Genomic DNA, 121,896 nt, shown 5'->3' with positions numbered 1-121,896 from the left:
TGTCAACAGAGTGAGATGTGGTCCGTCGTGCATGATGAGGGGGTAATGGCCCATGGCCCATGGCCCATGGGTACAGAATGCCACAAAGGCGCGCATGTGGCATATCAGGTGTTTGTTGTATCTCACATTGGCCTCCGGCTCGGGACTCGGGAGGGACGTCATGGTTGCCAACTTGGAAAGTCGTTGGACTTTTTGACTCGCCCAAATCGCAGGTGAAGGTGCCCAGACGCTCGAGAGTAGTACTACACGCACGACCACATAAAAAGCTCAACAGGTGGCCAATGGCATGGCCCTTACGAGATGTAAGGGCTTGGGTCTGGGAGGAGCCCCAACGCGTCTCTCCGGATTCCTAACCTCAGGCACGTATGCGGTGGGTTTTCCTGACACGGCGGTCACTGGACTGGCCGCAGTAGCTGCTGCATGTTTGCTAGGTTCGAGCTGTGCTGAGGTCGGAGGTGTGGAGGTCGACGACGACGATGACAATGGCAACGAAAAAGGCAGCGGGAGCAGCAGCAGCCACCACCACAATAACAACAACAATTACTACTACGACTACGACTACGACTACGACTACGACTACGACTACGACTACGACTACGACTACGACTACGACTACGACTACGACTACGACTACGACTACGACTACGACTACGACTACGACTACGACTACGACTACGACTACGACTACGACTACGACTACGACTACGACTACGACTACGACTACGACTACGACTACGACTACGACTACGACTACGACTACGACTACGACTACGACTACGACTACGACTACGACTACGACTACGACTACGACTACGACTACGACTACGACTACGACTACGACTACGACTACGACTACGACTACGACTACGACTACGACTACGACTACGACTACGACTACGACTACGACTACGACTACGACTACGACTACGACTACGACTACGACTACGACTACGACTACGACTACGACTACGACTACGACTACGACTACGACTACGACTACGACTACGACTACGACTACGACTACGACTACGACTACGACTACGACTACGACTACGACTACGACTACGACTACGACTACGACTACGACTACGACTACGACTACGACTACGACTACGACTACGACTACGACTACGACTACGACTACGACTACGACTACGACTACGACTACGACTACGACTACGACTACGACTACGACTACGACTACGACTACGACTACGACTACGACTACGACTACGACTACGACTACGACTACGACTACGACTACGACTACGACTACTACTACAACTACCCTACTACTACAATTTTTGATCGAGTATGGGACCCTCTGGGTCTAGGCAGGAGATGTAGATGAAAAGTGCCTTGACCAGCATACGACAGACGAAGGCGAAGCACGGAGAAGTCTCCGAGGACATGACTTGCGGCCGAGCAGGGGATTTTGAGACTAGCCTTGGTGTCAAGATGCAGGAACATAAACCTTACAGATGGACGGTCAAGAACGTCGACCCCCTCCAGCCGCGGAGCCTGATGTGCCGAGGCTAAAAGCATGTGTTGCTCCAGGGTAGGGTAGACCTGGGGCAAAGGATAACGTCGCGACGGTTATGACGAGGCCCTGCGGACGGGTAGAGGGAATTCTCCCTTCCTCCCTTCTGACTCTGCTTGGCTTCGTCTTTGTATTCCGGGATGGCGATGGCGATTAGCCAGATGCTGGCTGTGAGGCCGGTTGGTGGTGATGATGGTGTGAATTTCACGGCTTTTTGAAGGTAGCCACCACCAAACAAACCAAGGCGAAGGCGCCAACCCGCTGGGGTACCGTCGTACTGTGCCCGCCTCGAACAACACAGTCTGGTAGCCAAGCATGAGACCTGAATGGCTTCGCTACAACAGTCGCATGACCGCGGCTACTAGTCGACGAGTAACGGCTGTCCATGCTGTCGGATACATGGAGGGTATCAATGCACATGGAAGAAGTTGGCCTCATCTCATGGCTCAGCCATTTTCAGTGCGACACATGCATTTGACACTGTGCTCCTGCCCACAACCAGAGCAACCTCTGCTTTTATTTTTCTATTTTTAATATATAACTATATATTTCCCATTCGCAGCAACATCCTACTCCGTACAGTCGACTCTTCCTTCAAGACGAGACCTCTTGACCCTTGACCCTTTATGACGCAACAAGTCTCAACCACGTTGTTGCACATGCGCTAGAGCCTGGCCAGACCAGAGCGGACAACTCCGTACGTCGACGACGCGACAACCCTAGATAGACGTGACACAACAGCCGCACTTCCGTACACACAAGAAGCGCGCGCGCGCCTTGGGCGTTTCCGTCTGGCGCCCCGGCCTCGACCTCAGTCACAGACAGTCTAGCGACAACCTCGACATCCTCTCGCGCAGAGTACTGACCACCGGCCGTCGAGCAAGACGCACGACGCACGACGCACCTCGAGGTACCTGGTACTTGCTTGCCTCTCGCTCGAAGCACCATCATCGAGAGGGGCAAGAGCCGGCCCATCGCGCTGTCCGTTTCAGACCTGGGCGACCAATCGACCTCGGCTTCGCCCTCGACCTCGACCCGAACCCAGCCAGACGCAATCTGCAACTGCAACGACTCGACTCCTCATCACAATTGGCGCCCGCTCGCATTTCAACCAAGAGTAATTCGTCTCGGAGCGCCGCCATACATTGTCAACATCCATCGCCGCGTGGCTGCACCGGCGGTTGCCTGACGTGGTCGACCGGCCGGTTCCTAGCCAGCGAGCCGGGGAACCTGCACAGGCCCGTGACCAGCCGCCGGACAAGATATGTCATGACATGGGAATCAACAACTCCCCGGTCACCGCCTGCTCCCACTTTCAACTCCCTCGTACCATACGAAGTAGTCCGTGACGATTATAGAACACATCCTGGTCTCTGGTCGGATCCCTTGCCCTCCGACCAGCTCAACGAGCCTCCGAGACCCCGAGCGAGACCTCGAGCGAGACCTCGGCCGTCCAAATCTCGCACGTCGTCCCCCTTTGCCCTCGCCGCCTCTTCATGCTGGCTTCGCCAGATACTGTTTTGTCCACTATCTCACCCGTTCGGCTGGTTGACTGAACCAAGGCCAGATTTGTGGCCTGCGTCTTCGGGCACGTCCCATCCTTGCGAAAGCTTTGGATGCTGCGAAGTAAATAACCGCCAGTTTTCAACGTGGCCGTCGGTCAGTCGTCGTCACGTCCCATGAATGGGATCAAAGCAACCTGCCCTGCCGATGGTTCTATCAGGATACCTGGAAAGCTCGCACACCTGACGTCAGGGCCGTCCTCCTAGGGAAAGAAAGGGAAACCCGCCCAGTGCTCTCGTCCATCTGCTCCCAAGGCCTCTTTACACGCACAGTCCGCCTTCCGGTTCCTCTTCCTGGCAGCATGCATCCACCAAACCCCGCCGTTGGCCTCATCCGCGACATGTGGTTTGACCCAGCCTCGTTGCAGCATTTTCCAGCCTCGCTATTATCCGAGGGTGTCTGGCTAGGAGATGTACCGGGCACTCCACCTTGTGCTCGTAGTAATGGGGTGGCAAGCCAGTCAATGCTAGAAGCTGCTGATGCCCAACCTGATCAGTCTGCTCCTGTTGATTCGTGCTCTGTCGCCAATGAAATTGACGGCGGTGTCGACAACGACGACCAGAACGATGGTAGCAAGGCCAATATACCTGACGGAACCAGCATAGCAACCATGACGTCGCGAACCTCGGCTGGCCTGGAACGTCTTCCCAATGAAGTGCTGCTTCATGTTCTGGGTTTTTTGGATGTTAGTGATTTACTTGCAACATCTAGGGTAAGTCGGTTGCTGCTACAATGAAGTGGTGTGCTTCGTCATCTATTTGCGCACTTGGTGCTCTCGTATTTTTTCCCTCTTGGTTTGGCAGTGCCCGGACGAATTAATTCAGTACTCAATCTCCTGGTGCTGTACTGACGTGTAGCTGCAGAGTAATCATCTCCTTCGAAGCCTGTCACTGGCTCCTATTCTTCATCACTACCGGCTTCAACGTACTCGTCAAATCCTACCTCCACTACTCTCATCTCCGACTCGACCTACAATTGCGGACCTCATTTCTCGTTCCATCTTTCTGACGCATACTTCGATTGTATCTCGCCGGCTAGCCTGGTCACTCGTCTCTATTCGCCTGTCCCGGAGACTTGCGGCTCGTCCGTCTGCAGAAGCGCTCGTTCAGCGTTGTGTGCTCCCGAAGGAATGCGTACCTGGCATGTCGTCAGTTCACATTGCACCAGCATTGGTGGCAAAAAGGAAGGCCATTGAAAAGGAGAAGGTCAAGGACGGGCTCAGACGCTGGATTGCAGCAAAGTGGAGGGGCGAGGTAAGGGAACGGCAGGAAGAGCTGAGGCGATGGCATGAAAGTAGAGGGGTAGGCCGTGTTTGGAAGCTGACTAAATATTGGGAACGCGTCAGTCGTGGAGATCAAATACCCCTTCGTTGAGGACTTTTATCGCGGGGGCGAATAGGGATGTCTTACTTTTCGGACCACGGAGGAAATGGTGCAATTTCTGGGCGTTTTTGGGTCGACCATATGAGTGCTTCATGTATGATGACTGTACGAAACCTGAGATATTTTGCCTTGTCCTCACAGCAAGCGGGATCTTGTACTTTGTTCGCTGTATGCTAGATAGTATTCTGACCGTGGTAGCGGAAGCTTGAGCTGATAGATCTACAACAAATACTCGGAGAACCCCCTAGTTATCGTTGGAACAAAACTCTTACTACAGTTCGAATGCAGTGCTCGTATAGGTTCGACAAGACTTGCAAGGTTTACGGTATTCGGGGCGTATTTCTGGTAGCCGCTGTGCCCGAACATCACGACAGACAATCAAATCATTGGCAAATCCCAAGGCGTATACAAAGTAGCCGGCGAAATTCGGGCGGGAAAAAAAAAAAAAAAAAAAAAAAAAAAAAAAAAAAAATCATTGGCCTCGATGGCCGAGGTTTGCGGTGCAACGCGTCGTCACTTGTTTGTTGAACGGATGGCGAATGCAAACCAAGCTCCTGTTTAATTGTACAAATGCGTAATCTGCGGGCTTCTCTCAAGCACGACCAAACAGTGCTCGTGATGTGCCCTCCCGGAATACAAACAAGCCTGCATACGCCTCATGTGCGGAAACGGAAGCCATCCCAGTCGTCCTCCTCCTCTTCGTCGGCGTCGTCTTCCTCGTCGGCAGCTAACGACGCCCGAGTTTGGGGCGCGGTTTCGACACCTTGGCCCTCTCTCCTCCTTTTCAGGATCTCGTCCCTCTTCTCCTTGAGGCTCCTGACTCGGGCTTCGAGCTCCTTCATCTCCGCGAACTCGTCCTGCAGCGCGCGAGTGGCCTCTTCCCTCTCGTCCTCAATGTCCAAGTCTGCCTGGGCCTTGCCATCTGCGCGTGCGGCCTCCTTGGCAGCGACTTCCCCTGCGGTCATGGCTGGTGCGGAGATGACTGCGCCTTGGTCGTAGGGCGCCGCTGCGGCGGCGACGTCTGCCTCAAAGGCGGCCCATTCGGACTCGTCGACTTGGGGAGTCCCTGAGCCGGTCTTGTCTGCCGTGGAGGCTGCCGCTGAGGCCGCGGCGTGCTCTGGACCTGAGGTGCCGGCGGGTGAGGGGTCGGGGTGCAACGGCGTCGTGGGGGTACCCGTCTGAGGCTGAGGGGGAAAATATCCTGCCGACGCCGAGGCCGAGGAGGCGGACCGGCCTTCTCGATGAGCGGGCGTCGCTGGCCGCGACGGGATCTGGAGTTCGACGCCCTGCGAGGGGGTGGTGGACAGCCTGCGCAACAGGCTTGGAGGTGTCCTTGTGCTTTCTTTGCTGTGGTTGCTGCCGGCGCTGTTGACTCTGTCCGGCGTGCTGTCGCTTCCATTCTTGGCGGCGAGATCCCGGGCGGCGGCGGCGGCGGCAGGAGTGCCGTTGAAGGCTATGCCCGTGAGAGGCGCAATGTCGGGCTTGCTACGCTTCGTACGGACGGCGTCTTGTGACTTTTCCGCTTCGCCGTCGTGCTCGTCGACGGGTTCCAGTTTCCGTTTGTGAGCGGCGGCGGCATCGTGTGGTGGCGCTGGCGCTGGCGCTGGCTCTGGTGTCGGCGTCGAGTCCGTCTGAGTGACCTTTTTCTGTCGTGCCATGTGCTGGTGGCGCTGGCCGAGCAAATGGGTGTCCCATAATGATTCGGCCTTGACCTGTTCTCTACACAGGGTGCAAAGCAGCTTTCCGGCGGTCGAGTAGGCAGCGTAGGGGTGGTCTATTCTCCGCGAGGCCTTTTGTCGGCGCAGGAGAGACCTCACGTCTGCCATGGCGGCAGCGAGATGCTTCGAACGATGTGCCTTTGACGATGGAGGTCAGGAACATGCGGGGAGGGAGACGATGCGGTGATGCGGTGGTGCGGTAACGCAGTCGGTGACGCACGTCTCTTTGCAGCTGGGCGCTGCGTTCAATTGGGCATTGCGAGCCATGTACAAGCGGGGAATTCAATATTGCCGTCCAAGGCCGCAGGGCACGGAGGAGACGAAAAGGTGATGGTGGTGAATGGCGGGGAGAGGATGGAGGTTGAGGCGAGTCTCAAACATCGTCGTTCGGTCGGTCGGTCGGTCGGTCGGTCCCGTCTGGGCGAGGCAGACGCCATCATGCCGCGCCACAGTGGACGTCGGGGTGCTCGCAGGCAGTCCGGTCAACTGAAAGCGCCCTGGAGCCACGGCAACAGGGGCCGCCGAGCCCGCCCAGGGCCCAAGGTGTCCGGTGCCCGGTGCCGGGGCTGGTCTGCCCCGCAATTTAACCGGCGCAACATGCAACACGCAACTGCAGCCGCAGCCGCAGCCGCGACTGCCCGTCGGCATCCCAGCATCCAAACCAACCCCAAACCGACGATGCCGAGACGGTCCAGGCAACCAACCGCCTGCGTTGGCCGATTGCAGCTCGTCCAAGGCCGTCTAACCGGCATCTGAGGACTAAGCGGCCTTGCAGAACAAGAGTCTCCGTCGAAACAAAACACAGCAGCACTGAAAAAATGGCCGAACAGGAACCACACTCGCTCGCCTCCACGTTTCCCAACCCCCCTCCCTTCTGGAAGGACTTCACCCCAGACAGAGTCGCACGCATCGACGAGCTGCGCAGCGCCTTTGCCGGAGGCGCCAGCGAGCAAGCCTCCTCGCCCGCTGTGCGCATCCCTGGTCTGCCGGGAGAGTTGGCCAACCTACAACCGCCCCCGGAGCCATCAGACGGACGATGGCGAGTCTTTGGCGCACAATACACGGTATGCATCTGCCCCTCTCTCTGTGCCAAAATCAAAATCCCTTGCCGCAGCACTGACTCGGTCCTCCCTGCGATACAGCTCAACGACAAACTTCCCACCCTCGAAGAACAGGGCATCGCCAACCTGCCCACCACGGCGCTATCCGACTCCAAGGACGCAAAGCACTACGACCGCGCATTCCAACTCAAGAAGCTCTCCAAATCCCTGCTCCTCAACTTCCTCGAACTCGCCGGCACCCTGTCGCGGGACCCCGCCCACGCGCAAGGCAAGATCCAGGACTTGCGGACCCTGTTTGTCAATATCCATCACATCCTGAATGAGTACAGGCCCCACCAGGCGCGAGAGTCGGCCATTGCCATGATGCAGGACCACTTGGACAGGACGCGCAGCGAGACCGAAGCGATAACGTCGCAGGTTGACAAGGCAAGGAGCATACTGCAGGGCCTCGCCAACCTCGGCCACGCCGACCCGCGCCTCGCTGTCGCCGGGGAGGACGCTGCCGCCGAGGCGGGCAGCGAGGGGGACAAGACGCCGACCAAGAGGGAGACGGACTTGTGGGCTGCTACCGATGCCCTGCTCGGGCTGTGAGACGGGCCTTTAACTTGTAGAATTTCGTGGGGGGGGGGGGGGGATTGGGTTGATGGTGCGATGCCGCGGGCATCCTCTTTACTTTACTACTTGGCGTGTTCATGTTCAATCTAGGAATCGTGTCATCGGGAACAACGCGGCTTCCCCTCCTTTGCAAGACGAACGAAAAACACAACTCGATACAATAACCGGCACAGCACTAGAATCCACTGTAATCTTGTTCATCTTCCAACATAGCACGCCGCACAATATCTGGCCGGCCGCTGATGTGTTCCGGTGGCTTTTGTCCCCCCCTCCGCCGTACTCCTAAACACCTCCAGTGATATACCCAGACACTCCGTCCATCCGTCCATCCGTCCATCCCATCCACCCCGCTCGTAGCTTTTACGGAACAAATGCTGCAGTGCAGAAAAGATGCCTCACGGCATGTGCATGGTATGGCCGGGCGAGATACCCGATCTGCCCGAATCAGCCCAACCTGCAATTGTAGACGTCTAGTCTAGCCCCCTCCCCGAGGCTGGAACTCGGGAAGCTGAATTCCCGTGCAGTGACTTGGCTGCGGACCTATTGCGGCGCGCCCACGGCACTCGACGGTGCTTGCTTCTCGCAGCCTTGCTTCTCCAGGAGAGCGCCCAGGTACGTGAGATCCTCCTGCGCCCGCGGGTCCTTCTCGTAGATGGACCTTATCACTTCCCACTCGCGCCGCGACATCTGGAACGCCTGAGGCAGTAGGAATTGCGCCGTGGGCACGGAGAGCAAGTCGCCCAGCACCTGTGCTGCGATGGCTTGTCCCGCCCGCTGAGCCTGGAACTTCTGCGACTCTGGCACGGCGTGGCTCGGCGGAGGGACCGCCGTCTGCAGAGCCGGTCGTTGCATGTGCGGCGGCTGCGGGATGGGAACCGGCGTGGTGGACTGGGGCTGGGGCGGCCCTCCGTGCTGTTGCTGACCAAACGCGCCCTGAGGCGTTGAAGGCGAAAAGGCCGGCCCCGACGTCGAGTTGCTCCTCTGCCCCCCGGGCACGGGTGTCGGCGAGGCAGTGACGCTGGGAGGCTGCGGCGTGGCGGCCGGGGTGAGCTCCTCCTTGGTTTGCTTGAGCTGGTCTGGCTCGTTGCGGTACACAAACACGGCCAGGAGCATGGGTTGCGTTCTTGTCTTGGGGATGTAGTTGTCGACGAGGTTGAGCATGAACTCTGGGTGGCCGTCGTCGCCGGCCGGCACGGGCACGAGGTACGTGTCCCTGACATTTCCTGCCACCTTGTTTCCGACGACTCCGTATCGACTCTTGCTGAGGAAGTAGTCGACCAGCGCCTTGAAGTCTGCCTGGGAATCCGCGGACGTCGGCGTGATGCTGACCACGACAATGTCTGTGAGGTTGCTGTACCGGAGACTGCACAGGTACTCGATGGCGCTCTGTTGTGGGATGCGTCCGGCAACCGTCATCCGCTTGGGAATGAGCTTTGACCAGGGACCAAAGGAGGCGAAGTTGGCGCCGCCGACGTGCTTGGCCGTCGCTTGAAAGTCTGCGATGGAGCTCATGGCCAGGGAACCCTTCCATATGACATCCGGGTCTTGCGATTCTTCCGTCGGCGAATAGGGCGGAGACTCTGTCTCGTCTTGGAGCATTCGATCAACGTCTGGATCGAACCCGGGGCCGTTGGTATTGACAACCGGCGCCGACGGTCGGCGGTTCTGGGACAGCGTCGGCGACTTGACTGTCGAAAACACCTTGTTGATGTCGAACTTGGATTGCGAGGGTGAGTGCTGAGCTTCGGACTGAGACGGCGATCTCGCTCTCGACTCGCCGTGATCCCCTCCGGTCAATTCTCGCTTGACAAGTAGTGGATGCTGGCTGTCGCCTTTCCGGGGACCGCCAGCCATCGGCATAGGGGCTTCGTTGAGGGCAGTTTCGTCCTCAACTACCTCCTCTCCCTTGTGAGTCCTTCGAACGCGGGGGCCGGTGTCTTGTGTGTATAGGATGGATTGCTTCTCCGCCTTGGCCCTCATCTCAGCAGTCTGCTTTTGCAGTTCGGCCGAGGCGAGCTGCTCCGAAGTCATGACGGCAAGCGTTGTGGGCGAGTGCACCCCATGCAACAGGCCCTGCATGACTTCAGGGTTGTTCTTGAGGTTGAAGGTCAGAGACTTTATCTGCTGAATGTACTCTTTTTGGCCCTTCGATGCCGGATGCGTGTCGTAGACAGCGCGCTCAATTTGCAAGGCATATTCTTCCGACATGCCGTCTTCTGTCTTGCCTTCGGGAACCTTGAGATCTCCATCTTTTGCAATCGTGGCCAGAACATGACCGATCGATTTCTTCAGAGCTTTTGCGGGACCAGAACGTGAGGCGGCCAATTCTGATATCGACGACGCAAGATCGTCAGGTTTGGTGTATTTGATGACCCCAGGCGCCGCGTCGCGCTCTGAAAATCGACGCTGTTTGGCTGTCTGTTATACGTTAGCTTGCATCCGTGTGTGCCGCGTTCGAGTCGATGCAAAGTGTAGCTTGCTTACCTTGGCGTCTGTGTCGAGAGAATCCTCTCTAGCCTTTCGCTTGCCCTGCTTTGAGCCGGGCTCCCTTTTATCCTTTGATGCAGGTTCAGGCGCAGGCGACGCCTTTGCCCTGGCCTTGCCATCCTTTTCAAGCTCGTCCTTGGGATCGCTGCTGCGTTTGCCCTTGGCCCTGCGTCCTCCCCTTTTCTTCTTTCTGTCAGCCTCCTCTTCTTCGTGTGCCCTCCGTCGAGCCTCCCATGGTTTTTCTCCTTTGGCCATGCCTGCCAAAAGCTCTTTGTGATCTTCAGGCCGACACTGTTCGCACCAGTAGTTGTCAGGGATCTCGTCCTCGAAAGAGCTCACGCCCACGCACACATTGTGTTGCCAAGCGTAACACGTCTCGCAGGAGATCCAGGCCTCCCCCGAATCTTCGTCTTGTTCGGTTGCTCCACAAACACACCGAATCACCTCGTCGGGCTCCTGAGAGTGGTCCTTCTCTTGTGCCTTCTTCGTTTTCTTGGTTTGTCGTCGTTTCGGTGGCACCGCAGGTTCGAGTTCGTCAAATGATTTCGTGTGTTGACCTTTGGTCGCTCTGACCGAGCGCCTTGGCTCTGCCTCTCCTATAGACGACATGTTAGTTCTGTTTGCCTGATCCCACATCGCATCGCGTCCTTGAGTCGCAGCTATGCGCAAACAAAAACCCTTCAGGCATGCGCCTTGGATCTAGTTGTAGTTGAGTGAAGTTGGTTGAGCTTACCAGACATGGCGTCTTATTTGGCAGGGACGTAATTTCCCGTCGTCGCAGCTGGGAACGACGCGCGTGATGGGGGGCCCTTGGTGTTCAGCTTGCTGTTTTTGACTTGATTCGCGATCTACTTTTGCAGACGAGTTCAAACAAACATTTGGCATTTACGACGCTGACAGGGCTAGAGAGTCACGACTATAACAAGGCCAAGTTTGCCGAGAACAAATCCAACCACAAAAAGCAACCTTCTATTTCCGAATGAATTTCTCCCAAGTGGCACACGATAGTATGCGCCAGGCTTATTATGCTCAGATTTTTATGCGGTCCTCAATGTGCCGGCGACCGAAATTATCTTGTGCGTTCCCAAGAATTGACGCGATCCAAGGGTTGGGAAGATGGGGCAAAGTTGGGAGGAGGGAAAAGAAAAAAAAAAGAAAAGAGGAGACGACCTCGGAAGTGGGTGAGGCAAATGCCGTTGGGCGTGGCGATTAGTCAGACTCGCGCCGCGTCAGGACAAAACGCAGGGCCGCACTTGCGCAGAACCGTTTCGAAGGGGTGGAATGCCCCGGAATATGAGCAGTCAGAGGGGTGAAGTCGTTCAAACGCGTGCACAGATTGATAGAAAGGCTTTGGCCCATTCAGGCTGACGCCGATGTTGATGTGGATGCAGGAGTCAAGATCCTCGAGCAGTTTTGATGTGGCGGAAGGCGCTGATGAGGCGCCTTCTTCCTTCTTCCACCTTAGTTAATCCGGCTCACATAACCAAAGCCCACGTGCTCCAAGGAGCGTGCTGCGTCACCGTCTGTTCCCTGCTCCCTGCTGCCTGCTTGGTAGAACATCGGCAGATTGGAGTGTGACGCTGATGAGTCAGCAGCTGAAGCCTCAGATATCAGTCACCCACCACAGGATGGAGCTCACCTACTACGCGGCTAGCTTGTGCCTGGAGCTCCTGCGCCAGCAAATGACGCCGTGGTGAAGCATTTCAAACCCACCTGCAGACCGCCGCCTGTCCCAATCATCGCATCGCCTTTCTCTCGTGTGCCGACTATTGACACACAATAGCCTCAGTCTTTTGGAGGACTACTCGTATCCTCTGTTGCTCACCGCTTGACCTACCGGTCGTCTCCGCAGACATGTCTCGCCGTTACGATTCCCGAGTATGTCGAAGCGTCCCTTGGGATGCCAATGGTTGTTCAGGCTTGAAAACTAACATGCGGCCCCCGTAGACAACCATTTTCTCACCAGAAGGCCGTCTCTACCAGGTAGAGTATGCTCTGGAGGCCATCTCACATGCCGGCACTGCAATTGGCATTCTCGCCAAGGATGGCATCGTCCTCGCGGCTGAACGCAAGGTCACGTCCAAGCTGCTGGAACAGGACACATCAGCGGAGAAGCTGTATGTTCTTAACGAGTAAGTCATAGCCTCTCTCGCATCGCGTTGTCCTTCTCGCCACGGTACTCATTGGCCGTTAGCAATATGATTTGCGCAGTTGCTGGCATGACCGCCGACGCCAACATTCTCATCAACTACGCGCGCCAAGCCGCCCAGCGATATCTCCTCACCTACGACGAGGATATTCCTTGCGAGCAACTCGTCCGTCGTCTCTGCGATTTGAAACAGGGATATACCCAGCACGGCGGTCTCCGGCCCTTTGGCGTTTCGTTCATCTATGCTGGCTGGGACCCTCGAAGGCAATTCCAGCTGTATCTGAGCAACCCATCCGGAAACTACGGCGGCTGGAAGGCAACCAGCGCCGGCGCCAACAATGCTAGTGCCCAGAGTTTGTTGAAGCAGGATTACAAGGAGGATTGCACACTCAAGGAGGCATGTGCCATGGCCGTCAAAGTGCTGAGCAAGACGATGGATTCTACCAAGCTAAGCAGCGAGAAGAGTGAGTGTTGACGTCAGCCCCTTTTTTACAGGCTTTTCTTTACTAACCGGCTTTGTAGTTGAGTTTGCCACAGTTGGACAGACGGATGACGGCAAGATTTATCACAGGCTGTGGACGGCGGACGAGATTACGGCGCTTTTGAAGGAGCACGATCTGGCCAAGAGCGAAGATGCTGAGGAGAAATAAGCAGTCAAGGACGAGAGTAGACGGGACTGGTTTAGAAGCGGACCACGTAAGGGCGGTCCTTGTAATTATACCATGAATGAACTGGACGACATCAAGCCCAAACGCACCAAACGAAAGGGGTAGTTCGTTTACCCGGCAGCATATCTGTAGGACTTGACATGCTGATATATCGGTAAACCTCATGTTTAATGCTGTCTTCTCGTCCAAACCTAAGTGTACATTTTAACCTACACAGCCTTGAATATTGCACATGCAAGCCCACGTTGCTCCGTCGAACATGCCAGCATCAGGCTCAAGAAGGTCGTTGCGGCTGAAGCTCGTATTCTTCATCACTCACAGCAGCCCCGCCTTCCTCCTCATCGCGAACCTTCTGCCACGAAGCAGCTTGCGGATCCGCGCCCGGTCGAGGATACGGCTCATGGCACCTCGCACTGGACAACCTTGGCCAGTGACGTCTATAACTCCAGTATGCTACGCTCATGCCGAGAAGCGATCCAACACAGACGTCATATACGTCATGTCTGTAGTCTTCACAGCGCGAAATAGCAATCAGTGTCGCCAAAACAAGGGGTGACAAGCAAATCAGTGCCCTGCCTAGATCCCTCCCTCCAACGCGATGGTGGAAAGTATGCAACTGTCCGGCGAGGAAGAGGCTCAGAAAGCCTAATCCTGCAAAGGAGAACGATGAGTGACCAGATGGAAACGATCGCCATCCATCCTGCAACTTGTGCGAGGGTTCGGTGGTGCACACTTCGATGGTGACCAGGACATTCTCCCGGGTGCCAGGTGACGGGTGGCACCGATCCAGGAGGTCAGGACGAGGCCTACCCACGGCGTTCTTGACCACATCAGTGAGAAATAATGTGAGGACTATGGATATGAGAAAGGAGAGGTAGGTGACTTCGTGCTTGGCGATAGGCGATCTGGCGACGAGGTTGTAGAGGATGAGGATGCCCAGTGGCATGAAGAAAGCGTATATGAATAACCAGGCTGGGCTCGGTTAGCTTGTTATGCTCATTGCGTATTCAGTTCCCACGGCCACGTTCGACATACAGACGGAGACCCTCTCATGTACAGCATGCGGGTACGCGATATGCAGGTCATTGATGAAGAACATTCGGTGAAAGGGCGTGACGAACATTGTGAGCTATGGCAGGTTAGCAACCGGAGCAACGAAAAGGGGATTCGGGTAGGGAGTCTGACAGCGAGCCATCCCGCGACCAAGATGATGAGTCCAACATATTCCGGAGCGAGCGTAGTCTAGGGCATGATTTAGAATTGCTGTTGCATGGCTGCAGTTGAGGCTGTTGGGCCCCGGTCGGGTCGAAGGGAGAGAGCTTACTTGCCATGCTCGACTGAAGAACGCGACCGGTCCGCTGAATGCCACGTCTCTGCGAGGAGCCATGGCGATAGACAGCCAGCCAGATAGGGGATGTGTGTTCCCCGGCCTAGGCTAAAGATACGTCGGTGGCAGCCATGGGAAGTGCTTGCTATAAACGCAGCAGACTGACACGTTGCTCGAGCACCTCGATAGATGGGGACATTGAAGCATTCAAAACAGACAGGGTGGAGCCAGACCAGACTCTATCGGACGTCGTTGCCGAACCGGATTGAACATGAATTCTCGTGACAAAAAGAGCTGTTCAGAGAAATAGCAAGAAGTATTGTTGTTTTGGGGTCCCTTTGATTTCATTCCTGATTTAACATTCGCAAGGCCAATTTCAAAACACGTCAGGCACCAATTGTTGGATGACATGGCAACCAATGTTGAACGCACCTTCCAAAAGTTTAGGTTGTGCATGGCAGCCCCACATGGCTCAGAAAGTGGCTAGCGGGTAACGTGAACATCGTTTGCCGTTTGACGTCGGCGTCCAAAGCTCCAGTCCCAGTCCGACAAGAATCACATTTACCGGACTCCTTCTCACAACTCTGCAACGATGGCGAGCACTGGCGGGCTCAAGTCAACCTACAGGCCATCAGCTGCTGCCGCGGCAGCATCGGCCCCATTACCGCCAGGATGGTCAGAACATACCGCGCCAACAGGACATAAATACTACTACAACGCATCAACGAAGGAGTCAACTTACCAGCGACCGGGCCTGCCGCCACCCGCTCCAGTACCAGCGCAAGAAGAATACTCACCGTACGCAAATCTCCCATCGCTCGCCGACCCCCGGGTGGCAAACGCATATCTTGCACAACTTAACCCTCAGAACCAGTCCCGAACTCGTGGTGCTCACCGCGGTCGAGGTGTTGGCAGGGGAGAGGTCGGAGGCAGGCAGAGACCGCAACCGGTTGACAAGCCGAGAAAGGCGGAGAAGATTCCAGGATGCGAACCGTGGCTCCTCGTGTACACAAAGTACTCCAGACGATTCGCTTATAATCCCGTGAAAAATACGAGCTACTGGCGCATTCCAGTAAAGCTTATGGAGGGCATCCTGGAACTGGACAAGGCACGAATACGCGGCAAAGCTACTGGCGCTTCAGATGATAACAAGGGCGAGAAAGATGCAGAGAACCAGATGGCGGATCCGGCTGAGGAACACCACGACTACGAAAGCGATGAATACGAAGAGATGGAAGTGCAAGTGACTGATGACGAGGGTGCCGATGACCTTGACGCAGAGCATCCGTCTAAACGGCGGCGGCGGACAGACGAAGACGGAGACGACGACGAAGCTGGGGAAGAAATGGAAGAGGAGGCGGAGGAGGAGGAGGAGGAGGAGGAGCAGGAGAAACATGGAGACGCACCTGTTGAGTTTACTGAAGCAGACATTGCCGCGCAACTCCAGGCCATGGGAGAGGACTATGGCCTCGAGCCAGGCGACTACGACGACGGCAACATGGAAAGCTGGCCCGAGGGCACGGAGGGTGTGGACTTCTCAGAAGAAGACGCCAAACTTCTCTTCAAGGATCTGCTCAACGACTTCAACGTCAACCCCTATAGCCCATGGGACAAACTCATCGAGGAAGGAAGAATCATGGACGACCCGCGATACACAGCCCTTGCCACGACCCGAGCACGCAAAGAATGCTGGGACGAGTGGACCCGCGACAGGATTGCCAAACTCAAAGAACAGCGGGCCAAACAGGAGAAGAAGGACCCCAAGATCGCATACATGGCTTTCTTGCAAGCAAAGGCCACGCCAAAGCTGTACTGGCCAGAGTTCAAGAGAAAATACAAGAAGGAAGAAGCAATGAAGGACTTGAAGCTGTCTGATAAAGATCGCGAAAAGGCATATCGCGAACACATCAATCGACTGAAGATGCCGCAAGCAAAGCTCAAGTCGGATCTCATCGCGTTGCTGAAAGCGCAACCTGTCCACGTTTTGAACAACACATCATCGCCGACGAGCCTGCCCACGCCCGTGCTCACCGATCTGCGCTACATTTCGTTGGAGCCCCAGATTCGCGACCCCATCGTGGAGGCATACCTTCAGACGCTGCCACAGCCGCCGGAAGACATTACTGCTGCCGAGGAAGACGAGGAGAAGAAGAAGGCAAGGGAAGCGCGCGAGAAGCGCGAGAGGGCATTGGAGGAGAGAAACCGTGCCGTGGAAGAGCAGAAGAGGCGAAGGGAGAGGGAGGTCATGGCTAGCAAAGCGCGCTTAAGAGATGAGGAGAGAGAGTTGGAGACTGCAATGAGGGTAGGCAGACGGGGCTTGCAGAGCCAGTTGCAGGATGAGGCATGAATGAGTGGCTACACCAGACTGTTGAAGAAAAAAAATTCAAAAACAAAGCATATTACCGTGCAACGGCAGTAGATTTCCAAAAGTTGGTGCTCACCTCTTGACAGGAGGGTCCTCTTTGTCCTGGGGAAAACATGGGATTCTGGATGGTCTACGGTCAACGACAACACGGCTCATTTGACACCGTCAGTTGGTTTCCCAGCTTTTTGCGAATCTCGTGCCAGAACTTGTGACTGAGCATCCTGACGAGATGCCCACGACGTACTGAGCCGCGCGTACATTGCAGCCCTGGCATCGTGCACCGCCGCAGTCATCAGTGATCACAACCCGGTAAAGACGTCCTTGGCCCTCCGTTCAATATCCTCCGCCCACCGCATGACATCCTCCGTCCCCGAAACGCCCTCGTCCGTGACGTACGCATCCACCAGCTCATTGTCAATCCACTCAAAATACACATTGCTCACCTTGACACCCCCCGGTGCGCCCTCACCTTCTCCCCTCGCTACTCCCATGCGGTCCCAAACCTCGGTCAATTCACCAGCATCGTTGTCTTCATGGCCCGGCGCTTCAAAAGGCAGCACCTTTTCCTTCTCACTCACGACCACAACCTTGACATGCTTTGAGACATGCCTCGCGGCTAGAACAGCCGGCAACGACCCCGTCTTGTTGCTCACATTGCCCTGCCTGTCGATCAGGTCCGCTCCCAGGAGGAGCAGGTCCACGTCCTGGGAGGCTATGCCCGCCGCGGCGTCCGTCATGACCGTGACCTCAACACGCGACGAGAGATTCTTCTCGGCGGCAAAGCGCGAAAGCTTGTGGGCGAGTTTGACGCCCTCGAAGAGCGGGCGGGATTCCAAGACGCGGAGGTCGAGTCTGTGATTGGGGCTGGCGAGCACGCGCATGAGGCAGCATGAGATTGTCGAGCTGGACGACAGCGTGAGAATGCGGACAGGCCTGTCATCCGGATACTGCTGCAGGAATGCGGCAAAGGCGTCGGCGGTTCTGCCCGTCGACGCCTCCCTCTGCTGCGCAAGTTCGCCCAAGGAGGCAACGACGCGGCCGACCACGTCCGGCGACAGGCCGCCCTTTATCCCGTCACGAACCGCGTCCAGGCCGGCCAGCACGACGCTCAGGATCGGCGCCCCCATGCTCTCCCTCCCGTTCTTCCACAAGTGCCAGGCCGACCTTCGTGCGTTGGCCCACCAGGCCTCTTGGTCGGACGGATCCAAACTGCTCAAAACATGGGCGAAGATATCCAGCGCCGTGCCCGCTAGCTGCCGCGCGCCGCTCTCGTGGTCGTCCTTCAACCTCGCCAGGCCGGCGCCCAAAACCGGCGCCGCGGGGCCAAAGTCGAACTCGAACCACACCCTTCGCAGGCTCTCCAGCAACTTGGGAACGCCGTCGACCTTGTCGTCGTCAGCGACGTCCGCCGGGTCGAACCACGCGTAGCTGTCGTGCTCCCAATCGATGGTGATGTTGGAGGGATCAGATATGAGAATGAATCCAAAGGGATTGACGGTCCATTCACGCTGGATGGACTCGTCAACAAACGAAAACGGTTTACCCTGGCGGAAGAGCTTGACTGAGGACGGGGTGAGGCTAGTTTCCTCGTGGATCTCTCGCCATGCTGTTGCAAGTGGGTTTTCGTCGAAGCGTTCGATGGAGCCGGACACAGGTGCGTATTTGTGTCTACCTTTTGCTTAGCATGAAACGGGGAAGATTTCTGGGTGGTAGGAGAAAGGGGCTGGCGAGATGAGACCGACGAACTGGTAGGTTCGCACCTTGTCGCTTCGTCTGAACAGAGCGACTTTTGGTCTGGTATTTTTGGCGTCGTCCTTGGGTAAATGGAAGATGAAGCTGACTGCCACACAACACTTCTTGAGCGGTGACATTGTGGATGAGAGCGCGTAGCGACCGAGTTTGGTGATTGTAGCGCGAGGGCGCGAAGCATGCTCCCGAATTTTACGAAGGGACTAATGATGAAGCCTCCTGTATGGGAGCTGCTAGACACCTTTCGCAGTCCTGTTGGCCGGCGTGAGCATATCGTATACGTGTGAGAGGGAAACGTGAAGCATGACATGACGTTGCCATTGCGTGACCTTGGATAAATCCGGGAAATTGGTGGAGACGGACCTCGCGCCGCGCCGCCATCCCAGACTCCACGACATGCTTTGATAAATCAACCGTGGACTGCGGCGTTTTATGAAAAGCGTGACACCCAAATTGTCTGCCCCTCAAGGACGTACAGATTGTCTTAACAAGACCAAGCCCGTGTCCGCGGTATCCTAGAGATTTACTTCTTTCAGTAATTGGCCAGAATCTAAATACAATGCATGCGCCATGACATGAATATGAATCATCTTCACCCATTCGCATAATTGTTACATATCGGCCAGTCGTCCCCCATCCACGTAACCAATTCGTCGTATAGTACCGTATTGTCTCCAATTGGCGGCGGAGTCGGCACAAACTCCTGGGAAACAGGTTGAGGTGCTATAGTAGGAGCAGAGGAAGAAGCTATGTCCTGACCCAAGGGTGCCGTTAGTCTTCCCACCAAGCAGCGAAGCTCTTGAAGCGTTTCTGCACATCGCTGGCCATCCGTGTTCCCTTTGCTGGCAGCCTCGAGCATCTTTTCAATGCCATAATCTACGTCATTCATGGCAGCAATCGCCTCTTCTTCTGAGGATTCCGCTCGAAAAACAAGGGGTTGAAGAATGAGGCAAACAGCAGCGTGGAAGATGAAATGCAAGCCGGCATGCAGAATCTTACGGTGCCCATTTAACGTTGACAAGTGTCGCGCAAGTGCCATGTTACGAACTGCAGCTGAAATGCAGCATTTCAGATGCTCAATCTGAGGAGCGTCGTCTGCGGTGGTCGTTTGGCCCATCAGATGATCAGCGACCGCTCGTTTGACGGCAGATAGGAAGAGAGGGCGAATAGCCACGATGAGGAGTTGGTTATGTCTCATATGTAACAAGCAGCTCGCGGGGTCGTTGCTCAATCCCTCCATCAGTTGTAAGGCTAGCGGCAGTGACGATTTCCATTGTTCAAGCATCCATATAGCATTATCCGGCTGATGTGTTCCCGCCTCTGCCTTCGCTGTGTGGTAAGTATTACCGACAACATGACCCGAGATGCGAGAAAGCTCAACGTGAGCCCTGAGTCCCGCAGCGGGAGGCATCAGTCTGCAAAGACTTGTCAGCAATCTTTCCTCTCAAAACGATGTATCGTTTACCTACGCGTCGTCTGCCGGCAGTGGCAGTTGGATGGCCTCATCTGTGATTGTGGGAGGCCGTCCAGTGAGACAGCTCAACCAACGGTCAAGGCAATACACTGACCAGAAGACCCTCTTGCCTCGCTCATCAACCCATCCCCTGTGGGCGCCGAGCATTATGCTGATGTGCATGGCGGCAGTGACATACATGTAAGCCTCATCTGGACGATTCGTCTCGACAAGGTAGAAGCTCATCAGGGCCAGAGAGGCGACATCGCCAATCGTGCGACGCTTGATCTCGAGTGGATTACCAAGAAGCATGGCTGCTCGTGCGTAATACGGCTCGCTCAGAGATGGGTTGGAATCCGAGCTTGGCGGCGGTTGGGCGGTGCTGCTTTGGCACGCCACGGCGAGAGCAGCATGGTAGAAAGCCAGATGACGATAGGCGCTCAAGTCGTTGTCTGGAGAGTGTGAAGCTGGCGCTCGAACGGGGATTTTGCTCAAGTCTCCCCACCAGTAAATGCCACCACTTGGCCACCGGCCACCCCCGTCCTGGATGAAGTGCCGTAGTTCAGACAGGGCAACGCCGATGGTGCCATCTGGCGGCAGCCATAGGGGGTTGACGGCGTGATTCAGCGGACGTTGGTCGCCGACAGTATAGTTGCCCAAGGATGACAAGAAGCGGCTCTGGTCAACCCGGGCCGGTCCAGCTTGCGGGGAGGTGGGAAGAGCGGCGCCCATCAACTCCTTGAGGTGGTCGAGAAAGGTAGCACCAGCAGTCTCGCCCATATATCTACCCATGCCATCGGCATCTTGGAGTAAACGCCCAGGACTCAGCACTGCGTCGTCATCTGTCGGTTCCGTCTTGATGGAGCTGGTTCCAGGTGGCTGACTGAGGGCAGGAACGGTGCTTGCAAAAGGGCTGGCCGATGATGAGGAATCGGGGCTGGCAGCGTGTTGCAAAAGCTCCTGGCGTCTCGTTGGGTCTGCTACTGCATCCTGCAGAGCCTTCTCATAGGCTTCGACCTTCTTCCTCAGGTCATCCAGCTCGGCTCGAGGGACAGAAACCTTCTCAACGACGGCAGGGTAAACGCAGTCGCGGGCGGCCGAGGCGCACTGGCTGCAGGGGCGTTCACCAGAGCATTTAATCCTGCGCACATTGCAACTGTTGCATCTGTTCAGAGCGCCCAAAATTGATTAGCCAACTGATTCGTGTGAGTTGAGAGTGTGTCGTGGTTGTAGATGACGCTCGAGTACAGCCTCTCTACCTCAGTCCCCGACCAGTTCAGGCCGCGCATGGATATTGTATCTGCGCGCCAGTACCACAAGAGGCACAATTACGAACGGAAAGGAGACCACTTACGCTGTCGCGACCCGTTTGCGATGCTCAGGGGCCACCTTGTGGCGCCGAGGGTTGACGGGAAGTCGTTGAGAAGGTCGTCGATCGCCATGGTCAAGCTGCATCTTTCTCTGCGACGTGAAGCCAGACGTCCCAGGGTACGAGATTCCTTCCAAGGTTCGGGCCGCAGCTATGGTCACTACGTAATGAAAAAGGCAGGAGACAGAGACAAGGTTTTAATTCTCCCTTGTCTTTACTTGGCAAGCAGAAAAGAGCACTAAAAAATAGAAGAAAAAGACCCCTTTAGACGAGACAATTGCATGTATAATGTGTATTGACGAAAAGTGGCCGGTGAAACAAATAACGGCCGAGCCAACGGTCCGCAGAGACAATTGGAAACTTGGTGCCAGTTCCACGCAAGACAGATGGCTAAGAGGAGCGTGCCTATAATAGGGTTACGGTAGTGAAGAGCCGTGTTGTAGAGTGACCAGGACAAGACGTCACCAAGTCTCTGGCATTCTGTCCTTCCCGCCAGCGGAGGACAGTCAATCAGACGAAGGGCAAAAGAACAAACAAGTGATGCGTAATCGCAATGACTCTGCCCGTAACTGTGGCCGCACCGCAGGTTGAGTGACGCAGTAGCGACACTGACGCGAAAGCCACTTTCGTGGGCAGTCGCAATCTGACGCGTGCCTGGTGATGAGAGTCTAGAGATTGGAAGGGGGGATCAGAGGTGTGACGAGTAAGCCTCGTAGGGCTGCTGTCTGTACGCAGGTCTCGCGAAGTGTCGACAACGTTTCAGTTGTGGGGTTGGAATTCACCCATTGACGTCGGCGTGGACGCTGGCTGGAATGCAGATGCAGATGCAGATGCAACGTAGACGCAGGCGCAGACGCAGAGGCTGACGTCGACGTCGACGTCGACGCCTGATGGAGGGGTTGTCGTTTGTTGGTCGGGATATGGAGATTGGGAAAGGCGAAGGAGAAGTGATCAACTGGGGTCTTTCTTTATGTCCCTCTTCTTTGACTTCCTTCTCAATCTAGACTAGGATAGCTAGTTATTTGCGCAAGCCATGCCTAATTGAGCTTTTTGAGCTCGAGAGACTCAACAAGGGAAGGAGGGGCCGACGAGCGACAAGGGGGGAAGGGGGAAGAAGTCCTCAACGGCCCAAGAAGTAAGCCTGCCGATCCACCCGAGTGAACGCATGGGGCCAAGGGTCTATCGCCAGCCACCCCAGGGAAACATTGACGTTTCGGGCCGCAAAAGGACGAGCACCGAATTCTCAAACTTACTAGAACTTACCACAACACGGCTCCAGCACAGCCTTATTTCCCTCTTGGACCACATAGAGCACGCGAGCCACCACGCCGAAAGGTGCCGTCTGAAGAATCAGTAGCCAGCCGGCGTTGGGATTCATCTGTGACGAGCTCTGGGAGATCTCTGGCGCAACGACCTGGCAATAAACTGGGCCGACAGATTTACGGTCAACCTGCGTTGTATTATTGTCAGACGGCTTGGCGCCCCTTGGAATATCGGTGGACAGCTGGTCATTAGGGAGGAGTCTGAAATGTGAGATCACCATGGGCGAGTGCCTGGATCGCCACGAGTTCGTCGGGCGGTGTATTTAGAAGCTGGCTTAGTTGCTCACAATTTGCTCCCTGCCATTTCGCTGAGCTTGCATATTGGCAGGCCACAGCAGTGGGGGGCGGCTGCTTTTCGATATCAGTTTGAATTCAACAGTCCGTGTTATTGCTCGTATAAGTACGGAGTACTACGCGTCGTCGTATGCGGCAGACATGTTGTCATGGGCCACCTCCATGTACCAACCACCGCCTGTTGATATCACGGCCACTCCGGTTCTCAATGAGAAACCGAGGCCCGCAATGACCGGGTACTGCCGCTGAATACTCTAGATCCTGACCTTTTTACAGCCCTGGTTGAACTTCGAGATCTACAAACTCGTGCTCGAGTGGCTCGCACGCTCCATCCAAATCCGGCTTAGCGGGTCCTTTGTCCACGCTTGTGCCACGCCTCGCCGGACAATTGTCCACGCACGCAATTCGCAACTCGCGCTCGCAATCGCCCTTTTATCCTCCGTCTCCAACGTCGACTGGCCCCGTCGACTGCAGCCGGCAAACGAGAAGCACAGCTGATCGCTCCCTGTGGGCGGAAACCCTCATGACTCACACCCCGTTCCGAACGAGCGTGGCGGAGCCCTCTTCTTCCTGATCCCAAGTCGTGGAGCTTCTCGGAGACGACGTGTTACTTTTGAAGCCGCGCCTTCTCCCTGCCATCGTCGCCGGGCGTGTCAGCAGCGTCCGATGCTTATCCCACAAACCGGGGGCTCCGTGACCACCAAGCCACACTCACGCCCGCACGGAGCCTGACCGTTGTTGAAATGGCCTCGTCTGGAAGAATGCGCTGCTTCGCATTCATCGAATCCCGCCACTTCGGGTCAATCGTCAACGCCGCTCGGTGTGCCACTCTTGAACGACGCTAACGCGGACGATTCCCATGGCTTTTGGACGACTTGTGAGCGACAGCCAAACTGTGGCCCTGACAGCCAAACTGTGGCCCTGATATCGTTGCTCAACTCGTCTCCGTGACCAGGCCCCCAAAGCATAGTAAGTAGTTACACCACAACTATACACGCAAACGGCCAGAAAATACTCAACAGAGCCTGCTCTTGCATCAAGGAACAAAAAGACAATAGGAAACCCTTTGTAAAACTGTTTGGTCTATTATTAGCTAACGCATTTAGTGTTATTTTCGGGTCCAAACTGCTGTCAGTTCACCACCGCCACTCGCCATCGATGCCATCTTCCTTCGTTGCGTCTTATCGACAACACCAAGAGAAACGACTTCCGCCTATCAGTCTATGTTGAGCTAAATGAACCATACTTCATCAGGAGCGCAGCGTGCCATGTATCATATCAGCTCTACGCCCTGGTTCGGTTGCGGCATGGAGGCTCCTCAGTCATCCCAGGTCTGTTGTAGCCACCTCTGCTGTGCCAACTCGGAGTGACGAATGGGGCTCGAGCATGACGACGACTACACAGATTGTATATGCAGTATTGAACATGTCACAAAGCTTTTCACACGAAATAGCTATCAATGATGCAGGCATTGACTCATCATATGTTACTTCGGAATCAGAGCTGTCTGCCCTTCCTCCCTCGCAAACGAGAATTTAAACCCCCCGCCTTCACCCCAGGAAAAATGCTCCTACCTCATTCGAGAAGTATCCCTCGTCTGTGCTATAAGAAAAAAAAAAGAGAGCAATGAATCTACAATGCATACGCGTGAGCATAAGAAAAAGATTCCTTTTCTTCCAATGTGGACGACCGTTTCATGAGGGCTTCTTTTCCTCAAAAGGAAAATCTACCACTTGATATATGTAGCTTTTGTCTGGTGTCTAGCGGTGTAATCTGTGTAACCCATCGACCCTGGCGGTCTACTGACTGCCAAAAATGTTATCGACAATCTCGCCGGATCTTGTGGCCAGAACTGACAAAAGGGTGTCGCTCAACTAGACACTGTTAGCTCTTGGCTCAAACACACAATGGTTGGATCTCCAATTTACCCCATGTGTACCCTCACAGCAACCCTGTAACCACACGCCTGCTTCGTCAGCGACAGTCCCAGCTGCAAACTTGACTCTATAGTCACGACCGACTGTAATCTTGCGCTCGCCCTGCTCGGTCTCCACGTTCCATCCTGAAATACCTTTGCTCAACTGCAAGCCACCAGGAGCTGCCTTGGGCAACAGGTTCCATGCGTCCTTGATCATGCCAACGTGGGCGTTACGCTGATATCCTGTGGCCGCGATGACGATGTCAGCCTCGATGACCTCCACATCAAGATCGTCGATGAAGCCGTCTAGGTTACTATCTGGGACATTTTGAATCATGAGCTGGAGTATATCACCACTGGGCTCAATACTCGTGATTTGCTTGCCGCCCATGATTCTGTGTGGCCAAGCCCTCTCGTTGGTACCGAGCTCTCGTCGCTGATTGTACATCCGTTCGTAGAGGGCTTCAATAAGCTCCAGGCGCACGACACCATAATTAGTGGCGCGAGCCTCAGTCAAGAAGTTGTCGCGATACTTGGCAGACTTGGGGTAAAGGGAGTCAACGAATTCGGGGTTAAAGACGGTATTAACGCTGCAGAAGGGTTAGTCTCCAACACCACAATGCCGACCTTTTTTCATCCTCCTTGTCATTTCCTGGCATGGCCACACATGAAGCACTTACAAGGGAGAGTCATCACTTGGACGTAAGAACTCGGGTCTCATAACAAGACAAGTCTTGGAGTTGGGAAATCGACTCGCAACATCGTTGAAGATTTCAGCAGCACTCTGACCAGCACCAACAACAACTACTCGGCAAGGCGTGGTATTTTTTGGTACCAATTTTCCAATGACATTCGCATACTCCGAAGAATGAATAATCCGGGGGTGCTTGCGAGGAAAGTTCCTAGGCATGGAAGGCTGGCCACCTGCGGCCACCAGCACGTGACGCCCGCGATAGGTATGAGTCTGCCCAGTAGCCGTATCTTGGGACTTGACAGTGAATGAACGGACTGGGCCCTCGGGGATGTTGTCAGGAGACACCGAAACTGCTTGCTGACCAAATCGCACCAGACTTGTGAAGAACGAAGAGCACCAGCGAAGGTAGTCTTCATACTCTGCACGTGCTGGCAGGAAAGTGCTCAAGTTGGTAAAGTCGACAAGACGACCCTGACAGTGCAGATAGTTGAGAAAGGTGAATTCGGACCTCGGGTCTCTGAGGGTGGCCAAGTCCTTGATAAAGGAAATCTGCATTTTGGCGCCGGGTAGCAGCATGCCCGAGTGCCAGGCAAACCGGTCCTGCTTTTCAATAAAGAGGACTTTGGGATAAGAGCCATCGGGCAACAGCTTTCTGCCTGCTGAGATGGCATCGTGAATAGCTACCGCGACGGACAGGCCGGCAGGACCGAAACCGACGCAAACAAGATCATACTCGGAGTCGAGGGCCGCAGGCACCAGGTACGGCGAGCTTTGAGCTGCCACGTCGACGAGCTTGTGACGACTGATGTGCTGAGCCACGCCACTGCCATTGGTGCTGGCACCGTTTGATGATGTGCTTGTGCCTCGGGCGTCTTGTCCTTTGATGGGCAAAGTCGCGATTGACGCCGAGGTGGGGAGTTGCGGGGTATCAAAAGTGCCCGCGGCCGTAACCGTGGCCGTGGCAGGAGCAGGAGCAGGAGCAGGAGCAGGAGCAGGAGCAGGAGCAGGAGAAGAAACAGGAGCGAGAGCCTCAGCAGCCCTGTTGCTGTCGTTGCTGGGCGGCGCGACGGCATTCCCATTCAGCGTCGCGTCGGCCGCACCACTGCTGGCGACGGTAACGACTTCGCTGTGCGGTGACATGGTATCTGGACAAGGAATCTCTAGGGGAATTCCCTTATCTTCCGGTAGCTTGCAACTTCGGCTCCCTTTTGGCCGCACAGTCTTGTCTTCTGTGATCCTACCGTCAGTGAGGATTGCGTCCGGGGTGATGGTGTTTTCCCACCTACCTCAAGTTCCAGTTGATGGGACGTAATTTAACTTTCGATGGGAAACGCCGGCAGCAGACCGCACCTCAAGACTGTTCAAGGGTCTGTTTAGGTTGCCCCCTTCTCGACTTGGTACATAAGTGAGTAGTAGTAGGAAGAGCCCACAGGTTGCGGTTGGGACTCGCCATTGAGTGCGCATGATCAGAGAAGTGCCACATATTAATTCTAAGGATCTTGCGAAACCTACCATTGTAGATTAAATATGTGGCAAGATCCTATATCCTAGCACTTGCAGCAGTCTATCGGGTAAAATTCCACAATTTTCCAAGGACGACTGCTAGTGGCCCAACTCGTACGGTTACGTAGCAAGGCATTGAAGCACGCTGCCAAGGCCGAGACAACTTTTTGCGCTGGTGCAGCGCTGCAACCACCACAACACCGTCTGATGCCCACCATGGGATCCCCAGCTTTGTGAGCTACGTGTGAGGATATCAGCAAGGAGGCCGACCCGGTATTGGACCATCTGTGGGCTCAAAGCCTCGCAGTCTCCGCTGCCGCGCTTCTTTGTTTCGATTTTTGCCTGCCTTTGTTCGGTCTGGTGGTATGTTTCTGGTATGACTGGCCGCCGCAACACGTTTGTAGCAGCAGGCATGCCCTGTCGTGCGCTAATACGAATGGACTGTTGGAAGCGGACCCGGCCAGCATGTGGTCCCTACTTAGACAGGTTAAGCAAAAGGAGAAGAACCCCAGGATGAGTATTCCCGTGTTAGTCTTGTGTTGCATCCGCTTAGCGTGGTATAACTAATAAATACATAATACATGCACACAATGCGGGACGGAAGTGATCGTCGGTACCTTCCCTCATTCGGGTCCCTGTCCCTCCTGTGTGGTGGTGGTAGGGGCCTCCTTCTTCTTCACAAGCAAACATTCATGAACTCAATGAAGACGGGAATGGCAACCGTCAGCTAGCTCGTTTGATTGCTCCGCGAGCTGGCAAATTTGCTGGCTCCTGTTTGATGGCAAAGGCTGTGATCTGATAGGACTGGTGAAGTCAGCCTTGGAAGACAGAAGCAACAAATGGCCACGGGCTATGCGGCGCCGTTGGCCACAGACACGCCCCTTTCCATACGTCCGCTCAGGATATGGACCTTCATTGTATCATCTTTAAAGTCTAAAAAGGGGTGGAGCCTGCCATGATATGGTTCGACGTGAACTGTGAATCTTTCCAGTTTACACAAGCGTTCTTCTTAGTCTTCGTCCTGCACAAAATCATTGGTCAAAACGCCTGGACCAAACAGCTTCTCGGGGTGGAGTTGAGGGAATTATCTGATGATCAGATAAAAAAAATTGATCTAAGATCCAGGTCCGTGCTAGCTCAACTGCCAAGCCACGCCGGCCTGGACAAATGGCTGACCGGCAGCGACTGTGGTGGTTAAAGGTCCGGCGCCGGAGTAGGCGCAGGACGACTTTTTCTTTTCCACATTTCCTTCAACCACACGTTCGTGTCGTCGGAATCTAGGCGGTATCTAGGCGGTATGTACTCCGTAGACGACGAGGCATTATCGTGCGTGGCGTTGTACAGATCCTTTGCATACAGACTCCAGAGCAGGTTGTGCCAAGTCAACAATGCCGACTATTACCGGAAGGCGAGAATCCAACCTACCTCAAGCAAGGGAGTGGAGTCAAGTAACAGCACGCAGGAAAGTTTTCCACGGATGTGTTGTATATATAGACTTTCACGTCTTCTGTCCATGTGAACTGGGGTTTGTTGCCGCGATGGAGCCGTTCGATTCTACATGCCAAACTCAGAAGGCATATGCGAAACGTGGAAAATCAAGCCCCATCGGATTTGGAACGACGGAAAGCGACTTCCTCCGAGTTCTTACCGGGTCTAACCCTAGTCGAAGAGTGAGACGCGTGCCCGACCTGTGAGGTTACTCTGAGGGTAATGCGCAATCGATCTCGCTTGGAAGTCCAAAACTTCGTCGTGCCCATGTAGTTACGTCATAAGCTGGATCCATGTTCGGTTGAGATTATTGGTTATTGTGATGGACCTAGACCCTGTCTGCTCTGAGTGAGCCAAGACGTAAATGACACAGTCCATGCGGAGTACCGCGGTAGCGGACAATATTGCAGCAAACGTTGAACAGTGTACTCCGTAGTAGTTCAATATTTGAACAACAAACGGCCGCAGCATAATAGGTTGATGAAGGAGAAATTGGCCTTTGAGGCACTTGTGTAAAGTAATGCCGATTGCCCTAGGAAGCGTTTACAAGGATATTTGTGAGCTCATTATCTATCTCGACGCAGGTGACATGTAGAATAGGACACATCACCTGGCTGACCAACAAGGGCTACAAACCAAATCGTGAGGCTAATGGAGACTAATAATGGAGGCCTTCCTCTACCACCAGGCGGCGAAAAAGAATGGTGGCGCGGTTGGGCCGAGATTGCCGCGTTGGCCGAGCTGGCCTTCAGAGTTCCCCATCTGGACCATGCAGTCACAAACACACATACACACCGCAAATTTATGGCTTGTTTCGGGGGTTGAAGTTGTGAATCTCTGCCAACCGCTCCGCTGGAAACTTGAGTGATTTCACTCCGACCCTGTTTTATTAGGCTTACAAGGGGTTGTTAACAGGGGTTAGTGTGCTAACAGAAAGCCGCTGTAGTCATACCACCGGCTGTTAGCAAAGTCTGCAGGGGAATCCGGTACCAAGACTTTAGGTAACTTTATCCCACCCTTGCTTGTCCCGTAGCCAGTGGCACGGGGAAGGAGCCGCTCGGCGTTCCTTCTTGACTCGCGACTAGTAGTTGGTCAGTCATTCAATCTGCATCACCATTTCGCCAACGACATCCGGATTCTCGACTCTGCCTGCAAAACCAACCCTTTTTCGCTTGCGCATACTTGCCGCGACAGGCGGTGGGTGGATCGTAACAAGAGAGAGAGAGAGATCGCAGGCTATTGGTTTCCCTTGCAGGCCAGTCGGAGCCTCGCTGATTAATTCCTCACCTCTGACAGGCTTGATTGTCATCTGCCGCAGATGCACGCAATTACCAGTGCAACCTTTTGAACCATCTGTGACGAGCACATTGTCCTTCTTGGTGAATAATCAAATTCCTCATTGGTTCCTTTATCAGGGACATGGCAGCGCCACCCGCTTTAGCTCGCTTCCAATGATACATCTAGGACCTAGCAGTCGGCTCATCAGGTCATCTTAACTTGCATCCGCCTTAGCAAGCGCAGCGAGATTGAGAGATCCCTCTTTTGGGCTGAAGGAGGCAAGGTTGGGTCCTGGCAATGCTGCATCGATTCGCTGTGCCGCCGTTTGACCCCTTTCCTCTGGACGTATGTTTTGCATGATACACGAGTTGCTCCTGATTGGCAAAGGCCGGCGGTATCTTAACCGAAGGCTTTGACAGACAGACATTTTGCACGTCACCCGGCTGTGGCATTGCAAGCCATCAAGACACGCCTTTTGAGTTTAATACTGCTTCTTTCATCAATGAAACGCCGTTAAAATGGAGCGAAATGAGTTATCAGTCTGCAACCCGAATCCTCAACACCTTTCTGGGCCGAAATTGTTGCATCATCTGGTCACTCCTCCCAATGCAGCAACAGCAATAGAGTTCTTGTCTGGAAATGAACAAACATCACTTTCCTACAAGGAATTGCATGATGCTTCTGACCGTCTTTGCGACCTTATGGGAGCTCTAATTGCAGAATCCGGAGATATTGACAAGGACACAGTCATCCCCGTGTTAATACCTCAATCTCACCATCTATACATTTCTCTTCTGGCGATACTCAAAGCCGGGGGGGCCTTTTGTCCCCTGAACACTGATGCGCCTCCCGAGCGAGTCAAGTTTATCCTGAAAGACGTGTCCGCCAACATTGTGCTCGTAACACAAGAGCTTGCCCACAAGATACCACCAGAGTGCGATGTCACCGTCATTCCAGTGGACACGCAAAGCTTCGGATTCGTATCCAAAAGAGAGTCACTTTTCACATTAGACTCAGATCGATTGGCCTATGTTATGTACACATCAGGGTCTACTGGTACCCCCAAAGGCGTGGGCATAACCCACAGCGCGGCAACACAAGCGCTGTTAGCTCACGATAGACATATTCCCGAGTTCAAACGATTTCTCCAATTTGCGGCACCTACTTTTGATGTGTCTGTCTTCGAGATATTCTTTGCTCTCTTCAGAGGCAGTACCCTTATTTGCATAAACAGGGAAGAGATGCTCGATGACCTCCCTAAAGCCATGCGCCAAATGGACGTTGATGCTTGTGAATTGACTCCAACAGTTGCGGCAAGTTTGTTGAAGAGGAGGGAAGCCGTGCCAAGACTCAAGCTGCTCATGACTATAGGCGAAATGCTTAAAATGCCTGTCGTACAAGAGTTTGGAGGGAGTAACACACGTGAGAGCTTGTTATGGGCCATGTATGGGCCTACCGAAGCTACTATTCACTGGTACCATATTTCTGTCCTTCTCCAATGAAGAACGTATTGGCTAATTGATGCTTTCTGCTACAGCACCTTGCAAACTTGCCTCCAATCTGAGTCGTCCCCCGGGAGCATTGGGGTGCCGCTTGACACCGTGTCTTGCTTCGTCATTGAGCCTGCAGAATCTGCAGATGATGCTCGAAGCTTCAATCTTCTCCCCAAAGGTGTAGCGGGAGAGCTTGCCGTAGGCGGTTTTCAACTAGCTCGAGGCTACATCAACAGACCGGAGCAAACCTTGTCCGTCTTCATTGACTCTCCCTACGGAAGAGTCTATCGCACCGGCGATAAAGCAGTCATGAGTCCTGATGGCGCTCTTGAGTGCCTTGGTCGATTGTCAGATGGTCAAGTGAAACTTCGTGGGCAGCGTATCGAGCTTGCAGAAATCGAGCATGCTGCGCTGAGGACTCCGGGATGCCATGGTGCTAGCGCTTCAGTGATTGACTCCCAATTGGTGCTCTTTTGCTCGGTGGAAAAAGCCGTGAATGAGGACGATATCCTGTCGAGCTGCAAATCGTGGCTATCTCAATACATGGTACCAAGCGAACTAGTGACTATGAGGGAATTTCCTCGACTGCCTAGTGGCAAAGTTGATACCAAACGGCTAAAAAACGACTTTTTGCAGCAAAAGATGATCAAGAATGTGGCCCCGAGTGTCTTGAATGAGCCCATAGCCCTGGAGAAAGCAGTATTGGACGTCGTTTGGCAGACACTGCATCGGTCGGTCAACCTCGCGTCTACATTGACATCTGTCGGTCTGGATTCTTTATCGGCAATAAGATTGGTTGCTGCGCTTCGGCAGATAGGCTACGAAATTTCTGTTGCGAGCTTGTTGAAATGCCGGACATTGGCTGATGTATGCACCAGTTTGCAGAAGCCTCTTGAGAGCTTATTTCTACGCAAAGACACGCATGCCCCTTTACTTGAATCGAGATCAGTATCTGAGCTGCATCCGTTACTACCTGGACTAAGCCACTTAGTTGAAAATTGGATGGGATGCACGCCTTTGCAGTCTGCTATGTTGGCTCAAACGGAATACAATCCGGAGCATTATTGCAATGAAGTTCTTTTCGATGTTCCATTCAACACAACTCCACAAGCGCTATTCGAGGCCTTTGAAACAGTCATACAGTCCAACGAGATTCTAAGAACAGGCTTTGTCCACTGGGAAGGACAATATACCTCCGTGTTGTTCTCGCAGCCCCTTGATGGGCAAATTACAGTGCACAAAGGGAGTCACTATGGATTGAAGTTCCAAGCTCCGGACGACCTTTTACGGCCATTTCGTGTTCACATAATAGACCACGAAGAGGATATCTCGCCGGGCATTCTCGTTTATGCACACCATTCGATCTACGACGGGTGGTCAATGGACATGATTATTGCGGATGTCTCGTGCATCGTGAAGGGGGAAGTCCCGGCACTTCGACCACAGTTCAAGGAGGTCCTTGATTTCCAAACTCAAGTCGCGAAAGAACCCGGAGACGAGTCCAGAGCATTCTGGACAAGTAACCTTCTTGGTTGGAACAAAATTCCTTTCCCCAAACTTGTTGGTCAACCGCAGCCTGACGAGATTTTGTCAAAAGAAGCCTTTTTCAGATTGTCCCCAGACATTGTTCAAAGTATGGCCTTGTCATATGAAATAAGTACTCAGGTTATATTTCAGGCGGCCCTGGGGATGACATGGCAAAGGGTGGTCGGAAACCCGGACATCTTACTTGGTTCCGTTGTCTCGACGCGGACTATTCCCGTCGATGGCATTGAGCGTATCATTGGTCCTTGCGTTGCGGCAATGCCGTTGAGAATCGACACGAGTAACATGGACGCGAACGTCGATGTTCTTAAGACTATTCAAGCCCAAAACCGTGCCATTATGGAGCACTGCAACCTTCCATTAGCTGAAATTTGCAAACTCGCAGGTCTTACACCTTCGGAGGCAATATATGATGTCTTGTTCGTATATCAGCAGTCCCTGTATGAATGGGAAGTGCAAAACAGCGTTTTCAAGCATATCAGACATATAGATAGGCTCGATACGAAGCTTTTGGTTGAAGTTGAGCCGAGGAATGACGGATACGCACTGCAATTGACGTATCACTCCTCGGTCATATCTGAGGAATTTGTCGCCCTCTTGGTCGAACAGATGCAAGAGATGTGCGAAATAATTCTTGCCGAGCCTGAGGGACCACTCATATCACCAAGACATCTTCAAGGGCTGGAAATGTCGATCTACAGCGAAACAACAACAATTGATAACGAACCAGATGACGTTGCAGCTCTATTCAAGACGTCACTGATGCGGAACCCTCATGCGGAAGCCATAAGGTTTGTCGCATACGCAGCAGATGGAGAATTAAAAGAGTCAAAACTATCCTATTCACAGTTGAGCATCATTGCAAACCAAACAGCTCATTATATCCGCGACTCTGGAGCCCAAGTAGGTGATGTTATTGCCATCATGATGAAAAAGTCTACCACTTTATACACCTCGATTTTGGGTATAATAAATGCAGGCTGTGCTTACTTGCCTATCTTGCCAACGACACCGGCGGACCGAGTGCGAGAAATACTTCGACAATCGAATGCTAAGTATTGTCTTGTCGAAGACGATGCGGCTCGGTTTCCCAGAATGAACGCTGTTCTAAATATGAATACTGTATCACTTCACAGTCTGCCCTCAGGCCCCCCATTCGTTCGGCCAGATCCTGATCGTCTTGCGTACGTCATCTTCACCTCTGGGACCACGGGGATACCGAAGGGCGTTGCGGTGTCTCAAAGAAACCTCGCTACTAACATCACCCATCTGAACACTGTCTATCCAAAATCATCGATGCACTCCCGGCTCCTGCAAGCATGCTCTCACGCTTTTGACGTGTCAGTTTTCGAGATATTTTACGCATGGTATGCCGGAATGAGTCTATGCGCTGCAGAAGATGATGTCATCTTCGGAGATCTGGAACACTGGATCAGAGAGCTGCAAATCACACACCTCAGCTTGACCCCTACTGTCGCCTCTCTAATAAATCCCCGAAATGTACCCCAAGTAGAGTTTCTCGTTACTGCTGGAGAGCCCATGACCATGTCTGTACTTGAGAAATGGGGAAGCTTACTATTTCAAGGCTACGGTCCGTCAGAAACGACAAATATATGCAGTGTCAAAAGGATGACCAAAGGCGACAATATCGAACATCTCGGCTGGGTTTTCCCCAACACATCCGTCTTCGTCATGGTACCGGACGGCCTGGATCCAGTTCCACGTGGCTGGGTCGGCGAGTTTTGCTTTGGTGGCAGTCAAGTCTCCAGGGGCTATCTGAACAATAAAGACCTTACAGCCCAGAAGTTTATTGAGCATCCAGCCTTTGGGAGAATCTACAGATCTGGAGATTTGGGTCGAATGCTCCCTGACGGATCTTTGATCATTATAGGCCGACTCGACGACCAACTTAAGCTTCGCGGTCAGCGAATCGAGGCCCAGGAAATCAATAGCATTTTGACAAGCGAAACGTCGGCGACTACCGCAGTAACAATACTGGTGCGGAGCAGGTCTGGTCGGTCAGATCAGTTGGCTACCTTCTACAAGCCGTGTGTCTCTGCCTCGTCCTCAAACCCGCTCGACGTAACGAGGAGTGGCAACCAAATGCTTTTTGCTACTCTCAAAGCGAAATTGCCGACTTACATGGTGCCTTCTTATCTTATTCCGATACCATACGTCCCAATGACATCTAGTGGGAAGGTGGACAGACGACACTTGGTTCATTGGTTCGAGAGCCTTTCAACTGCGTATCTGGAGGACGCATCTCCAGCGCCGAGTCAACTTGACGTTGCTGATAGCTGGACTGACATTGAGTCAAGGATTGCGACAGCCATATCCGAGTCAATGCATGTTTCCCTTGATGAGATTGGACGATGGACACCCTTCCTGACTTTAGGGGTCGACTCGATTTCTGCGATCGGGCTGGCCAAGTCACTGAGAAGGCATTTAGATTCTCAAGTTGCAATATCAGCAATTTTACAGAATCCTACTATTGCTCAACTTGGTAGCTTCCTAGCTGGACATGATGGTAATGATCTTACTGAATTGTCTAGCAAGATGCAAACGTTATTGAGAAATTTTGAAAGAGAAGTTGGGAATTCTATAGCCCACAAGATACAAGATGTGGAAGCTATTTTACCATGTATGCCCTTGCAAGAAGCAATGTTGCTACAAGGTCAGGAGAGTTACTACAACAGAATACTCCTCAGGCTACATGTAATGCCCGGAGACATGAAGCTTTATTGGAGACAAATGTCGGAGAGACATGGTATTCTGAGGACTTGTTTTGTCACTACGACTGACCCGAGGCATCCTATCGCTCAAGTGGTCTTGCGCAACTGGGATCTTCCGTGGAGAGCATTCGAAGTCACCGTGCCATCTCTCGAAGGGGCGAGCCGGCAGCATCTCGATTCGCTTCCTGACGTTTTGGATTCCATGATACCTCCATGCTCTCTAGGGCTCATTCGATACAAGGGGTCGAATTTCTTGTCTTTTGTATGTCACCATGCTTTGTACGATGGCATAGCAATGGGAAACCTATGGGGAGAGATTGAAGCATTGGCTCACGGATGTCAACTGCAAGACCCTGTATCCTATCTGCCTTTCCTCCAACAGGCCCTCTCGTTGCCATCAGACGTGGAGTCCTTTTGGCAAGAGCAATTCCATGGATTCCGGCCACTAGCGACCTTTGGACGATCAGCACGATCAAGTTTCAATCAAAGCACAAACACTGCATCCATTGATATGAGTTTCAAAGATGTACAGCAAAGAATTAGATCCATGGGATTGTCACTACTATCACTTTGCCAGGCCTCGTGGGCCGCAGTTCTGGCGTGTGTCTTTGACGACCCAGACGTTTCTTTCGGAAATGTTGTGAGCGGTCGTACGCTTGACGTTCACGGACTTCACAAGTTGATTGCACCTTGCTTCAATACAATCCCCATCCGCTTAGACACTTCAAGGAGTGCGAGAAATATCGACTTAGCCAAAGCTTCTCAAGAGCTTAATTCAAAGCTGTTGCCTTATCAATTCTCCCCCCTGAAGCTTATACAAAGAGTTGTCGGAGGCAAAAGTCGACATCTATTTCATACTCTATTACTCTTACAGCAGCCTCTGAAAGAGATGGACAAGAATATATGGACCCTTGAAGAGGATACTGGCGTCATGGATATTCCCATTGTTTGCGAAGTTATACCCTGCCCAAATTTGAATTCTATCGTCGTTAACTTGCACTTCGATATGAATTTGATCACAGCTGAGCTCGCGTCAGTGTTCACGGACATGTTCAAGTTTATGTTACGATCCATGGTCTTGTCACCTTTCGGGCCGGTCCCAAGTCGAACGACCATCCCGAGCCACCTTTCGCAGGGCCTATTAGGTCTTGTGCTCAAGAGAGAGAGGTGTGAACTTGACTCGATCGAGACAACCAGCAGCCAATGGTCGAGCCTTGAAATCAAGATACGAAAAGTCATCGCCAACATTTCACGAGTGCCAGAAGCTACCATCCGCAGGGAAACAACCATCTTTCAAGTTGGGCTGGACAGCATTAATGCAGTTCAAGTTGCATCAGCACTACGAGCTCAAAATCTGCTTGTATCTTCATCTGATGTCATAGAGTGTTCTAGCTGCAGCAAACTATCATTCAGGATACAGCAAAACTCAGAAGATTCGAAGCAAAAGGATATCCGTACAGACTTCTCCTCGTTCCAGAGCCAAGTAAGCAAGGACGTTTTGGAGAAACTGTGCTGTCCCGCAGAAATTGAAGCCATTCTCCCATGCACCCCCGTGCAAAATGCTATGCTAGTGGCTTTTGTGCAATCAGGCGAAGCAGACTACGTCAATTCACTTTCTTTCAAGATACGTGATACGGTGGACCTCGATTCCCTTGTTGCCGCATGGAAGCTACTTCATCGTCGCCACCCGATGTTACGCACTGGATTTGTGCCCGTTTCACATTCAGACAGCACGTTCGCAATGGTCAGAGAAAAGTCCGCTCATCTGTCACATCCTATTACATTATTATATGGACGGCCTTTTGCTTTGAGTGGTTGGATATCGGAGTGCAAGTTGTCCATGCTTGCAAACCTCCATGTCTCACCTTGGAAGGTGGCCTTGGTGAAGACCAATTCGCAGATGCTCATGCATGTTGTTATACATCACGCACTCTACGATGCGCAGTCTCTAGATGATCTGCTCAAAGGCCTTTCAAGCCTCCTCCTAGGCATACCATGCACTTTCCCGAGCATTGAGCCCGCACTAGCGGATGTGTTGTCGAAAGCAAAACTCGAAAAGTCAGAAGCCAAGATATTCTGGGAGGCGCAGGCGGCGAGAGTAGTTGTCAACAAATTTCCAATAATGACGTCGCTACGAGAGCCAGTTGGAAGACTTGCCTTTAACGAATGCGCTTCTTCGATGGCCGTCGAAGAGATGAGACAGGCCGCCCAAGCACTGGGCGTATCAATACAAGCTGTGCTACAAGCAGGCTGGGCGCGTATATTAGCATCTTATCTAGGTGAACACTCCGTTGTATTCGGTGTCGTACTGGCCGGAAGAACATCAGACGAAACCGCCCGCAACCCGTTCCCATGTCTAGTCACGGTTCCGGTCGTGACAAAGGCAGAAGACTCCAACATGGGGCTGCTGCAGAGTATGATGAAGTACAATTCTGACCTATATAGACATCAGTTTAAGCCTTTAGCAGAGGTTCAGAAATGGCTAGGCCATCCCGCCTCACCAATTTTTGATACCATCTTGGTCTATCAAAAATCAGGTGGCCCTCACCTGAACACAGGACATTGGAAATTGATAGAGGACCACCCGTCTGTTGAGTATTCAGTCTCACTAGAAGTCGAACCACGTGAAGATGGCCAACTTCGTCTTCGACTTACGACCAGATCCGACGTCGTACCACATGCGCAAGCGGAAGTGATGCTTCAGCAATTCGACGCCGTGTTGATTCATTTGTTGCAACGGCCAAACGAGACGCACAATGAGCTTTACAAATATCAGAAAAGCCTGTTCTCGATAACCGCCCCCAGTGTTGCTGTAATGGATGCGCCGGTGGAGTTTCTACATCAGTTTGTTGAGAGGAACGCTGAGTTGCAGCCTCACTTCCCAGCTCTGGAATTTGTTTCCGATTTCAACGGCACACCTACTTCAACAAGAACGTGGACTTACAAGCAACTAGATGACCTTGGAAATAGGGTTGCTCATCTGTTGTCCAGAGTTGTTCATGTGGGAGACATTGTAGCTGTTCACTTCCTCAAGTGTCCCGAAGCCTACGTCTCGATACTGGGCATTCTCAAAGCTGGCTGCTCCTTTGTGGCTCTTGACCCCGATGCCCCCAAGGCACGGAAGGAGTTCATTCTTGATGATTCAAAGGCTGTATGCCTGTTAACGGATGAGAACTCTAGCCTGCTGTTTGCCCTTGAGATACCTGTCATCGCTGTTGATGAGGAGAGCCTCGGGTCATATCCAGCCAGCCCGATGGGCCATGACAGAATGTTTACACCACAAACCACTTGCTATTGTCTATACACATCAGGAACCACTGGAACTCCCAAGGGATGCGAAATTACCCACGAAAACGCTGTTCAAGCCATGATGGCATTCCAACACCTCTTCCAGGGCCACTGGCAGAAGGACTCCAGATGGCTTCAATTTGCAGCACTACATTTCGACGTTTCTGTGCTTGAGCAATATTGGAGTTGGTCTGTTGGTATTACGGTTGTTGCCGCACCAAAAGACATGGTACTTGATGATCTCACCGGATCAATTGGCAAGATGGCAATTACACACATAGACCTGACGCCCAGCCTGGCGCGGCTAACTCACCCAGATCAGCTTCCGAGCCTATGCAAGGGTGTCTTTATCACTGGCGGAGAGCAGCTAAACCAAGAAATCTTGGACGCCTGGGGACCCAAAGCGGTGATTTACAATGCCTACGGACCAACGGAGGCCACGATAGGCGTCACAATGTATCAACGAGTCCCAGTTAATGGCAGGCCAAGCAATATTGGAAAACAGTTCCCGAATGTAGGGTCGTACGTATTTCGGCCAGGTACTGATATTCCGGTACTGAGAGGGGGCGTAGGGGAGTTGTGCGTATCAGGAAAGCTGGTTGGCAAAGGTTATCTCAATCGGCCGCAGTTGACTGACGAGAGATTTCCAAAGCTTTCAGAATTCAACGAGCGAATTTATCGAACGGGAGATCTCGTGAGGGTTCTTCACGACGGATGCTTTGACTTCCTTGGCAGAGCTGATGATCAAGTCAAACTACGGGGACAGCGCCTGGAGATTGGCGAGATAAATCACGTCATTCGGAACAATACTTCTGGTGTCAAAGATGCTACCACTCTCGTCATACGCCACGGAAGCAAGGATATCTTGGTCGCATTTCTGGTTGGGGATGACGAGAGGATGTCTGACGTCTCCCTCGTGCCCGATAGAAACGAATTGGGTGCCAAAGGGCGGGCAGCGTGCCTCGATCGTTTGCCTGGGTACATGATTCCAACATATTTTATTAGACTGTCGCATATCCCACTGTCGCCAAACAACAAGGTCGAGGCCAAAGAACTGAAAATGCTGTTCCAAAACCTCCCCTCGGACGAGCTAGTAAATCTCACTGGACGAGCCACGGCAACCTCAAGTAGCACGATAGATGCAACTGTTATGGAACGTCTTACTAGGGCGCTTGCTGATTTCAGCGGCCAGTCTACATCTGCAATATCCGAGACAACAAGTATATTTGATCTTGGAGTTGACTCCATTTCTGCCCTGCAGCTCTCGACAATACTGAAGAGCGGCGGATTTCCGATGAGCACACCTGCCAAGATATTGCGCAGTCCTATTGTGTCAGATCTGGCCCGATCACTTGCCAGCAGGAATACGTCGACCGAAGTACTTGATGGAACCAAGAATATCAAGCAATTCTTACGAGCGTTTCAGCAGCGGTACCGAGCTCCCGTCTGCCGCCATCTGCGGGTGAAAACCGCCGACATAGAATACATCGCGCCGTGTTCTCCCCTCCAAGAAGGAATGATATCGGCCGCCGTCGCAGAAGGAGGCCCCAGCATGTATTTCAACTGTTTTGATTTGCACGTCAACAATCATGTTCCAATGGGCGAGGTGCGACAAGCTTGGGAGGCAACCATTCGGGACCATTCGATATTGAGATCGGTTTTCATGAAATCAACTGATGGGTATCTTCAAGTCTCCCTCCACGAAATCAATGACGTATGGCAGAGCTTGGTCGTTGGTGACGATGGAGATATCGACGACGTCTTGGAGCAGGCAAAGTTGAGCTGGATCCAAGATAATGCCTTGCATATTCTATCTCCTTTGAAGTTCATCCAGGTAAATGGACCTGGCAGGCAAGCGCTTCGACTCTTCATCTTCCATGGGATTTATGATGGAAACAGTTTCAACCTCATGAACGAATATGCGTCATCCGTATGTCTATCAAGGAAGCCACCGGCTGGACCTAGCTTTTATGACGTGTTGTCCTTCGGCCTCCTGCGCAATTTCGACTACTGCAAGCCATTTTGGACCAAGCACTTGAAACGTTGGCAGCGGTGTGAAATTCCCAAGCTGCCGCCGGCCATCGCCCAGAACGGAGATATTGTGTCCTCTTCCAGACGCCTCACAATCACACGGTTGGATGATCTCCGTCGCCAGCAAAACGTCACCCTCCAGACAATCATTTTATCCGTCTGGACGATCGTGCTCCAAACGCACATCGCCAAACCACTTACAATCGGCATAATCATAGCTGGAAGATCGCTGGACTTGCCGAACGTCGAGAATACCGTGGGCCCTTTGTTCAACACCATTCCGTTTTTCAACGTGACCCTGAACGGCCTCTCCTGGGAGGCGTTGGTACAAATGTGTCACCAGTTCAACACCGATATTCTTTCCTTCCAGCATGTGCCACTCCGTGATATCCAGAAATGGTGCTCAAATGGTCAACCGTTGTTCGATAATCTCTTCTCTTTTCAACTGGAGAAGTTAGAACCTAATATTGAAGCTTTACCGTGGGCCATAACCGACAATGAGGCCATTAGTCTCGACTATTCGTTAGTGTTCGAGGCAACTCGAACAAGTGATGGCCATCTCAGCCTTCATCTGGTTGCTCGCCCAGATATTGCGGGGAGGGATACATTGCAGAAAATGTTGGACCATTTTGAACAAATCGTGTCGACAATCAAGTCTAGTACGGTAATTTCTCAGTCGCCACATGGTACTGTCAGCTTTCCCGTCGATGCCAAGCCGGCACCTGTCGGTCCCAACGATTCCGTGCCAGAGAAACTCGGCTGGACACCAGTTGAAGCGGCGATCAGGGACGAATTCTGCATGTTTGTTAATATTCCAGCAGAAGACACGTCTCCTGCAACTTCAATACTGGACTTGGGGATAGACAGTATTGATTCCATCAAAATCTCCGCCAGACTTGGAAAGAGAAATATAGAACTGTCTGCATCTCAGATCATGCGCCACCAGACAATTTCAGCGATTGCTGCCGCTGCTTTAACTCCAGGATCAGACGGGGTCCCAGGAATCCCAGTCGATACAAGAAAGACAGAGATGTATTCTAACCTACGTTCATACGTTCAGGGTCAAGGGGTTGATATGAACAATGTTGAAATCGTGCTTCCGCCAACTGCTCTTCAAGAGTCCATGATTGCAGCTATGATACAATCAGATTTCCAATGGTACTTCAATCACGACATCATGGAGTTGGACAAAACAGTGAACCTCAACAAGCTGAGAGATGCCTGGATGGAACTGATCGATTCATCGCCAATACTCCGTACTGCTTTTATCGAAATCGATGACCATCATCTGGACATGGCCTACTGCCAAGTCGTGTATAAGCTAGCCACCGTGCCTGTCGCTATCTGTGAACTTTCCAACACCTCAAGCATGCAGAGCTTGATTGAGACGGCGACAAAGACTGCGATTCAGGGTGAAGCGCGAAGTAACCTTGTTCAAGTTTCCCTCGTTTCCACAGACAGCCAAAATTACATGGTTCTTTCCATGGCGCATGCTCTCTACGATGGCTGGTCATTGGCTCTCTTGTACGATGATCTAGCAAAGGCATACCAGTCCAAACTCAAGCCACGAAGATACTCAGAAGTCCTTATGTCTCGGCGTCCTCTACATGGATATGGTGATTTGAAAGGCTTCTGGGAAACATATTTGGCGAACGCCAGCCCGACTGTATTCAAGTCGGACCATCCTTCCGCCGGACCCAGTCCCGGTGGCGTCATCAGGAGCGAACGATTGTCATCAAATTCGCTGACTGAAATCAGCGAATTTTGCAGGAAGACCTCAATCAGCCTCCAGGCATTGTGCACGGCTTGCTGGGCAGCAGTTACTGCGCATTTTCTGCGGTCGCTGGACACGGTGTTTGGAATCGTCCTGTCGGGCAGAGATTTTGAAGGTGCTGATGAGCTGGTATTCCCATGCATGAACACTGTCGCAGTCCGTTCGATTATACACGCGAGCGTATCCGGATTTCTCAGGTACATGGAGGCCAATGTTGCAGATGTACGTGATCACCAAGGATTTTCACTTCGAAAGGCACAAGCAGCCGCAGGGCTTGGACGCAGAGAGCTGTTCAATTCCCTCTTCATTTTACAAAAGGCGCCCAACATCGACTCTTGGGGCTCAATTTGGAGGTCCATAGGCGGTGTATCTGCGGTCGAGTATCCCGTCTGTGTCGAAGCAGAGCCCATACAGGACCAGCTTCGCTGGCGCATCGCCTGCAAATCAGACATCGTCTCACAACTCGACACAGAGGGCCTGTTGCACAACTTGAGTCAAGTCTTGAGTTTCTTCTTGGCCTTCCCCGAGTCCGAAGTGCTTTCATTTCAAGGTGGCTTCGTATCTATCTGCGCATTGCCTCAGGTAGTCACAGAGGAGCGTCCAGCTACCGACCAAGCGGATGTCAAATCTGACAATAGTGCGGATGATGCATTTGAGTGCAATGAAACTGCTTTGCTCATCCGCCAGATCCTATCAGACGCTTCGTCCCTGCCTACCGAGTCAATCTTTCCCACCTCCACACTCTATCACCTCGGTCTAGACTCTATTAGCGCCATCAAGGTCTCTCTGATGCTAAGAAAGGTCCAAATCGACCTCAAGCCACGCCATCTCATTCGAGCTGATAGCGTCATGGAAATCGTCCGGCTGGCGGAGCAAGGCCATCGCTGTCAACGCGAGGGATCTTTTGATGCTCTGCAGTGGAAGCCTCCTGCGTCTGTTTCTCAAAATGGTCTGCTCAACCCACACAATATCCTGGAACAAGATGTCGAAGTCGTCATACCTGCCACTCCCATGCAAGTCTATATGCTGAGTACATGGCAAAACTCCAACGCCTCAGTGTTCTATCCTGAGTTTTCTCACGAGGTTACCGGGGACTATACACATGAGCAACTTGTGTCAGCATGGGATCGAGTTTGGAGACGCACCCCAATTTTGCGCTCTCGTTTCGTGTCCACTGGAGACAAAGAATTACCGTGGATTCAAGTCATTTTGAAGCCCGACCCTAATCACTCGGAGCACACGTCTCAGCCGCTGTGGCATTTCTCCGTCTTCAGAGTCGGAGACGGAGCCCCTTGGCTGCTGCGACTGAGCATCCACCACTCTTTATACGATGGCTTCAGCTTGCCCAAACTCATGGAGCTCTTCTACCAAGAGATACACAACACTGCAGAAAGAACCACGTTCCACACGGCGGATGTCGCAGTCTGGCAAAATTTTACCATCGAACCGACGCTTACAGCAAGCGTCGATTCCAGAAGGAAATTTTGGTCGGAATACTTGGCCGGATGTTCAACATCACCAGGTCCCCCAATACCATTTTCCAGCGAACGAGTGTCATATATACGACACCAAGCCATCCCCAACATCAAAGAATTGCAGCAACTCACATCATCACACGGCACGAGCTTGCAGGCGCTTTTCTTGGCAGCCTACGCCAAGACCTTGAGTGCCAACGTTGGAGCCCGAGACATTCCACGATCGGTGCTCTTCGGCATTTATCTAGCCAACAGAGACGGGGAGACGGACAGATTGGATCCAACGTATCCAACAATGAATCTTGTCCCGCTTCGCGTGCAAGTCGCGCCAGGGAACAATTTGGTCCAGATAGCTGCTGCGATCCTCAAGGACTTGCGGCTCATTCAATCCGACGCCAGAGCGACTGTTGGACTTTGGGAAATCTACAACTGGACAGGCATCCGGATTCGAAAGTTTGTTAATTTTCTTTCACTCTTGGACGACGACGCAGACCCAGACAAGCCCGGTCTCACGAGAAAGATGACGGAGGACAGACTATCTGCAAACGGTTCCGAGCTTCTGGGAGAGCCCTGGCTGCAGAACAATGCTGTCAGGGAAGCCTATCCGGTAAACAATTTCTTTTTAGCCTTATCCGATTCGCGTCGTTTACTAACGTGATGCTGAAGGCCTCCCTCGATATCGAAGCATCAGTACATGGAGAAAGTTTGGACATGGGCGTGTTTGGATCTGCGGATGCCTTGTCTCACGAAGATGGTCCCCGGATCGTGGATAACATTATCCAGCATCTTACAAGCTCGAAAGAAGCATAGGCTGAGTTTGCAGTGGGGATTGTGCGTGACATTGCAAGGAGAGTATTTTCGCCAATATCTATCGTGTTTATGCCTTGGCTTGGACTAAATGTCCTTTGTGAATCGTTGAATGTACCAGAAGAAAGTTCAAAATCTACTCTTGGTTGTGGATTCGCGGTGCTGCCGGCTGGTGAAGCCGAGGTTGTTGTCGATTCAGGAGTCGGGAGTCGGGAGTCGGGAGTCAGGCACCAGTCCCGCGGCATCGCTCCTGCCTCCAGGACGGACTCAGGTGTTGCCACCGACTCCAATGTTTCCACCACCCATCGACCCGCGGTCTCGCCTTGCAATGGCCAAACTGATCCAATGCGATGCAGCAGATTCGAGGTCGATATTTATGTACTGACATCTTTCCATTCTTGTCCTTGCATCGGCCAGACCCGCCATGATGGTCAGACCTGTCCGCCGAGGCCCGCTGCTCCTTCGTTGCCAGTTCGTCCCTCAACCTTGCAGCCTTGCATGTTGCAGGTGGACAAGCTGACGAGCGAGCCAGCAAGCAGGTGGTGAGATTGTCTCCATCGAGATGAGCCTGTACCCGAGGAGACGGTATCACAGTCCGACGAGGGCGCCGGGCAACTAGTGAGACGGCAATGATTCCAGGCCCGGCTATTTAACAGGCCGGTATCCCCGTCGTCGGCTTTCCATGGCCGTGCTACCATCTTTTCCGGGACTAGCAGGGGAGAAGATGCAGGTGACTGCAGGACGTGCTCGGCGTTTCTCGACAACAAGGCTCGGGATGTTCCGCCGCCATTCATCGTGCCGTTGACTTGTGAGTGCTCCGGGCTCTACGCTGGCGCACTTCCAGTCGGCTACGACGGGGAGCCTTGCATTGGGCAGGAGATGTATCCCTAGTTGCGGTTCTTCGGACGACGCCCCGAAACACTGGGCCGGTGTGCCACCAGTTGGGGACTGGGGACCCCCAGAACACGGGATATTTGGGTCTGTATATGGAACTCTGACGCAGCCGGTCAAGGCATATATGATTGTCCCCCGGCCGGAGTGCTCTTCCGACACGATTCTTGGTCACCGTCAGCAAGGCTCATGATAGTGGCTTCTGTCGTCGGAAACATGCCTGTGACAAGGTTGAAGGAACCACGGCGATGGACAGGACTGCCCCATCAGAAGCGTTGGCACGTCGAGCAAATGGCCATGGCCTACGATTCACTGCCTAGGCAAGTATCTAAACAAGGAAGACATTGGCATACAAGTCATTTTGCATTTCAGAAAACATGCCACAACACCCAGTGGTTTCAGCACCGCCACGGTAAACAAAACCTCGCGCAATCCACACGAGCGAACAACTTACTTGTCACAGCACGTGGGACATATCATGAAACGCTTGCAGCGTTGACATTTCTTACAGTCGCATCTTCACTGCCCAACTCAAGCCAAGGGATTTATCTTATAACCTAGCCGGCTTGTTGTCGGGCTTCCATCCTTCCTCAGAAGCAATCAACTCGGCAGCACGCTCACCAACGGACAGAACGGTAATCATGGGGTTGATGGTGGGCATTTCAGGAAAGATACCGGCGTCAGCAATACGCAGGTTCTTGATCCCGCGGACCTTGAGCTCAGGATCGACCACAGCCAAGTCGTCCTTGGTAACATCTCCCATCTTGGTGGTGCCAGCGGGGTGGTAAACAGTGTGGGCAACGCGGCGAGCATATTCGCTGATCTCCTCATCAGTTTGGACCTTGGGGCCGGGCGCCACCTCCTCTTTCAGCCAGTCCTTAAACGGACTCTGCTCAGCAATCTTCCTGGCAGCCTTGATACCCGCAACCAGAGTTGCAGCGTCGTAGCCTTCAGGGTCGGTAAAGTAGCGGAAGTCAAGAGCAGGCTTCACGGCAGGGTCGGCCGAGGTGAGGAAGACGCGACCACGAGAGCGGGGGCGAGGAATGTTGGGGGTCATGCAGAATGCGTAACCGTCTTTAATGAGGGGATAACCCAAGCGCGCTGTGTTGAGACAGAATGGGATCTGGTAGCAGTGCATCATGATGTCAGCAGCATCGCCGTCGTTGCCGGCGGCATTGGTCGCCTCGCGGCGGAGGAAGACACCGGCATCGGAGTCCATGGTGGTCTGGTTCGGAGGCACAGGCTTCTTGAGCTCCCACATGATGATGGTTTCGGGATGGTCAATCAGGTTCTCACCAACACCGGGAATGTCCTTGACAACATCGAGGCCCAAGCTCTCAAGCTGGGCACGAGGCCCCAAGCCAGAATGCAGCATGAGACGCGGGGTATCCACAGCACCGGCTGAAAGGATAATTTCTTTGCGGGGCCTGAGGAGGATTTTTTGGCCATTTGAAATAATGGACACGCCGGTGGCGATGTCGTTCTCGACGACAATCCTATTGACCCATGCCTTGGTCAAAACGGTCAAGTTGGGACGGCGCTCTTCGCCGCGCAGGATCGGGTGGATGTAGGCAACAGAAGCGCTGCTGCGATAGCCGTTGTCTGGGTTGTAGGATATGGAGAAGAAGCCGGCGCCCTGAGTGAGCTGGCCCTGGGTGCGAATCTCATGGTTGAAGTCGGGGATGATGGGGATGTCGTACGCATCAGAGCAGGCCTTGACCCAGTCCTTGCAGAGCTGGTTGCGGTGGCGAGCGTGGACAGGCTGGAAGGTATTGCGCAAGTTGTCGGCATGGCGCATCATGTTTTCGAAGGTCCAGCCTTTGCAACCCTGCTCGACCCAGCGGTCCATGTCATGGCGGAAGGGCCGGAAAGAGATCAAGGTATTGTGAGAAGAGCAGCCGCCGAGGACCTTGGCACGAGAATGGCGGATGTGGGAGTTTCCCATGGGCTGCTCAACGGTGCCGTAGTCGTAGTCGAGCTCACCACCAAGCAAAGAGAGCCATTGGCGGAGATCGAGGACGTTGTTGAGGTTGAAATCAGACGGGCCGGCCTCGATCAGAAGCACCTTGCGTTCGGGAAGATAGCTCGAGAGTCGAGAAGCGATGACGCAGCCTGCCGTGCCACCGCCGACGATGATGTAGTCGTAGGAGGACTCGGATCCCTGGGGGAAAAACTGGGTCGTCATTTTGGCCGAGCTGGACTTTTGGGGGCTTTCGAAGCTGGCTGGAGGCTGAATTGGAGGAGCTCTGCGAAAACCAAGTCACGATTGGGAGCCGAGGCGGCGGCGGTGGAGGGACGAGTACAAACCACGATGACCTGCACCTGTGAATCGAGGCTATTTCAGTGCTTGGACAGAGCAGTCCCTGAAGCCGAACTCTTTTTTTGGGTACAGAGGGCGGAAGTGAAGAATGGAAAGGGTAAGACGAGAGCGAGAGAGAGAGGACAGGTTTCCAGTCTCGAGTCGCGAGCCCACAGCCACCTCGGGACCCTGCCTAGTAGATGTTCCCAACTGAGTAAGTAGCAACAGCCTCTTTCTTTTTTTTCTCGTCTTTTGGTTTCGAGTCGTTGGGCTTACTCGACAGTGGACCTCCAAGTTGGTGTGAGTTGCTCGGGGCACACCTTAGTCTTTGCTCTGTGCACACTTTGACCCACCGTGCTGCGAATTTCGGGTTAGCGCCCGGCTGCCACACGGGATCCCCTAGTACGAAGTTTACCAGAATAAGCTGGATTTTGAAGAGGGAAAAATACGAAGGGTTGAAGAGTTTGATAAATACCATCCTCTCTTGGTGGCTTTTATCAGGGTATAATTTACAAAATTGGGCTTCATCTTTTGGCCCATGCAGTCAGCCAATGATTAGGCTCCAGGGACCCGGGTAGTTGTTGCACGTGAGCTCGTGGCAAAGCACGCACATAGTTACTCCGCACGGAGCGGGGTGCACACGTGCTGGTGCGGTGCGGTGCGGTGCGGTGTGGTGAGGTGTGGTGTGGTGTGGTGTGCTGCTGCCCCGGATTATTCAAGGCTAGCGTCGGCGTCGGACGAAGCAACCTGGCATTGGCACGACTTCCATTTCTATCCTCCCACGACGATCCATCCATCTCTGCTCCGTGCTCCCGACAGCCTCGCCTCGCCTCTCCTCTCCTGTCTGCTGCGCATTGACAGAGCAGCTCACCCACACACAGGGGACAGCTTCCGTCTGGCGCTCCCATTCGGAGCTTCCAAGATCCACCATGACTTTCGCAGACGAGATTCACACCTTCCACTCTGGCAGGCCACAGCCTCAAACGTCATCTCCCTCGACGACGTTCAAATCCATCGATCCGACCACCGGCAAGCCTCTCGCAACCATCTACACCACCACTCCCCGACAGCTCGACGACGCCGTACGCGATGCGCAAGCAGCCTTTGCCCACTGGTCGCAAACCCCGGCCCCCAAGCGAGCCGCCATTCTGCTTCGCGCCGCCGCTCTCCTCCGCCAGCGCAACGACGATCTCGCCCTCACCGAAACCCTCGACACGGGCAAGGCCTGGTCGGAGACGTCCACCGTCGATGTGGTCACGGGTGCCGACGTCCTCGAGTACTACGCCCATTTCATCGCCGGTGGCCTGCCCGGCCGGCATACCCGCCTCCGCCCGGATGCGTACATTCTGACCAGTCACGAGCCGCTGGGTATTTGTGCCGGGATCGGTGCCTGGAACTATCCAATCCAGATTGCGCTGTGGAAGTCGGCAGCGTGCTTGGCCGCCGGCAACTGCATGGTGTACAAGCCCAGCGAGGTGACGCCTCTGCACGGAAACGCCCTGGCCCAGATCTACATGGAGGCCGGCCTGCCCGCCGGCGTCTTCAACGTCGTCTACGGCGACGGTCCCGCCGTCGGTGCGCCGCTCGTTGCCCACCCGGGCATTGCAAAGGTGAGCTTCACCGGCCAGGTGAGCACCGGCAGCAAAGTGGCCAGCGAGGCCGCCAAGGGCATCAAGAGCGTCACCGTGGAACTCGGCGGCAAGAGTCCCGTCGTCATTCTGCCCGACGCCGATGTCGCCGAAGCAGCCGACGTCGCCATGGCCGCCAACTTCTTCTCCACCGGCCAGGTCTGCACCAACGGCACGCGCGTCTTTGTCCCCGACACTCTGCTCGCGGCCGTCGAAGAGGCACTCGTCCAGCGCTGCCGCGAGGGCATACGGATGGGCCTGCCGCGCGACGAGAGGACCAATTTCGGCCCCGTCGTCAGCGCCGCCCAGCGCGACAAGATCAACATGTACATCAAGCACGGCAAGGACGTCGACCGCGCCAAGGTCCTCTACGACGGCTCTGTCGATGCCCAAAGGAACAAACCCACCCCCGGTGGTTTCTGGGTCCCGCCCGTCATCTTTACCAACTGCACCGACGAGATGCGTGTGGCTCGCGAGGAGATCTTTGGTCCCGTCATGTGTGTTCTGCCGTACCGGGTGGAGGGCAGGTCTCAGGAGGACTGGGTGGCAGACGTGACTCGGCGGGCAAACGACACGCCCATGGGTCTCGCCGCCGGCGTGGTGTCGGGTGATGTCGGTCTTGCGCAGGCCGTGTTGAGACGGTTGGATGCGGGCATCACGTGGATCAACACGTGGGGCGAGTCGCCGGCGGAAATGCCAGTGGGAGGATGGAAGATGAGTGGCATCGGCTTGGAGAATGGACACGAAGGCATCCAGGCGTACATGAGAGTCAAGAGCACCCTGGTACAGCTGGGCAAGGGCGCCTGCAAGGGACTGTTTGCCAAGCTGTGATGGGCATGGGTAAGGACAACGATGACGGGGGACGAGAATGACCATGTAGCGATGCGCCGAGGAATCAAGGTTTGTACTGGAAGCGGTGTCTCCAAGTCTACGGAACATCAAGCTAGCCGTGATGCATCATGCGAGCGGTGAGCGACTGAGTCGTACCGCAACCCGGCTCAGGGTCAGGCAGGGCGTGTCGAGGGGACCGAGAAGGCAATTGTCCATGAAATTGCAAGCACAAGAATCCGGTTTCCAGGACCATCGACGGCAAAAGCCCGCGAAGGGCGGTCGGTAATTGTCCGTTGCATCCCATTCCGGGAGGGGGGGGCATAATGAACCGTATGCGCTGTGGACAGGATGCGCTCCCCACACCGAGTCAGTCTCAGCCAGTAGTGGAAATCAACCTGAACTGCGTAGTTATCAACCTGACCTGGGCACATCAACAAATGCGTCGGTGGCCGTTCCCTCGTCCCTCCCTGTTCGGCATGGACCGACAATGCATCGTGAGCAGCGTTGTGCGCCGAAGTACTCCGTAGTTCGTCTTTTTACTCCCATACCCGGGTCGTTGACGCAATTGGCGCCCCCCCACTTTGCAAGGCCAGGTTAAGCGAGCGGTCTGCAAAATCCTGCATGTTACGTTCCTGCGGGCTGCAGGCACCTTCCTTCCATGTAGTATTTCTAGAGCCTGGCCTTGACCCACCTGCTCCAACTTTGGAAGCCAAGACGACGACTTGCCACTTTGCCTGTTGCGGCGGTGCCTCTCCAAGTCTCTGCTCTCTCCAAACGACGTTGCTCCGTACACATGATGCACCGCACGCGGTCTACTCGGTCGTCTGGTCCGCGTCATCGCGTCGGCACATTGTCCGCCGCCGCCGCCGCCGGATCTCCTCGAGTGCTCCAGAGCCCATCCATCCATCGTCACGGCCATGATGGTGCGTGCCCAGCAGCATTCCAGCCGGTGATGGCCCCCTTGGCTCCGTCGTCCCTCCCACGGCGCCACCGGCCTCCCCATCCGCATCCCCCGTTGGAGCAAATCAAAGCTCCAGGGATGGATCCTTCGCCGGACCGCCCCGGGCAGCTGCCGAATGGCGCATGGCAGGCCTGGCCCGACAGATACCAGTCTGTCGGGACTCGGGACACACTAGCCAGCCCACCAGCTGTGATTCGAGTTTGAAATCAACGGGCATCTCTCTGTCCCTCTCACTCCTCGTCTCGCTCGCCAACGGGGACGACCAGAGGGGCTCCGCGCTTGGCATTGTAGAGCAAGCGCTCGGAGTCAATGGCTGTCTGTCTGTCTGTCTGTCGCTGCAAAGGGGTTCCATGATGTAGAAACACTACTCGTTGGCATGACGACTTGCACTCTTCCTCCACCACACTCGAGTCACCACACTCGAGTCTGGCTTCTCAGAAGACTTTGTGTTTACTGCTCTTGTTGGGGCAAGATACGGAAGGATTTGGCGCCTCGAATCCGCCGCGCACGCGTACACGTACACGTTCACGTACTACACGATGAGCGACGTCGATCGGGCCATTGCTGCCGGCGGCGTGCCTCCTGATGTGACCCGGGAGTTGCTACTGGAGAGCAAAGACCGAGAGACTGTTGTGGGCATCTTGGCGGTGGCGGTTCTGACCATTCTGGTGGTTTGCGGGAGAGTCGTCTCGAGGGCATGGATCGTGAGGAGGTTTGGATATGACGACGGCCTGGCCGTGGTGTCGCTGGTGAGTTTTTTAAAATTCAGTCGACAAGCCGGCTACAGAAGCCCGCGCCAGCCATACATGCATACATGTGCCAGTATACTTACTCCCTTGCTAACGTATCACGCAGGCTCTGCTGATTGCCTTTGTCGTACTAAGCATCGAGCTCATCAACTTGGGGTCAGGCCGTCACTTTGCCTACATCCAGTACGTGCTGCCCGTCCCAATCGTCATGCGAACCCAGGTGCTCGACTTTGCGGCCCACATCATCTACACGGCGGCGCTTTTGCTCTGCCGAATGTCGGGGTTGGCCTTTTTCCACCGCATTTGCGGCCTCCACAGCGGCTTCCTCATCGCCATCCGGGCCGTGTTTGGAGTCATCATGGTCGGCTTCTTGCCGCAGCTGCTGCTGCTCATTTTCCACTGCCAGCCCGTCACGGGGCTGTGGCCGTACGGCTGGGAGCCCGGCTGGGAGAGGTACACGTGTCTGCAATGGGGACTGGTGTACAGCGTCAACTCGACGGTGTCGCTGCTGTGCGACTTGCTGCTGTTTGGCATCCCCATTGCCATGCTGAAGATGCTGGAGATGCCGAAAAAGCGGAAGATGCAGCTGGCCGGCATTCTCCTGCCCGGCATTAGGTGCGTGCCGACTCGTCATGGTGAGCCTGGTGTATGGGCGGACAGCGCGGGCAGGCGACGGTACTAACAAGGGGCCTTGCCACTCTAGCGTAGTCGCCATCTCGATTGCTCGGCTGGTTCTCGTCATCAAGGGACAGTGGGAGACTGACATGGTACGATTTGTTTCCGCGGCGACTTGTCCCGGTTCTCGTTTTGCATGTCCTGATACTGACTGACGCGGCCGTGTCCCTAGTCTTGGAGCTACAATCCCATGCTTGGGGTCGAAACGTCGGAGATCGGGGCCACGCTCATCGCCCTCTCGGTCCCTGGCATCAAGCCCATCTTTGACAGGTACGTTTTCGGGAAAACCGTCCATGGCGAGTCCGGCAATTCCGACTACAACCGGAGCGCGACGAACCGACCGTCCAGGGGCACGGCGCGGAGCAGCTTTCGATTGCGCTCGCAGCACACCATGCTGTCCAGCTGGGAGGACATGGCGCCGTACGGAAACGAGGCCCATGCGCTTTCAAGGTACGACAGCCGCAGTCAGGCCGGGAGCGACGGCATCCTGGTGAGTGTTGATTTTGATGTCAAGGAGGGTCGGCGGGAGATTAATCATGCTGGGCACAAGGCGGGCAGGGGGTACGAGCAGCATTGAGGAGCCGCGACGAGTTGGTACCAGAAGTACGTCTACAGACGGGAGAGGCGGTCGGCATCTTGTTAAGAGTGTTTTGGGGGGGAGTTGTAGAGATTTGCAAAATAAGGCTGAACACGACACCGGTGTTGGTCGCATCGGCCAAGGCAAAGGGTCCTTGCTTTCTTCTTCGTCTTCGTCTTCCCAGCGTTACAAGAAACCCTCCCCTCTTCTCTCGTCTTGGACTCGTCTTGGAATCGTGGACCTGGAACTGGACCTGGACCTCGACGTGGACCTGGATCTGGACCTGGACCACTCGCGGACCACTCTGGAGGAAGCCAAAAGTCAACGACGAGGCCATGACTCATTTCGGCCCACTCCCAATTTGCCATGGCACTTGGCTGCATTTCCTTGACATCTTGCATCTGCATATATCAGACGTCTTGGCCCGTCGCCGACCCCCTTGCATGCTCTGGGATGCCAAGACTTGTCGCAGTCAGGGAAGGCAATCAATACGTAATTTCTCCTCGAAGCTGTCAAGTTTTCGAGTCGAGGCCAGGCACTCGGGACCTGACGTCTTCAACTCAACGCTTATTACTTGGTCTATGGCCGGCGCCACGACTCCTCGCCTCCTCCTCTTGTTCTTTCGCCTTTGCTACAACGCCTGGACTTGAGGCGGCGCGAGGACATCGACTGAACAGTTGGACGGATCGCATAGATCCGGCTCCACCAAGGTCTAATCGAGATGCGATCTGCTCTGGTCTCGCTCTGGGCCACGGCTTCAACTTCGGCTGCGGCTGCGGCTGCGGCTGCGGGTCTGGCATCAATACCACCAAGTGCCGAGAGTGTGTTGGCCTCGACGCCCCTGGATTGGATTCCTAAGCTGGAGAATGCCGGCACGGATGCGCTGTTCCCCATGGACAAGTGTTCAAACTTTATTCTTCACGAGGCCACCATTGATCAGATGCAGGCCGCCATGGCCAGCCGGACTCTGACAAGTCTGGCGCTTTTCTTTTGTTATTTGTGGCGGGACCTCCAGGTACAGCCTTATACCCAGTAGGTTACCGTTCGCATCTCGTGTCCCCGAGGGCATGGCGCCATCCCGAGGCAGAGGCAGGGAAAGGGAAGACACACGCTGACGAGTCCATTTTGGCAGTTCTACGATGCAGCTCAACCCTGATGCGCCCGGGATCGCCATGGAGCGTGACGATGAGCGTGAGAAAGGCACGGTCCGTAGCAAACTGCATGGCGTCCCCTTCACCGTCAAGGACAACATCGCCACCAAGGACAATCTCGAAACAACGGCCGGCAGCTGGGCCTTGATGGGCAGCCGAGTGCCCCGCGATGCTCATGTCGTCGCCAAGCTGCGCGAAGCCGGTGCCGTGCTGTTCGGAAAGGCCACGCTCAGCGAGTGGGCTGACATGCGAAGCAGCAACTACTCCGAGGGATATTCTGCGCGCGGTGGACAGTGCAGGAGCGCGTACAACTTGACCGTGAATCCCGGAGGTAGCTCTTCCGGAAGCGCCGTCGGCGTCAGTACCAATTCCATTGCCTTCTCCCTCGGGACGGAGACGGATGGCAGCGGTGAGTCGACCTCTTCCCACGTCGATCCAGCATTCAGCCACGAGGGAACAATCAGCCTGACAACAGACCCAAGTCATCAACCCCGCCATGAGAAACTCCATTGTGGGCTTCAAGCCCACCGTCGGCCTCACCTCTCGCGCCGGTGTCATCCCTGAATCAGAGCACCAAGACTCGGTTGGCATATTCGCCCGCACCGTCCACGACGCCGTCCACGTGCTGGACGCAATCTACGGCGTCGACTGCAGAGACAACTACACACTTGCGCAAATCGGAAAGACGCCCGAGGGCGGATATGCCCAGTTCCTCACCACCAAGGACGCCCTCAAGGGCGCCACCTTTGGCATTCCTTGGAACAGCTTCTGGGTACACGCCGATGCCGAGCAGCTGCGCACGTTGGTGTCTCTCGTCAGGCTCATCGAGGACGCAGGCGCCACCCTTGTCAACGCCGAAATCACAGACTACGAAACTATAGTCTCCCCCAGCGGCTGGGACTGGGACTACGGCACCGCTCGCGGCTTCCCCAACGAGTCAGAGTACACCTACGTCAAGGTGGACTTTTACAACAACATCAACAAGTACCTCTCCGAACTCGGAAACACCAACATCCGCACCCTCAAAGACATTGTCCAGTACAACTTGGACAACGAGGGCAGTGAGGGCGGCAGACCCTGGCCCCTGGGCCACCCGGCCTTTTACTCGGGCCAGGATGGGTTTCTGGCATCGCTCGAAACAAACGGGACACAGGACGAGAAGTACTGGCAGTCACTCGACTTTTGCCAGACCAAATCCCGCAACGGCATCGACAACGCTCTCGATTACAAGGGGAAGAGGCTGAGCGGACTCTTGGTCCCCCCCGACGTTGGCCAGACCTACCAGGTCGCCGCGCAAGCTGGCTACCCCATGGTCACTCTGCCCGCCGGCATCCACGCCGAGTCGGGCATGGGCTACGGGCTGGCTATCATGCAGACGGCCTGGGCGGAGGAGGAGCTCGTGAGATGGGCCAGTGCCATTGAGGACCTGACCAAGCACACCGAGTACGCTAGGAAGTTGCCCACGTGGAGGGGTTATCTGCAGAGGAACGAGCCCGTCCCTCTGTAGTTTATGTAAATAGGTTGCTTTTCTTGCCCACACTCGGGACTAATTACGTCTTTGGAGATTTCACCAACATTGCTAACGGGGGCCACATTTGGCCGGCAGTTGGCCCTTTTGACACTTTTGTGTGTCTCGCCTCTCGTCTCTTGTTTTCTGTTTTCTGTTTCCCGTTCCCGTTCCCGTTCCCGCTCCTTCATCTTTCTTCAGGCGAGCTTTGCGTGCCACCGACATGAGTGGGCACCACTTGTTTGGCCGACCGAAAATCTTGGCCCTCCCGGTCACGGTCATCTCCCCCGACGCCTTTGCCGAGTTTGCACAAAAAGACCCTCATCGAGGCCGGTTTCATGCTTGGCCCCAGTCCCGAAGCCGCGTCGATTCCGGGCGGCGTCTCGACATCACATCCCAAGTCTTGTGTCATGTCGAGCCCAGAGGCCCCAGTGAGAGGCGTGCACCGTCTGTCTTCTTTCGAGGGCCTGCTGCCCGGCGGTGCTACCGATGGATGTGATACCAGTTCAACGTCCAGCAATAGACACAACTTGTCAAGACCTCCATGGTGTAAACGTAAACGTGCATGTGTGCTTGTGTGTGCTTGTGTGCACTCATTACGACCAAGATATTTGCGTCTTAAAACCGGTAAATATAACGGTGCCGGTGAAGGAAAACTATACATGTGCTGGAAAAATACGTTTTGCTACCGAAGCATGCACCGAAATACCACACCATGTCATGGCAAACCGCGCAGCAGAGACCTTGCCTAGTCAAATACTTTTAACCTCCCATTCTGACTTTTATTCACTTGTGCCATCTCTTGACACGGAAGTGATAGTAAAGAAGGATTGCCATAAAGATATTAAATGCAATGTAGGCCCACATAATTCCAAAATTGCGGAATCGTTGGCTCCAGAAAATGCCTGAGCCAGCCAACAACTGGTCAGCGTTGCTGACGCCACAATACTGGCACATTGAGGTAGCGTCCGGGTTCTGCAGGGTACCGGGTGCCTGCTCGAGAAGAGGATCCAAATATTGTCCACACGTCATGCCCTGTGGAGGGTTGAAAGTGTTCGTTTCACTTGCTGAGCAGGTGATTTGGCGGCCGTGGAGCTCGGTCCCGACAATGCCGCCAATCCAGTATGTGAAGGGACTCACACGGTACATGAAGATCCTGTTTTTTCGAAATTAGCAAACAGAGGCAAGATAATCGAGATTCTCAAATCATACCAGAACCCAGGTAGGGCTGTTGCAGTCTGCAACACACCACTGAAGATAATGCTCATAATGGAAAGAACATTGACAATACTTCCTGCGGTGTGGGCATCAGGCATGGCAACGATGGTCATATGCGCAAAGGCACTGGCGTAGATAAACAGCTGAATGACAAATGCCAAGACCAGGCCTTGTCTGTCGGAGCTCTGGATTCCAACAACTGGGTAATATGACGCAGCCCAGATAAGGACAGCCGTAAAGATTTGGTAAGGAATCTCAACCACAATGTTGGCAAAAATGAATGCAACCCACGAGTACGCCTTGCTGGGGCGTTCACGGACTTCGTACAGCGATCGTTGCGTGACAAAAAGAGGTTGAATCTGAGAAAAATCATTAGTGAGGACAAGATACAACGCTCCAGAGGGGAAGCAAGCCGTACCTGTTGCACAATTGAGGAGAATATCGTTGTGAGCATAAAGGTATTGAAGATGACGTTTTGTGTGCCTCCTATTGTGTGAGGAGCATCAAAGAAAGTAAAACCGATGAAAAGACCGGCGAATATGCCCAGGGCGAGTTTGGCAAAGACGTAGCTCGGCATTCTCCAGTATTGCTGGAAGATGCGATGCGTGACAACTTGGAGCTGAGTTCTCAAAGGCATAGCAAACTCGCCGTGTTTGACTGTCTCGCCCTCGGCTTCAGGTTCTTGTTGCTTCTCGCGGTGAAGAGCTTCCAATTCCTGAATGACAGCCTCTCGCTGAGGACTAGCCTGCCATACTTCGTGCCAATCTTCTACCTTGTCATTTTGCCCCTTGTTCACTGACTCGAGCATGTATTCGGCGGGATTCTCGTCATCGCCACACTTTCGACCACCGTTGACCTCAAAGTAGTCAAGAAGGGTACGTGAGTTGTCGCCAATGCTGCCAAAGTAGACAGTTTTGCCTCCCTTGGCCAGAAACAATAAACGGTCAAATGCCTGGAACAACACAGCACTAGGCTGATGAATAGTACACAAAATCGCTTGGCCGGAATCGGCAAGCTTGCGAAGGAAGGCACAAATAGCCCAGGAGCTCTGGGAGTCGAGACCAGATGTTGGCTCATCAAGGAAAAGAAGCAGCTTGGGTCTGGCGGCCAGTTCGACACCAATAGTGAGAAGCTTGCGCTGCTCGACGTTCAATCCTTGGCCAGGCACACCAACGACCGCGTTGGCAAAATCTTCCATTTTGAGCATCTTGATGACCTCTTCAACAAACTCGTACTTCTCCTTCTTGCTAGCTGACTTGGGTTGACGGAGCATAGCGCTGAATCTTAAACTTTCGCGAACGGTGGCAGTCTCAAGATGCAAATCTTGCTGCTGCACATAGCCAGTGTTCCTTTGAAAGCTAGGGTCAAGCGGCTTGCCATTGACCAGCATGTCGCCGGTGATGACTCCCATTGTTGTTCTTTGGGCGAGAGCGTCTAGCAGGGTAGTCTTGCCCGCACCGCTGACTCCCATGAGCGCAGTGAGCGTCCCTGGCTTAACCCAACCAGAAACATGGTCTAGGAGGCGTCGAGGCTCGCCCTTGATCTCAATATCGTATACCACATCGCGCCAGGTAAAGATATCAGTGTGCGGCGCAAGGGCCTTCGCCTCAGTCTTAGCATCGCCGCTGGTAGTCTTCTCACCAGCAGTCGTCGGCGCTTCATCATTCTGAACAGCGTGCTCGCCACCTTTCTGAAAGCAAGCTGGGACGTGTCCGCGGCGAAAGACTAGCGCCTCAGCGGTACTGGTGGTGGCTGAGTTCAGTTCCACGGTGACGAAGTAAGTGATTAGAAAGAATACCAGAAACCCCATCAAAATACCAAAGTTTCGCCACACATGTGAGTAATAATACTTGTAATTGGTGGCAATGAAGGCGTCGCCACTAACAGTATACTGACCAGGTACTGCACCGGCAACATTACATACCCAAGAATTACCAATGTCTGGTGTGTAGGGTGGTATAATGCTGGAACAAGTGAATTGGCGGTGATGAAACTCGTTGGCCACAAGGATTTCAAATGCATAGAAAACCGGGTTGATCCATCGGATCCAGCTGAACCAGGGATGCATCAGGGGCACCGGGATAGCGAAGCCCGTGTAAATGACCAATGCCAAAACCAAGACACCAGACAGTGTCATAGCCTGTGAAACTGTCTTTGTAGCAGCGGCCATAGTTCGGAATACAGCAGACATGACGAAGGTAGAGACGTACGTGATTAAGAAATACAAAAAGAACGGGCCGGGTTGGCGCCGCAGGTTTGCCAAGAAATACAATACAATGTTGAAGGCAACTGCAGTGACAAACTTGACGGGAACGTCAGCCACAATTCCTGCCGCCGCTTCTGCGGCAGGATGATAGAATGCATACGATGCGTGCTTTTCCACAATTGGCCGCTGGTCATACAGACCGGTGATCTCAGAGATTGACGTCAGAGCATTCATAAGAATAGCCATGAAAAGAACGGAGCCGCGTCCGTAGAAACTGATGGTAGCATTTGGTTGGCCAAAAAAGATTGAGCCAACTATGAGTGCCATAATGATGTTTGATATGGTCTGAGTAGCTGTTGCGGATATGTCGTTCCAGATTCGTTGATAAGCTCGTTTGGTACAAAGATCGATCTGCATCCAGACACTGATGATATAGGGCGACTTGGGGCGGACATGCTTTGATTGTCGCAGGTTCTTTTGTTCCCTGAACTGAGCAATGCTCTCACCTTGTCTCTCATCCAGGAATTCCTTGTCATGGGCATCCATGTCACCAAGAAGGGCTTGGTATACTGGAGATTGGCGCCATAGTCGCTCAAAGTCCTCGGGTGTGCGAGGAACTTTGTTCTCAAAGCCGTCACGAGCAACTCGCTCTTGAGGGTTTGTCACAGAAGTGAGAAAGTCGCCGGTGGTCTGACGTGAAGGACAAAACCATCCTTGCTGTTCAAAATAGCGCTTGGCCTGGCTGGCAGGTCCAAAATAGATCTGACGACCTTCGTAGAGGACGGTGGCCTTATCAAACAGGTCATAGATGGACTGGCTTGCTTGATATATGGCAACGGCGTTGGCTTGGTCGCCGAGGTCGGAAGCCAGTCGCAATGCCTGGACAAACTTCAGGGCAGTAGCCGAGTCCAGACCGCGTGTACTGGAAGAATTGATTAGTTTCACAGGATGTTGAAATATGTCAAAGGGCGGGTACGCACCTGTTATCCCACGCAGTGAAAGGTGAACCCGCCACCACCATTTCAGCGATGCTAACTCGCTTTCTCTCACCACCAGAGACACCTCGAACGAAGTCATTTCCAACCTTGGTATTGTATGTATGGCTGAGACCAAAAACGGCCATAACGACCTTGGCAATATATTGGCAATATTCTACTCGAGACATGCCCTGAACACGTTGATGCGGCGTACGGACCGAAGCCGCAAATTCAAGAGTTTGGCCGACAGTCAGGTGAGGGAAGTGTTTGTCGACCTAGAAATTGAATCCATCAGCATTCGCAGGACATGTGGGAATCAAGAAGGACCCCTCAACGCACCTCTTGGTTGTAAACGGTTTCTCCCTTGAATTCTTTAATCATTTGCTTCTGAGGAATACCATTGTAGTGAATCTTTGTTTGTTCCCCAAGTTTGAGGCCCTCTAGTCGGCCACAAATTGTCTTCAGCAGAGTACTGCAGCCGGAGCCTGGGCGACCAAGCACAATCAAAAGCTCACCATGCTTCAAGAACCCGTCAAATCTGTGCAAAATCTGCTTGTGCTCCTTTTTGTTAAAGCTGAAAAACTCTCCAAGCTTCAAGGGGGCTGCAACCATGGATCCAACAGTGTCTTGCATTTGCAAGGCCTCTCCAGAGCCAAAGACGTCAAGGTTTCGAAAGGAGACACTGGTACTCTTCTCAGAAATACCTTCTTCGCGAAGTTGCTCGACGAATCGGCGAAGCCATTTTTCAAGATCAAAATCTCGATGCTTGGGATTGAAGACTGGGGCATCCTCATCGATAGCGCCAAGGGGAGTAGTCGGAACTGGATGGACAGCCAGGCTGGAACGACGCCGAGAGAGGGCTGTGGCAATTCGTACCAACTCGTTCCTTTCTTGGTCGTCTATCATTGCTTGCGTGCCGCGACGTGTAATAGGTTCGAGATGCTCCGAGTCGCTATCTATAGGTGCAGATGAGGGATCCTCAAGGGAACTTCTGCTGTGTTTGTGTACGGCATCGTCTGCATGTTGAATGCTTTCTTCATCAACAGGAAGCTGGCAAAGCTCTGAAGCAACATGTTCGTGCTTGGAAGCGCCAGTCGTTGTGGGATCCATGGCAATGACTTGCTTCTTCATCCCACAGGAAAAGCCCATTCCCGGTAACAAAAGAACAAGCCAGGGAATCCGTCAGGGAACTCGAAGGGGGAAAATTCAATCGTATATACTTTCAATCGATCCCCATCCCCCCTCATCTCATAATAGCTAACAGCCACTCGAGCCATATACCATTTCTGCTGTCCCGCAGCTTCCTAGTCCGCCAGCGTTGATATGCTAGCCTGCCTGCCACCGCCATGGGCTTACTGGCAGCCAGTAAGATGTGGAGAAATTCGTCATGGAATGCTGGCGGCGCTGGCGGCGCTGGAGAGGGAGGTCTGTTTTTATCGTTGTGAAATGCGGTGCATGGTGGGGGAAGAAGCAGGTTGACCGTCGAATTAAGAAGGGAAGAGCTAGAACTGCCACTGCTCGTGGTGATGACTCGGGTGTTGTCGAATTCTCCTTCCCGTCCAACGAGGGCACTGCATGTACATTAAGTACCTAGGTACTTACTAGGTCGGTGGTGATCGGTACATAAGTAAATAAAAGCTGGCGGCTGTCTGATTATTTAGAGGGGAACTGAGTAGTGCGAAAGCCAACACCTCATGTCGATTGCCCGGTCGCTGTACACCCACAGAGCTCATCACATACTATATTCAAGCTGGGTTTCTCTGCAGTCTGCAAATATATAACTATATGTATATATAACAAGTTTCTCGTTCCGCGGGGGCAATGGATGACGGAACGAGGCACGCTTATGGCACTTGCTTCGTCAAGTTGTGACGGACCGTTGCAGGTGTCAATCCGGCGGCAATGTTGAGAACAGATACTCCGTAACGAGCCTTCAAATTTGTCTCAACTTGTCCAACTTGGGGCCGTGCTTGGATTTCTATCGCCTTGACTCAGGACTTACCGTGTCCTGATTCTGCAGGTGTAGGCACAGGAAAGCGGCTCTTGACTGCCATCATCGTGCGTGCCTGTCTCGAAATAATCACAATGAAATGGTAGCTGATACGTGCACAAGACAAGGGTGTCTGTCTGTCTCCTGCTGATCGTTTGCGCAGCAAGGGGTCTAAGAATGTTGCCAGATCAATCTACATTGCCGAAATCACTCATGCCTTTCTGTTCTGAATGGCGGGTCTTGCAGGCACAAACAACTAGACCAGTTGTAGTCGCAGTACTCCGTACATTCTCGACACTCTGATGGGCCCTCCTGTGTTGCTTATCGACAGATGCCCCCCGGTAACGAGCTGTTGACGCCGGGTAGTTTGCTCATGATCATTGTTCTGATGAATGGCGGCACATGAGATGGCAACTTTGAATTTCGCAGCAGCCAGTTGTCCCAAGTGAACCCACCGTTCAATGGGTAAAATATCGCAGGTGAGGAGCGAGACACATGTTTGACAGAAATTCTTGTGCGCTCGGAAGGCCCAAGGCCGGCAGGGCAGATGAAGATTAGGCGGTAAGGCTTGACAGGAATTCGCCGCCGACGGGACTATGATCGATCGCCTCGACGTCAGAGACGCACGTGTTGGGTGGCTGGAGGATCAATGCCACCTTTCACTTTCAATCAAAGAGGAAAGTCTTTCTTCTCCGTTTTAGTGTGACCCGAAAAATGACATAATCTCGGGGAGATGGAATCATGGTGAGCGAAAATGCCACGGATGTCAGGAGAGACATCGACAATGGGAGCACCTGGCTTTTAGCGCCGGCACGCGGCGTGGCACATGATGTGTTGGGCGGCTGGGCGAACTGGCCTCAAATACCCCGTAGTAGGCGCCGTGTGACCATTGATTAACTGGTCCAACGGTATTGGCTGGCCTTCCCCGCTGGCTTCTGCTCGCAACTTGCAAGGAAGGAGCAGCACACAGGTTCTGCATCCACTTTCCATTCCGCCAGACTCCAGATTTGCTCGCATCACGACTTCACCACTCCGCACGCAACCGAGGTTCCCCTTCGTCCGAGAGGCACGCATACGGCACCCCAAAGGCCAGTTGCAGCAGCTCCGATGCCCCGTCTCCATCCATCATCGTTTTACTCCGTACCCAGGCACATCCTCGACAACTGACTGTGAGATGCAGGCACGTTTAATTACCCAGCAACCTGGGCGAGAAAGCCAGGCCAGGCCAGGCCAATACCACGTTGCGATCCATCATATTTGACCAGTTCCAGAGCCATCCATGGTTGCAAGCGAGTGAACCTCGTCCTGGACATGCAATCCAGGATTAACAAGTCAGTCAGTACTCCGTACCGCTCCGCTGACACCCACCCATTCACTAATTGATACCCCACTGTTCTTCACCCCATACCGAGCACCGAGCACCGAGCACTTGAGACCTTTGCTTGTGCAGAAACCTCGTTTTCTGCCTCCAAGATGATAACACTCCGACGCTTAGGCTCCTTGACAACTTCTTTTGCTCTTGCTTCCCACGAACCCCCCCTTCACAGCTGTCTCGCCCACACACTTGAGTCTCGACAACACACTCAAGTTGGAAGTTGGCGGTATTACCCGGTGACACCTTGCAACCCATCACCGGTAAGTGGTGGTTCACATGAGCGCGCTTTGCCTCTCACTTTGGACTTTTCTACGTGGGATTTACTTTACTTTATTCTATTTTATTTCAGCATCGGTCGTTTTACATTCCGTACCGACAAGATCCTTTCACACACCCTCTGCATCTCTGTTTCGGCTTGCCAGCGCGCCACCCCAGCAACCAACGTCCTGCTGCCTCGTGGCCCACTGTGACACCAGCAGCCACGGCTCCGGACACACGGAAGACGCTCCAAGACTGTTGCTGTCAACATCTATCTTCTTGAATATTTCCCGCTAGGGTCCCTTGGCTATGCCCAAGTCCTATCCATCTCTCCACAGCCTCCACAAGCGTTTCTTATGTACTCTGCAGGTCGAATTTCCCCACTGGCCCGCATGTTCGGGGGACACGAGATCACTCTTCTTTCGGTCGGAACCGAGGCCGGTGCTGCAAGCAATTAATGCACAAGTAGTTATAGCTTTGGCATTGGCGTCAGCATCCTGGCTGGATGTGGGCATTCGCCCCTTCCTTGTTCCTTGTTACTTGCCTCCTTGGCTTCCTCGTTCATACTGCATACGAGTCCATGTTGTTCCGTTTCATAGAATTTTATATCAGTTTCTGTCCTCCAACTACCGTCGTCACTTTCTCCTTTCCTCTACCTCAACCCTTGCTTGCTCATTTTTCTTGTAACTCTACCACTCTACCAAGTTGAATACTCATTGTCTGTATTTCTTCATGTCTCAAGTGTGATATGCCATCCTACTATCTTCAGGACTGTCACTACTTTTACCGCACCGCCCTCCGCGGTCTCAGCATTAGCACCAGTGTTTCGCCCCTGTACTCTTGACCGGAAGGCAGTATCATCACTAACACATCATGACCGCCAAAGTAAAACGAGTCTTTAGCCCACCGAATTCTTTGGCGGAGAGGCTGGCAGAGCCCCTCCCCGGTCCTGCCACTCCTCGCAAACTCCCGGATTCACCCCTCGCCCTCGCTGCCCAAGTGCCTTTCATTGGGTCGGCCGCTTATGCGAGGATGCCCGTGGATAACAACGGGAAGAGCCACCGGGATGGCGGCATTACCTTCGCTGCTCAGGACAAGCTTCCCAAGCTTCCCATCCCTGACCTCTCGAGTACCTGCGACAGATACTTGGAAGCCTTGCGGCCGCTTCAAACACCTAGGGAACGAGCAGAAACGGAACATGCTGTGAGAGACTTTCTCACAACCGACGGGCCAGAACTGCAGGAGAAGCTACAGCGATACGCACAGGGTAAAACGAGTTACATCGAGCAATTTTGTAAGTGACCACCGCAGAGCAATTGGAATCAACGCACATTGCATGGGTCTGCATCGGACGTCGTATTCTGACTTTTCAAAAACAGGGTACGACTCATATCTCAACTTCGACAATCCTGTGGTGCTCAACTTGAACCCCTTCTTCCTTCTTGAAGATGATCCGACACCGGCACGCAACAATCAAGTCACTCGTGCCGCGTCCCTAGTCGTGTCGGCTCTTGAATTCATCCGAGCAGTCCGCAAGGAGGAGCTCCCACCGGATACAATTAAAGGGAAACCCCTATGCATGTATCAATTCTCACGGCTTTTTGGGACGGCCCGAGTACCGACCGAAAATGGGTGCCAAATTGTGCAGGATCCCGAGGCTAAACATATTGTGGTCATTTGCCACGGCCAGATTTACTGGTTTGATGTTCTCGATGACAACTCGGACGTAATCATGACAGAGAAAGACATCGCCATCAACTTGCAAACTATCACAGAAGATGCTGCACAAACTCCCATTCAGGAGGCTGCCAAGGGAGCATTGGGCGTGCTCAGTACCGAGAACCGCAAAATCTGGTCAGGTCTGAGAGATGTCCTGACCAATGATCATGGGTCAAACAATGCCGATTGTCTGAACATTGTAGACTCGGCTTTGTTTGCCCTCTGTCTAGACTACACAGAGCCTCCTGACGTCGCTGCCCTGTGTCAGAACATGCTGTGCGGCACTAGTGAAGTGAAGAACGGTGTGCAGATTGGTACTTGCACCAACCGCTGGTACGACAAGTTGCAAATCATTGTGTGTAAGAATGGAAGCGCAGGTATCAACTTCGAACATACTGGGGTCGATGGTCACACAGTTCTACGATTTGCCAGCGACGTATACACAGATACCATTCTAAGATTTGCCCGCACCATTAATGGGCAAGCTCCCACGCTTTGGACATCAACTAGTCCCGATCCATCCAAAAGACACCCTGAAAGCTTCGGCGATGTCAACACCACTCCTCGCAAATTAGAGTGGGATATGATTCCAGAGTTGAGCATTGCCGTGCGTTTCGCCGAGACGAGGCTAGCAGATCTCATTGAACAGAACGAATTCCAGTGCCTCGATTTCAGCTGTTATGGCAAGAACTTCATCACCTCTATGGGATTCTCACCAGATGCATTTGTCCAAATGGCCTTCCAAGCAGCTTACTATGGTCTCTACGGCCGGGTTGAGTGCACCTACGAACCAGCAATGACCAAATTCTATCTTCACGGTCGAACAGAAGCAGTTCGAACTGTTTCTCAAGATTCAGTAAACTTCGTACAGACCTTCTGGGCCGACAATCCTATCGAAACAAAAATTGAAGCTTTGAAAAATGCTTGCCAGAAACACGTCAGCCGCACAAGAGAGTGCCTCAAAGCCGAAGGGTGCGATCGCCACTTATATGCCCTCTTTTGTGTATGGCAGAAGCTTGTCAATGACGAAATCGAGAGTGGTGTAAGCAGTATGGGTCAATCCAGCCCAACAGACGGCTTTTCACCTGTTGGGAGCCCTGGGGTAGACTCGTCGGGATCGACGGATCAAGTCGTCGAAGTCAAATCTAGCAGGGAGCGTGGCAATAGCACAAACTCCAGATCACGAGACGCTCACCCGTTGCCCTTCATTTTCGCTGACGGCGGTTGGGACAAATTGAACACCACTGTTCTGTCAACGTCAAACTGCGGCAACCCTTCCCTTCGTCAATTTGGCTTTGGTCCAACTTCCGGCGACGGATTTGGAATCGGATACATAATCAAAGACGACAGTATCTCCATTTGTGTATCCAGCAAGCACCGCCAGACGAAGCGCTTTGTTGACACCTTGGAAAGCTACCTCCTAGAAATCAGGCGCATTCTGAGAATCACGATCCGCAAGAGCTCAACGGCGAAGTCCAGTCGTGCACGAGAAGCAGAAGATGCTGGACCAAAGCAGATGAGCAGACTCAAGTCGCGCGGAAGACCGATTGCTACTGACAGCGCGGCAAGGGGTCCCTTCAAACCAGAATCGGTGAGTCAAACAGAGGAGAGTGCCATTGGCAGCGATGATGACGAGTTGGGCGGATGTAGGTTCCTCGCTTCCCTGGGCAGATTTCCTTTCCGTTCAAACACTGACATTGGCAGACGGCTTTTTTGATGCCGGCATGCTATTGCAAGCTTTAAAGGCGAGAGACAGGGCGGCGGATCCGGCAGACAGCGCGAAGGCATCGGAGAGGGCAGCAGTTCAAGCAAGGAGGCGGCGGGATGTAGGTAAGAAGCTGAGATTGACGACAGAGTAGGTGATCTCGAGTATTTGTGTTTGATGACGGTCATTTGTTTGTGGTTGTGGGCATGTCAGGTAAATAGAAGTGAGTCAGGTAAATTGAAATGAGCCTCAATGCACAATTTGATGATGTACAATGTAGCGCATACCAGGAGCAACAAGATTTGAGCTCTGCTTTGTCATGTCCAGCCCGGCGCCAGTTCAGGTGGAGAGCGAATCTCACAAATACTTTGCATTCTTACCACAGCAAGAGGTTGAATCATTATCAGGAACTAATTGCACATCTTGTCAAAGTTCTTCTCGTCTCTTCCTGGACAAATAAAACTGACATGGATATGCGTATCAGACTGAAGAACAAGAACAACTGCTGGCCATGCCAAAATCTACCCAAACTCCGTTCATTAATGCTCTTGTCAGAATAGCCCATCGGCAAAGCTGCTAATATTTTGCTTCATGTTTGTATTCATTCCCCCATCAAGGCTATGCCAGCTCATGCATTTGGCCACGATGATTGTCGCCAGTCTGGGCCGGGGCTTCGTGCAAGAGTCCCTGAAGTTGCGGCTGTGGTTGCGATTGAACCTGGGTGTGAGGCCGTCCTTCGATAGGGGATGTGCCTCCCACGGGTGAGAAACCAGTTGGTCGCTGCTGACCGGGCGGCGTCGCTGTGTACGAGTTTGTCCAGGTCGGCGCCGGACTGGTAGTCAAATGGCTAATTCGGGGATCCGTCATGTGCGACTGCGTTGGTGAGCTCGGTTCGACAGCGCCGCCAGGGGAGTAGTATCCTACGGGGGGTGACGGCGTGTTCTGTTGAGGAGGGCATCCTTGAGACGGAGGGACACCGTAGTAGGACTGGGTCACGGGGACGCCGGGAGTAGCATTTGGTGGCATGGGCGAGTGGTCGCTCGAAGTGGTTTGCGACTTGCCGCTATTCTTTTTGTTCCTGCGGAGCAAAAGGACGAGCGCGAGGAGACCGATGGCGATGAAAGCAACACCGCCGACAACACCACCCACGATGGCGCCAACAGGGGTCTTGCTCCTGCTGTCGCCTCGTCCTCCGCCGTTGTTGTTGCCGTCATAGCCAGTTTTAGTAGCTGAAGCTGGTATACCGGCGTCTGTACCTGTGACGGCTGGACCGCCGATGGTGGCAGCGGTGGGAAGTGAGCTGGAAATGGTTTGGACAAAGCGAGTGTAGCTTCTGACTTCAGTTTGGCCGGCGTAAGTGGTGTAGGCACCCTGCGCCCTTGAGTAGCTGACTGAGTTGCACCAGTAGTCGGTGATGTTGCCGGGAAAAGAGACTGTATTGCAGTGGGGAGCGGCCCTGTTCGTGCTGTTTGTTCCCGTGTCAGACATGAACACAATGTAATGACGACAGCTTCCGTACAGCCCACATGAACAAACAGCCGTGTGTGTTGGACCGAGGACAGTATCGAATAGATGAAACTTACCACTTGACTATCTGTGTGTTTTCGGCACAAAGATGATCACAGGAGCTCGACTTATACATGTTGTAATCGACACATGCGAATCGGAAGCCAAATCCAACACTGTTATAGCACACGGCCATTCCCGAGAAAGTCTCCTGAGCCTGGACGAGGCCGCAAGTGGCCCCAGGGCCGCAGCTATACGGAATAGCATAGCTGCCAGATATCCAACCACAAGTATTGTCCGGAGCAATCATCATGGTCAGCGGCGTCTGGCTCGATGCTGCTCGCCCAAACAGATGTTTGGGCTCGAATCTATCCCAGCCAGGAGGCGGTGTCGGTCTTGGAGACACTGCATCAGCGGCCAGAACGACAGATGCCGTGGCTCTGGCTTGGTTGAGAACCAAATCACGAGCCAGGACTACTGTTGGAAGGGCCGCAACAGCACTCGCTAACACCAGATTCGTCTTCATGGTGGCTGGCCGTTACTCTTTGCCCAAGTTTTTGAAGTCGTGGTAAAAGGCTTAAGACCGCAGACGAGCCTGCAGCGAAGCTGACACCGCAGCAACCGCCTACTCCAACGACAATGACAACGGATGGGAGAGAGGATACGTTCAGACGAGGGATTTCTTCCCTCTCCGACGGACAGAACGGGGTGGCCCTCGAGGCAGCTTTATCAATTGAGGCGCGAGTCGGGGCTCGGAGGAGTCGTAGCCCACGGCCCATGTCATGGGGCCTGGACCTTGACCCGGGCAACCTGCCTCCGACGTGACAGAAATAGCATTGGTGCTGTGAAGATCAATTCTGGCAGAGCCTCTCCATCGACGGGCGCGGCGGCATGGCCCGGGCACAGTCAGCCTTGAACTAGTGCCTTTTGGAGTCGCGAGATGCCTGACAAGATTGGCCTATTTAAGTATCCAGGTTCAAGCTGAATGGGGTTCGAGATTGAAAGGATCCGATGGCGGCTCAGCAACTGACTGTGGCTTGCAGAAGCTGAACGCAAACTGGGCGGCGGCAGACATTTATTGCCTCTTGACATGGCCATCTCGGGCATTGATGATGTATTTACTGGGCTTTTTCCCACACCTTTTGTGTGCCCATTGAGCAAGTAAAAGTAGGGCCCCGTTCGTCACGAGAACAAACGACGCAGCCCGTTGAGCCGGTGTGGCGTGTCGGAATTGCGTGTTCCTTGGACGAGGGAACGGAGCCATGGACTTGCAAAAATCCCCTTTTCCCAATGGCAGGCCGATGTTGCAACGTAAAGGTCAATGCTATGGAGATACTGACCTGACACTCCGTACTCCGCAGACTGTAGTAGTGTCAACATGTCGCCTTCTTTTTGGAAGGTCGCGTTGTGAGACATTGAGCCGGGAGGGCTGTGGCGAGTTTTCTCAGCTCTTCCCTTGCTGACAGACAGACAAGATGGGACGTCAAAACGATTCCCCGTGTCCAACAAAGGATGCCGAAATCGCACTCGCGAGGGATAGGCGTCGAGAAAAGTCGTTTCTAGAATCGCAGTTGGTGACACTGCAGTCTGCATCACTTGCTGTTGGAGATTGTGTCTTGTCGTGTTCAGTACGGCCATTGCGCACAAGGCATCACAGACTCTGAGGCAATCATACTACTAGCTGGCCAGCACAGACTGGTGGCTGGCCAGAGGTGCCGGGATGTCAGCACTGCACAAGGGTCTGAATCTCAACGACACAGAAGATGCTAGCTTCTGAATGCGCGGCCTGGGTTTTGAGTCGGGGTCATGAAGTCAACAATAAGCATTCGTCGATCTGACCAACTAATTGTGTGACGTGAAGAAGGAGGGCGTCGTAGATGTCAACAGCACACCTGAGGTGCTTCAATGTGCAGAGTAGCAAGGGCTCGCCGAGTCGCTTGCCTGCCAAGTTTCTTCTAGCTGATGATGCTTGGAGACGATAAAACAAAAAACGAGTGCATGCGCATGGAGGCACGTAGTTGCGGCATGACCAACATCTTAGTCATGGTCTGTACAATTTTGTGCACCCAATTCATAATCATTCTCGAAAACCAAGGTACTAACTAACTACAATGTGGGGTCACCGGAGCCGCATTCATTCACCTAAGCTTCGCAACATCATCTCGTCCTTCACATCAATGCGACGCGCCAACAGGACCTGCAGGTTGCAGATCTGACGCCTCGATCCGTTTCAAACTGCAGTGCGATACGCGGCAGACATGCTCTGAATTCGCTCCCCGCCCCCCATGGGACTATCCTCGATGCCAAGCTGCCTCGTCTCTTCCGCAACCGCGAGCCTATCATCTTACATGAACAACCTGACGCGTGTCTGTACGTATGCCCGCCCCCAGGCATCAGACACGACTGAATCGATCCTGGACATTCTTGGCATTCCATCTCTTCCGCCGATCCTCATCGTAGGTCTGACTGATGACCGACCTCCTCCATATCCTCCCATCCTTCCGTACAGCTCCCTTCGGGGCACTCCTCCCCATCATCGAGCAGCACGCTCTTTCGACGACAGACCTCCTGGCCCTCCACCCTGCAGACATTTCCAAACAGACAAACCTGCCTCTGCTGGATCTCAAGCGACTCATTGCAACAATCCAAGTCTCTCTGTCAGACGATCTCGTGCCGCGCCACCCCCTACAAACAACCGGGAGCTCCCCGCGTGAAGGACAACCCCCCGAAACAAGCAGCCAGGACGCCAGTCAATCTCCAACCGCACGACCCGAAGCAGCTCCGGCAGAGACTCCCCGAAGTGCCCAATCCTCCCCGCCCTCATTCATAAGCACCCTCTGTCCGGAAATAGACGCCGCCCTCAACCCCGGCATCCCGACCTCGTCCATCACCGAAATCACGGGCGAGTCCGGCGCCGGCAAGACCCAGTTCCTCCTGTCACTCTGTCTCGCCGTCCAACTCCCCCCGCCCCGTGGCCTCGGCAAACAAGCCCTCTACGTCTCTACCGAATCAAGCCTCGCCACCAAACGCCTCTCCCAGATCCTCGCGTCGAACCCGCTCCTCCAGGCCGTAGACCCCCCGGACCGCCCGTCCCTGGACAACATCCTCAGCACCGTCACGCCAGATCTAGAATCTCAAGACCACATCCTCGAGTACCAGGTCCCCGTCCTGCTATCGAGACACAGCATCGGCCTCATCGTCATCGATTCCGTGGCGGCCAACTACCGCGCCGAGTTCGAGAGGGCCGGCTCCTCGTACGGCTCTAACATGGCCGCGCGCGGCGCCGAGCTCGTCCGCCTCGGCGCTCTCCTCCGACACCTAGCAAGGAAGCACGACATCGCCGTCGTCGTGGCCAACCAGGTGTCCGACAGGTTCTCCTCGTCCGCACCTGTGCCGAGCACCCTCTCCCGCGGCAGGACTTGTGCCGAGGAAAGCCCCCTCGCGTCGAGGAGCGCGCCGCCGCCGCCGCAATCCTCGCTCGCCGGCACGCCGTCGTCCTCTGTGCCGCCGTTCTCGCTGCCCGACGACGCGTCGCCGCCTGCACACCCTGCCTTGCGTCTCGATCACCAGCAGCGTTGGTTCACGGGCTGGGGAGACGATCCGCGCTCGTGGCATTCTCTGAAGACGCCCAGTCTGGGCCTCGTTTGGTCCACGCAGATAGGGTGCAGGATAGCATTGTTCAAGAGCCCCGTGTATGGACGGCCGCGGCACATTGCGGCTCCCATAGAGGCTGATGATGATGATGTTGACAGGGGACCTACGTTGAGGAGCTGGCGGAGATGGATAAAGGTTGTGTTCGCGGGACATGTTGCCGCCTCGGGGCAAGGCGTAACGGGGGCCAAGGAGTTTGAGGTCACGACAGGCGGAATTGCATGTGTACCGGGAGATGAGGGGAACCGTGGGCTTTGGTGATCTCAGACATGCGCTGACTCGGCGCACGAGGCCGCAGTGTCTTGTGTCCTTTCACGTTTCGGGTCGGATCGGAAGGAGGAGCACATCGCCCCAAGGTGTACATGTTCATACGGGTCATAGTCAATCAACATGTCATCAATACAGCAAGTATATGATTACTCAAAGACTCCTGTTTAAACGTTGCAAATCCCCCCCCGGTTCGCTGCATCCATCATTGGGGGTGAGGAAACTCGTCTTCCAACTGAAGACGCACGCCAACATTCATGCTAATCAGTTCCTGAACAAGCAGCTTCGCCGCATACGGCATCTGCATCTGCGTGACGTCTCTCGTGCTCTTACAAGTGTTGCAGTAGCCCTTGTATCCAAAGAGACCGCACTGCTGGCAGATATCGAGAGTAACACCGTCCGAGCTCAGCATGAGACGCTCTAAAAGGAGCTGTGAGGCGCCGTACGCAATGAGACAATCCCGCTCCATTTCTCCAAGACGCAGTCCACCGTCGCGCGATCGACCCTCTGTAGGCTGTCTCGTCAAGATGGCCCTGGGGCCGCGGGATCGAGAGTGCATCTTGTCTTGGACCATGTGCTTCAAACGCTGGTAGTAGATGGGGCCGTTGAAGATGTATGCCTCCAGTGGCTCTCCTGTCAGGCCTGACGTGAAGTAATCTTTGCCCTCCCAGGAGAAGCCGTAGTCGAGGAGCACCTGGCTCATGTCCTTGACTGGATGGGATCTGAAGGCATCGCCAAATCCATAGTCCGGCCGGCCATCGATAATGGAAGCCTTGCCTGTCAAGCACTCTAGCAGCTTACCTACCGTCATGCGAGACGGGAAACCGTGAGGGTTCATAATGATGTCGGGGCAAAGGCCGTTGTCGGCAAAGGGCATATCTTCCTGGTCCACGATGATACCAACGACACCCTTCTGACCGTGGCGAGACGAAAACTTGTCTCCAAGTTCTGGACGACGAGTCTGCCGGGTTTGTACTTTGATCACGGTGGTATCCTTTTCTGTTTGAGAAATCATCACCTTGTCTATATAGGCAGGGTCGGGGATTCGATAGGAGATGGCAGAGTCACGATACTCGCTTGGTCCGCGGTCAAGACCGATACCTGTCGTCGTCAGGTCCAGGGGAGTTTCTTTCTTGACCATGACCTCTCCGCTCTTGACTCGGTAGCCAACAGTGGCTAGTCCGTCATCATCTAGAGCCTCGTATTTCTCCTCGCGGCGCGTCGTGCTGCCATTCATCTGATTGACTGGGTCGCCAATACGCTCCCGTCTACCGTTCGGGTACTTCTGCAGCTCTGTAGTGTACTTGCGGAAGACTTGGCATCGCCCGAATCCTCGGTCAATTGAAGCCTTGTTCAAAACCAGAGCATCTTCAATGTCGTACCCAGAGTACGACATGACAACGACTGTAGCATTCTGGCCCGCCGGGAGCTTATCATAGTGTACAAGCTGAATGGTCTTGGTTGTGACCATGGGCCGCTGTGGATAAACCAGAGTATAAAGCAGTGTATCAATGCGATTGAATTGATTGTACGCAATGGCTCCAATGGCCTGCTTACCCATGGCACATTGGTAGGTGTTTCTGGGAGATTGGTTATGATGCGGAAATGGAATCAAACCGGCCACAGCTCCGAGAAGGGTGAATGGCTCGATTTCCAAATGAGTCGTGCTCTGTGTTATTTGACTTTCATAAAGAGTGACGAGCGCGTCCTGTTCCTCGTTGACATCCAAGTACTCGACAACGCCTCTTGTCAAAAAGTCATCAAATGAAACTTTTCCCAATTGCAACAGCTTTAGGTGCTCGTTCTTGAGCTTTTGCGTTCCGTTCTTGACAATAATATACGGTCGGCAGATGCGCCCTTCATCCGTCGCGATGTGGACAGCATTAAAGTGGGAGTTGAGATTTATGCTTACGAATGGTGATATCCAGCCTCGTCGACGCATGGTGCGGAATCTCGAGGCAAACCTCTTGGGGTACCGAGTGAGAGCAAAAGGGGTTCCGTTGACGTGAATGACCCAAGAGCCTTCCCGGTGCATTTCGGCACCTGAAAAGTTTCGAATAGGCTCAACGCCTGTGTCTATTGTGAATATCCACCGCTTCACCGGCGCCTCGTCGACATTGGTCGTAATATGTGTCATGAGAGCCAAGTTCTTGACCAAACCGCAGGCTTCCCCTTCGGGGGTGTCTGAGGGGCACAGCATGCCCCATTGTGATGGCTGAAGAGCACGGGGGCCGGAAACCTTGCGCGTCTTCTCAAACTGGGAGCTGATTCGGGTCATCATGCCCAGGGCACTGATGTAGCTGAGTCGACTCAGTACGTGCGTGACACCGGCTCTGTTCATGTTGAATCGCTTCACGGTCCAGTTGCCGGTCTGGATTGCGCGGTTGATTCCCATTCCAATATTATTGGCATGATTGCTGATCATGTGAACTGCATCAAGGGGGACGGCACGATTATTCTTTTTCAGGAATTTGTCAATGGACATCTTGACTTCGCCCATGAATCGCTTGAAAAGATCTTCAAACAGGAGAGACAGGAGCTGGCCCGCCAACTCCAACCGCTTGTTACCGACAAAGTCCCTGTCGTCAACGAGCTTGGAATCCTGTGAAGCCATCAAGACTCGTCGAGTCATCATCGCCACGTAGATCGCTTTAGGATAGAAGTCCAAGCCCTCAATAGGAACATGGGCAATGATGAGGTTGGCGAGGGCATCAAGGCCTTCTTCAACGTTGTTGCGACGGACCTGCGGTCCAAAAATGGCTCTGCGAGATCCCATCTTGACCCTCGAGCCGATGTACTCGAGAGCCTGGTGTTGTGTATAGACGCCAGCTCTGGTCGCCTCGTCGAAATTGATGACGAATTCATCTTGATATCGACCGTCGGAGCCAGCAACAAGTTGCATAATCTCGTAGTCGGACAAGCTCCCTAGAGCTTTGAGAATAATGACAATCGGAATACCTTCGACCAGGACATTGTGTGTCATGACAATCCTGTCCTTCTTGAGGGTAACGTATGTTTTTGACTTGCGTTCGTGGGTTGAGCTAGTCACCGACGCGGATATGACGTTGTTCTTTTCATCGGCCTCGACAATGACTCGATTTTTGCTCAACTGCTCCTGAATCAGAATGACCTTTTCCGTACCGTTGATGACGAAGTAGCCGCCTGGGTCAAGGGGACACTCGTTCATGGCCTCCATTTGCGCGTTGGTGGCACCGCTCAGACGGCACCTGGAGCTTTTCAGCATCACAGGCATGCGACCCAGAGGCACATTTTTCCGAATAATTCGCTGCTTGTCTCGAATGTAGGCGATGTCGACAACAATGGGGGCGGCGTAGGTCATGTCCCGTAGTCGACACTCCATGGGAGTCACCTCGGATCGGGATTTGGCGTCATTATGGTCCTGGCGACGAGGGCGATCGACACGGATGTCTGTGAATCTATGCTAACATGAGATACGTGTCATATATGCTGCTGGGCGCCCGCCCTTTTTGTGAGTGCATGGCCGTTGTTGGGGCGTAAACGTACTCTAACCAAAAGTTGCTATCGACGTCGCTGCGAATGGTACGGTTGGCGCGAACGATATCCTTGATCTCCTGCTCCACGAAGAAGTTGTACGAGTCGATGTGTCTAGCACGCAATCGAGGTCAACACATTTCTATAGAATTGAGCGGCGTTGAGATATTCCAGTTGGCATACTGCTTTACAAGCCCTTGGGAGAATGTCAGTCTCGGTTTGCGAGGGTGATTTCCGATTTAATCTACTCACCCTTCACTTTGAGGAAGGCGGGCAGAAGCTGGAACTTGTCGTCCCTGGTATTCACCGGATCGGTAAGCTTCTTGCCGTTGTAAAAAGGCTCCAAGAGAGCCTCGAAGCCGTCGTCCACCAGCGACATCGTGTCCTCGGCGATAATCGTCACCGCAGAGAAGGCATTTACGATCCTATGGGGCCAGCGCTGCATGCAACAGCTTCCTGACTCAATGCGGACCCTAGGATGCTTTCCTGGCTCCCTCCTTCTCTCTGTGTGTCTCTCTCTCTCTTTTTTTTCTTTCCCGCGACGCCGATCGGTTGCTCCAATGTGATGCAGAAAAGTCGTGCCCCGCGGTGCCAGACAGGCAAAAGGTGGGGACCTCCCGTCAGGCACTGCGATTAGACCAATACCGAGTACCCCGTAAAAAAAGTGAAAAGGACGTCAAGCTGCGTCAAGCTGCGTCAAGCGTTGTGGTGGGGGACGACTAGTAGACCATTTGCCAGTGATTACTCAAGTACGTAGGAAGGGCAGTAATAAAGGAGACGCAACATTGTGACCGCTCCGATAAGACTAGCCACCTGCGTCACCATCACGACTCAAGGGAAGCGCCAACCAAATCCACTGAGTTCTGACTCCGGAAGTGCACACTAAAAAAAATGTAATAAAAATATTAATTGATTGAAAGGGGAGAAAAAAGAAAGAGAGAGAGAGGAAAAGCAAAGAAAACGTCTCCTGGAGTAGGTTCTGCGCTCTCCGCCGGCCAGATGAGCAGCTGTACTAATAATAACCTTTGTACGCAAGAACCAATTCAACGTGCAGCTGGGGGCCGCTTCTCAACGCCACTCCATGCAAATTCCCGGAACTACTTGCAATTGTTTGACAAGTCAGATGAATAAACTAAGTACTTACCTTAAGCACGTAGGTACTTGCTCCATATCAACTTGACAAAGAGTCCTGAGCGAGGTGGACTTGCTGCTTCCCTGGCCGAGATGCATTCGGCCGCGGTATGCCGACGAGCACAACATGCCTGTCACATAAACCAACGTATCATCCATCAGCTTGGTTGGTGGCCATTCCCCAGTCTAGCCGCCTCGAAAAGGGAAAAAAGTCCTCACAACCCACAACCCCGCATTCTGAGCAAGACAGCTTGCTGTGTGTGTGACTCCAAGTTTTGCTCAGTGCGTGATGTATGTATGTGTGAATGTATGTATGCGCTGGCCCTCGTTGTCTCGATACCCCGAGCGTTTATTATGCATGGTCATGCAAGAAGTGCCCAAAGAAAGTGTGCTTGGATGGAGTTCTCAGCCGGGCAGCACAAAGAACTGCAGTCAAACAGGTTGAAAGGACCGTAACACGTTGTCAACAACACAACCCTCTCGACCGGACCCCCAGAGCCGCCAATGACGCGGGAGTACTTACGTGTGTAGTTGGCGCAAGTACGTTGAAACCAACGAATTGGACAGAGAGTGGGAAAACCAAGTGTCAGTGAGCTTCAGCCTCGTCGACAACTCAGATCCGATCTAGGCAATCACCCGTGTGAGACGGCATCAATGTGTCAAAGTCTCAACCATGTTGATCGCATCATAATCCCCCACCCCGAATCATGCTCGACATGGGCAACGTACTTATGTAACTCGAGCAGTATATATCACCCAGGTACCTAGGTACCTGACAAGTAGCACTCCAATACCATGCAATACCATGGCAGAGTACTATCCCCTGAAGACAAGGTCCCCCCTTCCACAAGTAACCAACGTGGCTGGGCAGGCTGGCTTTTTTTGGTGGGACATGGGATCCGCACAAGGAAACTCCCTTGGTCGCTCCCAGTTGGTTGGAGGGGCGGAAAGACGGAACGTCATGTGGTGTACGTCTCCAGGATCCCAGACGGGTGTCAGAGCCTGGCGTCCAGATGTCGCCTCAAAGCAAGCGCTGCCTCTTCTGCTCGTTCTTCTTCTTCTCCATCATCATCTTCATCATCATCTTCTTCTTCTTCTTCTTGTTCTTCTTCTTCTGCTGCTGCTGCTGCTGCATCCTGTTCTTGTTCTTCATCTTCTTGGCCTCTGGCTTCTCGGCATAAAACCGCCCATCGTGGTCGCTGGCCAAATTCAACGACTAACTAGCTGCATCACTCCACTCTTTGCAAGCCATGCAAAATGTCGGTGTGCAAAGGGACCGGAGTGGTAATAGCTGGCAGAGGGGGCAAAGCGGGAAATAGTTATTCTGGCGAAAACCCAGGCTTCGGCACGCTTGGGCGGCATCTCGGTAAGCCGACCGACATCAACAAAGAGGGTGCCGCAGCAGAGAAGGGTAGGCTGCTGCTCCATAGACAACGACATGTAGTTATTAGATAGAGAATTAGTGCGACACCAACCATGGTGGACTGACTTGCGACCACGATATCCCATTTGCCAGGGAGCGGAGTTGACCCTGCATGTGCCCTAAGCGGATGCGTCAATATCAGACGGCCCTGCCAGACGCAAAATATAGAGCCATGGAGCCCAAAGACGACAACTTGATCCGTCTTGAGCTAACTTGATGAGGGGTGCCTGTTACCTTACTACGGAGTACCATAGTAGAATATTATCGTCGCCCATGTCTAAGACCCTAGCAAAGCTTCGTTGGCGTGTGGTGCTTTGTTCTGACTGAGTGGCGCCCATGTACTTACTTCCTTACTTAAGTACCTAAAGTAAGGACGGAGTAGTTATGGAGTAGGCAGTACCTATTAGCTCTGTCCTTTGTCGCCCGCCAGGGTTTCCTTCTTGTCCAGGGCTTTTTTTTGTGCTTCTCCTCTCTCGCCAAATATTCCTGTGGAGGGCTTCGCCAGCTTTGCTCAGAGCTCTGACATCTGGCATTTCGTTTCGTATTGGGACCCCGAAACTCCCTTTCATTATTTGCCCGGTTCGTCTTCGAATTTCGATTTTTTGTTGCCGTCTTTCCAGCCGTACGACATCTCATCACCGTACCTCATTCCCCAAGGATTGAACAAACAAGGCAAGTAGACTTAATTTAAACGAGAGATTGCCCACTGTCAATGCTACCCGGCCCCATCATCCCGACGCTCCTCTGAAGGAACAAGCTCGCTTCTCAAAAGGCAGTACAAAAGGTACCGATTTCGGGGATATCAAAGGGCAGCAAGCCATTCCCGGCTCTTTTTTTCATACTCGGGAGTGTTTTTACCCTTTGCCAAGCACAGACAAATTCGTCTGCGCTTAGCTTCCGAGGATCCTCATGGCCACTCGCGTCGTCGCGGCCTCTGCGCTGAAGGTGGCGTTAGACCATCAACTCCCGACTTTTAGGGTGGATTCAATGTTGGTGCGGTACAAAATCAGCGACGGTTTGAGAAAGACCAACCACCGCTAACAAGGCAGCACCCGAGCCGGGGCCTTTCGCGCGTGCGTCTGCCCCTGTTCACCTTATGTCTGAAGACGCCATGGTGGTTTGGCCCAGACCCTGGTGCCCGTCCACACAGCAGATTCTCGGAGCCTCCAGAGACTGGCCGCCCGCCCATCCATCCAACCCATCCATCCTGGCACCCCGCCTCCCAACGTGATCGTTGTCGGATCTGCTTCTCGCTCCCGCCTCGCGACTTGGGCTGACCATTCCTGCTTTCTTTCTATGTCTTTAGGTGTATAGAAACCGATTTCGCTCTGCCAATCTGGCGTGTACGAGTCCTGCGTTTGCCGCTCACCATGGATGACGTGCGCTTTCGTTCGCAGCACTCGCCGCGGAACGAAGCGTCGATGGCCAGTTTCGTCTCGCCCCCTCGCAACGGCGGTCGTATTTCCCAGCAAACCTCTCACGACCAACGAGGAAACATGCCACGGAGATTCACGGCCGATTCTAGCCGAGTGCCTAGTGTTTCGTCAATGAATGCGGCGTTGACCTCACCCCCAAGGGGACTGGGGTTGGATTCCACCCCGGACTATAATAACGTGAGTCTCTCGGCGGCCTTTTGCGTAGGCCAGCTGGCCTCAGGCTCCCTTGGTTCTTCAATTCAGCTCTGTGGTACTTCGAGTTGATTTGCTGACCGAGTCGGTTATAGGCTTTACATAAAGTGCAGCTTGTACGTGGCCCTTGGACGACGGCATGTCTTCCGCAGAAAATATCAAGCTGTGCTCGGTGCTACTGGCCTGCTTGCGTAGCGATATTCTCCATCTTCTCGCACCGAACCGTCACTGAATCTTGCCACAGATAGAACAAAAGAAACTCGAGTATGAGAGGATTCGTGAACAGAGAAGACGCTTCGAGTTGGAGATGCAAAGACTTGATCAGCAGCAGCGCCGCGAAGCCCAAGAATTGGCGCAGATGGAGAAGGAAATACGAATGACAGGACATCAGTCTGAACCGACGACACCTCCAGAATACCGGGACAGCTCTGGATTTCCATCTATATTCTCCCGGCCCAACCGTTACTCGACCTCGAGCCTTGCATCCCCCCCAGGCTTCAACCGTCCCGCTCGATCCGGATCGCAGCTAACATCGCCACCATCTGGATCGACGCAGCAGAGATATGGTTTTGACGACGGAGCAATGCCCTCTCGCTCAGACCCGAATACTCGACGTAACAGCGATGACGAAGAAAAAGAAGAGGCCGTGCGACAGGACCCGACCAGTCATAGGTCCACAAATGCGTAAGTAGAGATAGCCTGCGAAATCCGTCTCATACTGGGCCTTCTCGCCCTAGTCCGACCAAGGTCTTTCTATTTGCTCCCTCTGGACGCTACTGTTATACATTGGCATCCATTGTCTGCCTCGAGTGAGGCTCTTACTTTTTGTGGTGCCTGGCGTCTCCTGCCGTATAGCGAGTGGTCACGGTTGACTGTTGCTGCCCACTTCTTTGGGTGTGTGCGATTTATGATGGGCCTTATTCCTGGACAGCGTGTGCGTTGGAGCTTGATGTGCACGCCTGGCAGTCAACGTGGTTGTCGAACTGTGCTAAGCAAGTGTGGGGATTTGTTACTGGCTCTCCTTTTGGGCGGGAGTAGTTGAGGCGTCTATTCGTTTTTGACCCTTCTGGCCAGACGTGGTTTATATTTGCTAACGCAGTCGTTTCGGGCCAGCTTGAACCGGTACTCGATGCCCGTCACAAGGTCGCGTAACGGATTATATGATATGAACCTTGACCAGACCAATACAACCCGCTTCCTATTTGGAGACGACGAGCCGAATTCGCTGCCCCGAGGCCGCACCCCTGACGACAACTTCCCCACTCTCGTTCGTCGGGAGGATCAAATGGTAAGTGGAGACGGCCATGGCGTTTTTTCTCTTGTGTTTTTTTTTGTTTTTTGTTTTTGTTTGTTTTTTTGTTTTTTTTTTAAAAAAAAAAAGAAGAGGAAGAGGAGGAGGAGACGAACAAAGGAAGTGCGTGCTCGTGAGTGAAAGAATTGCTGTTGGCGGTTTCGCAACATGAGCAAGGCTTCGAGTCGATCCATCCAGTGCTCAGGCGGCATTATGATGCAGAAGCAGGGCGAAATCAGCTTGTTCACGAGCTCTTGGGAGGCCTGAAGGTGAAGAACGAGAGTGCACCTGAACGTCGAAAATCAACAGGCGGCAAACCACAGACCACAACTGGCAACTCGCAAGCGACAGCTGATGACAGCCGGCGACAGCTGGGCAGCGGCACTCGGACTTTCAGTCACTCACAGCTCCTCATGCTCCATATGCCACCACATGTCTCAAATACTCGGCATTTGCAGTTGCAGTGCCCCAGTGCTCTGCCTCTGCCTCTGCCTCTGCCTCTGCCTCAGCGTCGGCGTCAGCGTTACCCTGCCTGCCTGCCTGCCTGCCTGCCCTCCGCAACAGTTGGAGCCGCACGGCCTCGCCAACGTCTCGTCTCGCCTCTATTCAGCAGCTGCATTGTCCCTATTCTTCACTCTGCCCTCGCCGCGCACGCAGTTTGTGCTCGCCTCTTACCCTTGCCCCTGGCTTCAGCAGCTCAAACAGCCTCGAGTGCTTCGCGTCCACATCTTTTGTATTGTTATTTCACTTGAAGTCGTCCTTTTGACCGCCGCCTTGTTTTCTGACATTTTGCGCTCTCTTTCAGCTCTCTGCGTCTTCAGCTGCACTCGATCTTGCCCTGTCCCCGTCTCCTAATCCCGAAAAGTCCAACGGCTGGAATCGTGTTAACCGTCACCGCCACCAACAGAGCATGTCAGCGATCAGCGGATCGTCGTCTGGCAAGTCCAACGAAGTCCACACCATCGGCAGCCGACCTCCGTCTTTGCGTCATTCCCTTGATCTCAAGTATATCTCGGAGAGCCCAGCAGAGCCTTCCCCCGTCGCCATGTCACCTCAGAGCAGCCATATGGCCTCTCCTCCTCGCCTTCAGAGCTCTTTCTCTGCCAACGACGTCCCTACTGTCAAGAACACGTCCGGACCGTCCATCCTGTCAGGCAATGCCAATAATCACGCTCAGCAGCATTTTCACAACCATAATGCCAGCATGGGCCGCATCCCAGCTGGAGCCATGCCTTCACGCCATACCCGTGAGCTGTCGAGCGACAACGGCATGAATAATGTAGGCCGCGAGCAGTCAAATAGCTTTCAGTCTATCCAGTCCGCTCTGCAGGCGAGCGCTGCCCCCTTTGGCCCCAGTCTCACCAGCGCAGTCCAAGTGAGCTCGGCCACCGCCATTTCTGGCCCTTCGACCGCAGCCCCAACCAACTCTTTCAACACCTTTTATACACCAAATGGCTACGGATCAAATGCAACCAACTCGAGCGGCAGCTTTGGCATACCAATGCTTTCTGCAGGGATACAGCAGCTCAGCATGAGCGGCGTTAACGGGGGCAACATGTTCCCCGCTCAGAACTACACGGGATACGGCTCCATGTCACCATACAATCAGGGGGCCGGTCAGCCACGGGACAGTCAAGCCCGTGTCATCCAACATAGGCATCAGCTTGACAATGAAGGTACGTAGTTGTGCGCTGGAAAAGCTTTGTCCTCTAGCTCCTGACGATGTATCATGTAGCCATGTCTCGCTATCAAAACATGCCTCTTGAATCATTTCGAGGACAAATTTATGAACTGTGCAAGGATCAGCACGGCTGTCGCTATCTGCAAAAGAAGCTCGAGGAACGCAATCCCGAACAGGTTCATATGATTTGGCTCGAGACCAATCAGCATGTCATCGAGCTCATGACGGACCCCTTTGGTAATTATTTGTGCCAAAAGCTCCTAGAGTTCTGCAATGACGATGAGCGCACTGTTTTGATTCAGAATGCCTCTCAAGATATGGTTCGCATTGCGCTCAACCAGCATGGAACGCGAGCACTGCAGAAGATGATTGAATACGTGAGCACCCCTCAGCAGGTGCATCTTATCATTGAGGCTCTACGATTCCGCGTGGTTGAGTTGATTCAGGACCTCAATGGCAATCACGTCATCCAGAAGTGCCTGAACAAGCTTACATCACTCGATGCCCAGTTCATCTTCGATGCCGTCGGCAACAACTGCATCGAGGTGGGCACCCACAGACATGGTTGTTGTGTGCTGCAACGCTGCATCGATCACGCTTCTGGCGAGCAGAAGCCGTGGCTAGTAGGTCGAATTACAGAACACGCACGCATTCTCATACAGGACCCCTTCGGCAACTATGTTGTCCAGTACATTATCGATCTGAATGAGCCAAGCTTCACTGAGCCTGTGGTTGCCATGTTCCAAGGCTGCATCAGCCAGCTTTCACGGCACAAGTTCAGCTCCAATGTCATTGAGAAGTGTCTGCGGTGCTCCCAGGCACCATCCAAGGACATGATTGTTGAAGAGCTGCTTGCACCTCAGGAGATGGAGCGGCTACTCCGTGACTCTTTTGCCAATTATGTTATTCAAACCGCTCTCGAGTTTGCCACGCCTCACCAGAAATATCGTTTGGTTGAATCGATTCGACCTATTCTGCCACAGATTCGCACGACGCCTTATGGCCGTCGTATTCAAGCCAAGGTCTCGGCTTACGACAACCGCGGAAGCGCAGCCTCCAGTGGTCAGGTTACACCTGCAGACAATACCCAGGGCCAGATTCCTCTCCGTCAAGGCCACAGCCGAGGCATGTCAGGAAATGCTGCAATGCTGTCGAGCAATGGCATCACGAATGGGGGGATGGCCGGGCTCGGATCCAATCAAGGTGTCCGTCAGAGCGTGGCACCGTACTCCAATAACGCCGTTCTGACAGTTCCTCCTCCAACAGGGTCAGCTTCTGTTCAGCAATCCCAAAAACAGCAGCAGCGACAGTCTCAGTTCAACCAAAGAGCACCAGGTAGCTTCATGCCTCCGCACTCTGCGAATGCGTCTGTGGATGCCAGCGGCGAGAATCGCTGGGTGTAAAATTCTTGATTTCTTTCCCATCGCATCGCCACCTAGACACGATCCACTTGTACCAACACGCGCCATACACAACAGTTCTTCTTGGTTCGTGTCCATAGATGGCACTCGGCTTCTCATGCCGCACGCTTATGAAACATTTCACGACTCTTTGTATTGTGGTTTCATCGTCATAAACACATCACGAGAACGCCATTGCCTTGTTACTTGCTTAGCCTCCAAGTTCCGATCTGCACAGAACCTGCAAATCGTGCTCTGCGTGTACATTACTAAGGAAGGGTGTTACAGAAAAGTGGAAGAAGAGAGAGAGAGAGAAAGAGAAAGAGAAAGAGAAAGAGAAAGAGAAAGAGAAGAAAAAGTTGACTGGCCAGCCTTGCCAGCACTGGCAACAGCAGAAGGCCACATCTTGTAAGCGTACACTGATTGCCCATGGCGACGAAGCTTCATCATCGATAGAGATGACTACCAATTCTTGCGGACCTGTCACAACTTGACGGTATTTTTTACACTTTTCCCCCTTGTCATTTTTGTCACCTTTTTTTTCACTTTTTTTTTTCCCCACGCCACTTGTTGTGGCTTCAACGAGTTGCGTTTGATGATTTGTTTCGATTTGAGCTCAGTGGGCGAGAAGCACCGGCAGTAGCTGCACATGCCGAAGAAGCGCCAGGGGAGCAGACGGGGTACATGGCCGGGGTTTTTTGCATGGCCGTTATGACTGCCTCACGACTGTATAGCGGCTTTCATTTTCCTCTACACTTTCTTAAATCGCCTGATCTGGGTTTTTGGCTGGATTGGTGAAGGGGAAGGGAAGGATGATGGTACTCGATGGGTAGTTGAATGGACGGTTTAGGAAGTTTTGCTTCAGGTTTTATGCATGACTCTTTGTATGATCTCGAGAGGCTTTTTCAGAAAACCAAATACATGACAGTTGCTCTTGCTGCTAATCTATTCAGTGAAGTCGTTCCACGAAATACGTCGTCGTGGGGGGCCGCCGGCAGGGATTGATTGTAGAAGGCCGTTTTTCCTTGTGGAGAAGGCAGAAGATGACGTTTCAAGTTGGGCGTAGTCAATGGAGGACTCAACAGCAGAGAGGTGGCACAATTTTCACGTCTGCCATGGGCGGCAACATGGCCCTCTTCTGTCCTATTTCAATCATGCCTAACACCACCAGGGTAAAAATCAGAAGAGTGGTTACATCATCGTGACGAGAATACGACAGCCAAGTCCGTTGCAACAAGTTTTGTATAAAAAGAAAAGCTACCAAGTCATCATGGCGGCGCGTTTTGTTATCGCTGAGGCCCATTGACCGAAAGTCGCGAGCAATTCCCACCACGTAATGCCGAAGACTAACCGCCCCAAACAAGCATCCACGAGCACGCTCGGTCCGCCGCACCCGCCAGTTTCCCATTCAGAAACGACGCTGTGCGGTACGCGGACGGGACGCCTATCGGTAGCGCCACAGGGAAGTGGTGTTGTGACGCAGCCACGTCTTTCTGCGGCCGGCCTGGGTCTTGTTGTAGCGGTGACCCTTGTTGAGGCCGCGGGACTTCTTGCCGGTGGCGGTGAGGCCGCGGGCCTCGCGGTGCTTGTGGACGGGGTTGACGATCCAGTTGATGCGGGGGTCGATGCGGATGGCCTTGTGTTGGGGGTCGACGAGGATGACTTCGTAGTACTTGTAGGTGGAGTCCCGGTTGATCCAGTACGAGTTGAGGACGCGCAGGTTGGCGCAGCGGCGGCCGACGCGCTCCTCGGCCGTGGCCTTGAGGGATCGCTGGTACTTGAGCTGGTTGACACCTTGGTTGGTAGGCTTGCCTGTTTGCACAGTTAGTATGAAGGTGCCGCCATGAAAGACCAAGTGGGATGGATGGGTGGTTGGCTGAGATAAAACATCGAGGCGAGCAAGCGCGGAGGGGAATGGTGCGGCGGTGCACTGAGTCCTTTGCGCCTCTGCGCGTCCTACGGTGCCCATCTCGGCCTCCATCTCGATTCTGCGTTTTCCACGTACCATAGGTGGCGCCCTTGGGAACAGGGCGCTTGCGGCCCCCGCGGCGGACGCGAACGCGGTATATGACATAGCCCTGCTTGGCCTTGTATCCGAGGCGGCGGGCCTTGTCGGGGCGCGAGGGACGAGAGGCGCGGTGAATGACGTTCAATTGGCGGTACTATATTATGCACTCTCAGCAAAGGTTCAACGAGTGTATAGCACAGACCGAGCGGCCGGATAGTTCGAGTCTCTCCATCTCTCATTCATGCGGAATATTGAAACGCCCTCGGACATTTTGTGTTCCTAGCCACTGCGAACCAAAGATGCGTAATTTCCTTGTTTCGGCGGCTCGCAGTGGGAAGTGGAATCCACAAAAGTTCGACGGCGACGGAAGGCATCGAGAGAGTAGCAATGGAGAGACGTCGATCCCGTTTCGCTCGTCCACGATATGCCATTTATTGTAGTTGCGGTTCGGGCTCAGCGTACTTCCCAGCAGCGCACTCGGAGAAGGAAGCGCATCACATCGGACTGCTTCTTCTTCTGAAGTTCCTCGACGTATTTGAGGGCACCCATTTTGGCTGTTTAAGTAGCAACAACGTTAGCTCAATTATTCTTGAAATTCGCCTTTACTTTCGAATGAAGAAGGGCAAAACATTTATCTGTAGAATAAATGATAAATGCTACCACCAGGGGGGGGATTGGGGCGACAAACCGATTTGTGAGGCAAGATTCCTGCGGTGGGTTAGTCGTGGTAGGAGCAAAGAGTCGAAATTTCCCCCGAGGAAACTTGCACGATATCCAGGGCCGGGCGGTAGTTGAAAATTGTGTGAGCCAGTTTGTGTGGGCTAAGCGATGCGCTAGTCTATATTGGGGGCTGGTTTGACGTGAGCTGCCCCGCAATGCCCTGGACTTCACAGATTGACCATCGAGACAGCTGACTCATCAGCTTTCCAGACAAATGTAGTTACTTGGTACCTAAACGTCCATACGCAAGTCTCGGGGTTCCATCTAATAAGAGTGCATTACTAGCAACTCATCACTTCTTGATGGTCTTCTTCTTCGCTTCCTGCTCTGGCAGCCTTTCATTTGGATAGGTCCCGCTGAACTTTGATAGTTCCTTGATATGATAGGATCTTTTACTGAGTACATCAAAAACGAACCCCAATTTTAACGAGTAAACGCGTCCGCTATGGCAGAAAAGCAGCAATGCCGAGCATGGATTGTAAAATGCCCTTTGTAGCATCGCCCCAAGTTTCCTCCGTCGTTGGCGGCCACGTTTCCTGGAGTAGCTCGGATGCAATTTGGTCAACATCTTCGTTTCCAATGTTTGGGGGAGCTCTCGAACCGCTCGGAATGATGCTTTGCTCAGCATGTTTCAAGCAATGTCCCATGAGGCTAGTGTTCAGCAGCTGCAGATCCGTGCCATCTTGCTCCCATCGTACCCAGGAAGGCATTCGAATATCGCACCCACGCTTGCTAATTTCTTCATATTCCTTCAACAAAACACGTAGCCCGTCCAAGGCACGCGTTGCTTCATGATAGGGATTGTCTTTATTTCCAGATGCCTGTCCCGGGTAGGTACTACAAGCGTGAGGTAAGATCGGAAGCATGTCACCGCGGAGATTCTTGGTTGCCAATTCCTTAATGTTTGCTTGCTGATTCGGAGAACTAGAAACATTAGCTCATGCTGGTGTCAATTTGGTATGAATTTCTTACGATCTGTGGCAGGTAATGCTGCTCTTGATTTGCGTCTTCAAGTCACGAGCTGCGTCCTCCAGATCTCGTCTAGCATCCGGGGTACTTATTGTAGCCTTCCTGGCTACCCGTGGAAAAATTCCACTACCAAGTTAAAAAGACACCCAGCAAACCATTTTACCAGGAGTGTTTGTAGCCATGTGGATGGATACCTTAGTGTTTTTGGATGAAGTATAGTTTCATCATCCTGCGACGGCTTTATGCGTCGGTGCCTGCCTTCAGTGCCCCTCATCGGTGATGGAAGAGAGGTCGGAGCATCCTCATCCTGTTGAATTTCGTCGTCTGCCAATATATGTTCATCAATATCGATGTCGTCTAGTACACGTCAGCTTCTGTACACGAGAAGAAAATAACGGGTTTTTTCTCTTTAAGCAGAAACCGCATGTTGAACTGGACGTACCCTGCTTCGGTAGCTTTCGTTTTCTTGTCGGAGGCGCCATTGAAGTCCGACGGGATACGATTTACAGAAACGATCAACTCCGTGGTATATCAATGGACAGACGGAAGTTTGTCAACTGTGGGTGTCGTAGATTGAAGCATACAAGCGGACATGGGAAAGCAGAAAGATGTGTGGCAAAGCGAGCTATGGAGAAAGCAATGTTCACAATGCATGCACGGTGTGGAAGCACGTCCGGGGAAGGAGCTACCTTGCCATTAGCTCTCCTGGCAGTTAGACATCTAACAGCTGAAGTCGATGGCATTTCACGCGATTTTTTCCCCCTTCGAAAGGACACACACTTTATGGTTAAAATTATATGAATGAATGTTCTCTAGAGCGAATGATATGGAGGGAAACCAAATCGAAACGCCGTTCAATTTGCATGTACTCATAAATCATCGTCGAAGTTACTCTTAAGTTCTAAAACAGACCCCGAAGCCACCTAATGCCCAAGAAACACGGTAGCAGAAGAATGACAAAAGATGGTGTAACAAAACTGGACGAGAACAAACAGACTAAATCAAGAACAAGCATATCGCCCGTGGAGCCCAAAAACCGGTTGTACATGACCACTGCCCTACCCAAGTCATGCGTGCCCCCTATTCGTAGCATATTAGTTACAGCGTGAATAACCCTTTTTTTGTTGTTACTCAAACCATCTTTCTGTCTATGAATCTCAACCTCTCTGGTGCGCGCAGGCAAAAACTAATGCCTTTTCTCTCCCCAAGCCACTGGTTTCCCCGTCTGTCTTATTGTTGTGAACGCCGAAATCATATTTCCCAGAAATACTGTTGAAGGAAAAGAGGACTAATCAACTTGATGAAAAGAAAGCGCGGCAACTGTAAACAGGATAATCGGCCGCATAATTGAGCCGATTTACAACCCCAGAGCACTCTCAGCGATCAGTTGTTGCCGGCGGTGGCCTGCGTGCGTAACATATTCCCTGCCATTGCTTCCTTTCCCCCTCCCTTTTCGGGGGGGCAATGATTAATGAGTATTGAGGGAAAGCCCTTGGAATGCGGCATTCCAGTCGTTTTGTGCAGACATGGGTGACACGCCCGTCGCGTGCGGAGATGGACTAGATAGATGCTGCGCTCCGGGAAATCGTTGGCGAAGAGACTGGAAGTCCCCTTGCTGGCCCAATCCGGTCGGGAATCCATCTGCACCTGGGGAAAGGCTCGGTGCGTAGGGAGCAGACGTGCCACGAGTATTGCCGAATGCACCGACCCCATACGCATGGTTGTTCGGCGGATATGCTGACGCTGGTGGAACACTTCGCTCACCACCAAAGGGCTGGCCAAATGTTGGACGATAGCCCCTGCCGAAAGCTTGTGGCTGTTGCTGTTCCTGGCCTTGAGGATTCTGGCGCCGTTCGCCGCCAGAGGCACGCCCGACACCTACAGCCCCAGGGCCAATTCCGCTTGGTGCCTGGATGCCCAGAGTTGGGCTGGCGAATGAAGCTGGGTTAATGGCAGACATCCAGATCCTGGTTTTGTAGATTTTGAAAAGGTCTGTAACGAGGGAGTTGAAATTGATGTAAGAGTCAGCGAAGTAGTAAAACGTAAGCTTTTTCCAGTCCCTGTAATTTGGCGGTTAGTAGCCTTCTTCTAGTAGCTTTCTCTACCAAGAATGCGAGGTTTTCCGGACTTACATTTGAAATTCCGCATCGAGGATTTCCATATTGAGGCCGTGTTCCTTGACCTTTTGCATACATACTCGTTTTGCCTTGGCTTCCTGACCTTCTTTATCGCGCAGAGCATGTACTTCATGATTCTGTGCCAGCCGCTTGATGAGTTTTGGTCGAAGCTCTGCGGCATTTGGCTCTTGTAGATGATGTTGATTCGGCGGCCCCATGCCGCCGACAGCGCTGCCCTGGAGGCCACTAGATGAGGCCATCAAACCTGCACCGGAGCCCTCTTGAGCAGCAGCAGCACCTTGCGAGTACATCATGAGCCACTTGTAGTGCTCCTCAGCGTAATGTTCCTTCAGCTCCTTGGCGGTTTGCCAGTCAACATTATCCTTGGCGACTGTTCCTAGGTCGGTGCCTCGGTCTGCTTCGACAATAACCAGGTCACCAGGTTTGACGGTAAGGCCTGTACCCTCTTGAATGTAGAAAACGTCGGCTCTGGCACACTTGAACAGGACCACGTGAAGGAGTTGGTTGTGCCTGGGCTGTGCCACACCGAAAATGTTGCGGTGGGGAGAAGGCGGACGATTCGTGAACTGGTTTTGGAGACCGAAATGGGGTGCATAGGGATTGCCAAAAGCAGTCTGCATCGTGTTTGGCAGACCAGCTAGCATTTCTGTTGCTGTATTCAGTATTTGTTGCTCATGGTATTTCAACAAGTATGACTTACGGTTGTTGATATTTGCCAGCCCAGTACCGTCCCCAAACCCAGCGGGGAAACCCTGAGAAGACTGTCCCTCGCCCACGCCAGCAGCATCGAGACCAGATACTGAATCAGCAATGGAGCTGATGGAGCCTTGTCGAGTTGGCATATTGGCAAACGAATGGCGCCGACTCTGTGAGATATCCCCCCCGAAGAAGCCCGGAGAGCTTGACCACAGTGCAGCCTTTTTTAAATTCAAGTTGTCTGATTTTCGGTTGTCCAGACCTAGCGGCGCGCGGAAAGCATTGGCGCCGAACTCACTCATACGCCGACCCGATCCACGCCTGCCGAGGGAATCGATTGAATCAGTGGCCTCGTCCAGTTCATCAACAGCAAAATCCGACTCTTCAGGGACAGTTTCATATCCATTTCCAAGGAAGGATGCGCCAGTAGAGGCACGAGGCCGGATACGAGAGTTGTTGTATTGTTGCTGACGCAACATGGCATTTTCACGGGCGAGCATTTCGATAGTTTTGGTTTCGGACATTTGGTGGAACGAGCCTTGCAGGGATTCCGATGTGCTTTCATTGTCGTCGTCTTCAACTTCCTTGACCTTGCCGAGCATTGAACCGTCATTTGCCATCTCGCTGAGCATGCTGGGCCGAGAAGGTCGGTGCTGTAAGGCCGGGTGACGTGCTCGCCCCAGGATAGCAGATGAGCTCATTCCACCTGGTGGTGCCGTCTCGGGGTCCGTCTGGCCAACTGAATATGATTGAGATCGGTAAGTTTTCGGAGTGGGGTGTAATGGAATAGCAAATGGGATTTGAGAATTGGACACGGAGTCTCGAGAGCTCGGAGAAACTTGGCTTAAGCCAGAGTCGGGCCCAAAGAAGGAGTTGCTGCCGCCGGGCGGAATGACAGAGGTGGGCGATGGGAGGACTTCGCTCAGCCTGGACGAGGCATCCTTCCGATCGGCATTCCAAATGCCGGTCCCCCAAGAAAACGCTGACGAGTTAGCTGTGCGGCCACCAGCTGAAGAGGCTGAATGAGAACCCCAAGGGCCGCTACCAGCCTCTGCTGATGGAGTGCTGGGATGTGATCCCGTTGGAGACATGGAACTGCTTGCAAATGAGCCTTTGCGAGGTCGATTCAACGACTGAGAGGTATCGTTGAGCCAGGAAGATCGTCGAACGGGCTTTTGAGCTTGTGCAGGGGCAGCCTGAGATGCTTCGTTGCGATGTTCCACCTCGTCATCCGAGCTCGCTAGTGCCTCCGAGTCGGGAGTTGAGGTCCGGGCTTGAACCTTTTCCAAGAGCAAGCTCTGGGTTGTAGTCGTCCCAGAGGGAAACGATCCTTGGCCAGATTTCGACGCAGTCGCAGATTTGAGGGGGTTGGAGCTCATGATGTCTCAACACCGCACAGGACGTGCAACCGAAGTGCCCAAACAGCGGATATTGCTCACCAAGAGCCGCCCACTCAATATTTCAAACACGGTGAGAATATTGTGTGCGTTACTCAGCGATGAATAATGCACAAAAAAAAACCTTCCTCTTTCACAGTTAGCATATGCACATATATATATGTATATATATATATATTATATAGCCAGATGCAAAACTCTTGTCGACAGTGAACGTATTGTTTACGTGCCGCATACGGTCCGTCTCAATGGCGGAATTGCCAAAAACGATGACGAACAGAACGGCACTAGGTATAGTGGGAAAAAAAAAGAAAACCCTAAAAAAAAAAAAAACTTACGTTTAGCAACGAAAAATAAAAATCGGGAAATCTTTGGTATATCTAATGCGCGACAAGAAGCTCTAGGTCGTTAACGGTCTGAAGAAATTTCCGGACTCAGAAGCGTCTTGTCTTGGAACCAATTCAAGTGCGAATGAGTAGTGAATGATTTGTATCGATCGGCACGTCAATGTCGATGAAAGTAATACAGGTTGTCGTATGTCGTCAAGGAAGATTAAGAATGAGATGTAGGGGTATAACAATTCTAAACCAGTGCGAGTCTAACCCAGGCCCTAAAAAGGAAAACGAATTCAAGGGTAAGTTTGAAATCCAGTGCAAAGGAGCGCACCCATTCGCAGCGGAGGCAGGCCTTTATTCGAAGGATATGATGCGTTTTCGGTGCTGCGTGAATGCGGTCCTACTTGATGCCCATGGTGGGATGCGAGGATGGCACGCAGTAGACTTGCGAAGCGGCTCCCGCTGTCGCGAAAAGCAGCAGGCGTCGCCAGACTGTCAAGGCTGCCTCGAATCAAGCAGAGTCGTCGACGGTTGGTGACAGCCCAACAGCTTCTCGAACAGACTCGAGGCTTCGGGATTCCGGGCTCTAGAGATGTTGCACGCGGCGGCAGGTGGCGAGCGGGAGATGGGAGGATTGTCTGGGCCGCTGACGAGACGTTGGCGGGCCTGATTCGGGATAGAGAGAGTCCTTCTTTTTAGAAAGACGAAGAGGCGAGAGGGGACAAGTTGTCGGCTGCGGGGTCTGATGCTAGCGCGCTCGTGTTCAGAGTGTATTGATTCAAGCCAGAGCGAGAAATCGAGCGCCACAATTGAGCTGCACTCTCGGAGCTGGGAGGTGGTGATGATCCAGGTCTTGCAAGAGTGGAGGGGAGCGGCAGGTGACCAGGTCGGTGACCAGAGCGCGAGACACTTGCACAAGTTAGAGGTTAAGTCCTGTGTGTGTGTGGTTGTGCTGTGGTGCCGCGTGCGCCTCAGCACAGCACTGGAGCGCCCGCGCAGTAGGTACTTGAGTAAGTACCTAGGCAGGTAGTTAGTTCTAGAGTCAAGGAAAGAACGAATTTTCTCGCCCTCTGTGTTCTGCTCCCCTCGGTCTTCTTCTCTCGAGTCCGAGTGCGAAATCTCTCACGGCACCAATATTCGCAGGGCTCTATTGACAACAGAACAGACCGGCGAGCAGCCTGGGTATGGCTGGGTCGGCGCTTGTAGGCAGGGTTCAAGTCACCGCAACTTTCCTTTCTTTCTTTCTTTCTTTCTTCCTTCTGTCTTGTTGGTTGAGCTTCTCCCCAAGCCTCAGAACCACGGACAACAAAGTTTCTCCCTGCCAGTACTTTGGCTGCACGACAGCAAAGTCGTAGCCGGCTACACGGTGCACGATGGTTGCAGCGTGTGCGCTCCCAGTTTTGAAATCGGGTCGTGTGCCTGGACGATGTTGCGCGGGGTGCTTTGGCAGGCGGTATGATGAGCCTTCGCGGTAACCTGGCAGCCTTGTGGTGGTCTCGTGGTGGTCTCGCAGTCCTGCCGTGTTTGAAGAGGGAAAGAAGCTGGCGATCCGGCAAAAATGGCCGCTACGGAGGGCAGAAGCTCAGTTGTGCGCGCAGAGAGGTAGACGGGGGTGTCAGGTCACGTCAATACCAGTCAGCACCTTGACTCGGGTCTCGTTCAAATTTCAATGTAGCTGGCTGCTGGCTCTTGCCGGCGTAGGGTCGTCTCGTCTGGCCGATCAATCCTAAGTACTTAGGGTTGTGGTAGGTTTGGCAATAGTCGAGTTGTCGGTACGTACTTGACTCGCTCGTCAGGTGTAGGCAGGCCTGGCGTGGGCGTGTCTGGTTCTTCTTCCTGGGGGCCTTGCTCGCCGTTGGTTGGATGATCGGGACGGGGCCAGCGGCTTGCGAACAGCACCACTGGGACACGAAGCATATGCGATCGGAATGATCTATGCAGGCAGGTGAGCTGCAACTGTGAGCTGGCCAGCAAAGAGCATCCGTATCGTGGGGGAGCCGAGTATGATATGCTTTTCGGAGCTGTTCCAAGAGGGGGATGCAATCAATATCCGGTATCTGGAGACACCAACTTAGACGGCGGCGGCGGCGGGCCCTGCAAGTGGCCAGGAAAATGAAGACGAGGGAAAGGAGACATGGAACATGGGACGACCGTGGAGCGTGGAGCGTGGAGCGTGGAGCGAAGGGCGTCAACTGGTGGGCCATGGGGATGAGGGGGGGAGGCGCAAGCGCGCTAGGCAAGGCAAGGCACTTCGAGCAGGTAGGGCAGGCGGACAAGCGGGCATGGCATGGCATGGCATTGACATGGCAGACGGGACAGGTATTAGACAGATGCAGACGCGGGGGAGGCTGTCCCAAATGGCCGCGCTACGAGTATTCCGTCCCCCAGTGGGTACGGATACCTCCTTGGCACGTACCCAGTACCGGAGTACTCTGTGCTCACAATCCCTCGCGGGATACCTCGGAGTACAACGAGTCCTTCTGCGGAGTACCGAGCGCGCATCCAGGACCAGGACTCAGGAGTGGCAGAGCTCCCACCCAGCCTGGGTACTTACTTGGACGACAGGTAGCATGCTCTCGCGGTGATTCGTGCATGGCTTGTGTGGTAGCAACCTCGAGCGGGTGGGTGCAAATAGTCAAACTCGACGTGGATCAGCCTCTCTCCTCTGCTTTTCCAAGTCTGACGTCTGCTTGTCCAACGATTCACGAGCATGAGGGTACGACGACGCACAAATGAAATGGACCATGAGTGAAGTGGTGGGCAGCGGCGGCAGGCCACCTGTGACTTGGCTGGCCTGCCTCGCCAGCATCTGTCGAGCTTGTTATGCCGACGGCCAAGAACGACGACTCTTTGACTTTAACCAGGGCAGGGTGCGGCACATGCACATTGGTAGAGTAGGAGCTGCAGCTCATTCCCGTGAGTTGATGAGAGTAGCTCTGCCGACTTGATTTGTCTGCGCCCAATTAGTTGCATGGACGATCCTCAGACACATCACTCCATCTTGTTGCGCCGTGCCGTGGACTGGGGATTGAGTACAAAGGCCAACGGAAGCTGCACCGGTCAAATCTCAGCCGTCGACAGTTCATCTCTCTTCAGCGAATCCTGCGACCCTGGATTTGGAGCTCAATGTGGCGCTGGCAAGCGCATGTCAGGGGACCATCCATCCCAACCCCCAGCTTGAAGGTTCTCGTCCTTGGTTCATGTCTTCGAAGCCACTCGGAGTTCAATTGGTGGCTTGCAACTGAACGCCTCCAGACAGGACGACAGCCTTGGAGGCGCTTGATCAAGCGCAACGGATTGGCTTCTGGGGTTACCTTTGGCCTGTGTACTGGAGCCATGCTCGTTTTGCCTCTGTCTGCGCTGTCATGCATGCCACCGTATCGACAGTGCGTACAGCGTATTGTGTTTGAGATACTATACCATTGACTTGCGAGTATCGAAGGCGACATTCTGGTCGAGGGTTGCAGTGTAGGACCCTCTGCTCCCTATGCAGCCACCCCTACTCCGTACTCCGTGTGTCCCAATCACCCTCCTTCAACCTTGTCATTGTATTGGCCAATGCTAGTTTCGGCAAGCTTTTGCAATAACCAGGCAAGGCGCACGCTTTCTGCTCCATGTGTGCCAATCGGAATGTGTGCGACTCTGGTAGTCACGTTGTAGCGCATAGGCGGTCTGGCCGTGCAAGTGCAGGTCTAGGGGAGAGGCTGCAATCGTCAATTGTCAGTCAGAGAGCTCTTTTATGCGTGCTGTACCGAGTAGGGACGGGAACATATCGCGTGCAAACAGCATGGGCGACCAAGTGTTGTCTATGAACATTTCCCGTATATGCCTGTCACTTGACGAGCTGACGCCTTGGTTAAATGCATTGACGGCACAGTAGGCGGACGAGACTGCAACGCCGTCCCGGGCAGCACCTTCCCCAGACTTGATTGAGTAAGTACACTGCCGGTTTGAGCTACGTATCAGTCAATCCCTTCCGCACCTGAACCTAGGTACTTGACTACTTAGAAGTACATAGGCACCTAGCAGGCAGGCAAGCATCTTCCGGTCATATTGAATATCCCAAGCCCACATGCACACGCTTCGATGCACGCGTCTCCGTCACAAGCTCTTCCTCCCGCTCTGTTCTGCTTCCAGGTCCTCCAAACAGCCCGACGTTCAGACTTTGAATACTCTGCAGCGCCGCACCTTCATTTGGCATCGCGTCTGCTCTTTGCTGCGAGAAATCTGATCGTATGCATTGGGAGAGCTCCCGTGAAGCCCCGGGACTTTGTCTGCAATGGAACAACAGGTTCGTTCTGAACTCTGGCCAGTTTTAGCTCTGTTGGTGACTTGATGTTTTCAAGGACGGCAACCCAGCAACCCACCAAAGTCGATTCTCGTGTCAAGAATAGCTGCGGTATCGACCGAGCTGGAGCACAAAACACCGGGGCCACAGACGGAAAGGCTGCTGGGCTGAAATTGTCCTGCTTCTCTGACATGCACTTGTCGTCAGGAGGCGACAGCTCTCCCCAATGACAGCTGCCCATGGGTTTTGACGGCAACCCCTCCTCTCGTCTCGGTGGAGTGTGGCAAATCCATGTCTCTTATGGCACGAGACTGATAATCCAAACTCTCCCGACACCTCCGTCATGGCTGGCATGCAAATATTGCTGTGTACGTGCCGAAATTCAGTGAATCCGGACGGGGGCGGAGTATTTGGGACTTTGTTGCCCGTCAGCCACAAAGGATAAACAATGTCATCCGTGACTGCATCTCTCGAGCGATATGTGCGTGCTTATTCAGCGGTGGCATGATGTCTGGTAGCGATGGGGTGTTTATTGTGCGTTCGAATGGGCTGTGCGATTCCGCGTGCGTATACCATTTTGACCACGGGAATCACGGGAAATCTCTCTCATTTTCAGTGGATTTCTACATCGACTTCCTAGGCAGTTCTACTTGCAGGCTGGCCATTGCATGCAGTTCGTCTCAAGTCTGCTAGTAAGAGGAGAGCAAGCCGAACATCACGCAGAATTTGCTGGGCGTCGCAATCGGACGGGGCATCACGCCCCACGACAGCTTCACGTCTCCTTGCAGCTCCTTCCCCTGGTCTTGGTATTCACTTTCGTGACCAAGGCGGCCAAATGCAGTTGGATGCGCCGCCCGGCTGCGGCTGGGTGAGTGCACACACCCATCGACGATCGCCCTGCACTGCTGAAGAGCTCGTTTGAAGAAGCTGACGGGAACTTGTGACGTTGCACAACATCAGTGAACCTTCATCTCGACGCTGCGTACGGAGTACGGAGTACTCGACACAACATGGTAAGGTATAATCTGAGGACCGATCTATCGGGTAATACATTGCGTTAACAAGATTGCGCGTATTTCGGCTGCTATCAGACGGTTTCGTGTCAACGGACAAGGCTATGAGTAGATTAGAGCGCAAGGTTGGCGACGCACTCGATGTACACCATATGTCTAGCGTCAACGGCGATTGAGCTTCAACATCACCAGATTTTCACCCCGCAATTGACCAACTGCTGGTAGTTCCACAACCCCGCTCGGTCTGTGGCTTGAAGTCACCTGGTGTACTCCGTACAGCCTTGCCGGCCTTGCGCCCGTTGGGTCAACTAGCGTCTGCGTCTAGGCTTTCAAGAAAGTGAATGGGTGGGTGGGCATTATACTAGGAACTCTGGAAGCAATCTCGTTTCATTTGCGTTGGTCTTGGTTGAGGATCGAGAGAATCGACACTAATGACCACAGGACTTCGGCATGTTCAACATTCTGCAGAGCTCAGAGCTTCCAGACGGACTGAGACACTAGCCTGCCTTGGCATCCGACTTTTTATCCCGAGGGTCGAGAGAAGTGGTTGGCTGCTGTTGATTGCTGATGATGAATACTTGGAATAAGTATCGTAGCTGTTCGCCCAGCAGCTCCGATACCGTTGCTATCCTCGTCAGTGAGAAGTCGCCTTTGACTGGTTCCAGCGATCAGGTCCAATGTTGCAAAACAACCCTACGCTTGGGTGGTTCTCTTTTCCACAACTCCCCCGAACGCCAACTATGGTCGCCGTCTTCTTGCGCCGGAGTCGCGGCCCACGGTCTATTTCTAAATTGCTTGCCGAAGCAGATGAGACATGTCGACCGTTGGGCCCGTCTCGGCAAGCAAGGAGGACATGTCTCTTCTGGCGACAGCTTAGGGCTGGCAACGCCATTCACTCTCTTCTGACCTGCGGCATGTTTGATTGCGGTGCTGGGCGGACATTCCGTTTGGCGATGGCCTCCCCGTTTGAGCAAAAGCGGCAACACTAGGGGGGTCCAGATCCAAAACAATTGCGACGATGTGACTGAGGCGCCGGTTCAGGGGCAAGGAAAAAAAGCCCTGCTGAAGCTCAACCAGGCACCGACATATGGCACAAATGCAATTGCATGCTGCAATACGGAGTATGGTAGTATACATACGCTTGGGGAAGGCTACCTAGTATTACCTGCCTAGGTACCTAGCTGGTTTGCCTGAGGGATTATCTTGTCGCGGACTGTAACATCGCTTGGCACCAGCGTGTCCAGTTGTCGGACATTGAGCTTTGTCGAGGGTCGGGTAATTTTAAGGAATGGGACTTGGTTCCCCAGATTATCGTCCCGGCACGTGCGGAACACCCCTTGTGCTCGCACACAAGGGGATCCAGAAAGAGCTAGCCGCAGTTTCTGAACCAACAGTACCGAGTGACGAGGATAGTACGTATTCCATGATGAATGTCGACTCTCTTGGGCGCACGACCAGAACAATTGCCGCATGCCGACTTGAGTACTCCGTACTGCGCCGGGACTTGCGTGTGTTTGCATTTTGTGAGTGTGCCCGTGCGTCACGCAATCGCATTTCATACTTGACAAGCAGGCAGTTGCATGGGACGGGGAAGGGACGGGGAAGGGTTGCGAAACGGGCCCGAGCACAGAGCATCACGTGTCATGTGGTCATGACTCATCAGCAGCACGGCTTACACCGCCAGGCCCCAACACGGCATGTGCAGGAATCAGGATACACCTCCAACTCAGCAGGTCAAACCCAGTGCCATGATACATTCTATTGTCGTAGCGTGTGTCTCTGTCTTTTGCCGCCTCGGGCAAATACATGTGCTCTAATATACACTGGCGCACAGGAGGGCCTGTTCAAAATCCCTGCCCCGTCCGCCTCCCTCGCTCTCCGGACCAATCCCCCTAGACTTGCTGTGCATGTGCAGCCTTGTGGTGCTTTAGCTTCTCTTCAAACTTGGCAAACTCTTCCATGGCAATTTCTTCCTCTTGATCCAGAATTTGATGAACGCCCTTTACTTCCTCGATCTGCGGAACAAAAATGCTTTCTTAGCGGTCTGCCCTCTGGAATTTCCACCGGTAGAACCGATTCGGCCCCTCGCGGGACGCAGCAGTAGGGGAAGTAGAACTCACGTAGTGCATCAACATGCCCTCAATCCCATTCTTGAGCGTTACCGTGCTCGAATCACAGGTTCGACACGCCCCGCGCAGCTTCAACTTGACATAGCCATCCTCGAACCCTCTAAAGTCGATGTCTCCCCCATCCTCCTGGATGGCAGGTCTAATCCTCGTCTCCAACAGCTCCTTGATCATGCCCACAACCTCGCTGTCGTCTTCGTTGTACGCCAAGCTATCCTCCTCGACGTTGCCGTCGCCCTCCTTGCGCTCGGCGACGCTGACAATGGCCTCCCCCGACGTGACTGCCTCGGTGATCAGGGCAAAGATCTCGGGCCGAACATGCGCCCAGTTCGCATCGCCTGCCTTGGTGACGGTGATGAAGTCTGCGCCGTAGAAGACGGACCTGACGCCATCGATGTTCATGAGCTTGGCGGCGAGCGCCGACGGGTACGGCGGCGAGATGGTCGACCGGGGGTTCAGGTATTCGATGAACGGGGCGTTGACGTTGTCGGGAACGACACGGTGGTCCGGGAGGAACTTGAGAGCGTCCGGGTTCGGCGTGTTTTCAGTCTGGATAAAGATGCTCCTGGTGGCGCCGGCGGCCGGGCCCGGCAGAGCGCCGCGCAGGCGGATGACCGGCCTCGAGGGCACGGCGGTGGGAAGGCCTGCCCTCGAGGGCGGCGATATCCCCGCGGCGCGCGTGCTGAGCAGGCGTGTCCAGCGCGGCGAGGGCCTCGACGACCGCAGGGCGCGGGATATGAGGCTCGGCGCGGCGGAGCACGGCAGCGCAGACATTTTTGCCGCCGCGGCTGGATGGACGGTTTGCGCCTCGGTCGGGAGGGGAGAGGCAGCGTAGCGGCAGCCGCGTGAAGCGATGGCGTGTCTCAGGCAGGAAATGGTTCCCGGGGCGGGCGGAAGAGTTGTCATCGGGGATCGTGCATCGTCGAAGAGAAGTCGCCCTTCGTTGGGGGGTGACGTACGGAGTACGTGCGCCCGGTTCCGGCTGCTCGCCCACGTTGGGCGCATTAGTAATTGGCGCGCCCTGACCAGTTGACGAACCCCCAACGGGACCGCCCTAGGCCTGGGACCCCAGGACGAGCAAGCTCGGATGCTGGCCCCACCTGCCTCTCTTTTTTTCCCTCTCTCCATCGCACCTGACAGCAACGCACGTGTTATGGGCAACTATATTATTCATGAGTCACGTTGAAGGGTCCGCGATAAGAAGCCAACCGCGTCGGGAGACTCTTTGATATCACCGCCCCGGGTCAGTCACAGCTTCAACATGGAGCAAGTGCAACCTGCGGACACCGAGGCAGGTGCCGAGCCGGCAGGGAAAAGCACGCAGAATCCCCCCGCAGCGTCTGAGGCCGGCACCGACGAGGGCTCCCAGGCCCAGCCGCAACTCCAGCCGACATCTGCAGTCGCTGCAAAGAGCGCCACCGTCTGCGGAGTCTGCCAGAAGACGGCTTCGAAATATAAATGCCCTCGGTGCTACTTGCCATAGTACGCGCGTCCACCGCTGCGACCCAGAACATTGTGTCATCCGACTGCACCGCTAACCTCCGTCTCAGTTGCTCAGTTGCCTGCAACAAAACCCACAAGGAGAACCATCCTCCAGACCCCGAGCCACAGCTGCTTGCAGAACCTCAAAGCCCAGCATCGCCGGCCAATCGTGCTCCTGCCACTCTGTCGGACCTCGCCAATCCCTTCTGCGCGCTTGACACGTCAGAGCACCTGCAACACCTGTTTCGCAAGTACCCTGGCCTCACGCAGCAGTTGCTCGACATCCACGCCGCCACTCAACCGCCGCAGGAAGCTCCCGATGGGAGAATACCGGCTTCCCTGATGCAGAATGTCGCCAAGAAAAGTAGCTGGAACCATGACATTGGCATCAAGAATGGGAAGGAGGCCCTGCGAAGGGCTCGTATGGCAGAGGGGGAAGCAGGCGAAGCTATTCGAGAGTACACCGAGTTGATCCTGCATCTTATCAACACGCGGGATGACGAAGACGAGGTTACAAGGAGGCTACAGCAGCAGGCGGCCCACGAGGACACCCAGTTGATTGAACAATTGCTTGCACAGGAAAGACGATAAGTCGTTTGACAAACACCGGGCCGAAGAGCAAAACACGAAAATTGAAATATGCATTATGCTTTCCATGGCGTCGTCTAAGCCAGTGCTGTTCCTGACTTGGAGGCATTGGTGAATATCATATCACATTGTACGAAAAGGGTATGTATGTTCTCTTCTCTCCCAGTCTTTCGTACAAACATCGGCACTATCGTTTAAATCGTGAAAAAAACCCGCTAATAGGAGACTTCGGTGATAGATCCTGGGGCGACTTTTGATAAGGAGGCGACAAGGGCTTATCATCCTTGGAATGTCGTCCGAAGCTTCCCAAACGGCCCCGTAGAGCCCACCTCGATTCCGGTTTCCGCAACTTGGGCTGTGACTGTTGCGGAATGTTGATGGCCCTGGCAGCCATTGCCTCGTCACTTTGGGTCCAGTCGACTCTGTGTTCACCTGGTGCCCCAGTAGCGACAGGCCTGATTGGCGAGAAGAACAATACATCAGCCAACTCCAAAATGTCGATTGGGGGAGCGTCATGTTGCCCCAATATGCTGCCGGTACTTTTCCTTCTGAAATTTTTCACTCGATCCCGGTCTCCTTTCAGCCTCGAATTAGCGTGAAACGAGCTACGGTTGGGCAAATTATGGGAGATCATGCCGACTTCGAAAGCCGTCGGTAAGGGCTGGTGAACTTGATTTCGCCCGTCCTGCCGCTCACGCGTGCTCTGTGCTGTTTTCAACGCTTTGATCTGTTCGCAAGAAGGCGCTTTCGGACCTTTTGTTCTTGTCTCTCGACCACCATTCGGGCCGCCAAGATGGAATTTCATGGCCGCTTTAGACAGCTTATATACTGGGCCCTTCTCGGCCGGCGATTCAACCGTCGTGGTTAGGGTGAATTGAGAGGCTGCAAACTGCGGGACATGGCGGTAACTTGGCGAGTGCTTTGACTCCTCTTCGGCGCCGTTATTGCCTGAGCCATTGGGATCCGTTGAACTCGTCCGGTTCAACTTGTCTCTCGGCGACGATTCAACTTGTTGCTTTGTCTCAGACATTGTTTGTAAGGGGAAATCCGACCTGCCGCCATGTTTACTGGCTGACGCCTTGTCATCCTTGCTTTTCTGCTCTGCGGAAGAGGGAAGGGCTTTCGCCCGTCGTTCGGCCTCGGTGCGGACTCGCCGCTTTCTTTCCGAATGCGCCTTTTGCTCTGCGAGCACAAACAGTAGCCTTCTCGTTAACTCTTGGGCGTCGACGGGCTGGGATTGAGTCGGCCTTGGTTTTGTTGTGGGATAATGTTTGATTTCTTCGTGTTTTGACATCGCAGCTATGCTGTGATGGGTTGGGTAAACCATCGTGACAAGCATATTGGAGTTGAGGGCTTGAAAACCGAGGTACGTGGAGGTCGGGAAGAAGGTCGAGCCTGAGCAAAGACCAAAACAGCTGTATAATCCAATAGAGAGGAACAGACCAAAGTTGAAGACGCGGACATGGGTGATTGCACATCAGTCGCACAGAGTCTTTGCCCACAAAGCGATCGATGGTGACAACGCAGATGTAGAAGCGTTAATTTTTATTAAAAAAAAAAAACCAGCGAGTGACAAAGGGAGGGAGGGAGGTGAGACGACGCTGCTGTTAGTCTTCCCTTTTTGAGGTGTACTGCATTGCTGGATCCTTGGAACTGGTCGCCGTATAGTTTTGCGGGTTACCTGAAGTTAAATGCCAACTGGAGCTACGCACGACCCCGGCGTGGATTTAGTTTCATATAAGCTCAAGGCTGGTGGTGCAAAGAGGGCAGAACTGCAGGAAAAGATAGTCGACATGATCGATGCAGGAAGCAGACTGCACATGGTCTCTGCCGGGCCGGGGCCCAAAGGTAATTATGAAGAAGGGCCCCAGGCGCAAAGGTCGCAATGGAAAGATGCATGGGTCCAGATGTCCGTCTGGCCTTGGGACGGCTCGCGGGTGAAGGTGACTAACAGGCGCGCCTCAAGCGCGGACGAGTCGACTCCATGCTCTAGCACGCGATCATCAGGCGACCATGCCATGCTAACTAATGCTGCATGCGAGGCGTAACGTTGAGCGGGACGTCGTCACTCGGTCTTTTTCGACGCTTGGCTCGATTCGCATGTCTCCTCCTCCTCCTCCTCCCCCACCGCTGGGACGAAGTCGACGAATCAATTCCTGCTTGACCGTACCTTGCTCTGTAGCAGTCCGCAGTACTCCGTAGTGACTAGGCTAGCTAGCTGGCTGCCTTGTTTGTTCGGCCCATGGGACCCTGCGGAGTGAGTACGGAGTACACTGATGATGATTTAGTACGGAGTAGTAGTTTGGGTTTTTGGCTCACGCCCCTGATTTTCCAAGAGCAGGCAAGGTCCGAGGTGGCGAGGTCTTGACGACTCGGCGAGGTCAACGGTAGCAGGCAGACTGGAGGCAGCAGGAGAATGAAGCCTTTGAAGCCTTTTCTTTTGTCCGTACGGAGTAGTCCATGTGCCTCCGTACGGCCCGCCGGCGGATGACCTTGGAAGTTGAGTATTCGGCAAGGGGTGGAGGTGTGGCTTGCTTGCTTCCTGGTCCGACTGGTCCTTCATCATTGCTACTCGTCACTTCTGCAGATTGTTCCATGTCCGCCACGACCTCCCAGGGCCGAGGGCCTTGTCGATTCCAGCAGCCTGCTGCATAACGAGTCGAATAAGGTCGCTTGAGCGTCAAAATCAACGGGCCCACGAAAGGCGTGAAGCCCACCACCAAGGACATTTGGCGGGAAGACACGGATGATTAACTCGTGAACTGGGCTCTCATCAGCACGGCCGTATACATGCATACATTCATCAATGTGAGCAGAGCCAAAAGGGAGCTAGCTACCTGGCTGCGATAAGTCATAGTCACGCACTCATGGATGGCATCGTGATGTGTGTGCGCACCGTGTTTGGCCAAAGGACGATTCACATTTTTAGAGCACTCGTGGACCCATTCGGTCGGACAATCGAGCCTCGGAGGCTTCGACCTGGTCAAGGTGTCAAGGTGACAACTTTGGCAAAAGGCAGACCAGGCTAGACTCCGTATTTGCGTATTTGACCGAGCCATGCCCACGCCCCGCTGCATTACGAAGTTGCCTCAGCCCAATTCGTCTGATTGACGCGCGATGCGGCGTAGTGCTGCGGCATTGGCACCTTTGAACACAGCCAGCTTCGTCCAGACTCACTCCCGAGCTGCCCGCGCCGCCCGCGCCGTACGGAGGACATCCTTTACACACGTACGCCGTGCGTGTGCTTCGCCTGTCCAAGGCACGGGGAGGAGGACGGAGTACTTCATAGGTACCGCACACTCGCACCTTGGTTGGTGTCCATGATCCCGTCCAGCCTGCACCCGAGTCCGCCGCCGCCAATCAGTCACTCCCCTACGGAGTACCTACATCACCAACCAGAGGACTGTGACGTTTCCCAATTGAATCATTTCCAGGCAACGGCGTGCATCGCACGCCGTGCCGAGTGCAGCGTATTGAAGGCCAAATCTCCTTCCTGGGGTGTGGATTTGGTGAGTGGTTCTCGTCCTTGCCTTAGTGTGCGTTCGTGCCTGTCATCGACTCCTGAGCTTTTCCCCCAATGGTCACGGACGGCAACTTGTCCAACAACTCCTCAGTTGGCACACATGCATCTGTGCTCCGTTACCCCGGGCTGATACCTCTGTCTGTCTGCTGTCTGTGAATTTTTGGAGCTTCGGACACCTCGCCTCCGACTGTGCCTCGCATCACTGCAACTGCCTGCCAACCTCATGTTCTCCATCTCGTCGCCATCGCGCCGATAGGCTGCGACCGACGACCGACATTTACAGACCGACCATGACTTCAAAAGGCTCTAATACTTCGAGTAGTCGGAAGAATCGTAGGACATCCGACGGCAGCGCGTCCTTGCCTAAACGCTCCTCTGGCGCTACGGTTACGAGTCAGTCGACGACGACGACGACGACGACAAACAACACCGGCCACAACGGCAAGCGACGACAGTCCAAGACCACCGCACGAGACTCGATTCAAACAAACGCCAGCAGCAGCGTCTTTTCTCGAAGCTCCAACTCCACTGGCCTTACAGCCGCCTCGACCTCCCCAAGTGCGCTCTCCCTCCTCGACACTGTTGGTGCAAGCGACCGCGACTCCTTCGTCTCCATTGTCGACGACCCTTTCTTTCAACGCTTCGATCCCGCCAACGCCACCTACGCTGAGCGTGAAGCGTCCGACGAGGGCACCTCGGCCGAGCCACACGACAATAGCGATGACAACAACAAGACTCAGCCTTGGCCACCCCCTCGTCGAGAATCTTTGACTATTGGGCCTTCACATTACTGGGTAAGGATAGATCCCGCCCCGTCTTCAATCCTGCCCCACTCGAGCTCTCTGCTCCCCTTGAAGCCCCCGGCTCAGCCTCCCACCACAGGGGACACAGGGGTGGGTGGATGGGTGGTTGCAGCAGCCTGGGTGTGAGATATCAAGAGAGAATGCCCTTCGGTGTCTCAAAGGAGATAATGTACTGATGCTCTGTGCTCCCTTCGCCGCAGCCACACCATCCCATTTCCGCAATGGACAGTTACAACATTGCCATCATCGGCGCCGATGCCGTAGGCAAGTCGACGTTCGTCCAGCGCGTGCTGCATCTGTCACGCCCGCCAGTGACAAACACCTCGAGCGCACGCCAGGTGGTCGATTCCGTTACCCACATGGTCACATTGGTAGAGCTGGATCTCGAACATTTCGAGCTCAACCCTTCTCAACCAATGCAATGGCCGAAGCAGATAAACGGTCACATTGTTCCGCGAATGGATGCAGCCCTTATCCTGTACGATGTTACGAAAGAACAGTCCATTCGCCAACTGCCACAAACTGTCGGTAAGAAACATCCCCGTGCTTCGCTCAAGACTACGTCTTATGACATTGTTCCCCCCAAAAAAAAGGATATACTAATAGTGTAATTGGTCATAGCCGCTCTTACCAACTCGGGCCTACCCGCGATGCTGGGAGCATGCAAATGCGATAGCCCAGAGGACGACTGGGAGGTAAATGCAGACGAGCTGGCGAATTTCCGCCTATTCAAGGCGTGTCTTGGTCAATACAAGATTTCGATGGACAGACCCGACATTTCCCAAGCGTGTCTCCAGGCTCTTCTTCGAGCAGCTGTCGCCCATAGACGAGGTGGGTTCTTTGGCTCTTGTCGTCGGTTGGTACTTGGTTTGTGCTCACCGTTGCCCCTCAGACGAGACTAGTGAAACAGTTTTGAGGAGACGAGCGCAGTCCACAGCGAACCTAGAAGCACCCGATCCGTCAGCTGGCCGGCCGCTGAGCGAACACAGCAAACACAGTCGAGCGAGTTCAGATTTCTCCATCCTGAGAACGTCTCCCAACCAGCAATCTGGCGAAAACTACCGTGCGCAAGCTTCAAGGAGTCCCCGGCCAGGTGAGAGCTGCCCTCTCACTCCGCAGTTTCTCTTCCGTGAGACTCCCTCAAGCCAGGGCAAACTAACGCTTTCACAGGACTCGGCATCGACAAGTCTGGAACGGAGTCTTTCCTTGAGATTGATGAATCCGATTCCGAATCTCGCAGATGCTCCGACGATATTCCTATACTCCAGCGCAATGACGATGTCATTATCGAAAAGCAACCGAAGATTACAGGTGTCACGTTTGAGGAATTGGTAGACCGATTACTAGCCCCCCGGCTCTCGAGAGTGGACAACAACTTTTCAGATATCTTTCTCTGTCTATATCGGAAATTTGCCGCTCCAGGGGAGCTCTTCTCGGCCATTCTCGTGCGGTTAGAAAAAGCCCGAGATGATAAAACAACAGTTTATCTCACCAAAACAGCGACACAACTACGAATTATTGAGGTTGTGGCGAAATGGGTCTCCCTGTACCCGGGTGATTTTGCACGTTCCACAACGCGGCGCAATCTGGAAGATTTTATCAAGCACTTATCCACAGAGCCTGTATTCGCTATTGCAGCACAACAAATGCGACGAAACCTTTATGTAAACGTCATTGAAGATGATGACACGGGCTGGGCAAATTCGGACAACTCCAGCGACGAAATTGCGAGCAAGATTCTGTCCAAAGATATCAACGAAGTTTCCGTTGGAGTCAACGCGCTGCAACTAAACGGCGAATCCGATAGGTTGAGAAGCCCAGAGAAACTTTCCACGGACAAAGGTAGCAGGGCGGGCATTCAATTTCAATTCAATTCATGTGAAGAGTACGAAAGAGAAGCTACATTATTGGAGCCGTCTGATCACCTTCCGATGAATAAATTTCGCTATCACATATTTATGGATATCTCTGATGACGACTTTGCCGACGAACTCACTCGCATTGACTGGATAATGTTCTCTTCGATACGAATCCGTGACTTTGTAAGGCATGTCAGCTTGTCAGCCGCACAGAAGGACAAGTGCAGGAGTCTGCAAAACATGAACCGAATGATTAGTCACTTCAATCATATTGCCAAGTGGGTGGCAAACATGATTTTGCTGCGAGATAAAGCAAAGCATCGAGCACAAATGCTGGAAAAGTTCATGAACATTGCGCTGAAACTGCGGCAGCTCAACAACTACAACGGCCTAGCCGCTGTCTTGGCCGGAATCAATGGGACCGCAATTCATCGCTTGGCGCAAACTCGCACTCTCGTGCCGACAGACGTACAGAAACGGTTTGCGCGGCTGGTCATTCTCATGGGAACGCAAAAGAGCCATTTTGCCTACAGGTTGGCATGGGAAAACTCCCCGCTGCCGCGAATACCCTTCATTCCCCTGCATCGGCGCGACCTTGTGTCAGCTGAAGAAGGCAGCAAGACTTTTGTTGGGCTCAATGAAGACCGTATCAACTGGAAGAAATTCGAGGTACTAGGGGAGGTGTTGCTGCCGATTATGAAGAGCCAAGGGACAGCATACCCCAATTTGGCCAAGGATGAAACGGCGCGAGACTTGATCCTGGGCTGTCGCATGCCGACGGATGACGAGGTAAGCGTCTGAACAATGTTTTAAAGCCCGTCGTACGCCGCACCTAACATGCGCATTCCAGGAGATCTATCAGCGCAGTCTGCAATTGGAGAGCAGCGCTTCGGGGCCAATAGAGCCAAGTAAAAAGAAATTTCCATGGTTTGCTAAGTAAGCTTGCACGTGAGGCGTTCAGGACGACATGGACGAGGAAGCGAGAGTTGGCGATTTGGATATCCCTCTTATTTATGGTCTGAGCCAGGCCATTTGGGGATGGTGTTTATCTTATTTTTTTTTTTTTAAATGTTGAGCATTGGATAGACTCCTTCAAGCAATATGAGACATGATGACAACATGATCCCGGATGCCGATATGTTCCATTTCATCTGTTCTCATTTTTTCGCCCTGCGTCCGGCTTGGCTGCCAGGAACCTGTCAACACTTGGAGCTGCTCAGCATGGGCCGCACCTTCCTCTCAAGCTCCAAGCGGCAGTGCAGCCCGTCAAATCCCTCCTGCCCAATGGAATCCTGAAGAGTCCAGCCGCTGGTTCAACCGCTGATGGTTTTCCACAATCAAAGGTAACTATGCCTGGCTTCGCCTACAAATTTTCACCGCGTTGGATCTTGAAATATTGGCAGGATGCCACTTTGTTCGTTCTCTCTACCAGACTTTAGCATCGCTCACAAGACGGAAAACATCAGGGTCACAGTAACGGGGCTCTTGGAAATCGACATTCCTGACTGTTGTAGAACTATGCAAACAAGCATTGAGCTCGAGGAACTGGTTCGCACATCCAAGTTGTGGATTGCGAGAACAGGCTCTTGCTATTTCGACATTGAGATATCAGTGGACGGAATGAAGGTCGGGGGAAAGTACCAGTTAGGCTATATCCGGGATGTTGTGCTTGGATTCGAGGTTAGAAGTCACCCAGCTTCTGTTGGGGATGCACTCCATGGGCTAATCGGAGCAGGTATTGCATCACTTGAAACTCCGACTTGTTTACATCGACAGCTCCAACGAAAACCCCCATCGGATACGCTTTTCCATTCAGCATCCAGATCTTTCATCCGCCTTGGTGCCTGACGCGGCCGTGGTGGCAAGATTTCACTCGGTCTTCTATTCAATCGACTTGTTGACGACCAGTGAGAAAGAAAAGCCCCGCAAGAGAAAACCTAAAGTATCAAAAACCACAAGAGGCACACGAAGCGCAGCGCCTCGTGGTTCGAGGACGGTGGATGGCATGCGAACGAGAGGCGATGTTGAATTTGAGTGCCTGGCCTTGAACGATCAGCGGGCCGTTGATGAATTTATTGAACGGATGAATCTAGACGTTGCGGGGAAGGAGACTTCCCCACGGCCAGAACGAAGGAGAAGTCTGCGCAAAATTTCCAGCGAAGTGATATACGCTCCTTATACTAAAGACATGTTGGAGACTTGTCTAGCAAATATCATGCTAGGGACCAAACGAGGTCCCAGGAATATTAGATTCACAGGTAAAAGCCCTGGTAAGCCGCTCTCCCAGTTGGCTCCAGCCGTCTTTAATATACCATATTTACGGGTAAGTTCCTTCCAAAGGGGGAAAAAAAAATCAACCTGACTCTATTTTAGGACATATCAGCAAGGAAAGATTTCGTATTCATAATTGCAACATCTCTGGGCCGAATGAGGGGGGCGGAATCGCCGAGTCTCCGGAGAAAGGTGGAAGGACTGAAAGCGGTTTCGTCGGCGCACAAAGAGGAGAACAGCTCTGGAGAGGAATATCGCTATCCGAAAGATGCTGTTCGGGACGGTATTGAGTGCAGCCTTTGGAACCTGATGGCGTCTAGACTACCAACTTCACGACATGAGGCGAGTGCGTCGGCACGCTCGGACGCCGCAGGACAACAGATGCAAAGACATGCCAAGTGAGCCATAATTCCCTGATGGGGTTGAATAGAGACATCTCGGGCGTATTTTTCAAAAGATTCTAAAACAGGACTGAAACTTTGGATGCTAAGATACAGCCTAAGAATGAGACTGCCATAATACGCTCAGAGGAGCACCCTGCGAGCAAGATATTTGCCAGCAGGACAGTGTAGGAGCAATTGAAGGAGCTGATGTGTACTTTTAACGCCAGGAAAATCACAACGGTATGAAGTCCGCCAAGACAAGAAGTGGATTCAAATTAATGTCCAGCCCGCCAGGGGAGGTCGCCAATAATATTATGCCTTTCGTGGTCCGAACAAGTATGGAGAGAGAATTCATGATCGGCGGCAAAGAAAAATCGCCGCTTTTTTTTTTTTTTTTTTTGGATGCCAGTCCGCCGGCGGTATCATCGCTCGACGGGCTTCTTCTTCTTCTTCTTCTTCTTCTGCTCAGGCTTCTTGGTAGCATGATGAATGTACCAAATCAACAGACATTGCAAGCCGAGGCCGAGGAGAACGAGGAGCAGATCAGTGAAAAGGTGAGGCTGATCGTTGAGAACGGCGATGGCCTCCTTGGTGGCGCCGACCTTGTGAAGCCACTCGAAGTTGTTCATTCCTACTTTTCAAGTTTTAACAAGCGATGGATGGCGGTTCGAGGGATGCAGTTGCAGGTAGATTCGATAGATAGTCGGCAAGTGTAAGTGCGCCTGGCACATACGATATAACTAGCGGGATGAGAAGGCGCGGTGCGAGCGACGCAACTCTGGGAGAGGGATGTGATATTAGAAAGAAAGATGCGAGTTTGGGGGAAAGTAAGATGTGGGCTTGGGGGGGGGGATTCTTGACCATGATGCCGGTGGGCCGAAGACGAGGCCCCAGCACTGCACCTAGCACCCAGCACCCAGCAGCTCAGGAGGCTATCCTGAGACGGGCGTTTCATGGGACAGACACCAGACATGACGGAACGACAGAGACGGGAGGAAAAGGCAAAAGACTTGCGTTCGTACGTATTTTATGCAACTGCATGTGTGCATTATGTTTACACGTCCATGGTTTTCCGACGCGGCAACCGCGAGAGTAACCGACGGTGAGGTTCTCGCCCGAGCTGGGCCACGTGAGGAGTCACGGTACGTCTTCAACTCAGGCCCACTCACACTGTTAGTCCATAGACCAACCCAATTGGGCGACGCATTTGCCGTTTGAGGATTGTGCTTGGCCAGAAAATCTCCAGCTCGTGGAAGCAACGATACGGCTTTACCACGATATATTGTATCCTCCCAACACTTTGGCAACACTTTGGCCGACGATCGTGCACGCCAGGTCTTGGGGTCTGCACCAAACAGAAAGACCGCGGCCATGAGCGTGGCACGCCCGGCGCATAGCCTCCTGGGCAGGTGCTTTGCCTCGACCCGATGCCGAGCTGGCCCGCCCACCGCGGCATCAATCGTGCCATGCCAGCAATTCCACAGCTCGGCGCCGTGCTCCAAACGGCGGTCACGGTTCCGAAACGTCAAGGCCGAGGAGATGGGGCTGCTGAACCCCTCTGCGCTGTCCAAATACCGCCAGGAAAAGTTCCCCGACTACACCAAGGAGGAGCTGGAGCTCCTGAAGCAAAAGTACACCCCCGAGCAGATGGAGGCTCTTCGGGCCGGGGAGGAAGCCATCGACCCGAACGACTTGATTATCCAGGGCCGCCTCCGCGACGACCCTTACCGGCCCAACTACATCGAGGATTTCACGGTGCTCGATCCCAGGTACGACGTCAAACCAAAGGTCGACGTCACTCCCAAGGAGCCGGAGTGGCTGAACCACAGCGAGTGGGCGGACCGGTACGGCTCGAAAATGTCACAGCTGACGGGTCAGAAGACGAGTCATCAGCTCACGAGGGCCATGGTCCGCGCCCTGAGGCGGGTCAAGGAGAGCAGCGGCGAGGAACTGATAGACCTGACCGAGGACGAGCTCGACGATCTTGAGAGCGACCCCGAACTGCTCAAGAAGTATCTCGTGGACGAGGACGAGGGCGAGGGCGGGAAGCCGGAGCCGGATGCTAACGCCTCGGGCCCGGACCTGTTGACGAGAGCGCAGGCCATGAAGCTCGACGAGGCGGTCGAGGCAGAGTGGAAAAGGGAGCTGGACAAGCTGTCGTCGATGACGGACGAGCGTGAGGTCGAGCCGAGCAACTTGGAGCTGCTGGCCGACGGTCCCGCTGGCGTCAACCGCGCCTACTCCGCCGAGGCCCCGGAGCTGGGCAAGGTGCCCGGCGTCGAGGGTCTGTACAAGTCGGCCGTGGATCCCGAAGACGAGGGCCAGGACGACGGCGGCCACTACCAGGAGATCAAGCGGCTCACGGGCATGACGCTCAAGGACATCCAGTCCATCTACCGCAAGGTGCTCGTCACGCGATGGGTCTCCAACCAGACCCGTCTAGGCAAAGTACGCAGCACGTCCGTCGTGGCCATCGCGGGCAACGGCAACGGCCGCCTGGGTCTCGGCATCGCCAAGTCGACGGAGCCAGGGCTGGCCGCCGAGACGGCTCAGCTGCTGGCCATTCGCAACATGAAGCCCATCCGCCGCTACGAGAAGCGCACCATTTTCGGCAACGTCAAGGCCAAAGTGTCCGGGACCGTGGTCGAGCTCTTCTCCCGCCCGCCAGGTACGTCTCCCCCTGCCGTCCCGTCCCGTTCCGTTCCTTTTCTTTTCTTTCAGGTCCTTGGATCCAAAGGTGTTGACGTCTAAAACCCCATGTTTGCTGCAGGATTCGGGCTCCGCGTCCCCCACCGTCTCTTTGAAATGTGCCGCGCCGCGGGCATCCACGACATCCACGGGCGCATGCCGCGGTCCAAGAACCCCATGAACTCGGTCAAGGCGACGTACGAGGCGCTCACGAACCAGGTCGATCCCGAGCTGATTGCCATGGGCAGGGGCAAGAAGATGGTGGACGTACGAAAGGTGTACTACGGGGGTGCTGTATACTAGAGGCGCAGCAGCCGAGCGCCGCCTGCTCAGCCGAGCGTGACGTGTAGTGTATTCTCAAGATGACAAACAAGATGAGATGTACAATTGATCTGATCCCCCCCACGGCGACCAGGGCCCATCACGAGACCACCACGCACAGGTACGTGCCTCCGTGGCCACCCGGTCAACAAACCCCCCTCGGCCCCGAAACGACAGGAGAGGGCATGGCCTCCTCAAAAGCGCGCAAGGGGCGTCCTCACTCGTCCTCCCCCGCGGCCCCCCAGTCAATCTCCTGCTGCAGCACGATGCTGTACACGCTCGCCTTGAGCAGCGTAAACGCCAGGCTCGTCTTGCGCTCCAGGTCCCGCAGCCCGTCGAGGATCTCCGTCGTCGGGCTCGACGCCAGCTCGTCCAGCACGTTGGCCAACTACACGGCGCGGCCCCGCCCCCCGAGCACCAAGTTAGCCTTTTTGCCCACGACTCGATGATGCCGTGGCCGAGAGGACGCGCGCGCACACAGGCACGCACGCACGCACGCACGCACCTGCTTCATGTTGCTGGCTAGCCGTTCGTATTCCTCGAGGACCTCTTGCTCGAGCGGCGAGAGGTCTGGCGCAGAGAGCACGTTTTGCTCCATCGCCGCCGGTGCTGCGCGGTGCGGCGAGACGAGAGGCAGCAGCGCGTGCGGCGTGCGGGAGCCAAGGTTAAGGTTTCCACCTCGGGCTGACCTGTCACCTGACCGCGTTTGCCTGTTCGTCTCCACTGGCGGGATTCTGCTCCCTGCACGGAGCACAGAGTACGAGAGGGAGGTATCGTCATCCGAAGTCATTATCAACACCTTGCATTCACAGACGTGGCAAGAGATTGCCTGCCCAACGGGACAAAAAGACAAAGACGCTCAAAACCAAAAACACTCTCTTGTTCTGTTATCCATGTACCGTATCGAAAAAGGGTGCCTAGGGCCAAGCCATCTCCCCCATTGCACCTACATCGTGTTCCTTCATCCTCGTCGCTGCTGCCCATAAACAACCAGACCGTTCCCGTCGCCGGCCCCAACGTCCGTCCCAACTTGACTCTCCGTCCAGTCGCTTTCCGTCCCGTCATACTCGCCGTACCCGCCCTCCGAGTCCGTGTACTGGCTCGACATGACCGTAGTGCCGACGCTGCTTCTTCTCAGCGTCCCCGTGTCGCTGCCTTGGCCGTCATCATCCGCCAGCGAGTCCCGCGAGACGATGCTTCCCACTGGCGACGGAGCTGCCGCATCCGGCTCGTCAAGTTCCTCCACCGTCTCGCCCACGCCGACGTTCTCCTTGTTCTCTTCGCCAAATCCCTTTGCCAACCCTCCGCCCCAGCTTCGCTTCCGGAGAGCATTGCCCGCTGCTGTGCGTACGCTTTGGCTTCTCTTCACCAGGCCCGACGGCGAGCTGCTGGTCATCTGACTGAGGGACGCGATCCGTCTCGCCGACCCGTTTTGCGACAAACCCCCAACGTTTCTCTTGGTGGCTAGGGCCATGTTGACGGCAGGCCTGTTCGACTTGGTGCTGCCGGCTTCCCCCTCTTCACCGATGGGCTTCCTGACGCGCTTCCGGTCCATCGAGTCACGTCCCTTGCTGCTCTTGGCCATCAGCAGCACCCGAGAGTGGTCCATGACGCCCTCGACAATGCGTCGCTCCAGCCTCTCGGCCCGGTGTTCCATTTCTGACAGCTCTTCCTTGCGCAGTCGCAGCGCCGTCTCCAACGAGGAAACATCCCCGGTCAGTCGAGTCTTTTGTCTGACTAAACTCTCCTGCTCTGTCCGCAAATGTAAAACGCTGTTGCGGAGTCTGTCCACCTCGTCCTTGAGGCTAAGAACAGCCGCTTCCATGTGGTCTCGCTCAGCGAGCTTGCGCTCCAGTTCAATCACAGTGTCCTGAAGAGACTTTTCCCGATCCTCGTCTTCGTTTTCGATCCGTTGCGTCTGTGAAGATAGGAACTGCGAGATCTCAGCGGCGGTGTTGACAACCGACTGGTGCACCTTGTCCAGCTTCTCCAGTTGGGCAGACGCCTGCACCGACGTAGCGCTGTGGTCCACGAGCCTGTCGAGCTTCTCGTGGACCGTGCTGTCATCGTATCGCTGCTCAACCAGTCTGTCGAGCTTCTCGTGGACTGTGCTGTCATCGTACCGATGCTCAGCCAGCCTGTCAAGCTTCTCATGGACGGGGCCATCATCGTATCGCTGCTCGACTAGCCTGTCAAGCTTCTCCTTGATCTCGGAATCGTCATACTTCTGTTCTGCGATGAGACTGAGCTTCTCCTGCACTGCTGAGTCGTCATACTTCTCAGGGGGCGGAAGCATCTGTTGCTCGACTGGCTTGGCTTCAGCAATCTTGTCCTGCAGTTCAGTGGTGGCCGATTTGGAGTGTTCAAAGTGCTCTCCCACGAGCAGGAGTATGTCTTTCACAACTGTCAGGATCTCGGACTGGTGCTCCTTCACCTCGCCCTGCAAGCTCTCAACAGCAGCGACCGCTTGTTCTATGTGGTCCCGTGTTTTCTGGTGTTCGTTTTTGCCCTCAGTCTCGAATTCTTCAGTACGGGTGGCGACGTCTTCAACCTTGGAGAAGACTGTCTTGGACGCTTCTTCCATCTTCTCCAGCGAGTCTGTGACTGTCGAGCCAAGTGTGTCGATGAGAAGCTTCAGGTCCTCTGCAATAGCCTTGGTACCAACAACGGCAGCCTCGGTCTCGATTTCCCGAGCCTCGCTCTTTTCGCTCTTTTCGCTCAATGTGGCCTTGAGCTCATCGTACTTGGCAATTAGCTCCGTCATCTTGTCGTCAATCTTGCTGCCGATGCCGTCTGTCGCCTCCTGGAGCTTCTCGTTGGACTCCAACCGTGCCCCGGCAACAACCTCCTTGTTTTCTTCGAATTGAGTCTTCATCGTTTCAAACATTTCCTTGAGGTCGGCACTGACGTTTTCATTCTTGTCGATTTTCTCTCCTATACCTTCGAGAGACTTCGCCACGGCATCAATTCCGGATGACCCATCTTCCAACTTACCCTTGATGACTTCCTGGAACTCTTCTAGCAAGGTCTTGACCGCCGCGACGCGATCGGCAACACCAACAATCTCCGCTTGACGGTCATCAAGAGCCTTGGTAGCGGATTCGGCATGCGCGTCGATCTTCTCTTTGGCTTCCTCCAGAACCGTCTGCAAGTTGGAAATGTCTTCCTTGTTGGACATGTTTGCGAAATCAGTCGACGTCAAGGTTTCAATTGCTGTCTTGATCTCGAGAACAACAGCTTCAACAGCCTCGACACCAGTCTTGGTGGCTAATTCTTCATCATCAGGAGACGGTGCCTTGTCGCTTCGCTCCTTTATTTCTTCGACACCAAGACTCAGCTGCGTCACAAGAGCTTCCAGGGCAGTCAGGTCCTCCTTCTGTGAGATGGTGGCTAGCTGCTCAGACATGGATGTCATGGTCTCGCGCGTCTCGAGAACGAGGCTCTCGATGGCGTCAAGGTGTTCTTTACGAACGGCCTGTTCGCCCTCAATGAGGTCATCCAGACTGGCTTTGGTGTTACGGAGAATCGTCTCGATAGCCTGCACATCGTCCTTGGAGGCGGCGTCACCATTGGTAGTGTCACTGGCCTCGCGCGCTTCCTTTGCAGGTTCAGCAGTCGCAGTTGCCTCTCGAGCCGAGATCTCGCCGACGCCCTCCTGGACATTACGAATCATCTCTTCCAAACGAACCAAATCATCTCGCTGAATAGGCTCTGTCTCCGAATCCATTGCCTCAACCTTGATCCTGAGCTGAGTGATGAGAACTTCGAGATTCTTAATATCGTCTTGCTTCACCATGTCGGCAGGTATAATGGCCCGACTATCATCCTCATCAGCGGTCGCAACAGCCGCTACAGCTCTCTCGTTGCCGCTGTCACGGAGGGTCTCGATATCTGATCTGACGCTCTCTAGGCCCGACTTTAATGCATCCAGAACCTCGTCATTGGCGGTCAGGTCCACGGGTTTGTTGACCACTCTTTCAAAGGCTGCGCGGAGATCGTTCAGACCATCCTGAATGGCATCCAGGATGTCGCCTGTCTCAGGTCGAGGCCGCAAGATTTCTTGACGAAGGCTAGTCAATCCATTGTGAAGAGCCTCTAGGACATCCTGATTGTTCACACTGGGGGGGGTAGGCGCAGGTGCGGGAATCATTGAAGAGTTAACAATCTCTCGCAGCCCCTCAAGCTGTGCATGAAGCTCCTCGCGGGAGCTGTCATTGGCCAAAGACACAGCCCGGGAAACTTCTTCCTTGAAGTCCTCCATGGTTCGCGACATGTTCTCCATAAGCTCTTCGTGGCCAGCATTACCAGAGACTCGATCAACGTAGGCCTCTATGGCCATTCGAAGATTCTCAAGCCCATCCTTGGTAGCGTCAAGGACCTGCTCAGTGTCTCGTCCATTGGCGGCCACGTTATCTTTGGCTTCCTCAGAGACGGCTTTAAATTCAAGCTTCATGTACTCCATCATGTCCTGAAGGCGAGAGAGAACCTCCTCGTTGCTTCCAGGGACCGCCACAAGAGCCTCACTACGGGGAAGATCGAGCCCGCTGAGACCGTCGCGTACCGCCCGGTGCACAGCTTCATGGTGTGACTCAGAGGCAGTCTTGAATTCGAGTTTCATAAATTCCATGATTTCCCGAAGCCGGGAGGCAACTTCGTCATTGTTGTTGGGAACCGCCATGAGAGCGTCATTTCGAGGAAGGTCAAGTTCGCTGAGGCCTTCACGCACGGCTTCAACGACATCCCTGTGAGACAACTCGGCGGCAACAGCGGATGGGGCGATGGGGAACTCGAATTCTTCGAGACAATCACGAACGGCGTCAATGATTTCGTCTCGTGATAGGGATGCTGGGGTTTCAACCTTGGGGGGGACGAAGTGCTTCAGTCCTTCCACAACGGCCTTGAATACCTCCTCTCTAGTTGCAGCCTCAGGTCGCTCATCCCGGGCAGCATACTCCTGCAGGCCTTGTTTGAGGCAGGCCAAGACCTCATCCCGTTCAAGACCTAGCTGTTGCACTTCAATCTCGGGTTTGTAGTTTTCCCAGGCGTCTTTCACTGCCTCAATGACGTCTTCTCGGCTCAAGTCGGGTGTCTCGTCCGCAGAGGCCTCGTTATCACGCAACGCAGCTCGCATGGCATTGTAGATCTCCTGATAATCAACCACCGTCTTTTGTGAAGATTGTGACTGGGCAGATTGGCGACGGTGTTCCCGCAAGACGTTGTTGAGCTGCTCCTTCATTTGCTCCAGGCCTTCGTCGATAACTCTGGAGACCTCATCTTTGCTGGGAACCTCGGCCTCTTCAATTCCCTTGTTTCCGACCTTTTCTAGCCTCTTCCCCAGTTCTCGCCCCATACCAAGAACTTCGCCCCGGAGTTCGCGTACCAGGGCCTTGACCTCGGCAGTTAAACCTCCGCCCTGCGTGACACTGTCCTTGACAGATCGAATAATGTTCAAGAGGTCTTGATTTACGAGCTCCGCGCCGCGCCCAGAAGGTACAGATGACCTCCTCCCTTGTCCGTTATAGAGAAGTCGGTCGACCCGTTGGCTCGTAAGGCTGCCCCTTTCCAGGTCCATTTCCTCATTGGCCGTATTCCCGCTTCGGGTTGCGCTTCCGAGAACGACAGCATTCTCCGATCGCGAACGAATGTCCTCTGCCAGCTCGTCAACCTTGGTGGAGGTGGCTAGTCCAGAGAGTTTCTGAGACAGCTGGGTAAGCAGGCCAACCAGTGACTCTTGTCCTTCTTTAGTGCCCAGCCCGTTCCAAATCTTCTCCAAAAGCAAGAGGGAGGCAGGTGTGTCTACCCCAGAAAGAGACGGCGTGCTGATAGAGCCACGATCGATTGATTCAGCAAAGCTCTTTGGTGACGGTATCCGGGGAAGCTGAAATGCTCGCGAGTGCGTGGGGGGGGAGCCAAAAGGCTTGTTATCGAGATACGGACCATTGAAGGAGGTAATCCGGCTAGATTGCTCGTTGATGTTGCCCACAAGCTCTCGCAGGCTCTTCCTGACGTCCTCATCTCTGGACTTGGTCGCCTCCTTCAAGCTCAGCAAATCAGTGGCGTTGTCTCGGCTTCGTCGACTCAAAGCCGACATCTCCTTCTGCAGCGACGTTGCAATGTTTGTGAGTTTAAGAAGTTGAGCAGATACGTCCTCCGAGTAGGTGAGCTGCCTAGGCGTGGCGCCGTTTGTGATGTTGGACAGCGCAGGCTCCGCCTCCCTGGGCGAAGCTTTGGCGCCCATATTCTGCAGCGCCAGCATAGTCGAGCTCTGAGGCGGCGTGTTCTCGCCAAGTATGCTCTGGGGCAGCCGTCTGGCCGTTGGCCGAAGAATAGGGGTCAAGCTGGGTCCGGGGACCGGGGTGGAATTCGCAGAGTCCCTGTCAGATCTCGGCTCTGGGGGCAACTCTCGCGGCGTGGTCGGCGTCGAGGGCCGGCGGTCAGGTCTGCTCCAGTTCCCCTCAATCATCAAGCTCAAGTCCCGCACGGAACCGGGCTGCAGTGACTGCAAACGACGATGCGAGCCGCCCTTTACGAGGGCTCTCTCTGGCGATCCGTCACCGCGCCTGACGACGGCGCCGTTTTCCCGCGCCCTCTCGCTCAAGACAGCATGTGCAGACTGGATGGCGCTCGACGTGCCGGCACGCGAGGTAAAACCGGGCGACTGGGGATTGGGGTTCAGCGGCAGAGGCGGCGGAGCTCGTTCTGGATCCGAGCTATCCCACCTGCTGGGCATTAGTCTGGCGTGGTCAAGAAGAAGAAGAAGAAGAAGAAGAAGAAGAAGAAGAAGAAGAAGAAGAGCAGCAAGTATCCTGTTTCAAGGAAGCCAAGAAAGCGAACGAAGACGAGACAAGAGGGAGACTCCTGGGCAAGAAAATCGTCATGGTTACGCACATAGGAACGAGAGCTCGCACGCCGTGGTCCGAAGAAGCAGAATGCTGGTGTTTAAGATATCTCTCTCCATCCCGGGACGAGTTCGAGTCCCACTCCGACAGCGA

At 53.8% G+C, this 121,896-nt stretch overlaps 33 protein-coding genes across 33 annotated transcripts in view; 15 read left to right on the top strand and 18 right to left on the bottom strand.

Moving 5' to 3' along the window:
- Nucleotides 1–286: 286 nt before the first annotated feature.
- MAM_06252 (uncharacterized protein) lies at nucleotides 287–1,539 on the top strand (the record flags this gene model as incomplete). The annotated part of the gene is made up of 2 exons (XM_040825050.1): nucleotides 287–1,312; nucleotides 1,378–1,539. 2 exons carry the CDS (start codon nucleotides 287–289, stop codon nucleotides 1,537–1,539), a joined length of 1,188 nt encoding a protein of 395 aa, XP_040676956.1.
- A 1,865-nt stretch (nucleotides 1,540–3,404) lies between these two features.
- MAM_06251 (F-box domain, cyclin-like protein) lies at nucleotides 3,405–4,694 on the top strand (the record flags this gene model as incomplete). Its single annotated transcript, XM_040825049.1, has 5 exons — nucleotides 3,405–3,515; nucleotides 3,600–3,815; nucleotides 3,961–4,356; nucleotides 4,449–4,590; nucleotides 4,684–4,694. 5 exons carry the CDS (start codon nucleotides 3,405–3,407, stop codon nucleotides 4,692–4,694), a joined length of 876 nt encoding a protein of 291 aa, XP_040676955.1.
- Nucleotides 4,695–5,141: 447 nt separating this feature from the next.
- Nucleotides 5,142–6,311, bottom strand: MAM_06250 (uncharacterized protein; the record flags this gene model as incomplete). The annotated part of the gene is made up of 1 exon (XM_040825048.1): nucleotides 5,142–6,311. The coding sequence occupies one exon, from the start codon at nucleotides 6,309–6,311 to the stop codon at nucleotides 5,142–5,144; it is 1,170 nt and encodes a 389-aa protein (XP_040676954.1).
- Nucleotides 6,312–7,021: 710 nt separating this feature from the next.
- On the top strand, nucleotides 7,022–7,855 carry MAM_06249 (Mediator complex, subunit Med7; the record flags this gene model as incomplete). Its single annotated transcript, XM_040825047.1, has 2 exons — nucleotides 7,022–7,267; nucleotides 7,346–7,855. The coding sequence occupies 2 exons, from the start codon at nucleotides 7,022–7,024 to the stop codon at nucleotides 7,853–7,855; spliced, it is 756 nt and encodes a 251-aa protein (XP_040676953.1).
- Nucleotides 7,856–8,419: 564 nt separating this feature from the next.
- Nucleotides 8,420–11,106, bottom strand: MAM_06248 (Spen-like protein; the record flags this gene model as incomplete). The annotated part of the gene is made up of 3 exons (XM_040825046.1): nucleotides 8,420–10,297; nucleotides 10,364–10,962; nucleotides 11,100–11,106. 3 exons carry the CDS (start codon nucleotides 11,104–11,106, stop codon nucleotides 8,420–8,422), a joined length of 2,484 nt encoding a protein of 827 aa, XP_040676952.1.
- Nucleotides 11,107–12,220: 1,114 nt separating this feature from the next.
- MAM_06247 (proteasome component Y13) lies at nucleotides 12,221–13,165 on the top strand (the record flags this gene model as incomplete). The annotated part of the gene is made up of 4 exons (XM_040825045.1): nucleotides 12,221–12,244; nucleotides 12,314–12,498; nucleotides 12,561–12,979; nucleotides 13,038–13,165. The coding sequence occupies 4 exons, from the start codon at nucleotides 12,221–12,223 to the stop codon at nucleotides 13,163–13,165; spliced, it is 756 nt and encodes a 251-aa protein (XP_040676951.1).
- Nucleotides 13,166–13,457: 292 nt separating this feature from the next.
- Nucleotides 13,458–14,570, bottom strand: MAM_06246 (PAP2 domain protein; the record flags this gene model as incomplete). Its single annotated transcript, XM_040825044.1, has 4 exons — nucleotides 13,458–14,155; nucleotides 14,219–14,312; nucleotides 14,369–14,425; nucleotides 14,508–14,570. The coding sequence occupies 4 exons, from the start codon at nucleotides 14,568–14,570 to the stop codon at nucleotides 13,458–13,460; spliced, it is 912 nt and encodes a 303-aa protein (XP_040676950.1).
- A 532-nt stretch (nucleotides 14,571–15,102) lies between these two features.
- Nucleotides 15,103–16,857, top strand: MAM_06245 (FF domain protein; the record flags this gene model as incomplete). The annotated part of the gene is made up of 1 exon (XM_040825043.1): nucleotides 15,103–16,857. One exon carries the CDS (start codon nucleotides 15,103–15,105, stop codon nucleotides 16,855–16,857), a length of 1,755 nt encoding a protein of 584 aa, XP_040676949.1.
- Nucleotides 16,858–17,174: 317 nt separating this feature from the next.
- Nucleotides 17,175–18,746, bottom strand: MAM_06244 (Initiation factor 2B-related protein; the record flags this gene model as incomplete). The annotated part of the gene is made up of 2 exons (XM_040825042.1): nucleotides 17,175–18,543; nucleotides 18,622–18,746. The coding sequence occupies 2 exons, from the start codon at nucleotides 18,744–18,746 to the stop codon at nucleotides 17,175–17,177; spliced, it is 1,494 nt and encodes a 497-aa protein (XP_040676948.1).
- A 470-nt stretch (nucleotides 18,747–19,216) lies between these two features.
- Nucleotides 19,217–21,532, bottom strand: MAM_06243 (uncharacterized protein; the record flags this gene model as incomplete). The annotated part of the gene is made up of 3 exons (XM_040825041.1): nucleotides 19,217–20,039; nucleotides 20,094–21,188; nucleotides 21,432–21,532. The coding sequence occupies 3 exons, from the start codon at nucleotides 21,530–21,532 to the stop codon at nucleotides 19,217–19,219; spliced, it is 2,019 nt and encodes a 672-aa protein (XP_040676947.1).
- Nucleotides 21,533–24,861: 3,329 nt separating this feature from the next.
- On the bottom strand, nucleotides 24,862–26,814 carry MAM_06242 (L-ornithine 5-monooxygenase (L-ornithine N(5)-oxygenase); the record flags this gene model as incomplete). The annotated part of the gene is made up of 3 exons (XM_040825040.1): nucleotides 24,862–24,936; nucleotides 24,991–25,570; nucleotides 25,661–26,814. 3 exons carry the CDS (start codon nucleotides 26,812–26,814, stop codon nucleotides 24,862–24,864), a joined length of 1,809 nt encoding a protein of 602 aa, XP_040676946.1.
- A 3,647-nt stretch (nucleotides 26,815–30,461) lies between these two features.
- Nucleotides 30,462–45,091, top strand: MAM_06241 (peptide synthetase; the record flags this gene model as incomplete). Its single annotated transcript, XM_040825039.1, has 3 exons — nucleotides 30,462–31,417; nucleotides 31,481–44,888; nucleotides 44,948–45,091. 3 exons carry the CDS (start codon nucleotides 30,462–30,464, stop codon nucleotides 45,089–45,091), a joined length of 14,508 nt encoding a protein of 4,835 aa, XP_040676945.1.
- Nucleotides 45,092–46,529: 1,438 nt separating this feature from the next.
- On the bottom strand, nucleotides 46,530–48,164 carry MAM_06240 (choline oxidase (CodA); the record flags this gene model as incomplete). The annotated part of the gene is made up of 1 exon (XM_040825038.1): nucleotides 46,530–48,164. The coding sequence occupies one exon, from the start codon at nucleotides 48,162–48,164 to the stop codon at nucleotides 46,530–46,532; it is 1,635 nt and encodes a 544-aa protein (XP_040676944.1).
- A 1,043-nt stretch (nucleotides 48,165–49,207) lies between these two features.
- On the top strand, nucleotides 49,208–50,737 carry MAM_06239 (Aldehyde dehydrogenase domain protein; the record flags this gene model as incomplete). Its single annotated transcript, XM_040825037.1, has 1 exon — nucleotides 49,208–50,737. One exon carries the CDS (start codon nucleotides 49,208–49,210, stop codon nucleotides 50,735–50,737), a length of 1,530 nt encoding a protein of 509 aa, XP_040676943.1.
- Nucleotides 50,738–52,237: 1,500 nt separating this feature from the next.
- Nucleotides 52,238–53,699, top strand: MAM_06238 (uncharacterized protein; the record flags this gene model as incomplete). Its single annotated transcript, XM_040825036.1, has 4 exons — nucleotides 52,238–52,447; nucleotides 52,554–53,062; nucleotides 53,151–53,214; nucleotides 53,295–53,699. 4 exons carry the CDS (start codon nucleotides 52,238–52,240, stop codon nucleotides 53,697–53,699), a joined length of 1,188 nt encoding a protein of 395 aa, XP_040676942.1.
- Nucleotides 53,700–54,420: 721 nt separating this feature from the next.
- Nucleotides 54,421–56,357, top strand: MAM_06237 (Amidase; the record flags this gene model as incomplete). The annotated part of the gene is made up of 3 exons (XM_040825035.1): nucleotides 54,421–54,731; nucleotides 54,832–55,259; nucleotides 55,333–56,357. The coding sequence occupies 3 exons, from the start codon at nucleotides 54,421–54,423 to the stop codon at nucleotides 56,355–56,357; spliced, it is 1,764 nt and encodes a 587-aa protein (XP_040676941.1).
- Nucleotides 56,358–57,143: 786 nt separating this feature from the next.
- MAM_06236 (ATP-binding cassette transporter ABC1) lies at nucleotides 57,144–61,868 on the bottom strand (the record flags this gene model as incomplete). Its single annotated transcript, XM_040825034.1, has 6 exons — nucleotides 57,144–57,513; nucleotides 57,570–57,934; nucleotides 57,994–60,703; nucleotides 60,762–61,033; nucleotides 61,098–61,243; nucleotides 61,274–61,868. The coding sequence occupies 6 exons, from the start codon at nucleotides 61,866–61,868 to the stop codon at nucleotides 57,144–57,146; spliced, it is 4,458 nt and encodes a 1,485-aa protein (XP_040676940.1).
- A 3,386-nt stretch (nucleotides 61,869–65,254) lies between these two features.
- On the top strand, nucleotides 65,255–67,959 carry MAM_06235 (carnitine acetyl transferase; the record flags this gene model as incomplete). Its single annotated transcript, XM_040825033.1, has 3 exons — nucleotides 65,255–65,675; nucleotides 65,761–67,746; nucleotides 67,805–67,959. 3 exons carry the CDS (start codon nucleotides 65,255–65,257, stop codon nucleotides 67,957–67,959), a joined length of 2,562 nt encoding a protein of 853 aa, XP_040676939.1.
- A 464-nt stretch (nucleotides 67,960–68,423) lies between these two features.
- On the bottom strand, nucleotides 68,424–69,837 carry MAM_06234 (uncharacterized protein; the record flags this gene model as incomplete). The annotated part of the gene is made up of 2 exons (XM_040825032.1): nucleotides 68,424–69,261; nucleotides 69,389–69,837. 2 exons carry the CDS (start codon nucleotides 69,835–69,837, stop codon nucleotides 68,424–68,426), a joined length of 1,287 nt encoding a protein of 428 aa, XP_040676938.1.
- Nucleotides 69,838–71,780: 1,943 nt separating this feature from the next.
- Nucleotides 71,781–73,223, top strand: MAM_06233 (DNA recombination and repair protein Rad51; the record flags this gene model as incomplete). Its single annotated transcript, XM_040825031.1, has 1 exon — nucleotides 71,781–73,223. One exon carries the CDS (start codon nucleotides 71,781–71,783, stop codon nucleotides 73,221–73,223), a length of 1,443 nt encoding a protein of 480 aa, XP_040676937.1.
- Nucleotides 73,224–73,434: 211 nt separating this feature from the next.
- Nucleotides 73,435–77,121, bottom strand: MAM_06232 (DNA-directed RNA polymerase III polypeptide; the record flags this gene model as incomplete). The annotated part of the gene is made up of 4 exons (XM_040825030.1): nucleotides 73,435–76,666; nucleotides 76,755–76,856; nucleotides 76,926–76,938; nucleotides 76,995–77,121. 4 exons carry the CDS (start codon nucleotides 77,119–77,121, stop codon nucleotides 73,435–73,437), a joined length of 3,474 nt encoding a protein of 1,157 aa, XP_040676936.1.
- A 1,747-nt stretch (nucleotides 77,122–78,868) lies between these two features.
- On the bottom strand, nucleotides 78,869–79,313 carry MAM_06231 (uncharacterized protein; the record flags this gene model as incomplete). Its single annotated transcript, XM_040825029.1, has 2 exons — nucleotides 78,869–79,072; nucleotides 79,095–79,313. 2 exons carry the CDS (start codon nucleotides 79,311–79,313, stop codon nucleotides 78,869–78,871), a joined length of 423 nt encoding a protein of 140 aa, XP_040676935.1.
- A 1,353-nt stretch (nucleotides 79,314–80,666) lies between these two features.
- Nucleotides 80,667–85,299, top strand: MAM_06230 (Armadillo-like helical; the record flags this gene model as incomplete). Its single annotated transcript, XM_040825028.1, has 5 exons — nucleotides 80,667–80,909; nucleotides 81,169–81,608; nucleotides 82,038–82,212; nucleotides 83,021–83,891; nucleotides 83,951–85,299. The coding sequence occupies 5 exons, from the start codon at nucleotides 80,667–80,669 to the stop codon at nucleotides 85,297–85,299; spliced, it is 3,078 nt and encodes a 1,025-aa protein (XP_040676934.1).
- A 1,441-nt stretch (nucleotides 85,300–86,740) lies between these two features.
- On the bottom strand, nucleotides 86,741–87,853 carry MAM_06229 (Ribosomal protein L15e; the record flags this gene model as incomplete). Its single annotated transcript, XM_040825027.1, has 3 exons — nucleotides 86,741–87,108; nucleotides 87,302–87,458; nucleotides 87,767–87,853. The coding sequence occupies 3 exons, from the start codon at nucleotides 87,851–87,853 to the stop codon at nucleotides 86,741–86,743; spliced, it is 612 nt and encodes a 203-aa protein (XP_040676933.1).
- Nucleotides 87,854–88,467: 614 nt separating this feature from the next.
- MAM_06228 (uncharacterized protein) lies at nucleotides 88,468–89,175 on the bottom strand (the record flags this gene model as incomplete). Its single annotated transcript, XM_040825026.1, has 3 exons — nucleotides 88,468–88,948; nucleotides 88,997–89,099; nucleotides 89,157–89,175. The coding sequence occupies 3 exons, from the start codon at nucleotides 89,173–89,175 to the stop codon at nucleotides 88,468–88,470; spliced, it is 603 nt and encodes a 200-aa protein (XP_040676932.1).
- Nucleotides 89,176–90,461: 1,286 nt separating this feature from the next.
- On the bottom strand, nucleotides 90,462–93,206 carry MAM_06227 (PSP1 domain-containing protein; the record flags this gene model as incomplete). The annotated part of the gene is made up of 3 exons (XM_040825025.1): nucleotides 90,462–91,053; nucleotides 91,126–91,777; nucleotides 91,832–93,206. The coding sequence occupies 3 exons, from the start codon at nucleotides 93,204–93,206 to the stop codon at nucleotides 90,462–90,464; spliced, it is 2,619 nt and encodes an 872-aa protein (XP_040676931.1).
- Nucleotides 93,207–100,752: 7,546 nt separating this feature from the next.
- Nucleotides 100,753–101,760, bottom strand: MAM_06226 (NifU-like protein; the record flags this gene model as incomplete). Its single annotated transcript, XM_040825024.1, has 2 exons — nucleotides 100,753–100,875; nucleotides 100,981–101,760. The coding sequence occupies 2 exons, from the start codon at nucleotides 101,758–101,760 to the stop codon at nucleotides 100,753–100,755; spliced, it is 903 nt and encodes a 300-aa protein (XP_040676930.1).
- A 487-nt stretch (nucleotides 101,761–102,247) lies between these two features.
- On the top strand, nucleotides 102,248–103,059 carry MAM_06225 (zinc finger (HIT type) family protein; the record flags this gene model as incomplete). Its single annotated transcript, XM_040825023.1, has 2 exons — nucleotides 102,248–102,468; nucleotides 102,537–103,059. The coding sequence occupies 2 exons, from the start codon at nucleotides 102,248–102,250 to the stop codon at nucleotides 103,057–103,059; spliced, it is 744 nt and encodes a 247-aa protein (XP_040676929.1).
- Nucleotides 103,060–103,243: 184 nt separating this feature from the next.
- MAM_06224 (uncharacterized protein) lies at nucleotides 103,244–104,086 on the bottom strand (the record flags this gene model as incomplete). The annotated part of the gene is made up of 1 exon (XM_040825022.1): nucleotides 103,244–104,086. One exon carries the CDS (start codon nucleotides 104,084–104,086, stop codon nucleotides 103,244–103,246), a length of 843 nt encoding a protein of 280 aa, XP_040676928.1.
- A 2,783-nt stretch (nucleotides 104,087–106,869) lies between these two features.
- On the top strand, nucleotides 106,870–110,042 carry MAM_06223 (aimless RasGEF (aleA); the record flags this gene model as incomplete). The annotated part of the gene is made up of 5 exons (XM_040825021.1): nucleotides 106,870–107,472; nucleotides 107,583–107,910; nucleotides 108,004–108,213; nucleotides 108,275–108,475; nucleotides 108,553–110,042. 5 exons carry the CDS (start codon nucleotides 106,870–106,872, stop codon nucleotides 110,040–110,042), a joined length of 2,832 nt encoding a protein of 943 aa, XP_040676927.1.
- A 2,275-nt stretch (nucleotides 110,043–112,317) lies between these two features.
- On the bottom strand, nucleotides 112,318–112,524 carry MAM_06222 (Nck-associated protein 1; the record flags this gene model as incomplete). Its single annotated transcript, XM_040825020.1, has 1 exon — nucleotides 112,318–112,524. The coding sequence occupies one exon, from the start codon at nucleotides 112,522–112,524 to the stop codon at nucleotides 112,318–112,320; it is 207 nt and encodes a 68-aa protein (XP_040676926.1).
- Nucleotides 112,525–113,266: 742 nt separating this feature from the next.
- Nucleotides 113,267–114,886, top strand: MAM_06221 (37S ribosomal protein S5; the record flags this gene model as incomplete). Its single annotated transcript, XM_040825019.1, has 2 exons — nucleotides 113,267–114,563; nucleotides 114,666–114,886. The coding sequence occupies 2 exons, from the start codon at nucleotides 113,267–113,269 to the stop codon at nucleotides 114,884–114,886; spliced, it is 1,518 nt and encodes a 505-aa protein (XP_040676925.1).
- Nucleotides 114,887–115,865: 979 nt separating this feature from the next.
- Nucleotides 115,866–121,896, bottom strand: part of MAM_06220 (uncharacterized protein) — a gene marked incomplete at both ends in the record, with an annotated part of 6,034 nt that continues 3 nt past the window's right edge. The window contains 2 exons of the mRNA XM_040825018.1: nucleotides 115,866–121,623; nucleotides 121,793–121,896. The exon at nucleotides 121,793–121,896 is cut by the window's right edge and continues 3 nt beyond it. Coding sequence (XP_040676924.1) covers nucleotides 115,866–121,623; nucleotides 121,793–121,896 — 5,862 coding nt within the window. The remainder of the gene's footprint in view (nucleotides 121,624–121,792) is intronic.

The sequence above is a fragment of the Metarhizium album genome (genome assembly GCF_000804445.1).
Source record: "Metarhizium album ARSEF 1941 chromosome Unknown scaffold_19, whole genome shotgun sequence".
NCBI lineage: Eukaryota > Fungi > Ascomycota > Sordariomycetes > Hypocreales > Clavicipitaceae > Metarhizium > Metarhizium album.
This window is presented reverse-complemented; position numbering and strand designations above follow the sequence as displayed.